At 38.6% G+C, this 144,179-nt stretch overlaps 1 long non-coding RNA gene and 1 pseudogene across 1 annotated transcript; both read right to left on the bottom strand.

The window, feature by feature from the left end:
• Positions 1-59,310: 59,310 nt before the first annotated feature.
• LOC123613272 (uncharacterized) lies at positions 59,311-140,275 on the bottom strand. Its single transcript, XR_006720634.2, has 3 exons — positions 140,066-140,275; positions 134,493-134,593; positions 59,311-59,446 (listed from the first exon to the last, which is right to left on the bottom strand). It is a non-coding gene; the product is annotated as an uncharacterized LOC123613272 (long non-coding RNA).
• Positions 76,184-77,182, bottom strand: LOC105082063 (nucleophosmin pseudogene; annotated as a pseudogene).
• Positions 140,276-144,179: the final 3,904 nt, after the last annotated feature.

The following is a 144,179-nucleotide window of genomic DNA, read 5'->3' as shown; positions in this document are numbered from 1 at the left end:
AGCCACTTGACCTTCTGGGAAGTGAAACATTACCAACAACTCCCTTCTCTTATCAAATTCATCCTCTTACACTTGGATGTCAGAATTGAAACATTCAGGAGTTAAATGGCCAAATAAAAGTGATTGTTCTTGAGATCAGACATCAAGAACTGACTTGAGTAAAGCAAGAGAGTTAATGAAGAAAAATATTTCACTGATATTAAAAAAACACTTGAATTTTCATTTGCAGAATTATGAGCAGTGTAATGTTCTCTGCTCAGCACTGCCACTGTTTTATGCATCTTTACAGTTAATAACTTATTCTAGGTATTAAATCTGTCACATTCCTTTTACTTGGGCCTGAAGTGAAGAATTTACAGCAGGAGACCCAGAACTGACCCAGCAATTTGAAAACATAACACAGATAGGAATCCAATTATTCTCCATCTAAATGCTGACATGTATGCCCTGCATCAGTATGTGACATCTGAACCAGTCATATTTAATATCTAACTCATCCAAGCCAACCCAGAAATAAAAACAAAAGGATTAATTCACACCCATTTTCAGAAGAGTTTGAATTTAAAAAAAAAGTTCCAGTCTGCTCTATGTAATTTAGATACTGACATAAAACATATTTTTAAAAGTTGGTTAAAGAACAGAATGTGCGCTCCCTCCTGGTGTGCTGGTCTTTCCCCCTTTACCTACTATTTTGCTGTGAAAGAGAAAGAGTTGCTTGTCCAAGTTCATAAAATAAAACAAATCACTTCTGCAGCAGGAATATATCAGAGGCTTGCTCCTCAGGTCTAAGGGCTCCTGCCAAATGCTCCAACCATTTCTGTTTTTATTCTTTGTAAAATCAGCAACTGGAGCGGCTGAAAACATTTTCCGTATAAAAATGTAACTAGATCAAACAGTGGCCTTGCAAAGGGAAGGGGGTGGCCAGGGGAGACTCCTTGGAAAAAGAAATTTGAAAGTTCAAGGGTTGTGGTATAAATAAAAATTATTTTTAAGAGGTGTAAAATGCAGGATTGTATTTTACTCCTCTTCAGTGGAGAGAAAGGGAGACATTCTAGGAGAGACTAAAGAGTGATAAATAAAAAGATTGTGAATTAATCCTTGAACCAAGGAGGAAAGGAGCCTTTTTCTTGTCCTCAGTGTTGAAAGAAGCAAATGGAAGCAGAAGATGAAGGGACAGCATCAGGAGAAAGAGAGCACGCCATGTGCATCTGCACAAGTCCAAAACATGCTCACTTCCTCTTGCAAAGATTCAAGTAGAAGTCAAAGCACAGGAAGCAAGCTGGTCACCAGACCTAGTTTCTTATGTTTGATCAAAACTAGGTTCTCGACATGGAGAAAAATAAAATCATTTGGGGAGGTGTTTGACTTTTAATGAATGACAATGACAGTGACAGGGCAGATTATCCAGCAACCCTTAAGAAAAAATTTCTTAGCCATCTTTTTACAATGTGTGAATTGGACCTTGGCTTTTTAGTCTGTTATATTTATGTTATGAGAGACTAACTTCAGTCTATCAGAATCACCAAGAGGAACAAAGCCAACACAATATATACAACCCAGAATCTCCAGAAATTCAAATAGAAACAAACCAAAACTCTTAACACCAAAACTCAAAACGACATCAAAAACAATCCTCAAATACACAAGCTCTACATTTGCACGAGTACATATTTTAACTCATAGGAAAATACGATCTGGAAAACCACCAAAATCTTAGCAGTGATTATTATATTTTAGAAAGGCAGTGGGATTGGAGGATGGGGAATGGGGCTTTTAAATATTACTTTATAAATCGTCTTTCAAACATAGTGCAGAACAAGAAGTCATGTGCTTACCACTGAGGTTTAACAACTGTTAGTACTTTGTGCTCTTTTTTTTTTTTTCTAGATTCCTCGCTCTGCTCCCCACCCCTTTACTTTACAGATACCATAGTGCGTTGATCCATATTTTCTGAAAATGTACTTGGAACTCACTCTAGGTTGCTTGGCAACAGCCCAGCTGAGACTAGAGGTATCTTCATCTCCTTGTTGGAGGGGCTACACCCAAGTTCAGCTTCCCATGGCAGCCCTAGCCTCTAACCCCACCAGGCGTTCAGCAAATTTCCATGGGCCCCAGGATTTTCAAGTCAAGGACAGCTTATTTTCCCAGACAACTCTGTAAACAGCTGACATCCAAAATTCTGACCTCCTGGCACCCAGTAGCCAGTGTATTCCCCTATTAATAAAGCAGATTTCTTGCCATGCCCTGCAAACAAGCAGAAAAACAGGAAAGCCACGTCCCTCCATTAGCTCACAGATTCACCTCTCTATAGGATGGCAGAGCGACGGAGACGCTGCGTCTTTTCCTGCCAATCGTGGTCTCTTAACACGCATTTTCTCTTTGCGCAAGAAAGCCCATTTCTTAACCTGTTCCAGATGACATTGTAGAATTCATTTTCAGCCCTAGTTTAGGACAAGTGATCATCCAAATGTGACTCACCTGACATGGCAGGTGATCACCATGAAAGACTCTAAATTGCAAAACAGGGAGTGTTTTTCTCTTTTGTACCCTTCTCAAATTCCATTTCCACTCTCCCCAGAGGCAAGCACCAACCTGAAGTAGATGTGTGCTCATGTGTTTGTACTTCTAATACATATGAATATATTTATACCTTATATATAGAATTGTTTTCTGAGTTTTAAAAATTTACATTAATTCTTTCTGTAACTGCCTCTTTTTAATCAACATTATATGTCTAAGACCTATCCATGTGGATTGTGTATTTCATTCAATCTGAGAGTCTCTGTGTTTTAATAAGCAAATTTAATCTACTGACATTTATTGAGATTATTGATATTTATTATGATGAGGATGACAATGCTTTCAAATTTCCTTTTTTTCCCCACTGCTTTACTTTTCTTTTTCTCTCTTGGTTTAAGCAAAGTATTTTTAAAAATCTGCTCTTTTCAAAGTAATCCAAAATCTATTGTTTTAAGTGGCTACTCCTAAATTTTTAAATGCATATTTAATGAGGCTAAGGTTGTTAATGAAAGAAGCTTAGACCATTTTAAACTCTGATTACTTCCCTTCTATTTTTCATATATTGATATCTAGTATTTTATTATCCCTCCTTTTTAAACAGTCATTATTTATATTCGTCAGCATGTTACGTTTTTCTCCCCCTCTTTATTGTCCTTATAACAGTGTAATCCATCCCTTATTACTGGGTTCAGTTATTTTTTTTTTTTCCTTACTGAATACATGACTTTTTAATGTGGGTCTATGCATTTAGTCAAGGTTCTCCACAGAAGCAGAAGAGAAAGAGTGAAATGGCTCATGAGATCATGAGATTGTGGAGGAAACCCAGAGAAGAGTTGCAGTTTGAGCTGGAAGGCCATCTGCTGGCAGAATTTTCTTGCTTTCAGGGAGGTCAGTTTTTTCTATTAAGACCTTGAACTGATTGGATGAAGCTCACCCGCATCATGGAGAGTAATATTCTCTACTCACAGTCTACTGACTTAAATGTTAAACTCACTTACAAAGTATCTTCACAAAAACATCTAGAATAACATGTGACCAAGTATCTGGGTACCGTAGCCTACCAAAACTGACACATAAAGTTAACCACTGCAGTCCCTAGGTAGTGTCATCTCTTAATCTTTGACTGAAAATGATTTTTATTGTTTTATTCTTGAATAATAGTTTAGCTCTTTATAGAATTCTGATTTTAGAATATTTTCCTTCACCTCTGACATCATTGCATTGCCTTTTATTGCTGCTAACTAGAATTCTCTAAATCTGACTGTCATTCTGTTATAAGCAATATCCTCTCTTCTCAGATTTTCAATGATTTATTTATGAGTGTCTAGGCATGGATTTGTTTTTATATTTTTCTTGGGATTTTTCCATGTTTCTTCAATCTCAGACTATGTCTTTCTTCAGTTCTAGAAAGTTCTCAGCCCTTTTTATTCGAAAATTTTCTTCCCCCATTCTTTATATTTTCTCTTTTTGGAAGTCTTCTCCAAGTTTCTCACCTACCCTCTATGTCTCTTAGCGTCTCGTTCATGTTTTCCATTTATTTCTCTCTCTCTTTGTGATGCATTCTGGCAATTTTCCTCAAACTCCATCTGCTAATTTACCAAATCTCTCTTTAGTTCTCTCTCTTGGATTTACAGAATTGTAACTTCAGAGGCCTTTTCTTTTAATTTCTAGAATATTGATTTCAAATCTGCTTTTTTTCTGAACTGTCCTGTTCTTGTCTTTTGATTTCTATTACTTTATATTTTTGAGGATATTTGACATATTTACTTTCAGAACAGAATAGGAAATGTTTTGCTATATTTTATCTCGCTCATTTTGTCAAACTGACTAGGAGTCCACAATGTATTTAAGTAGATGATTTAAAAACCATTGGAGTATATTCCTATATGACTGAAGTATTGTGCTGTACACCAGAAATTTACACAACATTGTAAACTGACTATACTTCAATAAACAAACAAACAAACAAGACCAATGGAAGCCAGTTAGACCTTGCTATTAATTATTACCTGAACTTCTCTATGTAGTGTGAATATTAGAAATGGAGATTCTTGGAGTAGGTGGGCTCAGAGGAGGGCCAGGAAGACCCCTAGCCTACAGCTGGTCATTTTTTTTGACTTCATCTACTTCATGTATTTATACATCTTGGAAACCAGACTGTATATTTTTTTCTCTTCCTTTGAAAAAAATTGTACTATTCTCTACTGAAGGAAATTCCCTCCACCAAAATGTTTTCTGTTAAGTATTGTCTGTTAATTTTAATGAGCAATTATCATCAATAAGCTAATATGTAACATTAGCCAGGATGTGCCTAACATTCAATTTGATAAAGAGTGAAAGAACCCAGTGCTAGCGCCCTAAGATCTTGAGAAAATATACAGTTTTAAGACAAGAGGGCAGAAACTTTTGCTTGTTTCCACAAGACTGCAGACAATCCTTGTCTGAAATTCAAATGGCCTCCATTTAGTTTAAGGTTAATTTAAGGTTTTTTTGTTTGTTTGTTTGTTTTGGTGAGCAGGATTGTATTTTACTAGTGTTTGTATTCCTCGACAGTGTGATTCCTCGACAGCATACATTATGCTCAGCTTATCTGTGGACTAGAATGTCATATAAACAAATTTGCCAAAGTTGGGAAACTTTTTTCCTCTATTGTTCAAATTTTTCTATTTAGGCAGCTGTTTTTTGGTAGTAAGTTCATTAGTATAAATTTGTTCTTCATCAGTAGAATTCCAGCTCTACATTATTCCATCTAGAACAAGAAAACTTTTTGGTCAGTAAGAGGAGGAACCAGTTAATCTAATCCTATCTATCTATCTGTCTGTCTGTCTGTCTGTCTGTCTGTCTGTCTGTCTGTCTATCTATCTATCTATCTATCTATCTATCTATCTATCTACCTACCTACCTACCTACCTATCTATCTCTGTCCTCTCTGTATTTGTCAATTTTGGCTGCCTACTTTTCACTTTCTTCTTCTAATAATACTATAAGTTTTGAGGGGTGAACTTCTCTCTCCATTCTTACCACTGTGATTTGAAAAAGATGTAACTGACTTAGTTAAGTCAGCCAATTCCATCATCTGGGCCACAAAGACTAGTTAACTATGGGCATGTAACCCATAGGCAGTGAGATGGGAGAAAATGTTTGCAGAGCTTATATTGGAACCTTTTCACATTGGGAGGACCAGCAATTCAAACTGACTGGCACAGACATATCTAGGTATGAGTTTGCCTTTCCTCTAGTTCCATTATCTGGGGACTCAATTGTGTTTGATCAACTGGCATTAAATCCCACATCATATTGCATCAGAACAGGGACCCACTTTACAGCAAAAAGGTACAAGAAGTGGGCCCATGACCATGGGATCCACTGGATCTATCACATTCCATACTACCTAGCAGTTGCTGGCCTGATAGAGAGTTAGAAAGACCTGGAGTAGAAGAACTGAAGAATCAGGTAGGAGGCAATACTTTACAAGGACTAAGTGGCATCCCTCAGAACACAGTATATACTTTGAATCAAAGATCTTTTTTTAAAATTGAAGTACAGTAAGTTATAATGTGTCAATTTCTGGTGTACAGCACAATGTCCCAGTCGTGTGTGTGTGTGTGTGTGTGTGTGTGTGTGTGTATTTATTATATATATATATTTTTTTCATATTCTTTTTCATTAAAGGCTATTACAAGAAACTGAATATAGTTCCCTGTGCTATACAGGATAAAATTTCAATTAGTGACCTGTAAGCTTTAGTATAAAACATGAAAAATTTTGGTTGAACAACAGTTGAAGAAATAGGACCTTTTTCATGCTACAGTATAAGACGAAACAGATCACAGAAATGTAACAGGAGGTCTAATCTCATTGCTGCTATTAAGACATTCTACAACCTTGGCCAAGTTACATTAACCTCTTCAGGTTTCTTTTCTACTTTTAATATTCTAGGTTTAACCATTTTCAATTCTAAAATTATAATTATTTTGCTTTATACTCTTTAAAAATATTTAAAAATAAAAATATTTTTTTATAAATTGTTCCTATTTATAGCCTATTCTATACAGTTTTTTTGGTGTATATATATTTATATTTTATTGACATATAGTCAGTTTACATTGTGTCAATTTCTGGAAGCTCATACGGTACAGCACAGGGAACTATACTCAGTATCTTGCAGTAACTTATGGTGAAAAAGAATATGAAAACGAATATATGTATATTCATGAATGACTGAAGTTTTATGCTGATCTTTTAATTGGTACTGTTCCTCAATAGGAAGATCATGTGAGTCTGGGAACCAAGAGTGGAAACAGGAGTGGTTCCACTTAAATCACTCAGTGATATAAAATATACAATATAGCGGTTTCATCAGATTCACAAAATTATACAACCGTCACTAGTATCTAACTACAGAACATTTTCACTACTCCAGAAAGAAACTCCATACCTAGTAGCAGTCATTCTCCATTTCCCCCACTTCCATCTCTTGGCAATGACTAATGTGTGTTCTATCTCTACAGACTTCCCTATTCTAGACATTTCATATAAACAGTATCATATAATATGTGGCATTTGTTCCCAAAGCATAATGTTTTCACAGGTCAAAAGTTAGAGCAAGTGTAGTATTTCATTCCTTTTCATGGCTGAATAATATTCAATTGGGTAGATACAGCACATTTTGTCTATCTGTTCAACAGATGATTAACATTTGGGTTGTTTCCACTTTTTGGCTATTAGAAATACTGCTGCTATATAACCATTAGTGTGTATGTTTTTGTGAGGACATGTGTTTTAAATTCTTTTGGTATGCACCTAGGAATGGAAATTGTGTGGTTGTGCAGTACCTCTGTTGTTACTCTTTGAGGTACTGCCAAATTGTTTTTGAAACAGACAGATGTTCTAAAACATTTTATTTTTGTCTTAACTCTGACTTTAATTACATTGTGGTCAAACAATGTTATTTGTTCTTTGAGTCTTGTTTTATGACCTGATTTAGAGATAACTATCACAAATGTTCTGTCTAGTTAAGAAGACTGTGTATTTTTTATTGTTGCATGTAAATGTCTTTATAGCTTTGTTAATTCACATTTATATTCATTGGTGAATTTTTTCTGCTAGAATTATCAGTAATTGAGAAAGGTTATGTATGGATTTGTCAACTTCCTTCTAAAGTCACATCAATTTTACGACTGTTTCATTACGTACATATGTATTCTAAATGTAGTGTACTTCTGGTGAATCAAAATTTTTATCAAGATGGTTTGTTTTAAACCTATTTTATCTACCATTAAAATAGCTACTCCAGCTTCCTTTTTGTTAGTAGTTACCTGGAATATAGTTCTCCATCACATATCTCATTTGACATGCTGATAATATGAGCAGCACTAAGTTTGTGCATGCACAAGTAATGACCACTATGTCATCGGTGTCACCAGACCAACAAGGATTTTAAGACCTCACTGTTTCTTATTATTATTAATAAACTTACATTTAAGAAAAAATTTAGGTTCACAGCAAAATTGAGTGGAAAGTACAGACTTCCCATATACACAGTCCCTCCATATGCATAATCTCCCCTACTACTGACATCCTGCACCAGAGTGATACATCTGTTACAATGGATAAACCTACATCATGTCATCATCACCCAAAGTCTACAGTTTACATTAGGGTTTACCCTTGGTGTTGTACATTTTATGGTTTTGGATAAATGTATAATGACATATATCCACCACTGTAGTATCAGAGTAGTTTCACTGTCCTAAAAATCTGTGCTCTACCTTTTCATGCTTCCTTATCCCCAACCCCTGGCAACCACTAATCTTTCATATTGTCTCCAATGTTTTGCCATTTCCAGATAATATAGTTTTGAAGCACACAGTACGCAGCCTTTTCAGCCTGAATTGCTTTACTTAGTAATATGCATTTAAGATTCCTCCATGTCTTTTCATGGCTTTATAGCTAATTTTTTTAACTGCTGAATAATATTCCATTGTTTGGATGTATCCACAGTTTATCCACCACAGTTTAGCCACAGTAACTGATTAAACCAAGGTAACCAAGGATATCTTGGTTGCTCCAAAGTTTTGGCAATTATGAATAAAGCTGCTATAAACATTTATGTGCAGGTTTTCATGTGGATATAAGTATTCCATTCACTTGAACAGATACCAAGGAGCTTGATTATGTTTAGTTTTGTAAGAAACCACCAAACTGTCTTCCAAAGTAGCTGTTATCACTTTACATTCCACCAGCAATGAATGAGAGTTCCTGTTGCTCCACATCCTTGACAACATTTGACGTTGTCAGTGCTCATTTGAAGAATGTCAGTTTGGACATTCGAATAGGTCTGTAAGTGGTATCACTATTGTTTTAATGTTCAATTCCCTGATTACATATAATGCTGAACATATTTTCATATGCTTACTTGCCATCTGAATCTTCTTTGGTGAGATGTCTGTTAAGGTGTTGGCCCACTTTTTAGCTGGATTACTCATCTTATTGTTGAGTTTCGAGTTCTTTGTATATTTTAGATAACAGTCCTTTATAAGATGTGTCTTTTGCAAATATTTTCTCTTAAGCTATGACTTGTCTTAGTTTCTTGAAGATCTCACTGATTTTAAGATATAATTTCAAAGATGTAAAAGTGTGAGAAAATATGTATTTTTAGAATCAATGAAATACAGTAGTTCATGCAAAGATCTTAATGAATCTATAATGGTAACCAAGGAGAGGTCAGGCTTTGGTTTATCACGGAAACTGAATGACATAAGGCTGAGTATTATAGGGATCTGATCCCCAAAAGCAATAGTCTGTAATTATGAGTCAAATATAATAGGAAGAAATATACTAAGAATAAACATAAAATTCTATACTTAGGTTCAAACAAAATAAAACTGAACAACTCTGAAAGTATAATATAGAATATAATTGATTTAATAAGCATTTAGTGATGTTAAAAACTGCCTATAAGTTAAAAAATGTGAGGTGACTGCCAAGAAAAAAAAAGATATACAGAAGAGTTGCATCTTATGTGGTTATCAAAAAGTTCAAAAAGACAAGACTGAGTCATAGGTACCCTGAAAATCTAATATTTCCCCTAAAGAATGGCAATGTATTTAGAGTTGAGAAAAATACCTATCTTTAAACTCTTAAATCATATTTAGACTTCACTACAGGAAATATTAAATTGATGACCCATGAGTGTCCAGATTCACATTTCTCATCTCATGCTTACTCAGAGGCATATTTTTACTCAGTGGGCAGTATTTTATCTACTTTTGCTGAAATGGGTAGTAGTATTACTGTTACATGCATGTGAAATGTAGCTTCACTACAATCTCAGACTTGATTAATGTAAGAATAATTTGCACAAGGCAGGTAAGGGTCCTGTACTCTTTTATGCTACCTATTCTACATCTGGCATTTCATTCAATCCTCTGTGATCATTTATAAAGAGTTGTTGACAAATGTGTAGAGGGCAGTGTTATTAACAAGGAATTGTCCTGGTGACACAACACCTTGTTCAATTAAGAAGAGGGATACTTAGCTTGGAGGAGGCAGCTTGAAAGCTATCTTCAACTATTTGAAAGGCTGTCATGTTGAAGATGGATTAGATTTAAGATGTGCTCCCCTGAAGTCAATACAATACTCCACATGTGGTCAACTAGTATGGAGCTCAGTGGGAAGATATCCTCCCATTTTCTTGAGAACTGGAAATGTAACCAAAGACTGCAGTTGCTTTTTTTGGCAGATATATCACACAATTGGCTCATGTTACACTTTCAATCAACAAAAAGTCCACTTCTTTCCACAAGATCTGTGTTCTTAAACATATCTGCCTAATTCTGTGCATGCAAAGTTAAAATTTGCACTTAGTGAGGAGTGTACATTTCTCCTTTTTAAGTGAAGTTTTACAAGCTTTGCTCTTCAAATTCAGTTTATTGAGGATTTTTTTCTGGCAATAGTAAATTTGCTCTCCCATATAGCTTTTTGTTATTCACAAACGAGGTATAATTGTTCTACACTTTTCATCCAAGATACTAAAGGAAAATATTGGACAAAATGAAACTCAGTGCAAATCAGTGAAGGACTTGACTAGAAGCTCCCTCTAATTTGATGGCAATTCATAAGTTAATGCTATCCTTCATTTCTTCCCATTAGAATATCACAAATTAAGATAAACCATCTTTATGGCATTTTCTTAAAAAAAAATTAAACAGCATGATCCAAAATGAAATTAGCTTTCCTTGTTATGAATTATTCTAAGTACAATCATGCTGGCTAATTGTAATCATTTCCTAAATGTTTTTAAATTATTTAAATATCCTAAAGTTGTTTTTTGTTGCTAGAGATCAATGTCAAGTAAGTTTTATGGTTTTAATTTCTGGAATATATCTTTATCATCCTTTTGAAAATTGGTACATCTTTCTACTTTCCACTCCTCTGGCATCTCTTGCATTTTTTGTGATTCCTCAAACATCTCTGGCAGACTGTATGAATGCACCTGCAGAGTCTTTCATTTACTGCAGCTGTAATTTGTCTGAGCTTAGGCACCTAAACTTAATCAAAATAGCATAATTATTACAGTAATCATACACGGAGATTAATTTGTAGAGTCAGTGTGTAAAGCGAAAATTGAGTAGGGCCAATAAGTACTCTTGAAATTTTTTAAATTGCCTATAAATGATTTTGGTATATAATTCTTTGTATATGTGATATGAATAGGTATACAGTGAATACAGTACATTGTAATATACATATATGTAATATACACAGTACTATATAATATGAAATAAAGAGTCTCTATGAAAAAATACAATGCACACAGTATGAGGGAACATAGGGCCGAAATTCACTAAAGGGGCAAAAAACCCCAGCGTTTCATGGCAGGTAGACTGTGGAGCTTGAAGTGAATTCAATGAATGAATGGAAGAGAAACTTGCCATTTTTTCTGACTCTGAGTTTGTACAGTTGCATTCCCATGAATAAAATACCCCTTCATGCCATTCCACTGTCACTTTTCCTCAATTTTGTGCTTTATTTCTTCCTCCAGCAGGTTTTATTCTTCTCTGATGGAGTGGTGCATACTAAAATATCTCAAAGGGTAGAAAGTCAGAATATTTGGTAACCTTGAGTCAAAAAGAATCCTGCCTGTCACATGTGGCAGATTTTATTTCCCACAGCATTTCATCCCCTTAAAATCTGTTAAGAATTATCACATGAAGGCTTCATCATTCTGGTATCATGTTGGTCTCTTCCTTGACATCATGTAACCTGTTACCCATACTCCAAATCCTGTCTATTAAAAGGAATTCCTTCCAGCTGGAGGATAACATGAAAGAAGAACCTGTAGTCCCAACCTCAAGTTTCGCGGTAGTGGAAGTAAGTGATACAAAAAAAAAAAGTCTTGAAATTTTGTTTAAAGAAAAGAACCAAATGCTGGAAACTTTCAAAGAGATTCAGAAGTAGAGTCTATATAGGAAATTCTAGGGGCAAAAGAATGTGAAACCTTGAGATATTACAAAGATAATTCAGATAAACATTTTCTTATGCCCCTCCCCATGTCAAACTATTGAAAATTGTATTTAAAACCAAATCAAGCCCAAGCTATTTGCATTTCCTCTAGTCACCAGTCACTGTAGTTGCTCACTCACTTCTTATGCAAACATGAAGCAAAGAATGTGGACTGTCCACCTTAAACACTACCCCTGAGACTGAATGGTGTCATACAATGAAAAACCTGGACAGAACCAGTGAACACAGCCCCAACCTCAGTGTAGATCTGAGACATGTTTGATCTCCTTTGATAACTAAGAGTGAAATTAAGGCCGTATTTGGAGATGGTGGGGTAGGGTGGCTGTGGAGGAAGGGGCACGTGCAGGTGAACCATCACTTTAAAGGAGTCAGTACAGCAGGAAAGAGGCAATAGAAAAAAACCCGCTGTGAAGTATTTCATTTTTGTGATTCTTTAACAATTTACAAAAGCAATGGCACATAAGGGAAGTTTCCTTCTCTTTGGGGAATCATAAATAAAAGAGTGGTGTAATCAAAGGACAGAAGAAAAAAGAGACTTCAGGTATTTAATTCTTATCTACCTCCTGCTCCATTATGTATGACTCCTGGGCAGGAGGCAGGGTTACAGAAAACAATAACTCAGCCTGCCCCACTTGCCAGAGCCTTCCAAATTCTGAGCCTGCTGCTCTAGTTTACTGCTTTCTGTTCAGTGTCTAGAGAAAGGTTTGAAGAGGTCTTCAGAAAAAAAAAAAAATGGTGATGTTTCTGCTGGATTTCCTATCAGGGTTTGTTTCTCTCTCTGAGTGGAAGCACTTTCCACAGTTTAGGTCTCCAGACAGCCTGTGCTTCTGCTGGGGGAACTTCCAGAAACTTCTACCTGAAGTAGAGGCTGAGAGTCAGGAATGGAGACGGGGCTTCAACCGGCCCCTCTGCACCTGGGAAGTGTGAGGAGCATTAGGACAACCCATGAGCATGAAGAGACCCTTTTCCTCCCACCCCCTAGCCTGGAATCCTGGCTTTAACTCTATTTCTTTAAACTTATACAGAACCACTCATGCCACAGCCAATGTGGAATGATGTCGGGTGCTGATGCCTTAACAGTGATCACTAACCGTGGTGAGGAAGAATTTAATATGGTGAAGAGAAAGGTTAGCCAGATGGATTCTGCAGATAAGGACCGATGATTGTGACTCAGATATCTGTCTCAAACCAGAGATGACAAACCCTCACTTCAAGTTGTCACACCCACTCTTGGGAAATGCAACCCTAAATTCTTCCCCCTGAGAAAATAGCCATTGCTCCCCTATTTGATCTTTTTGAAATGCTTCAGAAACAAACTTCCAAACATTTCTCTCTGCAGGATCCTTTACTAATAAAGATGGAACACAAAGAAATCTTAATTTATGTTTGTGTCCCTGACTGAGCCTTATGCTTTGATTAGAAAGCAGTAACTTGCTATATGAGCAATTGCTAGAGGTCCCTTCTAGGACCTTGCAATGACATCACCAATAAATTTCAAACCATAATTTGATAAGTGTTATTAAAATCAAACACAATATTTTTGGATGAAGTCATGTCTTCTAAATGCTCTCATTATTACTTAACATCTTGTTACAGCAAAAGATCCTATCTTTTCATAGATTTATCACTATTTGAGAACACAAAGTGCAGAAGAATTGTCACTTGCCTGAGGTAATTCCATGCTAAAGATAAATCTAAAAAGGAAGTTTCAACATTAGAAGCAAGCTATGGATATGTATCAATGAAGGAATTTGTAAGAAGACATGGCATTTTAACTTGTTTCAATCACAACCCGTGATGGAAAAAAGTGACCATTAATCTTGTGGTCAAAGTTTCAGTTTTGACATAAACCATATTATTTCCCCAAGTCATTAGGAAAACAGGATCGAACAATAATTTGCACCCAAGATATTTTCCACACAAAATTAAAAACAAATTTGTCCTAGCAAAATGATGTAAATTTTCTTTCCATATAAAATAGAAATTACCTGTATAATTCTTAGTCTGCAATTAGAATTTGAAGCCAGTCATTACTATTTTTCACTTGGATGGTGAGTAAGGAAGCAAATATAACCAGACACTTGTGACTAAACAAAACAACAGCCCCACTACTGTGGGGCTGGGACCAATAGGGCTGGGGCAAAGGTGAGGCAAGTAAGGTACCCAGGGTGCAAAGTTGAAGTCCATTCACTTAACTCTGAGTGAGCCTGCCTCCTTAAGTTTGGCACCTCTCCCCTCAGTCCCAGCCCTGGAGAGAGAGATCAGTTCCAGGAGCTATATATGGGGTGTGTGTGTGTGTGTGTGTGTGTGTGTGTGTGTGTGTGTGTGTGTGTGTGTGTGTGTGTGTGTGTGTGTGTGTGTGTGTGTGTGTGTGTGTGTATGCCTGATTGTATGTCAACGATCTGAAAACTGAAACAAAGCCTTGCAAACTGTTATTAATTTTTCTATATTACCCTGTACTTATGTTAAATTTCCCTCTTTATCATGTAAAAAAGTCTCAGGTTAAGTAAGTTAATAAGAAAAATAAAAGAATGCTGTTTGGAGAGAGTTGATGCAGAACCAAGGGTAGAAAAATGACTGGCTAACACAGTTATTTAAACTTTCTTCCAAAGAACTATTTTGCTAGCATTTTCCCAACAGCCACATATCGTGGGTAGAGAGCAAGCTGATCAAGTCACACTTTTGTAGGTAGAAAACTTACTGATTTAATCTGCTTTATAAATTCTCACCATAATAGTATAAGCAAGTCAGTTGCTTAAAAAATAACTTTGGAAGTGATTGGAAAAAAAAATCTTCCTTGAGATTATGCAATGCTGGGATGTAAATTGACCAAGGAGCTCCTCAATGTCTCTCTCCAATGGTCTAAGAAGGAGTAAGTCCGATGTGGATTATTTCATCGTGAAAGTTGATGGAAAACCTTTGAGGATCTTCTGAAGGTGAAAAATGTTTTCTTGCAAAGGGCTGATTTTGCATTCACCAGTTGCACCCACAGCTATATGCCAGAGTCACATCGGCACAAATGACTTACATCCATAAATTCTCTTTCATCAGCACAATTGCCACAACTGTCCATGAAGTACAAAGATGCAGGGCCAAGTTTACAGATGCTCTCAGCATTTTCCTTTCCTTTCTGATTCTTTCTTTCTTCTTTCTTTGGGGATATGACAGCCTGAAACCAAGGACTGTCTACTTTTCTTTGAAGTAGCAAAAGATGTTTGCTATATATTTAAATTTTAGCCTCAGTTAAATTTGTATAGTTCTCTGATTATGCTTTCTTACAATTAATAATAAACTGGTAACTGCAAACACTTTAAGGCACCTTACTTGAGTACTGATGTGCTAATTTTCTTTTCATTACGTTTACAAAACAAAGATGTCTGGCTTCCTACAAAGCCACAAACAACTAACTATGAATCTCTACGTTTCAGCAAGCCCAAGGCAAATTACAAACACTGTAACTACATATAAGCAAACTGTTTCAATGTCAAAGGTTCGATACTAGAGGGATGCAATGTGCTGATGACAGCAATAATTCACATTTCCAAGGATGCTTGCCATCTTGTCTCTGCAGACAGATTTCTTCCTAGCTACCAGTGGAAGTTTCCCAGTGAGATGCGGCTTTATTCCCTCCTGGCAGACTGTAGGAGGACGCTGTGAGGAAGCCGATGCCACCTGGCAGCAGTGGTGGCACAGACTGCTGGAGAGGCACAGATTGGAACCCAAGCTTCAGCAGAGGGCAGCTGTGACAGCTGCATATTTCAGAAATGTATTGCAAATTTCACGCAAGGGGTCCTTAAAATAATTTGAAAGTCTCCTTGGATTCATAAGACTTTTAAGAGCAAATGCCTTGTCTTTGGAAATCAAAGCACTCCTCGCCTATTTTACATATCTGAAGGTAGATAAGAACTCCCAGCCACACTGCTTTTTAAAAATGAGCCATTGATTATGCTGTTTTCAAATTTAATAAGCTACTGTTAATCATTGGCTTTCTCTAAAAAAAAACAAAAAAAAAAAGCCCAAACAAAACTGAGCCTTTTGGTGCTTCACAATGAAAAGAAAAGAATTTAAGTTATATAACACCACCTTTGAAGCCATTCCCCCCAAGGTCAGCTTTCTTAAACCACTCAGAATCTTTGTAACCAGCTTGAGTATTCATCTTGTGCTTACCATGATGTCTTCAAAGGAAAGGGAGATGATAATGGAAGAAGTGTATCTTTTGGGATCCCACAAAAAATTCTGAGAAATATAATCTTTCCTATTAGTTTCTTTAGCTATCCTCTTCCAGAGATGGTTTCTGGATCAATGGGGATGGCTCATCAGGCTAATGAATCCCAGACATAGCAGAAACACAATCTGGGGGACTTCTTTAAGCAAAATACTGAGGAATTGCAAATAACAAATTAAATGCAGAGACTTGACGACCTAAAGCGTAATCTTCATTAGCTTCATGATCAATCCACCTCAGGGTCTTAGACAAATGTGTAAGGCCTCCTTCTGACAGGCAGTGCGATGGGCTGGATAGAGTTTTTACATTTACTGAGAGCATGAACAGGGTTTTGTCTGCATGCAGTTCCTAAGGATGTCAGGAAGGACCATAGGGCTTCTTCACAGGAGTGAGACCTAAAGCCAATGGAGTCAACTTTTAGGGATATGGAGAATAGTTGGTCAAATAAGAAGAGTTGACTAGACTTTTACTTCTTTCCATACTGTCTCTGCAAAATGCAGTTTTAAAAAGTCTGTGAAGCCAAAGAAATGCAGAGTTCTGACAGCTGTTTGACTCTTTTTAAACCAGCAACCTGGCCACTTGTTTTATCCTTTTAACTAGCCACTCCAATGTGAAAGGGCAATTCCCACTGTTAGCTACAGAGCTGAGAACTAAGTTTGAAGCAGATTGTTAAACTTGATCATTACAGGTTGACAGCCTATCTATAAATCACTCCAATGGCCACTGCAAAGTAATGCCATCTCCACACAAGGACAATCAAGAACCTAGCATTATGCAGGGGCATCCATCTCCCAGTGGGTGATGACAAGTCCGTTTAGGGCATGACAATCTCAGACACTGTCTTAATCAATTCAGAATCACTATGTCTAAAGTTTTCAGCCAAAGCTGACTCATAGTTCAAAACTGGTAGAAATAGCCCCCCAAATTGGCAAAAACAGAGTGTATTAAATTTCAGCCAGGACGGGGTCAGTACCAGGGCATTTTGTATAGGAAAAAAGCATTCTATTCACCAGCACTTAACTGATTCCCTTGATGGCTCAGTGGAATTTGACAGCTCTATGTTTTTAGTGCTTTCTCCCACACTTCCTGCCCCTTTGCATCTTCTTAGAGGGCTCTTTTACCCAAATCTCTCCCAATCCTCTCTCTTATGAAATAAACACACAATAAAATGTACATGAATATTCCTTTTCTCTAACATGTTTTACTAGAAGGATAAAAACCCCACAAGGATTGTATCATTGCTCTGAACATTATCACTAAGTACTGTATTTTAGCACATTACAGTAGAGATGATCAATATCAATTGGCTAGATTCAAAAGTAGGATCAGGGCCATATGGATGGGAAGGAAATATAAATTAACACTCATACTTTATGGAACACTGACAGGAATAAGTTCTGGCTGATGTCAGATACTGGCCAGTGTTGAGATTATCCAGCGATCTGTGAATACTAACCAGCCCTGGAACAGTACCGGGAACAAAGCTGTACTTTGCCAAAATGAATGATTGGAATTAAAGACCAGGAAGAGAAAAGCAGGACAGGGTCACTCTAAACCTGTAGGATCCCTCTTACCTCACAGAATTGTTATGAGGATTAATTGAGATTATCTACATGACTGGCTTTTATAAACTATAAATCCTTACTTAAAGTTTAGACATTTAAGTTGTCTGAGGCTGGGACATGTTGAAAGGATCATGAGAGAAGATGAGGGAAAGAACTATCCTTAAACTTGAATCCTACTGTGATACTGACTTCTTCAAGCAAACGTTGACTTGCTTATGGATGGGATCAATGAGAAAACTGCTGAGGGTGGCCGATGAATTCAGGTGATGAATAAGATGCAGTGTGGATTAAGCAGTGAATTCTACCATGTGTTTGGATGTAGATCTCACATATGGACCACACATGACTAATTCTTTGATCCATTTCAAGTAGATATTAAGGACTCAGGCAGATCTTTTACTATCGCCAGGCTAAGCATATGGTGGGGATAGAGTTGTATTTGGTAAACAAATGAATATACATATGTAGTCCAGCCTGTCCTATTCTGCAGGTAGGGAGTAGTCACAAAAAAGTCCAAAAAATTAAAATTAAAACAATTTCCCTAAAAGGCAGATTTCTCAATAAATAATTTCTCAATAATTATTGAGCACACACTACCTCCCAGGCTTTCAGCTGAATTCAGGAGAAAGAAAAATGAATGGGACATGATTCTTACCCTTTGTTACCCTCAGAGTACCTATTTTTGCTGCAGCCGTAGCACCACTGAGATGAAGGCAATGGAAACGGAAGATGCAAGTTATCATGGGAGCAGAGTAAGAAGGCTTTATGTAGTCCCAGACCCTTAAGTATTGGTAGCTGAAATCTAACACAATAGTCACACCCAACAGGGTAGTTAATTAATGGTGTCACATATGATGGAAGGTTTGACCTTAGATATTGCAAAAAGAAAATATGGTTAAGTCATATATGCACACGCGTGCACACACACACACACACACAGTATGAAAAGGGGTGGGGGCAAAACCAGAGACAGATAAGAGAGTAAGCATTTCAGACTCATTCTTTTCTTTTCAATCTATAGTAGACGGTACAGCTAGAGAGTGATGCCCTACTCCCTTCACACTACTGTTTAGGAATCTCCCATTAAAAGGATCTTGAATTCTACTGAGTATCCTGGTCTACCTCTAAACGGGCATGTAAAATCTCTCATGTGGTAGGCATTTCACTGTTTATAAACAGCTTTATTTGTTCCATGGACTTAGTATCTATCAGCAGTCTCAAAACTATTGAGTAAGCTAGGTTTCTGTGTTTTGGATGGTAAACCATTAGGTCTTAAAAATCAACTTAGTGGGTCAAAACCAGTAACTGAAAAATCAAATAGAATATAATTTTTAAAAAGTGGTGTACAGTGCATTTGTAGATAGATTTTTTTGTGTGTGGAATTTCTGTTTCAGTTTTATGACTGTATGAGTGAGTGAGTGAGAGAGAGTGTGTGTGTGTGTGTGTTTGTGTGTGTGTGTGTGTGTGTGTGTGTGTGTGTGTGTGTGTGTGTATGTACTGGATTGTGATGTAAAGTATTTCTTACTGAGTTAATGAGTCAAGGGGAAAACAAACTTAAAGACCCCCATGTTGACCCTCCTGGTGAAGCCCCCAGAGCGGGTCCGGGGCTTCACTCTGCCTGCAGTCTGGCCTCATGGTCTAGCCATACCAAAGTCATGCCACAACTGCGGCTGCAGGCTGTAGGCTGAACATCATATGGTAGGAAACATGAGCTGGAAGTCACGTGACTGGGGCACTATGCCAACATCCTAATCACAGTATTGTTAGCCCTTCAGAATGATGCTTAGAAATTGCAGAATTTTGCAAGGGCAGTAGGTGGCCATGGTTTCTTGGAAATCTATTTTAATCAGGGACTAAACTGTATGAATAATAATGCATGGGTACTTTTGCTTGTTTCTCCTTTGCCATCTTGAGGTGGGGCAGGGCGGTTCAAAGAGCCTGGCTTCCAGCTGCCCAGGAGGGCCTCACGAGTCATTGAGAGGCAAAGCTCACAAGAGACAGCTTTCGCATGTAGCCCACGCTCTCCATCTCGGTCACTCCCAGCTATGTGTCTTTGAGTTAATGCACCAGACTGGAGTCATGCTCTTAGCGGATGAGTTGGAGTGAAGCCAAACACAGTGATGATGTACCCACTCCTTGCTTGAGTTTTCAAGTTCAAAGAATTGGGCTGACTGGGAGGACCAAACCAAAAAACCCCTTTGTTTTCTAGCTTAGCTGTTTCCAGTGGGTGCTTATAAGACTGTTTTGCTGTTGTTAGAAACCATGTCAAATGATTATATCCTAGTAGACAAGACATGATGGAATGGAGAGTACAATGGTAAAAGAAAGAAGATAACTTAAGTCTCCTATCTCCTTCTCCCCAATAGTTTTTGCTCTGAAGGCGGTAGAAATCTTTTACTGCAGAACTCTTAACACTTCTTGGGGGGAGGGTATAGCTCAGTGGTAGAGCACTTGCTTAGCATACAGGAGGTCCTGGGTTTAATCCCCAGTATTTCCATTAAAAATTTTTTAAAAATCCCAAAACACATACTTCTTAGTAACAGATATTTCTGTGGACTTTGAGAGGCTCTCAGACTCTCTCCCATGATTATGCTTTCCTGTTCTATGCTGTGTAAGTACTCAAACCTGTTTTAATGAAGTAAGACTTGATAGATCTAAGAAAGACTTCTTCCTTCTCTTCATTTCACCATCTTTCAGGAAACCCCCACAGCACACTGAACTATTATATTACTCAAAAGTGCTGAGATTAGCTGGAGTAGTTCAAATGTGAGGTCTTTGTAGAAATTATGGGAATATGAGATGCTATTAAGCAGAAATAGAATACTTGGTGAGTACTTTGTGTAGTACTTTCTTTTTATAGCTATGAACTCAGTTCATGCACTTCAGTGAGCTTCTTGATCCTACATGTTCTTCCTTTAGGCTCTTCCTTCCTGAAGGCAGCACCTTCCTTCCTGAAGGCAGCACCTCTGTCTTTTACACTCCCAGCACAGTGCCTGACACTTATTAATTGTTTGATGAATGAATGTTTCATCAACTTCAATAGAAAAATATTGTGATTACTCAACATCTGTCAAAATAAAAATTATTACAAAATCAGTAAGCTCTTCACTTGAGTCTTTTTCTTTGGACTCATCACACAAGTGATAAATACTTGAGAGTGCATTGTTGGGATGTGATTGGTTCTTTTTTTTCCCATTTATAAAGAATGTAGCTTTTCAAGATGTAACAAATGATATGTGAAAAAGAAAAAGAAAACAAAACATCTAGCCAAAGAAGTGAAGTTTTAACTTCTTAATAATTGTGTGTGTGTGGGGGGGGGGTTGTCTGTGTGTGTGTGAAAGTGTGAAAAAAATTCTACAAATGGCTGAAAGGAGAGATAAATCCAAAGACAGACAATGTCTCATTTACATCAAGCTGTGAGACCAGATATTTGTTATTGAATCCTGGGAATGAGAGTGCAGCTCTTGTTTATTTACATTTGTTCTCAGTTTGAAAGACAGCCCAAGAGGTAAAATAAAATGAGAGTGCCTCAAATGCCTTCTAAATTTCCCCTTAAATTGAATTTCTCGTTTTATCAGGGAACAATACTTGCACTGATGTTAGCCAGACAGCTAAAAGGTCAACAAGTTCCCTGGGTTGCCTTTTGTCAAGGGTTTTTGACTTGTCTGTGAATAAAGATCTCCCAGGAGGAAAGCAGACCTGAATTTCCTGTCATCTAGAAGACAGCAATGAATTTGAAAATGTTACAAAAAGCATAAGGGACTTCAGGCACACCTTCAGACCCACCGCGGATGCCAATCGCTGCACATGTAAACATGTACACAGAAATGTTTTGGATTTGTTCTGTCAACTTTTGGTTGTGAAACAAATGTTCTACAGCAGCCCACCCTGAATACAGAATGAACCCGAAGGCTTTTTTTTTTTTCTGTTGTTGTTACCACGTCACGTCTAATCTGAGGATAGCATTCTCTCTGTTCACTCACAATGCGAGAAGCATGCTTTGTTATGAGGAACGGAGGGCATTTGGACCAGCAAAGCTTCATTCTTCTGACCATGTTTCTGGTCCTTGAACCTCCTTGGATCTTCTTCTTGTATTTTTTAAATGTCTGAGATTTCTATATATGTGGTAACAGGTAAGTCTTAACTATTAGCATCTAGACAAAAATAAATGAAATTTTCCTGTTAGTCATTCTTTGAAACGAGTGAATTATTTTTCTTCAAAATAATCTCAATAAGGAATATTTTCCTTCTAGCTTTCTCTATGGAAGTTTGTTCTTAGAAAAGGTAAGGGGACTTTTTTCACCCCCTTTTAAGCTGGTAGCGAATTGTTATCTGCCCTGAGCCCCATTTAGGTACCTGGAAACACCAACTGGGAAAGGAGGTATTTCCTTTAGGCTATTGAGAAAGCACAGAGTTTCCTTCCTGCATTAATTCCAGTATGATCACAAGTGGATTACAGAGAATTTAAATTCCTTATTTCAAATGTCACTGATCAATACATGATTATACATTCATTAGACAAATATTTACTGAGTGCCTTCATGTAAAAGAAATTAAGCCAGGTGCTACAGAGAATAAGACTAACAGCAGCAGCAACAGGGACAACTACTATAATGTGAATGTGAACCAAGTGCCAGGCAGTGTGCTAAACGCTTTATATACAGTCTCTTTCATCTCAGAGAAACCCTATTAAATGATTGTTCTATGAGGAAGTTCAAGCTCAGAGAGATTAATTTTGTGTTCCGTGGTTATACCACTAGAAGGAGATGGAGCTGGCTGGCATTTGAACCTAGGACATTCTAAAACAGAATCCTGCATGCGTTAGTAGACATTCATTTACAAAGAGAGATTTAGCAATTTCAAGTTCATGTTCTATCATGGCTCACACAAGCCTGCCATGAATAGTGACTTATGCTGTGTATTACTGGGTGGGAAGATTCACTATCATAAACAAGCCTCAATTCCTCCCCTTTTCTAGTTAACCAACAGGTTTTGGTGTTGTTCTTGTTGCTGTTGTTTCTGTTTTATTTTTTAATTTTTTTTTGCAATTTCAGTAAAAAATTTCTGTTGGTATTTTGAGGGAGAGCAAACAAAGAAATTATAAAGCTCATCACAAAGAGAAAGCACACATGGGATAACTGGACAGCCACATGCAAATCAATGAAGTCAGCACACTCCCTCACACCATACATAAAAATAAACTCAAAATGGCTTAAAGACTTAAACATAAGACGAGACACTATAAACCTCCTAGAAGAAAACATAAGCAAAACATTCTCTGACATAAATCTTAGCAATCTAGGGCAGTCTACCCAGGCAATAGAATTAAAAGCAAAAATAAACAAATGGGACCTAATTAAACTTATACGCTTTTGCACATCAAGGGAAATCATAAATAAAATGAAAAGACAACCTATGGAATGGGAGAACATATTTGCAAATGATGTGACAAACAAGGGATTAATTTCCAAAATATACAAACAGCTCATATAATTCAGTAACAAAAAAAATGAACAACCCAATCCTAAAATGGGCAGGAGACCTAAACAAACATTTCTTCAATAAAGATACACAAATGGCCAATAGGCACATGAAAAATGTTCAATATTGCTAATTACTAGAGAAATGCAAATCAAAACTACCATAAGGTATCACTTCACACCAGTCAGAATGGCAATCATTAAAAAGTCCACAAATAATAAAAGCTGAAGAGGATGTGGAGAAAAGGAAACCCTCCTACACTGTTGGTAGGAAAGTAGTTTGATGCAGCCATTATGGAAAACAGTATGGAGATTCCTTAAAAAACTAAAAATAGACTTACCCTATGATCTAGCAATCCCACTCCTGGGCATATATCCAGAGGGAACTTTAATTCAAAAAGATACATGTACCCCAATGTTCATAGCAGCACTAGATACAATAGTAAAGACATGGAAACAACCTAAATGTCCATCGAAAGATGACTGGATAAAGAAGTTGTGGTATATTTTATACAATGGAATACTACTCAGCCATAAAAAAGAATAAAATAGTGCCATTTACAGCAACATGGATGGACCTGAAGATTGTCATTCTAAGTGAAGTAAGCCAGAAAGAGAAAGAAAAATACCATATGATATCACTTATATGTGGATTCTTAAAAATCAAAAAGGACAAATATGAATTTGTTTATATAACAGAGTTAGACACAAACAAACACGATTAATCAGGGGAGGAAAGGGGTGAGGAGGGATAATTGGAAGTTTGGGATCTGTAGATACTAACTACTACATGTAAAATAGATAAACAGCAAGGTCGTATTGTTTAGCACAGGGAACTATATTCAGTAGCTTGTAATGGCTCTATTATAGTGAAAAAGAAAATGAAGAGAAATATATATATACATATATGTGTATGTATAACTTAATCACTATGTTGTATACCAGAAATTAACACAATAGTTTAAATTGCCATAATTCAATAAAACAATAAATAACCGTCAAAAGCAACATAGAGATCATGGGTTGGATCAGGGGCTTTTTTGAATGAGAAAGTTCACAATCTGGGGAAAAGGGTGGCAAATGTGTTATGGAAATTTTTATCACAAATTACTGATATGAAATAAACTCATCTGTAAAAGGCCTTGAAAACAAACAAATAGTAAGCACATAGAAATGGCCAAGGAATTTTTAAAAAATGCAGCAATGACAGAATTGTCTTACTGGATAATGAAATATATTATAAAGCTATCATATTTAAATTATTTACTATCAGTACAAGATTAGACTAACCAATGTAACAAACCCAGTCTTAAGAATAAGCAAAATTTTAGGGTGTGAGAAATGTGACATTTCAAATCAACAAAGAATAACGTGCTGAAACAGTTGCTTCACTAATTGGAAAAAAGTTAAGTTAAATCTTTACCTCACATCCTATGCCAAATTAATTGCAGAAGGATGTACGTAATTTTATTTTCCTTCAATAATTTTTATAGATTTCTGTGTGCAAGATTTTTATAGTTTTCAATATGTCTATTTCTAGGTACCTAGGAATTTTTGATGCTATTATATATAGTATCTTAAAATTGTTAAAATTCTCTAACTGCTTATTCTTGGTCTATAGAAATAAAATTGCGTTTCATATACTGATCTTATATCCAGTGACCTTGCAAGCTTACTTCCCAATACTAAAATTTATCTATAGATCTCTTAGTTTTTAATATTCACAAGCATGTTAGATTAAGGAAGCTCCCTTCTATTTCTAGTTTGCTAATAACTTTTGTCATAAACAGGGGCTTTTCTACATCTATTGAGATGCTTAAATTACTTGTCCCCTTTATTCTGTTAATGTGATGAATTACGAAGATTGTTAAATTTTAAATCAGTTTTGCATTCTTGAAATAACTCAATTTGGTAGTGTCCAATCATATGATCCTTTTTATATATCACTGAATTCAGTTTGATAATATTTTAAGATTTTTGTGTATGTTTTTAGAGAGATGGTCCCACAATTATCATTTCTTGTAATGTTCTTGTCAAGTTTTACAGAATTAAATGGGTTAGAAAGTATTCCCTTATTTCTTCTGTTTTAATTTTCTGAAATAAGTTTTGAGCTAGGATGGCATTCTTTCTTTCTTAAATATTTGGTACAATTCAGCAAATGAAGTTATCTGGCCCAAGATTTTGTTAAGAAGTTTTTAAACTACAAATCTAATTTTTAAATAATTATAGGACTATTCATATATTCCCTTTCTCCTTATGTCAGTTTGTGTAAATTGTGCTATTTTAGAAATCTGTACATTTCATCAAAATTTATAATTTATTGATACTATATTGTTCATAATGTCCTCTTATAATTTTTCTTAAATAAAACTTGAATTTTAGAAAAGCTTTAGATTTATGAAAAAGTTGCAAAGATAGTAGAAAAAATTCCCATAGCATCTTATACCCCGTTTTTCTCTGTTGCTAACATCTTACATCATTATGGTACATATGTCACAACTAATGAACCAATATTGATACATTATTAACTAAACTCCACACTTTATTTTGATTTCACTAGTTTTTCCCTAATGCCTTTTCATCTGTTCTAGGATCCCCTCCAGAGTATGTCATTACCTTTAATTGTCATATTCCACTTTCCTTGTGTTTGATGACCTTGACCATTTTGAGGAACACCAATCAGTACTTCATAGAGTATCCCTCAATTTGAGTTTTCTAATGTTTTCTTGTGGTTAAGCTGGGGTTTTGTGTTTTGGGGAGGAAGAGCCATTCTCATCACATCATATTAAGGGATATATGTGTAATTTTGAAAATACCTGTAGGATCTGTAACAATGTCTCTCTTTTCATCCTTGATATTGATTATTTGTTATTTCTTTAAATTTTTTCTTGATAGTTTTGGTAGGATTATTTTTCCTTTTTTTTTTTTTTTTTTTTTGTCTTTTCAAAGAACTGACTTTTGTCTTTGAGGATTCTCTCTACTGTATATTTGATTGATGAATGACTGATTGATTTTCTTTTCCTGTTGTTGTGTTTAGTTTCCTCCTTTCTTCCCTTAATTTCTTGAGATTAATTCTTAGTTATTTAATTTTTATCTTTTCTTCTTTTCTGATATTTTTAATATTCTAAATTAAAGGCTATAAATTTCTCTCTAAACAATATGTTAGCTGCATCTACACATTTTGATATGTAGTATTTTATTATTATTCACTTAAAAATATCATCTAATGTCCCTTGTGATTTTCTTTGACTCATTGGTAACTTAGAAGTTATTTGCCTTATTATTGAAAAGCACGGGGATTTCAGTTTCTTTGTTTTGGTTTATAGATCTCTACCTCAATTCTGCTGTATTCAGACATCATATTCTGTAAGATTTAAATACTTTGACATTTATTTAGAGCTGTTTAATGGGCTAGAATATTGTCAAAATTAGTATGTGTTCCATGTACATTTGCCAAGAATGGGGATCACATTACCAGATTTCTGCTTTGGATGGACTGTACACCATTCCTACTGCCCTTTTGTGTTTTTTAAGATTCTACCTTGACACTTGAGCCCACGAGCCACGGACTCCACTAGGGTCCTCCTCCAGACTGATATCCTCCCTCGGCCTCCACAGCATGAGTTAAAATCACTGTGTTCCCTTTTCATTTCTAGCACACTAAATTTCTCTTTTTAGTCAACCTCAGATATTTATGAAAAAAATCTTTTCTGTTCTACTCTGTGTGGAATTTCTATGCTCTTTTGGTGGAGAAACTTCTCTGCTACCTTGCCACAAACTCTACCTCCTCCTCTCCACTAAAACGTATCCTCTTGCATACAAATATTGATTTAGGCTGAATTCTGGATTTTGGAGGTCAGATTGAATGAAGTTTCCCTATGCATATAAACGAAATGATTGCCACCTCCCCTAAAAGGCTTGGGTGCTACACATGTTAACATCAGCATTTAAAAATGGACTACAGACACTCATCAGAAGAAAGGAACTTTCCTGTTAAAAAGAGAGTCTGGGACTTTTCAGAAGGTAGAGAAATATGAAATGAAGAACCACTACCTCCAATGGGAACTTGGATTAGAAATGGGAATTTGATTCATTTCACCTCAGTGAATGTGAGGGGAAAATGCCAAAGGATCCTTAACGTCAACACATTTCTAAATTGACAGCTGAAAGGCTGAAATGGAACTGCGTCCCTTTTAAGTTAGTGAAGGTTCTTCTTTCACGTATACCAGAAAAGAATACTTCCCTAAGGGAAATGAAAATACATAACAGGGGAGGCTGAAAGGACAGGTGCTTAAACAAATCTATATTTCAAAGTAATAGTCTGCACATCAGCAGTGATAATAGGAATTACTCCAAAAGGGCTTAATCAGTACTGTGACAAGTGTTTTACCTGGATTCTTTTATTCATTTTTCATAGTAGCCCTAAGGTTCTCAGGGTTTAGGATGTTAAATGGGAACATATAACTGAAATACCATTATATAATAGGTGCTGCCTTCCAGAGGAGGGTATAAAAAGGAAAGGGGGTTTGAGAATTGGGGAGAGCTGAGCTATAATTCCTATTTTCACTTTCAAGAGGAAGGGTGGAGATTGTCTCTCACCTTCAGTCTGGTGAGAGGGGCTTAACAAGCCCCTGGAGAGCCCAATGTGTGCCTAGGAGTTGGGAAGGCTGGAGTGAGGCAGAGACACAAGCTTGACAAATTTAAGGGCAAAATCTGTGCCTAGTGTCTGAGGTGGCAGGGAGACAGGTACGCTTCCACAATGGTGAGGGGCAAGAATGCTGGAGCTCTCTTGTGGACCAGATGCGGGCCAGCTGGAGAGAAGGCCAGTCTAAAGCTCCTTTACGTCTTGTTTAAGAAGGCTGCCTGGAAATGCAATGGGATCCCAAAAGTCTGTAGCAAGTGTAATGCTGAAACATTATGCTGTACATCAGTAATTGATACAATATTGCAAACTGACTATACTTCAATAAAAAAAGAACGCAAAAAAAAAAAAAAAATCCAAAAAAACAGGGACCGAGCAGCTGGAGGAAAACACATTTCCCTGTAAGACAGCAGTGCAGTAGCAGGTCCCCAACAGGGACCTCAGAAGAAGACATCAAAGTGCCTGCAAGAGTAATGGTCAGCTTTCAATATGTGCTAGGCAGACATTCAGAAAATATGAAGCCACAGCATAATAGTACAGTCAAAAAAGAACTTTCATCCTCCCTCCCCTATATCCCCTTCCCTCAAACTATGTAAGAGTCAACACCAATGCTTGCTAAGATAGGGAACAGAAGGAAAAGCATACATCAGACAGCAGGAAAAGGCCCACGTCCTTACAAGTACACTAAAGGAAGTCTTTAGAAGTCTAGGTTTTGTTCCTGCAGATCACTGGGAAGGTACCATTTCTTCATGGTGCAACCACCCACTCAAGGGTCCTGCCTCCTTTCTATCCTATGACCATCATACCATGCTAGGGGATCACAGGTAGGATGGAAGGCAAACATTTCCTTCCAGAATCAGAGATAGGAATTCTGATCTATGGCACTCACTTGAACCACTTGTTCATTCCTCTGTCACTTGACCCCTTGGCCTAGATTCCTTGTTTGCCTAGATCCACAGAATATTCAATTCACCAAATATTTGTGGTTGTCTACCATGCATCAAACGATGGGGACCAACAGATGAATAAGGCAGTTTCTGAACTCAAGTAGCTTACCACCTGATAGGGGAGCCAGAAGTACACACCATGCAGTGTGATAAGGGCAAACAGGAGCAGATAAAAGTGGAGGCACAAGGGAGAAAATGTGAGAAAATGAGAAAAGCTCAAGTCAACCCTCCTGCTGTACTGTGTCTTACAGGATGAGAGGGAATTTGTGAAACGTAGGGACTTTTGAGGAGAGCTGTGCTGTGTTGAAGATCACAGGCCACAGACCTATCAAGGTATCCAATATCTGGATGAAGCACTGGGTGCCAGAGCAGAAGTGGTGGGAGTTGAAGCTGAAGAGATGGCAGAACAGATCACGGAGCGCCCTGAGCCAGGTTTTGAACTTCTCATTACAGATTTTAGAGAGCCATGGTTACAAGGTTTCAAGAAGAGGATATTATTTTATCAGATATATTTTTAAAGAAGGTGATTCAGGTAACTCTATGAAGGATGAGGGGGTCTTCGGGGAGTCACTACTTCACACCAATGTTCTACCCATTGTCAGTAGATGGAAGGCAGATGTGAAATTTAGAGGGTTCATTTTTTCCCTGGCTCATTCCTAATTGCAGTGGAAGTGCCACAGAAATTAATCCAGCAATTACTGACATGCGGTTGTATTTCAGGTATAGATCTCTATGCTACATCTGGGGTTGATCCAGCTTTTTATCTTAACTTTTGGGAATTGTTTGAATGCCATTAACTCCTCATACATACTGTGCTAGATGGATGCTTGAAGGTCTTCCAGGAGTCTCAAATGAGATAACTCATGCTAGAGACTAGATAGAGATCTAGGGGCCTTAAATTTTTTTGAGCATAGATTTGTTTGAGAATCCCCTGAAAATTGCATGTGTGTCTGTGCGTGCAAACACACAACTTTTCTTATGCTCTCATGGTTCACAGACCCACTTAAAATCATCTGTTAATCTCCTACGGACTGTGGACCCCAGGCACAGGATGCCTGCTCTAAAACCTCTCAATAAACTGGAGGCTAAAATCTTGGGTTGGTGATTAAGCTCAAAGGGTTAAATTAAAGTCCTTTTCTTTTTTTTTTTTTTTTTTTTTGAGAGTTATGTTTCATTCGGAGGATTTCCTGAGGACTCGAGCTGGGGACACAGCATCTCAGATCACTCTAAGAGGTTGTTCCAAAAAAGTTAAATTTCTTAATTCATCTAGGAATATGTACAGTTCACTAGAAGTCTCCTCGTAGCCCAGAGTTGAAAATAGAAGCAGGGCTTTATGTCTGGGTGCTTTTTGTCAACTGTTATCAATTTTAAGAGTGTCAGTGTTGCCTGCTTAACTTCCTGCTACTTTGGGTATACAGCTGTAGGGGCAGACGTGAGCCAGGTTGAGTGCTTCCAAAGAAAGGCTGGGAATTCTGTGCATAAGTGCTCAAGAGAAGGCTTGTCCTTTGTGGTCCAGGGGGCAACAGCAGTTGTGATAGTTTACTGGTGTGCAGCTCTACAGGGATATTTTGTATCTTCTACCAATGCTGGCCTTGTGGACCATCTTTGTATAATTCAAGCCAATATAATTCCTGTACACTTTATTTTCTCATTTCATTATCAGAAACTTTTTATAGCCCCAAATATGTATTACTCGACTTGTAGAAGAGAAATGTTGAAAAGAAAAGTAGAAAAGAAAATTATGTCTGATCTCACGTTACTGCCTGCCTGTTACCTGAGACCCATGAGCCACTGAAACTCTACTTTAAGTGTATTGCTGAGTTACTCTGCAACTTAAATGTAATCTTCTGTATTTTTGGCACAGTAATTGTTTTAGTAAGTATTTTTTAGCACCTTGGTTTTGGCACTTCAAAATACAACTCATAGGCCTTAACAATTTTTCAAAGTTGCTTTCCCATGTACTAGTTCTATGTGGCTGCCCAAGAAATCCAGATGCAATGAGTTTCTTTAAAGCTTTGCAAAAGACTGATTCTGCGTACACGTGCTTTAGAAAATACCTAGCACCAATATAGTATACACTTGTTTTCTTGAGGACAGAGCAAAACTGCATTTCTTTAAAAATAAGGTCCACATCGCTTAAGTCTCCAAAGGTCTATACAAAAAGAAACCTTTAAAAATAATTTGCCATTTTAATAACTAATAATAATTATAAAGACAATAAGAAAGAAACTGGCCAGTGTATAATCTTATCTGCTAGGGTGGCTAGATTTACTATATTAACATGTGCTGAGACTTTAAAAAATAGTGATCTTCTGCAATCTGGTGAGTTGTGATTTTCATCATGGCGCCACTGTAGGGCCAAATAAACTCTGGCTCTTGAAAATGTGGGTCTTGGGAACCAACATGGACTAGACCTTATCTAGACTATGAGACTGATGGACATTATCTATCACTTACTTGCTTATTTTTTAGAGTGAACTGAAGTCAATTTGCCCCAAGAATGGGAAGACGCCAGTACCTAGCCATATTTATTTCTATACAATAAAGATTGCTTCCCAAGACCCTGGGATCACTGTGTTAAGCGGTGCGATCCTTGCTATTCTGATATACCACAGCCCCATTCCTTTCACTTTTAATTTTGCATTTTGTAAAAGAATGCTATTTTGCACTAATCCTGGACATTAAAGTTTAAATTTATAAGAGCTTTCTCTGGCTAAATCCTAAATCTTGCTTAAAACTCAGTTAAGGCATGCTTCCCCTAGAAAATCATCTTTGACTGTCTTTGGGACAAGCATTGTTGAATTGTCATAAATAAATAGCAATAAATTCATGGACAATAAATTCAACAAGCACTACAGCAGGAAAGGATGATGCAAAGTTGAGTAAGATATAGTTCACAGCCAACACTATTATATCCTTTTGCTCTTTCCTCTAGATTATCTACTTCTACAAAACATTCAACATTATTTCTTAATAACTGTGCCATATAATTTCGTGTAAATCTTCATAATTTTAAGGTTACTTTTATTTTTTTAATTTTATTTTTTAATGGAGATACTGGGAATTGAACCTAGGATCTCATGCATGCTAAGCATGCACTGTATCACTGAGCTGTTACCCTAATTTTAAAAGAAATTGGAGTGAGCAAGAATGCAGCCTTTGAGGTCAGACTGCCTAGGCATGACAATTGACTCTTCTTGTTAAAAGCTGTGTGAACTTGGTCAACTTACTTAACATCTCTTAGCCTTGGTTTATTTATAAAATAGGAGCAACAGTACTTCCTTCATAATTTTGTTGTGAATATTTGATGTGATAATATATGTAATTTCGCTTGCCACCAATTAAATGCTCAAATACCTTTGGTTATCACTATTATCATAATTTTTACTCTTGGCTGTGCAGGCCACTGGGTCCCTCTCTCTTCTCACTGCTCTTTGTGTTTTCTGAAGAAGTTCAATTTAAAGGGACCACCGCCTCATTCAGAAAAGAACTAATTTTTAGGCACAATGTGTTAGCATTCACATTTCTTTAAATGACACAAAGTAAGTGGGCTGCAGTGGGTGTCACTTATGCCTTAGTTTGAAGGATCTGAGGGCAGCATATTTTTCTTCCTTTGCATTATGAGCCTAATAGCTGAAAATGGCCTGGGTGCTAGAGAGTGATGGCTGTGTAGTAACCATGGTGTACCTTTCATAGCAGGGCGTGGGGTAAGGTGAGGGACAGTATGGTGAGAGCGGACTCATACCCACAGCACCTGGTAGTACTGGTGCAGAAGAAAGAAGGCAAAAGAAACATCTCAGTGGTGGTCTGGGTTAAGGGGAGTGGTCACCGGGACCCATCATTTGGTACCTAGAGCTGAAGAGAATGTTCCAAGGCATATTCCAGTGACCTCAGCCATTTCTAGGAATGGGCTAAGGAACCAGAGCTTGGAAACTGCCCTACCTTCTTCTCTAGGAAGCAGACATGTAACCAAGGGAGGAAAACTTCATCCATCCAGGAACCCCAAAGAATTCAGTTTCCTTTGTTCCCAGGTAGTAATTTCAGGAGCAAAACTTCTGCCAACAGTTGCTTTCTGAGGCCAGAAATTTCATTCAAAAGAGCTGGAGCTAAAACAAATGTAAATGCCTAGGAGTGGTAATGTTTATACTGACACTCATTCAGACCTTAAGAAAAGTATTATTTACTCATTCTTCACAAGCAGCAAAAATAATATTTAAAAAATATAACTCTTACTGCATCACTTCCCCATATAAAGCCCTCCAATGGCTTCTTACTGCATTTAGAGTAAAATTCAATAACCAAACTCTTGACCTGGGACTACATGAACCTGAGAGAAGTGTCCCGGCCTCTCTATCCAGTCTCATCTTACACCAATTCCCGCCACAGTGTGTTTCTGTTTCCTCAAAGCACCAGCTACTTCTTGCCCCAGAGCTTTGACACTTGATGCTTCCCAAGGTCCTTGAATGGCTGTGTCCTCCTTCAGATTTCAGTTTAAATATCACATAGAGAGCCTTCTGTTTCCCAACTAAAGTAGTTCACCTGTCCTCACTCTTCGTTCTGTCATTTCCATCCTAAAACTTGTCACGATCTATGACCACTTTTATTTATTTACATATTTTCCACCTCCCTGCACCCCATCATACACGTTAGAATTAACTTCTGGGAGAGCAAGGATTTTATTATCTTAGTCGGTCTTGTCTCCTGTATCTAGAACATGCATTGCGCATATTAAGTGTTCAATAAATATTTGTTGAATAGATGAGCAAACATGTTATTATGAGGTTTCAGAAAATAAAAGACTCTTAAAACAAGATAGAGGCATAGAAACAGTAGAGGAGTAGAAAGTCATAAAACTAAAATGCTAAAGGTGAACTTTATTATATGTTTTTCTTAATTACTGACCCTGTATACTTTTACCAGATCATGATAGAATAGAAGCTTTGTGTATAGGTATCTTTGTAGTTGTCACTTTGAAGAAAAACTCAGTTTCATGGCTCTCTTTTTCTAAATATAGCATGTTTGGATATAGCAATAATAGCAGCACTTACTACATGCCCAACACCCCAACGTGAACGTAAGAGCTATTTGTGCATTAAACTCTATGTCTTCACAATAGGCCTGTAAGGTAGGAAGTAATACTTACCCCATTTTACCAGTGAGAAAACTGAGGAATAAAAAATTTTCAACCATCATCCAAGGTCATATAGATTAGAAACAGCAGAGCTGAGATTTGAACCCAGGGAATCTGGCTCCAGAATCCAAGCTCTTTGCTTCTGTGATGTAGCAATATTTGGAACTTTAACTAGACTTGTATTTAAAGAACTCTTAGAAACATTTATTTCCTACCCTTCAGGTACATGGCATCTTCTTTCTAATTCATTTCTGTAGGTCTAATCAGCTATTTGAGTAACCAAACCATTTGTTTATGTAATGACTTTAAGCCTTATCCCAATCAAGAACACAGCATTGCAGAGCTAGCTTCAGGAATTTTGCCAGAGCCCTGATTTTGCAGAAAAGTGTAAAAATGCCCATTTCCCCATGGGTTACAAAATAATAAGGTTTTTCCCCCCTTTGTTATCCTTTCAGTTAGTTATTTCAGTATATCACAGCATTAAAACACTTCCATAGAAAAGGTCACTCTTTCTCTGATCAAAACATTTCTTTGCTGTTCTCTTCCCAGAGGTGCACGTGGGAACAACAATCAATAAGAGAAACTCTTGGAATGTTTTGACATACCTTTGAGAAATAGCCATTAGGTCAACATATTTTGTGGTGGTTTACAAACAGTAATTTCTCTCAAAATGGCATTTCCTAATCACTGGATGACAATAACTATAGTTGCAATAATGGGGCTCCATCAGAATCTTTAGGATGTTTTTCAGAAATTTGACCTTAACATTTTCTTTCCATTTTGACATTTTTTGATAATGTAATGAAAATAACTTGATGTTTCAGACTAAAGGGATGAAACATTTTCCATTATGATATCAGCTGCAAAATAATTAAGAATTGTTAACCCATATTCCTTTAATTTTTTGTTTTTACTTTTTAACGTTTATATATTTTAACTACCTATATGGGGAAGGGAGATGTATTTGTTATTATAATTCCTCATGACTTTGAAAAGTGCCTTTCTCCAGGTTTAAAATCTTGACCACCTATAACCTCTATAAGCTTTCTATCTCATTGAGAAATAAAGATAGGTTCTAGTGCCCTATTTTGAAATAGAAGAAAATAGCAAAGACAGAGAGCTATGGTGGGAATATAACAGCGCTTAAACTGTAGGATTGCCATTGTGAAAATCTCCTTAGTATGTGAGTCTGCATGCAAAATTCTGTGAAATCCCTTAGGAGGAAGAACAGATATGAAATTCCAAATGGGAATATGTACAATAGCATTTGATATTTTAAGTATGGCAATTTGAGAGAGTTCCTGGAGGCTTTATCAAGTAAATGTGACCCTTAGAAGTTCATTCATCAGCTACGATAGATGTGAAAAAGACCTATAAATAACATGGGAAAATTTAAAGTAAGACTTGCAGATAAACTCTGCAAATAGTGCTGTGTGTTGTATCCTAATCATGTCTACTCAGCTATCTCTCCATTGGCAGAATGAGGTCTATGTTTATGTAGTTTGGTTTGTTGTCCATGGAGATTTTGTTTCAGGTAAGATTTTCAAAACTGGATTTATTAAATCATGTGAATATTTCATATACACAAAAGAATATATGTAAATCATGATACATGGTAATAATTACTAGCACACCTACTACTCAAGTAAAGACCACAAAAATTACCAACACTGTTGTTACTACTCCTCCCTACACCTACACCATCCTGGAGGTAAATACTTAGATTTTGTTTTTGCATGATTTTGAGCTTTATAAAAAATAGTATCATTACATGTATACACACACACACACGTATATATATATACACACACACATTGTATAGTTTTCTGACTTGTTTTTTTCCATACCCCATTATGTTAATATTGCTATTGTGTGAAGATCAGATTTATTCAGTTTTATTGCTTTGTAATAAATAATCCTTTATGTGAAAATACTACAATTTATTTATTTATTCTCCTGTCAGACACTTGGAGAGTTTCCAGGTTTTGTAGTTACAGTGCTGCAAAGGTGATTCTTGTACAGTTCTTTGGGTGCATCAGCAACAAGGTCCCCACAGTATATACCTGGGAGTATAACTGGGTATCTACCTGAGTCATGCAGAATATGAATGATATGACAGTAACGCCAAGTTACTTTACAAGAGGTTGTACCAACATTCCCTCTCCAGCTGGCAACCCACTTTACCATGTGGGATATGGGGGTGCTGAGATACCTGGCTCTGTACTTAACTTTGGAGCAACTTCACTTTTATACTTAGCTCAACTCCTATGGCTAAAAGAAAAAAATGAAACTTCTCCATGATGATGCTTCCTGTAAGAAGTGAGCTGAAGGAGGAACCTTTTAGAGAAAGGGTACACCACTGGCCTGTGAACAATCCAGCATATTACAAAGAAGGCAAGGCCCGTAGAGATTTAGATGCTTGAGCACACCCTTACTCAGCAGCTTAAGGTGGAGAAACGAGCTTAAGTCTTTGAGAAACAAATGGATGCCCAGAAGAGTGTTGATGGGCACTGATCCCCTCACTCTTCTCTCAGGTAAGACTAGGTTCTTAAAGTGGAACAAAAGTCACCCATCAGAATCATAATTGCCCTACCTCATATGTACTCTGCTTCAATGAATAGATCCAGAGCCAAATATTAAACGTGTCCAGGTATATAATTTGTTTTTATAAAATCTTCTTTCCCTAAGCATATTTGTAGAACTGCATCTTCTCAAGTCAAGAAGCTTATGTTCAGTCCAATCAAAACTTATTAGGGCAGAGTTGATACCTTGAGTGAAACTGAATCCATTTATGCCCATGTGAAACACGGCAAACAGCGACTCATAATAAATTTTCCTGTCCTTAACTGAATGAAAATAGGTTTTTATAATTGAATTTCTTTGATGTTTTTCACATTTGCATTCTAGAGAAAATGGAAAGATTTACTATAGGCATGATATGAATTGCCCATCTGTAAAAAATATTTTAATAACAGAGGTTGCTTCAATGACTGGAAAGGACAGAGAGATAATAATGGATCTGTCAGTCTTCTTTTATGATGAAGTCAATTAAGATAACACACAATAGTGGGAGGATATAGCTTAATGGTGGAGTGCATGTTTAGCATGCATGAGGTCCTGGGTTCAATTCCCAATACCACCTTTAATCAATCAATCAATCAATCAATCAATCAATCCAATTAGCTCCCCCTCCAAAAAAAAAAAAGAAAAGAAAAAAAAAAGATTCAACATTGTTTTTTTATTAAGATGGTACTGGTGGAAGCAGAAGAAATAAAAGCAAAAATAAACAAATGGGACCTAATTAAACTTTCAAGTTTTTGCACAGCAAAGGGAAACCATAAACAAAACAAAACAAAAAAATATGAACTGGGAGAAAATATTTGCAAACAATGTGATCGACAAGGGCTTAATTTCCAAAATATACAAACAGTTCATACAGCTCAATATAAAAAAAAAAAAAAAACAATCAAAAAATGGGCAGAAGACCTAAATATACGTTTCTCCAAAGAAGACATACAAATGACCAACAGGCATGTAAAAAGATGCTCAACATCGCTAATTATTAGAGAAATGCAAATCAAAACTATAATGACGTATCACTTCACACCAATCAGAATGGCCATCATTAAAAAGTCTACAAATAATAAATGCTGGAGAGGGTGTAGAGAAAAGGGACCTCTCCTATACTATTGATAGGAATGTAAATTGGTGACGCTACTATGGCAAACAGTATGGAGGTTCCTTGAAAAACTAAAAATAGAATTACTATATGATCCAGCAATCCCACTCCTGAGTATATATCCAGAAAAGAAAAATCTAATTCAAAAAGACACCTGCACCCCAATGTTCACAGCAGCACTATTTACGATAGCCAAGACATAGAAGCAACCTAAGTGTTCATGGACAGATGAAAAGAATAAAGATGTGGTGTATACATATACAATGGAATATTACTCGGTCACAAAAAAGAATGAAATAATGCCATTTGCAGCAACATGGATGTACCTAGATATTATCATACTAACTGAAGTCAGTCAGACAGAGACAGACAGACATCATATGGTATCATTTATATGTTCAATCTAAAAAAAGATGATACAAATGAACTTATTTACAAACCAGAAGACTCACAGACATAGAAAACAAACTTATGATTACCAAAGGGGAAAGGCAGGGAGGGATTAATTCGAGTTTGGGATTAATAGATGCATACTACTATATATAAAATAGATAAGCAACAATGACCTACTGTATAGCATGGTGAACTATATTCAATATCTTGTAATAACCTTTAATAGAAAAGAATCTGAAAAAGAATATATATTTAATGTATAACTGAATCACTTTGCTGTACGTCTGAAACTAACATAGCATTGTAAATCAACTGTATTTCAATTAAAAAAAGATGGTGTTGGTGGAAATTTAAAGAAATCTGAGTAATTCTACAAGTGGAGTAAGTGTTTGGACCAAAGAGTCTGAATCATCAGATTTAAGGGATTTCCCAAGATGGTTAAAAATCCAGAAATTCCCCATCCCTTTGAAAACTTATCAGGAGATTTCATAAGAACTTGAGGACTGAAGTTTTCAGTTGTAATGCTAATCTTCATGACTGTTTAGTTGGTGTATTTGCCATCTCTCTTGTCATTTCTCATAATGCTTGTACATCAGAGACACTTAATAGAGATTTATTTAAATAATAAATCAATGTAGTCAACTGACCCACCCTTATTCTGCCACTACTATGATCTATGATAGAAAGTTAAAGAGAAAGACAGTGAGAAAATGTCTGCCAATATTTCACATACAGTCCATTCTGGGGTTTCACAAATCATGCTTACATGAATCCAATAGTAGTGACAACAATGAAAGCAACAGTTGGCATTTATTTGTGCCTGTGAATGTTCTAGGTACTGGGTTAGACACTTCATATATAATCTTTGTAACAGGCTTACAATATATACCTCATTATTTCCACTTTATAGATGAGTAAACTAAGACTCAAGAGGAAAATGATAGAGACAGCTGTGAAATCCATATCCAGTTCACTATACTGCACTGCCTCCCATGAAAAACATTAAAAAATCCTTTCCAATGTTGTTTGTAATTGAATTTTAAAGGTAATTTTTGGAAAGTTAAAGATATGCCTACTAACAATAGCCAAGACATGGAAACGACCCAAATGTCCAGCAGCAGATGACTGGATAAAGATGTGGTACATATATACAATGGAACACTACTCAGCCATAAAAAAGAATAAAATAATGCCATCTGCAGCAATATAGATGGACCTGAAGATCATCATTCTTGGTGAAGTGGACCAAAAAGAGAAAGAAAAATGCCATATGACATCATTTATATGAGGAATCTAAAATAATAATAATAATAATGACACAAATGAATTACTTATTATTTATAACTTAGATGATTGATTTCTTGAATATGTGTAAGCACATCTGACTGTCTTTTATGATTGGATTACTGCATTCTGTTGATTCTTATTTTGTAGTTGGCTTTATTCCTTTGATAACTACACAAGTTTAAAAAGCTAAAGCTCTAATTTGTTCTTAGAAACAACGATCAGTACATATATGTAAACTAAAAAAAGTGCATATACTGTAAGTATGTATTCATATGCAATATAATGTATTTGTGCAGTAGAACTGTAATAATTCTACCTAATAAAACTGAAAAAAAAAGTTAGATACGCCTTTGATTCAAAGCAAAGACTATTCCATACACTTTAAAGATTACATGGAGCTTCTGAAAGTTAAAGGGATCATTCTGACATAAATAGACATCAGAAATAAACTTTAAGTTGCATTTATTGCCGGAAATACATAGAAAAGCTCAGACTACTTAAGGGACTTAGGGGCCTTAGACAACTCACACTATGGCCATGTGCTGGTAAAAATCACATTGTCTGTGTGAGCCATCCTGAGGTATGTTTATTCTGTCCATGTCTGTGCTGGAGTAGAGTTATGCTGTCTGACTGACCACTCACAGCCCTCTGGAGCAGTAGATTTTGTCCACTGCTGGGACTTGGTAACCCAGGGAGAAGGCTTTCTTCAGTTTAAGGACTCAATGCCCATCTATCTACTTCAGGAAGTTTTCCTTCATTGAAAATGACACAATAAAAGGTCACTGCCCACAGTTCTCCTTTTACTACCCACCTTTAACATTCATGTATCCTTTTCTCTTCTTAAAACATAGTTAATCCCTTATTGGTTTAACTAACTTGTTTTTTAATTGAAGTGTAGTTAATTTACAACATTAGTTTCAGGTGTATAGCAAAGCAATTCAATTATACATATATTTTCAGATTCTTTTCCATTATAGCTTACTACAAGATACGGAATATAGTTCCCTGTGCTATACAGTAGGTCCTTGTTTATTTTATATACAGTAATGTGTATCTGTTAATCTCAAATTCCTGATTTGTCCCTCCCCGCTGCTTTCCCCTGTGGTGACCATGGTTTGTTTTCTATGTCCGTAACTAACTTTTTAAAAAATATTGGTTCTTCTTGAGACAAGGTTGATTTTTGTCAGAATGTAAGCAGCTGGAGGTTCTGCCACTGTTCAGTTCTGACCGGGGCAGAGTCTCTAGAGAGAATTGCTTAACACTATAATCATGTTCTGAGATTTAAGAGACATCGGCTCTTACCTTTATACTATGGGACCACAAGTCCCAAGACCCTGGACATTAATACCCCACCCCCAACCCATTTGGTTTCCTGCCTTATATCTGGGACCAATAAATGGCAAAGTAAAGGACAGATACAGGGTAATTCTACACTGCAGCAAAATTTAGCTTGCTATCTTGAAAACAGTCATACTATTTTGGGATTTTACAGTAAACAAAATTCAGACAGCAGACCAGAGGGGCCATTTACGAGTGATAAAATTGCCTGGGTGAGATAAGGCAACTCATAAATGATTCAGGGACATGCATGGGATAAATCTCATTTCTCATACACATGATTCCGAGGAAGATTCTGTGACGTTCTTGGCTGCTGATAATGTAAGAGAGGAACACATGTCATATTAAGAACCTGACATGGCATTAGAGTGCTATAAAATGTTCAATTAAACATAGCAACTGCAGGACAAATGGTACCCAGGATGCAGTTCTTTGTTTGCCTTTAAGATCTGTAATGTGTCTTATTTATTGAGGGCAAAGAACGTAAGGATAGTAAAGTGACAGACTCTAACCCATCTGAAAATATTTGTGTTAGTGTCAAGACAAATAATAAATGGGGCTGCCTCAGGATCTTAGCCTTTTCAAAAGATGGACAGAGTTGTGTTTGGTGGATTGCACCTTATGGAATTAGAGCCGACTTACAGAAAACTGCTCCAGCATCTGTCTTCTTTCAAGCCGACTGTCAACAGGGAAAAATACTGGGGAGGAGGGGGCAATGAAGAAGGGGATAGAAGACGAGTGAGCGTGGTGGATGAGGGGAGGAGAGAAGCATGCAGGAACAGCTTGCATGTTTTAAACCCTCAAGATCAGCCGTCGCGTGGAACCTTGACTGCTCCAGAACTTGACACTCGCATTGGCTCTCGGGGGACCTTTTTCACTGCTCTGCCAGCAGATTACAGCCACTGAGCTGTGACGCCTCGGCACTTGCCTGACCTGATATAACGGGCAGCTATTTACTGCAAACAAGGTAGATGGAAGAACATAGGCTTAAATGATGCTCTGGTGTAAGCAGGAATCCACTGGGATCCCTTGCAAACTAGTCAATCTTCTGGGTTTTTTTTTTTTTTTCTCTCCCTCCACCCCCCTTCTTCTAGGTTGGGACTATTTATTTCCTTCCCTCAGGACCAAACTACAGATGCCTGACTCTGAGAAATGCTCCTCTTCCATCCAACCCCCTCTGCCTCCCACTCAAGATCAATAGAGTGGGTTAGAGAAGCAATTGCATGACAATAAATAAAAAAGAAAACTAAGTTTGGATACTACCACTTCCAACTGTTTTCCAGGCTTGTTTTTATCTATTACTAGGGGAAAAAAAAAGAACCGCCCCAGGAGGCCTCTTGGTTAGGCTGTCAGATCGCTTCAATGAGAAACCCAATCAAACTTGATTTGTGAAGAGTGTCAAAAGCTGTAGTGAATCATGCAAGCTGAAGCCTCCTCATGCGTGTTTCTGAAGCCCGTGGATGTTTATTTCTGCTGCATCTAAGAACTAACGTTTGCACTCTACATTTCCTGATCAAGGGAACAGTCAAAATGGGAAGCTGGGGGAAGTGCATGTGAGTGAAATCACAGCCAGGGGGACTGGCAGTTTTTGCTTCTATCTCCCAGATCTAATCCCACTGTAGTAGAAGAAATTATCTAAAAGTCTTTCTTTCACAGCACCTTGGGTTTCAAGGAGCCAAAGGGATTTTATTTCTCTCATTGAATTTATTTCCTGTTAAGTGAGGTTACACAGGCAGGTATACTAAAAGAAATCTGAGGCTCAGCAATGTTGGGATTCCTTGTCAAGGTCACGGTATCCATATTTTCCAGCTTCCAAAATTAGTCTGTTTCTCCCATGGACTTAAAAAAAGAGAAAACAAATTCTTTTCTTGAGTCTTACAAAGATTTAAGTGCACAAGTAGGCTGAAAAATCCTTAGTTTGGTCCGAGCACCCCCCCCCCCCCCGCCCCGGATGCAATGTGTATCCTTGTGTCTGTGAATTTCTTTACATAATATAAGGAGCTCAAACCAAGAGGCTCTGTTCATTGGATCTCTACCAGGAATGAAAGCCAGGTTCCTATCGGAAACTGATTCTGGTTTTTTTCTAGTAAGTAAAGCCCACATTATTTATAGAGGAGAGAGCCATTCTCTAATTTTATTATCACATTGTAATAGCTATGTTGAACATTTACATTATGGTAAATAGAAGGCCGTATCTGGTTTTCAATTTCACACACCAAAAAGAGTCATCTTTTAACACTGCCAATTCTCCTTATTCATTCTTTCAGATACTTTTATAAAACTTTCCTGTCACTTGATAATTATTTATGATAAAGTGGAAGTAGAGTGAAACAGACACTTGAAATTCACAGATAAGCTCTACCTTCAATGCAGTTGATCCTTTCCAACCCATCTTTCCCCAGAACTATTTCCTGGCAGGGAAATTACTTTGCCTCAGTAAAATCCACTGTTCCTTCTCAAATTGGCATCAGTGCAGGCCAGAGGCAGGGGATCTAACAGGTTTTTCTTTCCTTTTCCTTCTTTTTTCTATTTTGAAAATTTCTCTGTATCTGATTTCTTCTTGTGACCTTGAGCTGAGCTCTTGGAAGGCAGATCATGGTTCTGCACGTTATGAGCACAAGAGTCAATTCTCTTTCCTTTTTTCAGGCTGCCAAGAGTGATCTCATGTTCTGGGCTACTTTCATATTTTCAAATAAATTATTTCCAAGACTCGTATTCTCATATCTGTTCTGAGAAATTCCACTCTTGGCTGTGTGTTCTGTCAGTGGACTGGTCAGAGTACATTTTCACAGCTACAGTTTTGCCCTGGAGAAATGGAATAAAGGACCAGTGTTTGGGCTCCTACATAGGAAAAGAAACGCGGGCTTTGTGATCCCCACCCAGAACTCAAACCTGTTAAACAATTATGTTTTAAATTAGAATGTTAACTCTGTGAGAAATACTCTGTGTGTTGCATAGAAAGGTACAATTTGGGGCCATTTTCTTCTCTTCTGACAAAAAAATGATTGTCATTCTTCAACCTTGCAGTCAAGGAGCACAATATATGGGACCAGGGTACCAACAGCTGGTAGATGAAGCCAGCCTCCTGGGTGTGTGTGGCATTCTGTCTTCACTATTTATGTGTATGTGTGATTTATTTCATAGACTATACACACTGAAATAGGAAGTGAGCAAGGCTTGAAGGTAGAAATTTGGGTTAACAATGCCATCCAGATGTGCAGTGATATGTCCCATGTGTTATCAGCTGCCCCAATTTGTTGTAAAGCAGGTTTCCTCAACATGAACACTATTGACATTTTAAGCCAGATAATTCTTTGTTGTGGAGGCTGTCCTGTGCATTGGAAGAGATTCAGCAGCATATTTGGCTTCTACTCACTAGATGTCCCCACCTCCCCAAGATGTGACTATCAAAATCACACTGCCAAATATCCCCCAGGGTAATATATGGCATGAGCTCCCAGTAGACTGGCATTCTGAATCACATTTACAAGGAAGTTCTGAAGCCACTATGTAAGCCAAGGAGGTGTGAAGCTCAGATCTCCCTTCCGGAGGGAACCTGCTGGGAGGAGCCTCCAGCTGCCACGGTGGTCAGGCTGAGGCCATGCTTTGCCCATGCTGCTCTCAGTGAGTGACTCAATACAACAGGGCATTGGAGCTGGGCCATGTCTGCCCAACATGGAACCCCTCACATGAGCAAAGTGTATTCGCGCTGCCCATGGCCTGGCTGAAACCTCCTCAGAGCTGCACTGTAATCTGAGGCTCTTTCTACCTAATCCTCCTTCCTTCTGCCTCTCCTTTCCCAGGTGTCATGATTTACAGATCTCACAGCTTTTCCATGTTTCTTCTCCCCTCTTTATTTCACAGGCACGTCTTGCATTTCTCATTTGGTCTTGGATCTATTTCCTGGATTACCTGACCTGATGCAGCCGCCATTACATGTGTACAATCCTAGCTTTCATGCTGTCCTCCAAACACTCTGAAATTCTATCTCCAGCAGCGCCTTTGCAAACACAGTTTCTTTGTGAAATGTATTTCTCACTGCTCTTTGCATAGCTTGTTCCACCATTCAGGTCTCTGATTACATGTTCAATCCTTAGCAAAGCCTTTTCTGACACAATCTAGAACCACCTCCAGGCAGGGTCCATCCTATCACCCACTTTGATGTTCTTCTTAGAATTTTTGGTTGATTTTTTTAATGATGGATTTTATTTTATTTTGATTTTTAAAAATTGAAGTATAGTCAATTTACAACGTTGTGTTAATTGCTATTGTATAGCATAGTGATTCATTTATAAATATACAAATATATATATTTCTTTTCATATTCTTTTTCATTATAGGCCATTACAAGCTATTGTATATAGTTCCCTGTGCTATATAGTAGGACACTGTCGTCTATCTATTTTATATATAGTAGTTAGTATCTACAGTTTATCCCTCCCTACCCCCTTTCTTCACTGGTAGCCATAAATTTGTTTTCTATGTCTGTGAGTCTCTCTGTTTTGTAATTTAGTTCTTTGTATCTTCTTCTTTTTTTTTTTTTTTAAGATTCCACATCTAAGTGATATCACATGATGTTTCTTTCTCTTTCTGGCTTACTTCACTTAGTATGACAATCTCCAGGTTCATCCATGTTGCTGCAGATGGCATTATTTCATTGTTTTTTATGACTGAGTAATACTCAATTATATATATACACCACAACTTCTTTATCCAGTCATCTGTCAATGGACATTTAGGTTGCTTCCATATCTTGGCTATTGTAAATAGTGCTGCTATGAACATTGGGGTACATGTGTCTTTTCAAATTAAGAGTTTCCTCCAGATATATGCCCAGGAGTTGGTTTATTTTTTTGTGTGTCTGTTTCCTTCCTTTAGAAAGTTCCTTATGTACAGGGACCATGTGTCTTGCTCAACACTGAACTTTTGGTGTCTATGACCTGAAAAATGGGCAGAAACTAGACTCCAAAGCTCTTGCTCTCAGTCTCCTTCATCTACAAAATTTGTTATCAAATAATGATTTCAAACTGGTTGGCTCTCCCTGGTTTAGAGGATATCCCTAGCTTGTTTCTTTGCCAAAGATTTAGATTTGGTTATAAATGAATCACATACTTATGGAGAATTCAAAGTGTTTCTCAGCACTGGACAAAAAAGAAATATAAAACACAATTCCTTTCAGAACACACACAGGAATTGAAGAAGTTATGCAGCAAACCCCCAATGAAACAGCAAGCAGGCAATTTTAGCTATGGCTCTGTATGGAGGGGAAGTAGAGCGGGGTGTTTGAAGGACAAGTAAAGACCTGATCCCTAATGGACAGAGCACCTTTGCACAGAATCCAGATCAGAAACATTATTTTGTTAACAGTGATGAGGAAACCAGATAAGGAGATGGTTGTGGCATGTGCAGGGACCTAGGGCAGCATATCTGAAGAACCTGAGAGGAGCCACGGTTGATTCCCCATCCACTTTTCTGGATTAGCATGATTTTTATAGCAGTGGTGACAAATCATAGCTAGTGAGATGAAGACCTTGTAATTACAGACAGGTATCCAATTCATGATTATTATAAGGAAGTGGCCATTATGATGTGGCCTAATGTGAATTGGCCTTTACAGGGGCTGGCCTCAAACAGAGAATAGGATAGCAGATGATCTGGGTAAAAGCTAGAGACAGCAGGAGACCCACAGCATTTCCCCCAGCTATGCATGAGGGAGGTTTGGAATTCATACAACTGCCTTGATGTTACATCTATTTATTATTTGTGTCCATTTTGTATGTGTATGTGTTCACAACTATGGCCAACAGAATGAAGGATAAGTGACAGGGTCCATGCCAACCCCAGGCCCTGTTCTCTTAAAAGCCCGGCCTTCACCAGGTGAATAAGCCCTCCAGTCCTGCTAGAGTTTGAGAGCCTTCATGAATCCGATCAGCCAGTTGTCCCAACCAATGCCACAGAGATGTGAGAGAGCCCAGCCAAGATCACCTGATCTATCTGCCTCTCCTGTAGCTGACTGTCATGAGTTCAGCTGGGTTCAAACCTGGCCGAGATAAGCAGAACCAGACCCCTCACCCACAGACTTGTGAACAATGGTAAATGGCTGTTATTTAAGTCACTAAATTTGGGAGTGATTTGTTACACAGCGGTAGATAACTCATCACTATTCATGTGTGTACTTACAGTCTTGTTGGGTAGGTCAAATGAATCTGCTCAACAGGAAATCTGACCAGAATGGAGAAAGTGCTTTGAGTGGGTTGCAGCAGAAAAAGGAGATAACAAGGAGAAAGAGATTTGGGGTGGACCTTAGTGTCTATGCACGATCTAACTAAGCGGGATTAATGGGTGAAGCCATTCTAGGCAGAGGAAAGACGCAGGTAAATGTGTGAACTTGAGGTTGAGAGCGTAACGTGGGTAGAGGACAGTGACAAGACAGGCCTTGCCTGCAGTGAGTGGCTTCAGGAGACTACTCTAGTGGTGGTGGTGGTAGTGATGGTATGTGTGTGTGTAAGGGGAACAATGGAACATTGTTTTTTTGCCGAAGGTGTACTGTAGATTTAATCTCTGTTGATAGTATTTTCTGATCATTCAGTTTTCTTCTGCAATGTCTTATCAAGGGGACTTGTGAACTGTCAGTTCTGTCCTCAGTTGGCTGGAGGCTGGGTAGGTGCTCAGGCCTAGCTCAGCATGGCCTCTCTCCAGAGTAGACATGGTTCTTTGTGACAGAAGCATTCTACTGTGAGGATGAAATTCACGTTGTTTCCTTCCTATACCTAATTGTAAGTCACAGACAACTTTCATGTCTTAACATTTTGCTTTTCTGTAGGAATTCAGAGATGAAAGCTGGCAAGGGGCAGCTGTGCTAATGAGCAGCTTCTCTACAAGGTCCTGGGACCATCACCTGCATCTGCTTTTCTGTCACTGTGGTGGCCACGGTGCCAGCAATCAGTGATGGCCAAGCCTTCTTCCTCTGCCTATACAGCCTCTCTAGGAGCATCCTGGTAGCAAAAATTTCAGGAAAAAAAATCTAACTCCTTACATTATTAAAAGTGTTTTGTTCTCTAACGGTTTAAGAACACAATCCAAGATGGCTCCACGTTACTGCAGTATAATCCCACTTCTCTGGCAAGTTTCTCCACTGTCAAACAGTCTGAGTCTTTGTCCAAGTTGAAGGTAATGCAGAGTCAATGCTGTTCAAAGATAAGGATTCATTTCACTCCAGACATAAAACAGGGAGAGCTGATACATCACTATTTAGGTTTCTGGTAGCCACAGAGAGCCTGCCCAGCTCCCCCTACCCTGTTTTCTTACTCTGCCTCTTACTACAGCTGGAGTTTTTAGGAATCCATGCAAGAGGAAGCCACCTGACTTTTGCCATTATTTTGATAACCTATTACCACTAATCTGAGATCTCAAAAAAATTGCAAAAGGTTAATAAAGGAGGTGAGTTTGGTGGAGGAGGACAACATACGTACATGGTATCTGGATTTTAAAGCTGTTTGCCCCAGGTTGGTGTAGCCCCTGTCTAGCCTGCCTGTAGCTCATCTCCTGTTACACACTTGGCTACTCCCTGTGTGTCAACCCTGCTGGCTTATCTGAGTTCCTGGACCTGCATTCGTCCCTCTTGCCATGCGGATGACTGACTCGTTCCCTCTTTCCTCTCTGCCCTCTCTGCCCTTTGTGTGTCAGTAACTCGGGTTTTCAGATCTCAGCTTCGATCTTACTTCCTGAGTGAAATCTTCCCCCGAACTTTCAGTTATAAACTCTTATAGTCCTCTCATTCAGAGCACTTGCTATATTTCCAGTTTATTTGGGTTTATCATCTGATTTATGTCTGTCTCTTATATTAGACTAAATAATCCAGGAGGACAGATATGGCACTTTTTTTCTCCTTGTTCCATCTCCAGTGCCTGGTACATAGCAGGTGCTCAGTAAATATGTAACGAATGAATGAATGAATCAAAGATCTTCTCTGACAAAGAGCATGAGATACCCAGTGACTATACCTGCTAGAGATTTCTCCTGTATACTTGCCGTGACCCTCTACTGATGTCTGAAAAACAGTACAGGTATGTGAATTTGTTCTGGAAAACTGAGTTTTGCTATTTTCTCAGGATGTACCATGGAAATTCTTCCATGACGAGGTTTTATAAAATGCTTTCTTGAAATCTTTGTGAAACAAAATCAAGTCTGGGCTTTCACCTTCCTTGAATTGTGCATTTAGCTACTGATTTTGCCCTGGAGGATTTGGATAATAGACATTTTCCTTTAATCCTTACCCCAGCCCTCCCTCTACATTTCGTAATAGTGAATGATGCAATTCAAAATTTAAATGCCAAACAACAGAAATTATGGACAGCACTTGATGAATGAACTTCACAAACTAATGAAATGAAATGTTTTAATTAAAGTTTTCCTAGTGTGATTGAAAACACATTTGCGCTGTAAATTTAGGATAAGTTCAAACAACTCAAGGTGATTTACACGTTAGAGAGGATCCAAAGAAGATGCAAGATGCTATTGCACAAATGTGAGTACCTCAAATGAACCATGGATTATATTCTTTTAACCTTCAAAAGACTTCTACAGACAAAAAAATGGACTTCTTCCTCTGTACCCTCCCCGTTTAAGCATTCCAGATCTTCTTTGAACAGATCTATCCATGAGTAGTCAAAGTCATTTCAGCCCTGGCACTGTCTTGCTAAGCCATGTGGCTTTCTCTAATACATCATTGCCACTGTCAATGACTCTGAGAAATGAGCATCCCCAAGCCTCCAGCTCCCCTAGCTTGCATAATTTGGCAGCACTAATCCCAGGGTGCCCCAGTCTTTTGGTAGGGCTCCCTCAGTCTTTTGTCCTGGTACTTAAGCACTTAGGACTTTAAGAAAACTCTTACAGTCATTTCCAGCCCTGTGCAAATGATTAAAACACTGGGGCAGAACCTCCTCAAAGACCATACGTCTAGGGGAGTAGATGTGAAGTTCAATATTGACAGTGTGTCTGAGTAAACACCCATCTCTGATGTGGCTTTGGCATCCTTACATAGCCAAACAATGCCCTTCCTGATCAGGTGCATATGGTGGGTGATCTGCTGCCTTGTTTCTTCTTTTGTTCTATTTGGCTGCTTGTCACTTCTTGTACAAACAAGTGCTTATGCTAATGGCAAGATATAGCCCAACTTTAAAAAAGGGTGTAGTGATCAGTATCCATCATCTTTCCAAGTGCCGTGTCACTACATCAATTAATACAATTGAGCAAAAAATGTCACGGGCCCAGTGGAAAAACCTTTCACAGCCTTTCAGGGGGAAGTTTACTTGCAGCTTTTTTCCCTTGCATTAGCTCCTGTCATCTACAAAACAACCGAACCCAGTGGTGTCAATTATATTTGATTGACTGAGTAAAGCACACACACAAATAAGCGAAAACAATGGACACAAAAATCTATATATGACTCCCCTTGTCAAAGAGAGTGCTTGTCTTCTCCATTTTCATGCGCACGGTGTCCTGCTGCTCCTGGCTTAAATGTTTCCTTCAGCCCCTAAACTATCACCAATTAAGTTAGCAGGGTCTTCAAAGGTGTCAAATGACTCCCTAGGCAATCGGCTCTAACTGCTGTTCAATAAATGAGGTCTAATTTATCAGTTTAACTTCACTTCTAAAAATCTAATGCTTCACAGTGCTGGGCACTGTTTACCTAGACTGAGTCTCAGTCTTAGCCGGCAGCATGGGCAAAAGTTATGGCAGGTCTCGTAACGATCGCACATTTTGTTGGGTGCATACTGTTTGCCCCTTTTGCTAATTTCAGTGTACACTTTCCAACTCTTGCACTTATCACCTGGCACGCATGCATGTGTGAACTCCCCACAGGCCAGCACCAAACCCGAGTCTGGACTCTCTTTGGTGCCGACAGTTAATAATGGTGGAGGAGAAGCAGAACCTGTCTCTCTTATTTACATTCTGCCTTTGTGTTGTCACTGTGTAGAGACTCACATTTTTAAAAACTCCAGGAGGTTAACTCTGGCAGCTGAACAGGAAATGAACGTATGGGCTCCTGTTCCTAAGTAAATTAAATAGGTACAGATTTGGCAAAAGGACTGTTTAAGTAGAAAGTCTTACAGATACATGGGCCAGAAATTTTAATTAACGACTCGTAAGTGCAAATCATTCAAATCCATTGATGAGACAAAGAAAGTGGTAATTTAAAGCTCAACCATTCTAACTGCATTAGAGTTGCTCATATTTAATGTATCTTATTATCAAATAAACAGAATAAGCAAGATTGATTAAAAATATTTCTTGATGGTTTGGACAGGGAATTAGATGGAGACTTACTGGGTATATATGTATATATATCCTTGTAAAATATAGGTTTATTTGCAGAGGAAGAATATATATAAAAGTTGGGCTGATGTGAATAAGCATGCATTATATTTTAAAAGTGTGCCTGAGTACATGGTGACCGTGGAGACGCTTTCATATTAGTGGGAGGATGTGACATTTGCAAATCTCGTAAATATGCAGCTTTATCTCAGGTAAGGGGTAACTGGAATTTGGATAAAAATCACATTTGTAAGCAAATTTACATCATAACATTTTTCCACGATCCTAAAATATTTCTGACAGACACCACACATGATATGTAACCAGGGGCAACATTTTATTATTAATATGCTTTCTCTGGTGCCTCGGTGAGCCCATTAACTTTGCCCTAATCCACCTGAGGAATCCATTTGCCTAGAGGAAAATTAAGATTTGGCTACAGAAAGCAAGCTAGTAGGAAAAACATATTCTTTAGCTCCTGACATGCACAATAAAATTTTTTTTCTTTTTTTTTTTTAACATTTTTTATTGATTTATAATCATTTTACAATGTTGCGTCAAATTCCAGTGTTCAGCACAATTTTTCAGTTATTCATGGACATATATATACTCATTGTCACATTTTTTTCTCTGTGAGTTATCATAACATTTTGTGTATATTTCCCTGTGCTATACAGTGTAGTCTATTCTACAATTTTGAAATCCCAGTCTATCCCTTCCCACCCTCCACCCCCCTGGTAACCACAAGTCTGTATTCTCTGTCTGTGAGTCTATTTCTGTCCTTTATTTACACTTTGTTTTTGTTTGTTTGTTTTTGTTTTTGTTTTTTAGATTCCACATATGAGCGATCTCATATGGTATTTTTCTTTCTCTTTCTGGCTTACTTCACTTAGAATGACATTCTCCAGGAGCATCCATGTTGCTGCAAATGGCATTATGTTGTCGGTTTTTATGGCTGAGTAGTATTCCATTGTATAAATATACCACCTCTTCTTTATCCAGTCACCTGTTGATGGACATTTAGGCTGTTTCCATGTCTTGGCTATTGTAAATAGTGCTGCTATGAACATTGGGGTGCAGGTGTCATCCTGAAGTAGATTTCCTTCTGGATATAAGCCCAGGAGTGGGATTCCTGGTCATATGGTAAGTCTATTCCTAGTCTTTTGAGGAATCTCCACATTGTTTTCCATAGTGGCTGCACCAAACTGCATTCCCACCAGCAGTGTAGGAGGGTTCCCTTTTCTCCACAGCCTCTCCAGCATTTGTCATTTGTGGATTTTTGAATGACGGCCATTCTGACTGGTGTGAGGTGATACCTCATTGTAGTTTTGATTTGCATTTCTCTGATAATTAGTGATATTGAGCATTTTTTCATGTGCTTTTTGATCATTTGTATGTCTTCCTTGGAGAATTGCTTGTTTAGGTCTTCTGCCCATTTTTGGATTGGGTTGTTTATTTTTTTCTTATTGAGTCGTATGAGCTGCTTATATATTCTGGAGATCAAGCCTTTGTCGGTTTCACTTGCAAAAATTTTCTCCCATTCCGTAGGTTTTCTTCTTGTTTTATTTCTGGTTTCCTTTGCTGTGCAGAAGCTTGTAAGTTTCATTAGGTCCCATTTGTTTATTCTTGCTTTTATTTCTTCTAGGAGAAAATTTTTGAGATGTATGTCAGATAATGTTTTGCCTATGTTTTCCTCTAGGAGGTTTATTGTATCTTGTCTTATGTTTAAGTCTTTAAACCATTTTGAGTTGATTTTTGTATATGGTGTAAGGGAGTGTTCTAGCTTCATTGTTTTACATGCTGCTGTCCAGTTTTCCCAACACCATTTGCTGAAGAGACTGTCTTTATTCCAATGTATATTCTTGCCTCCTTTGTCAAAGATGAGTTGACCAAGTTTGTGGGTTCATTTCTGGGCTCTCTATTCTGTTCCATTGGTCTATATGTCTGTTTTGGTACCAATACCATGCTGTCTTGATGACTGTAGCTCTATAGTATTGTCTGAAGTCTGGGAGAGTTATTCCTCCAGCCTCTTTCTTTCTCTTCAGTAATGCTTTGGCAATTCTAGGTCTTTGATGGTTCCATATGAATTTTATTATGATTTTTTCTAGTTCTGTGAAATATGTCCTGGGTAATTGGATAGGGATTGCATTAAATCTGTAGATTGCCTTGGGCAGTGTGACCATTTTTACAATATTGATTCTTCCAATCTAAGAGCATGGAATATCTTTCCATTTTTTAAAGTCTTCTTTAATTTCCTTCATCAATGGTTTATAGTTTTCTGTGTATAATTCTTTCACCTCCTTGGTTAGATTTATTCCCAGATATTTTATTACTTTGGGTGCTATTTTAAAGGGGATTGTTTCTTTACTTTCTTCTTCTGTTGATTTGTCGTTAGTGTAAAGAAATGCAACTGATTTTTGAACGTTAATTTTGTAACCTGCTACCTTGCTGAATTCTTCAATCAGCTCTAGTAGCTTTTGTGTGGACCTTTTAGGGTTTTCTATATATAGTAACATGTCATCAGCATATAATGACACTTTTACCTCTTCTTTTCCAATTTGGATCCCTTTTCTTTCTTTCTCTTGCCTGACTGCTGTGGCTAGGACTTCCAGGACTATGTTGACTAGGAGTGGTGATAGTGGGCATCCTTGTCTTGTCCCAGATTTTAGTGGGAAGCTTTTGAGTTTTTCACTGTTGAGTACTATGCTGGCTGTAGGTTTGTCATATATAGCTTTTATGATGTTGAGATATGTTCCCTCTATACCCACTTTGGCGAGAGTTTTTATCATAAATGGGTGTTGAATTTTATCAAATGCTTTTTCTGCATCGATTGAGATGATCATGTGGCTTTTGTCCTTTCTCTTGTTGATGTGATGTATTACACTGATTGATTTGCGTATGTTGAACCAGCCTTGTGTCCCTGGGATGAACCCCACTTGGTCATGATGTATAATCTTTTTTATGTGTTGTTGGATTCTATTTGCTAAAATTTTGGTGAGGATTTTGGCGTCTATGTTCATCAGTGATATTGGCCTATAATTCTCTTTTTTTGTAGTGTCTTTGCCTGGTTTTGGTATCAGGCTAATGGTGGCTTCATAGAATGAGTTTGGGAGTAATCCCTCCTTTTCAATCGTCTGGAAGAGTTTGAGAAGGACTGGTATGAGTTCTTCTTTGTATGTTTGGTAGAATTCCCCGGTGAAGCCGTCCGGTCCTGGACTTTTATTTGTAGGGAGGTTTTTAATTGCTATTTCTATTTCCTTTCTAGTGATCGGATTGTTCAAGTGTTCAGATTCTTCTTGATTCAGTTTTGGTGGACAGTATGTTTCCAGAAACTTGTCCATCTCCTCTAGGTTATCCAGTTTGGTTCCATATAGTTTTTCATAATATTCTCGTATGATATTCTGTATTTCTATTTTGTTTGTTGTCATTTCTCCATTTTCCTTTCTTATTTTGCTAATTTGTGCTCTCTCTTTTTTCTTCTTTGTGAGTTTGGCCAGAGGTTTGTCGATTTTATTTACTTTTTCAAAAAACCAGCTTTTGGTTTGGTTGATTTTTTCTATGGTCTTGTTAATCTCTATTGTATTTAATTCCTCTCTGATCTTTATTATTTCCTTCCTTCTGCTGCTTTTTGGGGCTTTTTGTTCTTCTTTTTCTAATTCATTCAGGTGGTGGGTTAAATTGTTTATTTGAGATTGTTCTTCTTTTTTGAGGAAGGCCTGTATCGCTATAAACTTCCCTCTTAGCACTGCCTTTGCTGTGTCCCATAGGTTTTGAGTGGTTGTGCTTTCATTATCATTTGTCTCAAGGTATTTTTTAATTTCAGCTTTGATTTCCTCATTGATCCATTGTTTTTTCAATAACATATTGTTTAATCTCCATGCTTTCCTTTTTTTCTCCTTTGTTTCTCTGTAGTTGATTTCCAGTTACATGGCATTGTGGTCAGTAAAGATGCTTGAGATAATTTCTATCTTCTTAAAATTGTTGAGGTTTCTTTTGTGCCCAAGTACATGATCGATCCTGGAAAATGTTCCATGTGCACTTGAAAAGAATGTATATCCTATTTTTGGGGGGTATAATGCTCTGAAAGTATCCACCAAATCTAGTTTTTCTATTGTAGTATTTAATTTCTCTGTTGCCTTGTTTATTTTCTGTCTGGAAGATCTGTCTAGTGATGTTAATGCAGTGTTAAAATCTCCAACTATGATTGTATTCCCATCAATATCCCCCTTTATCTCTGTTAGTAATTCTTGTATGTACTTAGGTGCTTCTATATTGGGTGCATATATATTAACGAGTGTAATATCCTCATCTTGTATCACTCCTTTAATCATTATAAAATGTCCTTCTTTATCTTTCTTTATGGACTTTGTTTTAAAGTCTATTTTGTCTGAAATCAGTACTGCAACACCTGCTTTTTTGGCTTTTCCATTTGCATGGAATATCCTTTTCCATCCTTTCACTCTCAATCTATATGTGTCCTTCTCCCTAAAGTGGGTCTCTTGTATGCAGCATATTGAAGGTTCTTGCTTTATTATCCAGTCTGCCACTCTGTGTCTTTTGACTGGAGCATTTAGTCCATTAACATTTACAGTAATTAATGATAGATGTGTGTTTATTGCCATTTTGAACTTATCTTTGCAGTTGAATTGGTATATCTTCTTTGTTCCTTTCTTCTTCCTTTTGTGGTTTGGTAATTTTCCTTTGTATTATCATGGATTTTATTTAATTTTTGTGACTCCTTTGTAAATTTTTGGCTTGTGGTTACCCTTTTTTGTAAATCTATCAACCCATTACTATAACTGTTTTTATTAAACTGATAGTAACATGATCTCAAACCCATCCTACTGTTAAAAAAATTTTAAAAAGAAACAATAAAATTTTATAGTGGGAAAAATAACCCCAGAAACCAGGCTGCAGATGGGATTTTACCAATTCTTTTGCTTCCCTGTAGCATAGCAAAAACCAGGAGGACCTGGATCAGAGAGTTTTCTCGTGGCATAGAGATCCCATGATGATATGGTAGTATACAGACAAGACAAGGAAAACTTTTTTCTCTCTCCCACCCCTCTCTCTTTCTGTCTTTCTATCTCAAGTTAGAGAAACTGTGGAAGAAAAAGAACATGTGATAAGAGAGGAAGCTGATTCTTCCTCCTGATGCTTTGGCCAGAAAATGGGGAGCTGTGTGAGATAAGAGAGGGAAGAGGGAAGAGGGGGTGCGTACACAGTGAAACTGGGTGGGCACGGTCAGCTGGAGGGATTCAGCTGTCTTAAGATTTTGTTTTTTCCACCTATCCTCACTTTCCAACTTCAGTCCCCCACTACACAGACCTCTCTGACTGTCCTCTCTGACCAGTGAAGACTCCCATCACTACCTGCCACTTCCAACTCTTGCTCTCATTGTCAGTATCATACATATAGTGTGGGGCTTGGTTATTTTCCATTTGCTTTATCTACAGTAGTTTTTTAGCTTGTTAATTTATCCATATTGGGGATCATATTTTATTATCTTATATGAAAGCATAGACTATAAGAGTCAAACAGATGTGTGTTTGAACCCCTATTCTGCCACTGTTAGCTGTGAAACATTGAACCTGTTTGCTCACCAATAAATTGGTATAATTCTTATCCCGTAGAATTGTTTTGAGAATAGAATTAATTTACATAGTGGATTTAGCCCAGGAACTGATACTCTTAATTGCTCAAAAATATTTGATGGCTTCTCATTTACCCAAAAGAAAGACGTCCAAAAACATAACATGCGTGGTCTAGCCCCTGCCTACCATTCCCATGCCATCTGCCTGTCTCTCTTTACAAAACTAAACTCCAAGCAAGACCATAAAATTTTGTAATCAGTATCTTTCATAAAATGTGAATAAAAGCAAAGAAGAATGATTTTTCAAGAGGTTCATTTGACTGAAATCTAGCTTTCTACCTATGAAAGTAATCACTACTGTTATCCTGCCCAGTAAAGCCTTATGTTGTGTCTGCACACATTATCTATACCAAGGTCTAGGTTTCGAACATCTCACAGTTAATTAAGAATGAGTCAAAAGTTTCTTTTCCTTCTTGAAAAGGAAGAGTGATCCAACAGAGTTAACAAAATATGAAATCTATGATATTTGTATGTTTGACCAAGGGTACAATAACCTTATTTTTATACAATAACAATAGTATATAACATTATTTTCTATTTTATGATGAACTGAACTATTTTATGTTATCATTTTGAAAAAAACTTAAATTGCTAGCATAGTAAACTTCCCATAGGTCTCTTGATGTGACATGCCGTATCATGCTCCCATCCTTTGCTGTTCTACCCTCTTTGCATTGAAGACCCTTTAAGTATATTGTCTTCATAAAACTGCAACCTCCCCAAGGCAAAACTGAGCCTCTTCATTGAGAGCATCCCTGGAGCCCATAATGCTCCATAGAACTTCTTCACATTCCTTTTATTCACATGCCTTGCTCTTGAAAGTCATAAACCTTTGAGGGCAGGGACAGTGTCTTACTCATCTTTATATCTTGAGTACACAGTATCTGGCCACATGGGAAGTATTCAGTTAATATGGAGTGAAAAATGATCTTCCCCCAAAAGCAAAAAGAACATAGTAAGTTCTCAGTTAATATTTGATGGATAGGAAGATAAGCTTTTTATTAAACTCGAAATTGAGTTGGCTATGTAATCACAAAGATGTGATTGGACAACTCTTACCACCTCAAATTTTAATTTCATAATATTCATCCACTGTCAGTATTTCAAATCCTTCAAGGATATGTACTTCTCTCCTCCATAGATCAATTAGTACTGTTTGAGTAAATTCTTACAGGAAACAGTTAATCAAATATGTTATTCATTTGGAACTTTGCCTTACTGTCAACATTAATAATATTAGGTGCTATAGTTCTCTGTATCCTATATGTGTGTATAATTTAGACTCCTGGTTAATAATGGACTATGAGCTGCAAAGCACAATGACACAGCTATTATCAGTTTTCATGCCTTTCTTGAGTGATTTGAGGTTATATCTTCTATTTCATAAAAGGGAGGGCAGCTAACAGATGTCCTCAGAATGTCCTGCACAATTAACACCATATTCCTGCTGCAAGGCCAGTGAAGCCCAGCTATAAATGATCCTGTTGGAGACAGTTTGGAGGGGCTCCATGTTGGCATTAGGAATTTTTGCAGGCAGGTAGCAGGGCTCAAAGCAACAGCTCAGCTCTGAAGTGAAGCTTCCATTCTTTCCTGGTAGAAGAACTGAGCAGGACCTGATCCTGGAGGGATTCAGAACTAGACAGATTTTCAGGCAAAGACCTTAGCCCAGAAGAACACGGCTTGGACTGACTTCTAAAAATCAACTGGACGTTCTCAAAGATGGAGAGAGAGAGCAGAGCTTCCCAGACTTCAGTGGGCATACAAATACTGTGGGGCTGTTTTTAAAATGCAGATTTTGATTCAGTAGTAGGTGTAGCCTGAGATGCTGTATGTCTAACAAGCTCCCAATAATGCAGGGGACACTCATACTCCTTTGATGAGCAAGAACATAGATGCTGCATGTTGGGGAAACCTGATTTACGCACTTGCCTTAATTTACAAGGCAAATCAGAAAGTCGAGAGGGACTGCTGAGAATCCTCAGTAGAACAGACTCCTGCCAATTCTGGACTTGCTCAGGGGTCTAAACGGCAACAAAGGCAACAGCAGGTGTCTATGGAAGGGAGAAGTTGCTGTGGGTTCTTTCTGTTTTTTACTCATAGGTTGCAAGATATGTGCAGATTTTTAAAAACACAGATTCTCTTAGACCAGGAATCAGAATATATAAGAGAAAATGTTCCTATTTATATAGCTTCGCACATAACTCCAATCATCAGCCAAATGACTCCAGTGAAGCCCTGTCTGCATGGGGACAGCTGGAGCTGAAGCTTGGCCGCTGTGCTGGGAAAGTAGGATAGGGGCGATAGAGTGAAGAGGAGCCTGATGTAGTTTTTATCTTGTGATTTTACTTTATGCACACTGCCATTTTGTGCTTGCAAAAGAATTACTAACACTTGGACTTAATTGGTTTTTAAGAATTACTATTTCCTGTTTTAGTTTCCTTTAGCCCTGGCTGGCATGTGTGCGCGAGCACGTGTGTGTGCATGTGTGCGTGTGTGCACGTGCATGCTATAACCTCACTTGTGCTCAATTTCGAGTCCTAGCAAAATGACATCAGAAGCTTCTCATTTATAGCTTAAGTAAGCATTCTGAAAACTCAGAACTTACCTTGCCAGAACTCTTAAAGAAGAAATCACTGATCCAAAGAAGTCCAAGGCAAAAGCATGATGTGTCTTGTTTGTTTCTTACCTGCTATTTACTCCCACTTAGTCCAGAGACTGATTTCCTGGGTCATAATTGAGACCTAATTGAATAAAGAAGAAAAGCCCATTACTCTGAGAGAGCAGGTTATGTGACCTGAGGATAAGTCAGGATCCAGAAGGCATTTCCTCCAGACTACTTCTTATGAAGCTGTTACTCAATTTTTCACATTAAAAGACATCCCCTAGACAGAATCAGCAAAGACAGGATAAGACGAAGAAAAATGACACTGCAGTTCTCCAAGAAAACAAAACCCATTTCCAAATGCTGCCCATCAGCTCAAGCCATTCATCTTCTCAATGCTTTCATGTCATCTTATTTTACTTCAATCAAAAATCCACCAGGCGGTGATACACCTTTTGAATGTCTGGACAGCACCGTAGATGCCACTGCTACTCAATGATTCTAAGCTTGGAGACTCTAAGTAAAACTGAAGGAAAAGGAAGTTCCAAAAGGGACTGGCAAATTAGGAGATATGTCACCAGATGCTTATTGAAGCAAACAGAAATAGTAGAAAAAGTAGACAGAAGTTGAATTACTAGAAGATCAAGATTTGTTTTTTCTTTTTCTTTTCTTTTGCATTTATTTGATTATTTATTTTAACATTTTTATTGAGTAATAGTCATTTTACAATGTTGTGTCAAATTCCAGTGTAGAGCACAATTTTTCAGTTATACATGAACATACATATATTCATTGTCACATTTTTTTTTCGCTGTGAGCTACCACAAGATCTTGTATATATTTCCCTGTGTTATACAGTATAATCTTGTTTATCTATAAGAGATTTGTATTTTTATCCAAAAATGTGATGTGTTTCAGCTATTATACTTCAGTGCTTTGGTTGGAATTCAGGTGAACACTATTTAAAATAAGCAGGATATATAATATCTGTATTTATCCATCAAATAAACTGAAGAGAACCTCTATTATTCTGCTTTCTCATCTTTAAAATGAGAACTCTAAGGGTAGTTTCAGGAATTAAGCTAGGTATATATACCACTTAGCATATGCCTGGTTCAGAATAGGTGCTCAGTAATTGTTAGCTATTATCAAATATTTAAAAGGATTGCTTCAGTGCACAAAAATAATTAACAAAAAATTAAACTGTGAACTTTCTCAGTATTATAAAGCATGCAAAAATTAGATATATTCTTAAACTTTTAGGATCTAGGGAGCTAAGTTGTAAATTTGTAGATGGCTATTCATTCTTAACTCATATTTTGAGTACATGTTATTTTATGAAGTTTCTACTCAAAATTCATTATATCCACCTAATATAATGCCTTGTGAGTGAAAGAGATTAGTAAACTAAGACTAAAGATATAGTGGGATAAAAGCAAGAAATTAGTATGTGTAAGAGGATCACTGAGAAGGGGCAACTTACTCAAATTTTTCTTGGAGGAGAGAAAATTTAGATCAGAAAAGTCTTGACAGTGAGAAAACTTTCAAGTTGAAGAATCAGCATGTGGAAAATGCAGAAGCAATAAATGCACCATGCAATTCCAGGAGCCAAAGCTATTGAACATGGTGAAGGAAAGGCTGCGTGTCTGGTAACAATACAGAAGTAGGGAGCAGTGGGATTCCTGAGCCAAGTCAAGGCACTTAATGCCTTTAAATCACAAAAATAACATTTCAACTTTGTATTTTAGTAAGATCACCATGGTGGCAGTATGGAGGATGGGTTAGTGGTGTCAGTCTCTGGTATAATGACCTAAAAATTATCTATCTGTGAAATGCTGTTCATCTGCATTGCAGCTCCATATAATATAATCAGAATGAAGGTTTCCAAGTTGATTCTTCAGCAGTATACCCAAGGACATCCAGATAACCTATCTCAATCCAGCTGTAGACAAAAATATGATCCCTGGGTGGGATTTTGAAAATATTCTCACCTGACAGCCTCTATTCTCTGAGAAGTGCACAGCAAGGACCTTTATTAAGAGTGAGGCGGAGGGGAGGGTATAGCTCAAGTGGTAGAGCGCATGCTTGACATGCATGAGGCCCCAGGTTCAATGCTCAGCACCTCCTCCAAATAGAAATAAATGAATAAACCGAATTTTTTTTTTTTTAAAAGAGTGAAGCAGATAGAGTTGGATTCTTGTTTCAGGGCTTAAAAATCTGATGAGTTCACTGAATTAATCACATCAAGAAAGTGTGCTACTGTCCATGGTAAAAGGATTACTGAAGATTTCAGTGACCATTGCATCAGGGTTATTCTTGTCTTTTCAGAGCACCCTGAGGGGTTCCCAACTCTGAAGCCTCTAGACTGCACGACAATGAAAATACAAAGTGCCCAAGAAACCTATTCTTCACTTCAGTATTAAGTTGAATCATACGAAATTACCGATTTTGTCAGATTTTTAACTTCAGAACTAGCAGTTTTATATGGTTCAACCTAGTAATGTTTTATATGTACTGAGAACCTCAAATATTTTGAAAAATGAATTGAAGCAAATTCACACCAAGATAGCTGCAGACACTCCACTCGGCTAGAAAACGGGATTTCTGCATTTCCAGTGCCCCCTCTCATCCCGAGACTGCTGAAGACGTGTCTACTGACAAAGATCGTCTCCCCGACCAAACTCTAATCAGGCTCCTCTGAGCTGGTTTTCAACTTGGCCTTAACTCTGGACTTCCATGTCTGTCTCAGCATTGTCCACTTTTAGCAAGACTCCTGCTAAATCATTTTAGGAAGAATCTCAGCCCTTCAATATTTGATCACCCGAGATCTGTGATTGGGTTCCTCTCCCCTCCACCATCTCCTCCCTGCCACGGAGGCGATGACTGATCACCCTGGATTACCTTCAAGCAAGAATCCCGCTAGGTGAATTTAGGCAGAATCCGTCCTTACCCCTGATGTTTCCCCTGAGTAATTTTCCATCCTGCTCCTTAACTGTAAATCCCCACTTTTCCTTGTTGTGCGCGGAGTGAAACCCAAACTCTGTGTCCCACAGCGAGACCCCATTGCAGTGGTCCCTGCACATATGGCCATAAATCCTCTGAATAAAGTTTGCTTCCCCATTTTTTAACATGTGTCACAAGTAATTTTTCTTTAACATGGCTAACCATGAGGAAGGGCAAACCAGCCCAGCCAGAAGCTGCTGCCCTCGGTGAAAATCATGTTCCTGGTTAATTGCTCCCTGCTGTTGACTTTTACTACTAACACTCCTCAACTAACCGTAGACTCAAAATTAACCTACCTGCCTTTAGCTGGACTCTCCCAGGCCTGTGTGTAAGGCTCTAATTTCTGTCAAAATCAGGGCCAAATCCATTCTGCCTCTGATCTCGTTTCCACAGTCGACTGCACGCCTCTCAGGTCATCTGTCACTGACCACGCTCAACCTTCCACATGTCTGCCTGTCCTCTCCATAGACCCACATCTCTTCCCTCCTTCCCTTTCTACACTTTTCCAGGGTACTCCTGGGGGCTCCCTCTCAGATCAGCCACCTTTCATGTGGATGCTCAAGGCAGTCTGAATCAGGATGTACATAGTTTAAGCAACCTCACTGTGGCTGGAGTTCCAAGCTGCGTTTCCCAGCCCAGCTTTATCAGAAATTATTTTCATATTTGAGATCTATTTCAGCTCTGATGCCCCCTGTAGGGGAACGGTTAAGTCTGACATGTCAGTGACTCCAACAAAAACGGACAGCCATTAACATCCCCTCATTTCCTGCCATGTTCTATCTTAAAACCCCTCAGACTTCATTTCCCTTCTTGTTCTTCCTAAATAAAGTTCATGGTACATCATTACATTAAATTCTCTGGAAAATATTCTTGCCCCTTGCATTAAAAATATAATTTGATCGAAATAATCAATTCATTATTATCAGCCTAAAGAAAGATTAAATCTAGGAATCTAATTTCTCCCCCATTTGAGAAGGAGAAAAATAGGCAGACAATCAGAGACACAAATGGTAGCCGAAAAGTAACTTTTTCTGCCAGAGTCTTGTATTTTTAGATAATATTCTCCATCTTCACACCATCTACTTAATGACGGGTGGTTTCACAATTTCCTGAGATATTGCCTTTCAGTTAAACACCAAGCCCCGCAGCCAAGCCTTACTTTCTTCTTTCCCAATGGTTTCTCCACTTTCAAAGTAGGTTGTGGCTAACTCAGGGATCACCTTCCAGAACGATGAGACAAGTAAGAGTACCACTTAAATTGGTTTGGGGCCCAAAGGTCTCAGTGTCTGGAGTGCCTCAAGGTTTCTGTGGTTGAAAATTATGCTCATTGCAAATCATTGCCAAGGTGTCAAATGAAAAATTCTAGGAAGCCCAAGGATTTCAGGGTACTGTATGGTTAGAGGGAATGGATCTGCCCATATTCTGGCCAAAGACTTTTCTCTGATGCTAGCACAAGGCCAGTATGCCTTAAATGGATCCCTTTTAATGATTAGCAAAATATTGGAGAAAAAGAATTTGCCACAGGGGAGTAACTCTCTGCACCTCGCTCATACTTTGTCAGCTTCGTAAAGAACTGGGCATTCTTTTGGGAACAATGTAGGGTAGGGAGAGCTGCAAACGGAAGGTGGATCATGTCACAGTTTATTTCCCTTCTTGGTCTTATTTCCACTCCACTGTTGGTCCTGGTACAGAATTTATGTAAGTAGAAATCTTATCTATAGCAGAGAACACTAGCTGTTAATCAAAATTTATGTTCTTTTCTTTCCAACAAGAACCCACTTCCCAGACTCTTCTGGAGTTGGGTGTGGCCATGGGCTTAAGGTCTAGACAGTCAAATCAGAGCACATACTGTGCTGTGTCTGGACCATGGTTTTCTAAGAAGAAACTTTCTTAGAAAGAAAGCACTTTCTCCAGACGTTTTCCCTTTTCATTGGCTAGGTGGGCCTAAGGGGAAGGCAGAGCCACAGAAGGGAGTCCATGAACCCCTGTGTGCAGAAGAACCCCCATCAACCAGGAACACTTGGTTGGATTCTTCCATGCACAAGAGAGAAACTTCTATCATATTTATCCTTACACATTTCTGTCTCTGTGGCCTAGCTTATTCAGTATGTTTACCAGATTCACTTAACTCCTTATAAAGGTTTAATGGAGATCTTGTATTTATTCAGGAATATTTTGTCCACAATTATCAAAAACAGTATGGAGATTACTTTTAAAACTAAAAATAGACTTGCCCTGTGATCCAGCATTCCCACTCCTGGGCATATATATGAAGGAAGCTCTAATTCAAAAAGACACATGCACTCCAGTGTTCACAGAAACATTATTTACAACTGCCAAGACATGGAAACAACATAAATGTCCACCAACAGAAGACTGGATGAAGAAATTGTGATCAATTTATGTATCTATACAATGGAATACTACTCAGCCATAAAAAAGAATAAAATAATGCCATTTGCAGCAACATGGATGGATCTGGAGATTGTCATTCTAAGTAAAGTAAGCCAGAAATAGAAAGAAAAATACCATATGATATCACTTGTATGTGTAATCTAAAAAAATTACACAAATGAACTTATTTACAAAACTTACTTACAAAACTTATTCACAGATATAGAAAATAAACTTATGGTTACCAGAGGGGAAAGGGGTTGGGAAGGGATAAATTTGGGAGTTCGAGATTTGCAAATACTAACTACTGTATATAAAATAGCTAAACAACAAGTTTCTTCTGTATAGTGCAGGGAACTATATTCAATTATCTTGTAATAACCTATAATGAAAAAGAACATGAAAAGGAATATATGTTGTATGTGTATGTATGACTGAAACATTACACTTTACACCAGAAACTGAGACACTGTAAACTGACTATACTTCAATAATAAAAAAAAGAATACTTTGTCCAGCTTGAAAACAAAACCACTGGCCCATGTGTGCAGGGGAACTTTTCAAGACTCTGGTTCTTACCATTTTAGTGCTACCATGCACAGTCTCACGGTGAATGATTTATTCCGTATAACTATGCTCATTTGAAAAGCTCAGATTTCACACTCAGCTTTATATTCCCTGTTTCAAGTGTGTTTAGTTGTTTCAGAACAACTGTTGCTGAACCTGTTTAGGTTCGTAGTAATCCAAACCTAGAAGGGAAGACATTTCAGTAACCACAGTACATATTATCTTTCATAGATATGGCTCCTCAGCCCAAACCAGAGTGTGTGTAAAGCTCTGTTTTTTTGGTCAATTGCTTAATTACCATGTTTCATTTGTCTTTGATTTGGTGAATTTTGAGGGATGAGAGAAGGGAGGATATGAGGAGCTATAAAACCCAAAACAGGATCTTTTTTCAACTTGAAAGGGCATGGAAACTTCTTGCTGTAACTTCATGGTAACATTAGACCTTTTTGCTTAGAACATGGGCTAGGGTAATGAATGTACTACCAACAACTACATCTGCCAAGCCCTTTATAGCTTTTCTGATTTTATTTAATCTTCACAATCTGGGGAGATAGCAGGAAGGGAGCTTTGACTCTGGGATTCCACTTGAAGAAACTGAGATGCAGAGAAAGTAAGTGATAAACCCGAGGCAGTGTGACGATAACACAGATGGCCTATGTCCACTGTGTTCTTTTTTGTGTTATATGATACAGTGCTTCTCAGCCTCCAAGTGTACCATTCACATGTATGTCCTACGTTATCATTTTCTCTAAGATGGGGGATCTGTATGAGCTGATTTCAAAGGTTCCTTCAGTTGATGTGTTTTATGACTGCATTCTGCTATCTGCTTTCCTATAAAAAAAAAGACTCTAGGTTTCCATACTGCTGAAGGCCTAGGGTTTTCTTTTCTGCTAATTCTGTCTTCACAATGTTGAAAAGGGTTCAAGTTTTATTTACTGAAGAGTCCCTTCTTCATTTCTCTTCACTCAACATTGATTTCATGCCCTTAAATACATTATGCTTGAAGCTGTGATTTTCCTCTGGAATCAAGCCAGGAACGAAGTTAATCTCAGCCCATTACGCTTCTAATGCTTAGCTTCACCTCAGGATGTTTTCCAAAGTACTTAGAATTCATTATTCCTTATAGGACCTAGCAGTTTACCAAGTTTCCACTTTGTTTAAAATTAGTGTGACCATATAATTTATTATCTTAACCAGGATACTTTTAGTGGGAAAAGAGGCTCTATTAATAATTATGCTGGGACAACTGGCATTAACTGGGACTGTCCCAATCAAATAGGCACATATGTTCACCCAGTTAAAAGGCATCTCTTGGCGGGGGGGGGGGGGGGGGGGGAAGGAGGGTGTGCTATGGCTCTAATGCCTATCACCAGTCCTCTCCCTTGTTATCTTCTACTTTAGCATCTAGTTATTTTTTCTCATGTCTTTTATCAAAATATATGAGAACAACGTTTATTTACGTATATCTATATTCCTCACTAGACTTTTTGTTGCATAAGGCAGGAACTAACACCAACCACAGCACTTAACACATAGCAGGTGCTCAATAAATGCTTGTTAGATGAAGGAATAAATAAATAGACAAACCTCCTACTCAAAGGCATCTGACTGATTATTCAAGAAGGTTTCAAAATAAATAAGATTTTTGCAAAGAAAAGACAATGCCAGAGATTGGGCTTCTTTGATAGATTTCATACCTAAATATAGCTGCTTTGTATTTTTAGTGTCTGGAGTAAAACCCACCATTTTCCTCAACAATGGTCAGCAGTAGGTTTTGTGCTGAGAAACATTTAAGTTCAGTGGCATTTCAAAATGTATTAATAGCAAATGTAAAGTGTAATGAAATTTTTTTTTCTCTTCAAGTGGAATGGGGCCAGAGTGGTTTCCTGGCTGCTCTGGGAGCTCCCCACCCCCAAGGGGAGGGTCAGGCTTTGGGTGCAGAACAAAGGCTTCAGGGGCCATTCATCACCTGCGATGAGCAACAAAATTCTACCAGATCAATAAACTGGGAAGGTTTTAGAGGACTGACTCACATGACTCAAACTCAGAAGAGCCCAATTAATGGACTGGGATGCCAACTGTAAACTTTACAAATAAAATTACACCAGGAGTACCAGAATACCCATGGGTACTGGTCAGCACAATCTCTCCCGTGGAGATAAGTGAATTGGTGCCCAAAGGCTGCTTAGGATTATAGACTCCAGGTATGTAGTTGCAAGATCTTAATGCCACTGGAATCAAGCTTTGAGAGTGTGGAGTGCTCAGGTACTCCAGGGATGTAAATAATGTCAGGGACTTGGAGAGCCAACTTGCAGAAATACTCATATCTGCTCTTTGCAGAACCCTCCATACTATACAAAGGCAGATAGCATAAATTTTTCTAGTTTTAATATGTGATTTTAAATTGTATGTAATAACACACACAGTAAACTATGATGAAATTTTTTTTTAACATTTTAAACAAGAGAGTAGGATCCAATAAGGGGAAAAAAGAGTGGGGAGGACTTGATGTTTGCATGGAAAATACAAATCTGTTTGAAAACCCATATGCTTGGCAGAGATGGGTTGTAAATTTGAGCCTGAGCTTTCCAGTAGCCAGGATAGAGAAAAGAAAACCAAAATTGATCAATTCTTTCTCTCCAGTTCCCATTTATCATCTCCTCATGCCTGACATGTCACCAAATAACTAATTAAGTTATATCCTGGTTTCAGAGAGTGGATGGGATTGGAAGACTAGTTTTTCCAGGTACAGGTTTACAAATCATCTCCTAGGGAAGGTACTTCTACATGTGCATGACTTAATCCTTACTTCAGTTCAGTGGGTGTTTGTTTCTTACTATTTCCAAATTCTGTAAGATTATTTCTAAACTTGGAAACAGAGCCCTCTGTACTGACTCCAATAAATTACTTAATAATAATTATAAAGACATGGTATATTCTTAGGTGAAGTATAAGCATCTAAGCTTTCTGATATGTAAGCCACAGATCTTTTTTTTAAGGAAGAAACACTTTTATCCCCCTACCACATTATAGCCAATTATAATTGAGGTAATACCCTGACTCATTCCTCTTTTGCATGATGAGAAAGTGGAATTCTTTCCATGATGAGCCAGTTCCTTAGGTTCCTTCTTAAAACATGATATGGAACATGAGATAAATATCACTTTACTACAGAGTAGTGATTCTCAACTGCGGTCTTCCTCCTCTCTTCTCCCCATTTTGGAGCCAGATGAGATGTGCTGCTGTGATTTGGGCATGTGTCGTGTTCCTCAGGTGTGTTGAGGTTGTAACTTGGTTGAAAATCACTGCCATAGACAACATGATTTGGGTAAAGACTGACATTTTTAATAATGAAGTTACCTTAACTTGGCCATTCACTGAGACTCAGGAATGTTTTTTGTTTTATAAGTTTATTCTTAGAACTGTATTTGTGTTATAGTGATCTAAACTATGTTTTCGAAAAGAGAATTACTAAAAGTTCATATTTGTCCATACTTTAACATACTAAATTTCAAAGCTGTATATGTACAGATACAGACAAAGAACGAAGGAAAGTCCAGCAGCAAAATAAAGAAAACTCTATGGCAAACATGTGTCAAATTTCCATAAGCTTCTACACCACTAGGAATTTTCAATGGACATTCTTATTTAAATGGTATGGTTTCATTTGTAAGTTCAGTGTAAAGAAGGTGAAATCTGTGTAGGAAGGAAAACAGGAAGGCACATAAACATATCTGAAAAACATAATTAATACGTCACGCAGAAGGTGACATATTGCTAACTTCCCCAGCCAAGGATGGATAACAATCTTCATAATGTTCAGGGACTGCATTCAATTAGACATCAGATAATTCCATCCCTCATTAGAGATAATCAGTGTCTAGAGATTAGATTGATAGGTGTTTCTAAAATTTTGGCTAGAATTATATAGAAGAAAGTACACTAGAATTGTAGAAAAATAATGAAGAAATTATTCAGTAAAAACATTCACAACCAGCTTACATGTAAAAACACTACTCCCTCCTACCTCACTACAGGATCAGGTCTTATTTATAAGAATTTTTTTACTCTAAAACATACTGTGTCTGAGGGCAAAATGTAATGCAAAAGATCTTATTTATAAAAAACTTAACCAATGCATGGCCCCATAGAGATTTTTATAAGTTTAATTTTCTGATTTAGTAAATGATGACATTACAGCTTGTGAGGGATGGAGCATGAACTTCAAATCTCCAAAGCCTAAGCTCTAAACTCTTCTGTTATATGGCTACAATAAGTGCAGAAGTGTGTGTGTGTGTGTGTGTGTGTGTGTGTGTGTGTGTGTGTGTGTGTGTATTTTCCTAGGACTAGGGTCTTTGTTTTTTATCAGATTCTCACAGGGTTTGTAACTTTCAAAAGGGTAAGATTTATTGTTCTAATGGCCAATTTGATAATTTGTATATAGCCACATGGTTAACAGGGTAAGACTAGGACAAATATAATTAAAATTCAGAAGCTTAGCTTACTAGTAATAGAGGAAGATGCTGATTGTGTAAAAAAAGAAAACACAGCACAGACTTAGAAAACATAAGTTAACAAGAAGCCCTTAGTAACAATCTTACTAAACCAAAACAAGAAATTAGTAAGTAAGAATTAGTTGCAGAATTTCCCAGATTCAGAGTAAAGAACTGTACGGATAAGTGACTACATATTGGTCAGGTACCACAGTATCTCACAGTTTGGAGAGTTTCAGTTCATGACAATATTTAGCATTAGTCTTGTTTAGATTGGGATTTGCACGCACCCTTATTGGCATCTGGGTAGATATTAGGAAAATAAGGACCTCAGAATGCTGTCAAATTATTATCTATTCTATTCTCAGTTGAAATTATTTGAAACTCAAAAATCTAAAAATATTTATTGGTCTCTAATTTCTATACCCCATACAAGGACTAACATTTTCAGAACCATTTCCATAAGTGAAGAGTACTGTGCTTTTCCTGTTCTGCATGTGTAGCATCTGACCTTGCTGATGAAATAAGCAACAGGAATTTGGTGTCATAGGAATGAGGCCTAGAATACGGATTACCTATGTCTTTGATCCGTAGACTCACATCCGCCACTTGTGTTAATTTTAGACATAAGTAGGATTAATTAGATAGGAACTAAATGTGACTGGGCAATAAGTACTGGTGATCTGCTCATATGAAGAGATAGGAACAGAGTTGAAATTAGAATTCTGAATCTTGGCCCTTGTACTGGTTGTTCTTCCTCCTGGCGGCCGTGTTCCTGCTCATAGATACAAGGGGTTCCAGAGAGACCGTGCTACAGTTCACAGCAAAGAAAGGCAGCATGAAGTGGTCCTCTGATGGCTGATGGTCTGGGGCAAAACCCACAGCAATTTGTGAGGAATTCTGATACTGTATTAATTTGTCAGCAAATCACTTTTCTTAACTGAGACTTCTCTTTCTAGCTCCTAGGAATCTGACTTGCTACATTCTTAGGGAGGGAAATGTGGACCTTCCAGGAGAATTTTTTTTTAAAGGCTGAGAAGTGCCACAGAAAATGTGATTTAAAGCAAAGAAGAAGGGGGAGAAATAGCACTTGTATGATTTGTATGTGTATGTTAAGCCTGTGTGTGAACTGTTTGGCTATAAAAAAAAGAATGAGTACAATATGTGAATGTATAACCTTCTAAGTGATTATTTTTTTGTTAAAGTTGAAGTCAATTTTTCATTCCAATTTTTTGAAGCCTTTTTCATTTTATAGTTTGGATTCCAGCATTTCTGAAGCATTTATTTGTTCATTAGTTATCATAAAGGGAAGGTCAAAAATGGTATTTAGCCAAACATCTGCTTTATTCAAACGTATTAAAAATATCTAGCATATTTTTAATAAGTATATGCAAGAGCTACAGATATACAGAGCAATAAACAAACTGAATGTTTTATCTCTAAAATTTTTAGCATACACCCGTTTTCTTTGCTTTGGGCTGGGGTCACTCCTGACTTCAGTGAGAGTTATCCCGTTTTTCCTCTCTCAGGGCCATACAATAAGTAGGCTGTCAATACAATTTATGCATAAATAAATAAACAGGTGCTCCCCACCCCCTTTCCCCCCTGGTAACCATAAGTTTGTTTTCTATGTCTGTGAGTCTGTCTCTGTTTTGTAAATAGGTTTATTTGTGTCTTTAAACATTTTTTTAAATAAATGGGGTGGTGAGGGGTAAATTGGGAGTTTGGAGTTTATAGATACAGCTGCTATATATAAAATAGATGAACAACAAGGTCCTAGAGTATAGCACAGGAAACTATACTCAATAACTTGTAATGGCCTATAATGAATATTCTTTTTCATTATATATATATTTCATTATATATATATATATATATGAATTACTATGCTTTACACCAAAAATTAATACAACAGTGTAAACAGTCTATACTTCAATAAAAAAATTTTTTTAAAAGGTGTTGACTATTGTTAGAGAAAAAGACTATTTTTTTCAAAAAAAAATTTGCTTGAATCAATGTGTCACAAAATTTCGTGTGTGTTTTTTTTAAGGATCTGTAAAAAAAATGACACAATGAGTTTGTGTTGCTTATATACTGGTAGATTCACAGAATAAAACTAGTGAAGATGTAGTGAAATAATCATCATGGTGCTGGAGAGTCTATTAAAGCTTAGATCACCTAACTCAGTTTCCTACTAGAAACATATAAAAACAAACACAATTTCCTATAAAAACAAAGTGCATTAATATAATTTCATGCCTCAAAGGATAACATAAGGTCTGAGTTTAAGGTTACTTTTCACAGTAGACAAAATTAACCTTCTGTTAAAAAAAAAGCAGAAAATACAGGAAAGCTTGTTATCCTTCTCAGCAAATAGACTAAAGACTGAATTTGTGGTCCCTTTGGTGACAAAATATAGACTATGTTTAGATCTAACTTGAACAGGACCTTCTTTCCAAGTGGCTAATGAACTTTAACCTTTACACTCTTACGGTAGTTCATTTAAAGAGTTACCAACCTTTGGTTTCACATTTACAAAATAGGTTAACGACTAGACCAGTGTTTTGCACTGATAAATTATGTAAGTTTCCCCAAATTGTTCACTAAATACTGCTGTGGCTTGGAGCATATGGTTTTACACACAATTTTAACCCAAATGGAATAAAAATGGTTGGGGCTTACAATTTTTGTTTTTTTACACTATCTATTCTATAGCAACACCTGGGAATAAATTCTCAGGTGATACTGGCATTTATAGTACAAAATCTGCCATAAAACTACCGATCTATTGCAAATTCAGAAGCAACTCAGCAGCTATAGAGTTATACTAGTTTCCTATCACTGCTGTGACAAATTACCACAAATTTTGTGGCTTAAAATGACACAAATTTATTATTTGACAATTCTAGAAGGCAGAAGTCACTTGGCTAAAATCAAGCCTGTAGGCTGGGCTGCTGTTCCTTCTGAAGGCTCTAGGGGAGAACCTGTTCCCTTGACTGTCCAATTTTCTGGGGCTTCCTGATTTCTCAAGTCATGGCCCCCTCCTCCATCTTCAAAATACACAGTGTAGCATCCGTCTCTTTCACCTTTAAGGATCCATGTGATTACAATGAGCCCACTTGGAAAATCCAGAATAATATCTCCATCTAAAAACCCTCAATTTAATCACACCTACAAAACCCCTTTTGATGGGTTAGGTGACATTCACAAGTTTCCAGGATTAGGACATGCACATTTTTGGCTGGGGGGAGTTGGGTAGGGAGTCACTCTTCTCTTCTTCCTAGCACAAGAATGTTGGCAACATTTTATTATTTTTAAAATTAAAATAATTACAACTTTAATTGTACAAATACTATAGAAATACTCTTATATAAAAGACTAGATAAATTTAAATTTCTTCACTTTCTCTCCCATCCAGTAATCTCAGAAGTAACCACTATTGCTCATTTAGTTTACAACCTTTACTATTTTTGTTTTTAACATGCCCACATACATTTATATGTAGCTAAAGATCTATAGTTTAGTTTGTGGTTTTCTTTATTTTTTTCTTTCTTTTTTTTTTTTCAACTTTTTAAATAAATCCTTTGGGATTTTAATATAAATACTTTGAGGTTAGAGATGAGTCTCTTTAGTAACATTAATACGTTTACAATATTTAATCTTCCCATCCTGGAACACGGTTTATTGTTCCTTTTTCCCCCTAGTTCTTATTTTAAGGACTTCAGTTAAGTTTTACATGTTTTTTTCTCTTGAGGTCTTTTTGGTTTGCTACATTTAATGTTTGTTGTTGTTGTTGTTGACATGGTGAATGTAATTATTTTTCTATTGCATTTTCTAATAAACTATTACTGAATTACAAGAAAGTTATTGACTTTTTTGTGTGTGCATTGTTCCAATATCTACCCATCTTGATGCATTCTGTAAGTTCTAAATGTTGTAAATTTATTTTCTTGGTTGTTTTACAGAGCAAATGAGATTATCTGAAAATAATGAGAATTTTACCATTAACCATTCTTAACGAGAACTATATTCTTTCATCAATGCACTTAAGACTATAAATTTACTTCTAGGTTCCATATTAGCTGCATCTACCAAGTATTAATATGTACTATTTGATTGTTGTTCAATTCTAAATATTGCAGTCCACTTTTTTTTATTATGATAGGAACAGATACCCAGAGATCTACCCTCAACATTTTTTTAAGTGTACAGGCAGTATTGTTAACTGTTAGCACAATGTTGTACAGCACATCTATAGAACTTATTCACCTTGCATAACTGAAACTTTATACCCCTTGAACAGCAATTCTCCAATTCCCCCTTCCCTTAGCCCCTGGAAATCACATTCCACTTCCCGCTTCTGTCAGTTTGACTATTTTAGATAACTTATATAAATGGAATTATGCAGTATTTGTCTTTCTGTAACTGGCCTATTTCACTTAGCATACTATTCTCAAGATTCAGCCATTTTGTCAACGTAAGGCAAGATTTCTTTCATTTTTTATGGCTGAATGATATTTCATTGTCTGTGTAGATCACATTTTCTTTATCTATTAGTCAGTCAATGGACATTTAGGTGGTTTCCACATCTTGGCTTTTGTGAATAATACTATAATGAATATGAGCGCAGATATCTTTTTGAGATTCAGATTTCAACTTTTTTGGATAAAAACCCCAAAGTGAGATTGCTGGAATATACAGTCATTCTATTCTTAATTTTTTGAGGAAACTTCATGCTGTTTTCCATAGCAGCTGCACAATTGTACATTATCATTAACAATGTACAAGTATTCTAATTTCTTCATATTCTTGTCAAAATTTTCCTTTTTTTTTGATAATGGACATTGTAACAAGTATGAGATAATACCTCATTGTGCATTTCACTGATGATTAGTAATGCTGAGCATTTTTAATATATCTGTTACCGATCTGCATGCTTTCTTTCAAGAAATGTCTAAGTTCTTTGCCCATTTTTAAATTGAGTTATTTGGTTTGTCTCTTTCTTTTTTTTTTTTTTTTTTTTTTTTTTGCTCAAATGCGTGGTTTAGAAATATTCTCTCCTACTCCATTGGTTGTCTTTCACTCTGTTGTTCCCTTTGCAGAGCAGAAGCTTTTTAGTTTGCTATGGTCTCACTTGTCTGTTTTTGCTTTTGTTGCATTCTATTTTGAATGAGCTGTCTCTCTCCCTGTTAAATATTCCTCCCTATATCCATTAGATTTATAATCACTCCTTCAGATCCTGTGGGGTTCCTATTATAGAAACAGGCGGTGTTTTAGGATTCCTCTTCTGTGGTGACATTGAAACTATCAAAGATGCTGTCACCCAACCAGTAATTCCTGAGTCTTGGCCTAGGTCCTCCCATCTCCTTAGTTGCAACTCCAGACAGGGCACTTCCTTTGCCTTTTCAGGTGAGCCCCATCAAAGCCCCTGATTTTAAGGAATAAGCCTTATTTTGTTACATGGAAAACTTTAAGTTCCCAGTAATTCATAGGTGCTGAACACTACCATCAATGTCTGATTTTGGATTTGAACACCATCAGACCTGCACTGTCAGCCCTGCTCAATGCTGTGCTTCTAGTTTGTGGACTTGTTAATATTTTTTTTTGAATCTAGGTGATTTACTTATTTTATCTGTTTCTGTTTTATCTATCACTGGGACAGAAAGGTTACATTAAGTTATGGCCTTGCCCTCTGTTTCCCTTGGTCAGAGACGACAACTCTTGTGTACCTTGATGGCTTCCCTGCTCATGAGGTCACCCTTACTCTGTACCTTCAGTGCTCCTTGTTCCTTGTTTTCAGAGGAAGACTTGCTCCTGCTCTGAGAGACTGACTCACTACTGTCATATCTAAACCTAGTTCTTGATGGTGTTCTCGGATCTTGCTCTTTCAGTTACCCTCTGATTTTTGAGCTCTCTTTCTCTGCTGCTTTTCCTTTCTGAATGAAAACATGCTAAGGCCTCCTTTTGATAAAACAAACACCAAGAACAAACAACCAATATTCCTTTCGTTCACCCTGTTACTCCCTTGAAAGATACGGCTCTTTTTTCTCTTTAGTGTTGTTAAACATTTTGGAGGAATATTACACAGAGCGAAATCTACTTTTTCCCCTCCCATTTTATCATGCTGTTTGCAGTCTGGGTTATATTATAAGCAAACTTCCCTCCCAAAAGTCATTGATAAATCTTTATAGAGCAAATATAATGCCCATTTCTTAGTTTTCATCTTTTTTTTTTTTGATTCAAAGATTTATTGAGCCAACTAGGGAGATACAAAGGTGATTAAAACATTGTCAAAGAGGTGAGGCAGATGCACAAGTAATAAAAAGCAAAGTGTAAGGTTCACTGAATCCCAGCAGTCAAAAGAAAGTGCTTTAGGAGAGAGATCAAGAGATTGCTTCCAGCCTGGAAGGGGGTGTGGGTAGGTGGCAAATCAGGAAAGGGGATTGATATTAAAATAGAAGACTTCAGTCTGGATTGTTGATGATACTCAGTATGGACTATATTTCTCTCCCTTTCCTCTCTCCCCATCTTTGGGCTTAATTTACCAGTAGTGCCCAGGATTGTTCAATGTGCTTTTTCTACACTTGCTTGCATTTTTGCTTTAATGTCTTCTATAGAACTAGGTCCTTTTGGTGTTTTAGGAGTTTTTTCCTGTTTTTTGAAGGATTCTTGACCTTTTGATCTTGGTGTTGATGGTTTTGAGTCTTTTCCATTCTGGTTTGATTTTTGTGCATTTTTGGCTGGAGTATCTCATATAGATTTCTTTACTTGAGCTTTTTCTTCAGCTTCCTCATCATCAAAATCATCATCATCATCATCATCATCATCATCTTCATCTTCATCTTCATCAGCAGCAAGTTTTACTTTTTTCTGTGGAACCTTGCTACCACTTCCAGGGGCAGAACGCTTTCCAGATATACTTAGGAGTTTCACATCCTCCTCTTCTTCATCTTCTGACTCTGCATCTTCCTCCACAGCTACTAAGTGCTGTCCACTAATATGCACAGGCCCTGAACCACACTTCAACCGTAAGACCACAGGTGGTGTTATTTCAAAGCCCCCAAGAGAAACTGTTGGCTGTACAGACATTTTTAAAGTCGCCAGTGTCACTTTAATTGGACTGCCTTCGTAATTCATTGCCTCTGCTTCAACAATGTGCAATTCATCCTTTGCACCAGCCCCTAAACTGACCGTTCTTAAAGATAATTGGTGCTCATTTTCATCATTATCCACCTTAAAGTGATAATCTTTGTCGGCCTTTAGTTCACAACCAAAAAGATAGTTCTGAGGCCTCAGGGGGCTCATGTCCATGTCCATCGAATATTCCATGAGTTGGTGGCACGCACTTAGGTGGGAGAGAAGACGGATGGAGATAAACCACCACTGTTCCGGAGAACAGCCGCGCAGGACGGAATCACACCAGGACAGTTTTCATCTTTTTTAACCTCTCTATAGTACATCAAGGTGCTGCCACCCCTTCCTGCTTATAACACATCCCTACTTCTGTAGGTCTTCTCCCAAGATTCTTGGCTTAACCCTTAGTCTTTTTCTATCTACAGTTTTCCTCTTGGCATCTTCAGTTGCTGTCATTTTACCTTTTTAACAGATGATCTAAAACATTTCTTAGTAACCAACTGTTTCACATCCTTTCAGAGGTAGTGAGTTGTCTTAGAAAGAGTTTTGGAACCAGACAGATCCTACTTCTGCCACTGAGTAATGTTTTCACTGAAAATGTGGTTAATAATATATATTGCTGGGTTATTGTCACAATTCAGTGAGACAACATATTAAGTGTAAAGGCACTGAAATGGAGCTGACAAGACTAGTTCCTTTTTTTCTTCTTCCGTATAGAAAGAGGCAGATCTTAAATAAAGCCAATGAGTACAAAAATGTCCAGTCCCGTATTTCATGCCCTGTCTCGATCTAGAACCTCTTACTCTTTACTGAGACATCTCTAACTAGGTGCCTAACAGTGCCTCAAGTTCAATGTCCCAAAGTGAATTTATTATCCTCCCAACTCTTTATGTTTACTTGAAATTGTGTTTTTAGTAACCATGGCAAACTTCTGGTGTGTGATCTGCCTTGGCCCCACTGTGTAATTTGGTCCTGACTCTATACTCACAGATTCTGTATCTTGCATTCATCCACTATTTCACTATTTTACTTCCTGAAACCACCATCCTAGTTTAGAACTTCATAGCCCTTTTCAAGACTAATACAAATAGATTCTTCTCTACTTTAATTTCAAGCCCTGTTGCTAGATTAATCTTACTAAAGCATAGTTTGAAACTCTCATTCCCATATGTCAACATCTTCTATTGCTCCCTATCTCCTAAATAAAATTCAGAACTCCATTTCAGGTTGACACTCAACGCTCTAGACAAATATGGCCCAACACTGTTTCAAGCATTAAGATTCTACAATGTCTGTTTTATTCAGTGGCTGTCAAACTTATTTGTGTGGGTGGGGGGGGGGGGGTATGGGTATGTGTGTTTTGCTTTGTTTTTAAACAGTGGTCCCAATTTTTTCCAGGCTAAACTTATGTCCCTCCCCATCCTTATGGACTGGTTGAACTAGGGTAGGAAATTTCTTCCAACCTCAAAAAATCTAACTCTCATACTCTTGGTAGCTTCCAGGAGTGACAAATCCTTTGTGTCCTGGCATACTCAGTGTTCCCCTTCATTCCCCTGTGCCAATTCACCTGATACTACTTTTGCCTTGAAAGAGCAGCTGAAATCATACCCATCCTGCAAGACCCACTTCAGCTGATACTCCATTGGTAGAATTTTCCCCAGTTACTGCAGTCAAGTAACATCTCCAGCCCTGCCTCCAGCAGCCTGTTAATATCCAGCCCAGTGGCACTAGAGATTCTGCTTTGTACTATAGTCATCTCTGTTTATCTCTTATTTTTTGTCCTAGATTATAATTTCCCTGAGGACAAGAAGTTTTGAATTTTAAAACTCATTTGACTATTCCCCTCATACAAAGGGTTTAATAGAGAGGATGCTCAAGAAAATATTTGTATAATAAGTTTGTATGTATTGCTTACAGCTTTGAAATTCCTTAAAATCCTAAAGGAAATTGTAATAACCATAGTTCTAACAACAATCTGAATTTCATACTTATGATAGCTGGAAACATACATGTATGTAAATATGCACATATAAGTATACAAATATACATACATATGTACAGTTGACCCTTGAGCAACACAAGTATGAACTGCACTGGTCTGCTTATATGGGTTTTTTTTTCCCTAAAAGTAGGTACTATAGTATTATGCAGTCCATGGTTGGTCATGGATACAGAGGGCTGACTGTAAAGTTATACACAGATTTTTGACTGTGCAGAACATTGATGCCCCTAACCCTATGTTGCTCAAGGGTCAACTGTGTAAGTATATATACAGATGTATGAAAGTATCTAAAAAATATCAGAAAATAATGAAAATTTCAGAAGTAATTATTCGTCTATAATAGGTTCACAATGAGAATTATCTTTAAAAGAAAATTTTTAACCTAAAAAATAACAGAAACCCAAAACAATACCCTACCTTCACAGGTTCCTCAATGGCCCTGTTAGGTAGTTAGATAAATGGGGGCACCAGGGCAGATAGGTGGAGGAGAGGGAGGATGGTCTGGAAGATGGCATTATGCCCGCCTCCAAAATAAAGGGGCTTTACTTTCTCTAAAACTGGTTAGAACCCAACAGCCACAACTGTGTGGTAACAACAGGGACCTAAACGGACAAGACCCAGTGCTCATTGTAATATAATTAGCATTGCAGTTTAGCCCCCACCCCCACGGGTTTTTCTGTGTGCACCATGGGCAAGGACATGTGCAAAGAAAACAAACGTGACTAGGCATTCCAGGGGCAAGAGCTACCAATCAATCAAAAGACTGCTTCTATGCAAGGGTATAAGAGAAGGGGCAAATAAAGATCACCTCTTTTCCTCCCTTGGAGCAGCCCGCCTCCCGTTCTTGGAGGTGTACTTTCCCTTTGCTAAATAAATCCTTGAAAATCTTTTGCTACACAACACACCATCTCCTGTCTGAATTCTTATCTTTTGGGTAAGACAAGAACTGGGATCTTTTTCCTTCTCCTTTTAGGGTAAGAGCCCCATTTTTGTTCAAGTTGCCAGTTGGATCATATGTCCAAGGACCTGTTAATGATGCTTTTGTTCTGGTGAATCAGCAATGCTAGATCCTATATTCAGAGGGCATAGTTGCCGTCCTAATTATCAAGAGTGTTGATGTTTTCTAAGCACTCCCAGCTTATGGAATTCTCACTCTGTGTCCACAGAGCCTTCTTTAGAGAAAAAGCTTAACGGCTTATTAACTACTACGTATTTGAAAAATCACTTTCAGCAGTATATTTGGTTCCACATCTACCTTAAATATTAAGTTCTGCTTTTAAAAAAAATACAATCAATGTTGAGCTGCTTTTAACGCACAGCTCATAGTTATTTTAGCATAATGTAATAAAAAATAACTTAGCTTGCCACTAAAAAATACTGTTTTAAGGAACCTGAGGTGTTCATTTTTGATTCTCTTCTTCTCCCCATCCCAATAGATACATGAAAATGAGTTCAAAGTGGCTGCCTGAATCCCCAAAGTCTCTCAGAAAAAAATGGAAGTCTTCTTTTCCCAGACCACAATGTAGTGAAATAAATTAGTGTAATGATTTATGTTTACTGTTTTAGTCAATTCTGATAGAGATTATAGAGACAAAATGACAAACTGCCTTAGTGGTAAACTTAAATCATGTCAGCCAATCTTTAGTTTTTCCTTACCCTAATTGCTCCTCCTGTTCATTTATCTTCCCAGGCAATCTTGGGAAGAAATACTAGTTCAATCAGTGCATGTGCAAACCACTCGAGATAAAAAAGTTTAGTCTAATTTGTCTCACTAAATTGTAATGCCTCCAGTAAACAAATCTTGGTTTGAAAGGAGACTAAAGAAATCTGAATAATTATGGTGCAAAACGCTCTCTTTTTGCATTTCTAAAGGCACCATTTATATACAGGTTGCTGTCTCCCCACTTTCACCTCTATACTTCTTTCCTTATTGTCTTTGAAAGCCTGTCCTATTTCCAAATTAGAGCCAAGAATTGCATGCAGTACCTTTACTCACACAGTTCAGGACTCAATATGAAAATAAAAGCTATAGACCTAAAAAAATCCAGCAGCGTTCTACACTGAAAAATGCTAGGTTGAGAAGTGACTTTTATAGGGATAATAAAGAGATTTCTGTTTAAAGTGGAGACAAAACCTCAAGCCACAGGAAGATTTTGAAGTATGGAAGCTTTTAGGTGATGAGAACAGGGTTAAGAGTTTGTGTTCTTTGTTTCAACAGCAAAACTTTATAATGGGCTTATTAGCTGCCAAAAAAATCAGCTACATTACTTTTCATTTAGGGGGACTAGGGAATCAGGGGAAATTGGCTTGTGTTAAGCCTCTTTCTGTTTTTACTGCAAAGTCACAGAATATCATCTCCATGTTAGAAAACATATCAAACCAGGGTGATTATTATTAAAGTCTTTTAATTTTTTTTTTCTCCACACACAAGCCTGACTTCTCTGAGTTCTCTCTCAGACAATAAGGATTTAACAGAGAGAATACTGAATCTGAGCTGTTAAGTGTTGCCAAAGACAAGCTGGGTGGCCTTGACATCAACAGTGGGGTAGAAATTAGTAGACCACAGCAGCCTCCCCTCACATAAGGAGAAAGTCTGTAAAGCCCTGGGTGGTGTGTGGAAGTCACAGCGTTCACCTGCTGCCCACGTTTCAGGTGACCCCCTAGGAGCTTCAGGTGAGGGTCGTTTGTCAGGCCAAGCTCAGCAGCCTACCTTTCCAAGCAGCAAGATGGCTTTTCATGCTTGCCATCCAGTGTTAGAACTAAGGGATCATAGGTGCCATCTTTAAAATGAAAGCATTGGCTGTAATGGAGACACTGCAGTCTAGAAAACATAAGGGACTTTCTTAATGTTATATGAGAAATAGGTAGAGAGCTGGGACAGGGGTCCTTCCCAAATCAGGAGGATGGACTCTGGATTCTCTAGGCCCACACTTAGGATGGAACAAGAGTGAAACAAACCAGAGAAGCACCATTAAAAAAAAAAAGACCTGAAATATTAAAGCAAACCTTACTCTTTTCCTGGTTAGAAGTGTCACTGAAAGCAGCTCTTTCGCCCCTTTCCTGCTCACCCATTTCTGTCCCCTTCTAACCTTAAAAGAACCTAATTATAGGAATAAGATCACCAAGCAATTGAAACTAACTCCTGACTTACGCTCTCCTGAATGCACACCATGCTTTATCTAACCTGTTGATTCTTTTCCTAAATAAAAAGAAGCAAGAATGAAGAATTAAGCAGTTAAAGAATGATTAGCTCTCTACACCCAAAAGCCCCCTTAGCAGTCTTGCTGGCAGATCACAGGGCAAGATAACATCTGAAGAGTGTCAGCCAGTCTGCACACAATGGAGAAGGATGCAGAACACAGCGTCCTGCCTCGATGATTCACTCAGATTCTTTCTCCATTTTTCCCTTTAAAAACTGTCATGGCTAAGCAGAATCTTTGAAGATGGTCTCTGGTTATGAGTTCACCATTTCCTCAGACTGCCAGCTTTTCTGATTAAAGCACCTTTCCTTTCTAATGACACTTGCCTCTCAAATGATTGGCTTTTGAGCAGTGAGCAGCCACATCTGAGTTCACTAATCATCACTAGTATGCCAACATACTTGGACTTGGACAACTAACATGCTTGCTTTGAGTCTTCTCTTTCAGAGGACTGACAGAGCAATTAATTAACCACTGGGTACAAATTACTCTGCTAGGAGCTTTGAGGAAAACAAGAGACAACCATGCCATGACCTCAGGAAACTCGCAGGCTAGTGGATGAGATGAACTGGACACGTAACTAACCAGCCACAGTGCTAAGTCAAAGAAATCAAGGGGATAACTACAAGTTAACTGTGGCACTATCATAAGAGAATGGATTACTTGGACATAAAATTTCTTTTTATTAGTGGATCTTCACAGTGCAGGAAGTAAAATTAATAGCTTATATATTGGTGAGTAACACATCCAGAGTGAGGCAATGCAATTCAAATGATAGTCCATGAAGTTATGCTAGAGCTGGCTTATCTCTATTTCTCTTGCTCAAAAGATAAAAGAAGGTACAATTTATACAGACAAGAAACAAACAGACCCATTGCTTCCTTATATTTTGCAATTTAAGTGGTCAATTTAATATACATGTAATAGTGTTATCATATTTCTCCTTGGTGGGTCTTTGTTGCAGAGAGATGCATAGTCCTAACAATGCAGTGTTACTGGGGAGTGATCATCGATCAAATACTGCTGTGTGCCAGGCATTGTCATGGGTACTTTGACGTGCATTATCTCATGTCCTCATCACAGCAGTCCTGTAAATAATCGCTACTATCTCCATTTTGCAGATGAGAAAATTGGATTTTAGGGAGGGTAAGTCATGTGCCCAAGATCACACAGTTAATAAAGAGCAGAGCAGGAATTTTAACCAGACCTGAAGACCGCGGGATCCATGCTCTCCTCCCTCATCCCATTGCTAAAGCATGATGCTTTGGAGAATAGAGAAGGAAATCAATCATATCAACCAACAGAGGAAAGACCTTTCACAGAAGAGTGAACTGGGGGGAGTGTGATTTTTGACAATCTGCCGACAAGAGAAAGCCAGGATGAGGAAAGAGTGTGGCACTCAGAGGGACAGACACTAAGGAAGACCATGTACCTGTTTTCTATCTTTTTCTGCCAAGACCCCTGGGCCAGAGCAGCATTTACTACCTTAGAATAATGATTAGTACATGTGGATTTGAACCCTCTCCTTCTGCAAGCTCAAGCAAGGAAGGGGGAAGCCTGAGGGGGTAGGTTCAAGTTAGGACCCACATTTGTGTACAAGCTGAGGACTTTGGCAGTGAGGCCAGAGGCAATGAACATATTATGCAACTGAGCTGGATTAGAGGCTGGGGCCAGCCAGGAGTCTTTACATATGCAACATATGTCCTGATGCCCGGGCTAGATGACAAGTTTTGCTTGTTTGCTATTTCAGTAACAAAGTATTTCTATTAAAGGAAAACAACTTCAATATTTAATAGGGAATGTCATCTTTTATTAAAGACCCTATCAACGACAACGGAACTTGAACAAGGAAAGGATCTTAGAGCAAAGTATTTTGTTATCAGGCAACAGTCATAAAATGTTTTGTGAACTCTCTGTGTTTAGGTAGGACTTTTTTTTTTTTTTGTAATTAAGAAATTAAAGAGGAAAGATAAGAGAATCTTCACATCTATATGAGTGAGGACATCACTCACGCCAAACCTCTGGATTCTTATCACTTCCCTAGGATACCCATTAATCATGGTCATCTATCTGCTTATCAGGCCAGCAAGAGGAAAACATCAAAAAGCATGAGCAATCTTGAGCCCTTGAAGAAACCCTGATATTGGGCATGACCCTTCCTAAGGCATCCTCATCAAACAGAAGCTATGTCAACTCCCTCACATGGCAAGAGGTTATAAAGCTAAAGATTAAAGACTTGATGTTACAGGTAAAACAGGAGCAGCTACATTGAAAAAAAAAAAGATAAATTTCCTCTTTCTTCTGAACTCTTTTCATGATTGTTCTCTGCTACTTACTTTATACAGAATTGCTTGGCAGTTTTCTGAAAGAAACAGCTGAAGGAAAAAAATATGTTGCAAGAATTAAAGAATTTTAAAGTTGTGTTATCTTATCCAGGATCTCAGAGCCTATCTTCCTACCTGCGAGGTTAAGATTCAGACACTAGAATAAGAAAGAACTGAGGATGGGTTGGTAGAAAAGATGTAGACAGAGGATTCAACACAGCATCAATTGATCCATCGTCATAAAATTTCAAAGCCTCAAACCAGTCCTAGAGTCAATGCATTTTACAGAAACTGATGGGGTAAGTAGCTGGGACTCAGCTTTTATTGCAGGGAGCACCTACCTAAGGTGTAAGCACCATTTGTGTAAAATCTCGATGGACACTGAGGAGAGAGTAATTAAGCAACCACTTTTGAGCTCTTGCTAACAAAGGAATGCTCTGCAGCATTATCTGGGAAGTCCAATGGTGTTGACAGATCTGTCCCTAGCAGAGATTATAAAATCTCTCTCTTTGCTGGCTTGTGGAGGAACTCTCATTCTAAAGTGAGAGATGGTAGGTGCAGCCTCACAGGTGTGAGGGCTGGAGCTTGGCAGCAGCAGGGCACAAATGCATTTGCCTTGCACACTGGAAAGAAGCGTAGCCTTCTGTGGATTACCCCTGGAGGAGCTGAGACCACGTTGTGACTAAGTGCACAAACAAGAGTAATAGTATGAAACAGAAAGCAGGGAACCTAGACCTTGGAGGACACAAAGGAGGATCCGGGTTGAATCAGATCAATCCAGAGCTATCTACTTAGTCACACTAGGTAAAGGTTAATTTGCAGATTCTTCAGTGGGGAGAAAAGGGACACCAGCATCAGCAACTCTATCGTTTTTAGAGCATGGGGTCTACATCTGAGATCTGTGATCCCCGAGCTTTCTCAGATGGCCTCAGGGGAACCATGAAATATTAAAGTTGTTTGAAAAATACCCGATGTCGTTGTATAAATGCGCCTTTTTTCTCAGGAAACAATTTTAAAATATGGTTGGAACCCAAAAAAGTTGACCACTGCTTTAATACTTATTGTATATATAGGTACATACAGTGCACTTATGCAGGGTGGCTTAACCATAATTCAGTAATCATTCTCAACACATCTTTTTTTACTGTCTTAATTTTCATAGTCTTGAATTCGAAAACTCGTCTAAGTTTCTTCCACATTGTTACATGAAATAGGGCAGATACTGCCTTGTTATGGGCAACAGCAATTTGAGTCCCAGTGTGGCCAAAACCAGAGAAGCAGCCCCCTTATTGAAGTGACCTAATGAAGTCTGGATCCACTAGGATATGCAATAATCACAGCCAAAGTTTGCAAACTCAAATACTTACAGGCAGTGTACAGAAGGTCAAGCCATAAGATGATAAAATGCAAAGAAAACTCACCCTTCCTGTTGGGAGACTATGAGGATCTATAGAGCACATGCCAGGAGCAGCCATGACTCAGCTCCAAAGAGTATCATAATGGGATGCACGGCTAGTGTGGCCAGGTCTTCCAGATTTGCAAGAAGATCTAGAGACATGGATTTTTTAACAAAAATTTCTCATATATTAAGGATAGCCAGAAAAATCATTATTAAGACGTACAGATCTTTACTTGATGTGTGACTTAGTTTTGGGTAATGTGAATTAAATGCTTTAAAAAAGCATTTTAAATTTATCTTAAAGATTTATAAAACTCAAAGTATTTTAACCTTGAATGGTAATATGTAAGAATCGGTAGACAGCTGGAAGCTCATTTCTCTTTGAAGACATGGCAGATGATATCCTTCACATGATACAGGAGGTCACTAGGAAGAAGCTCAAGAGCATTCCCCTGGTGCCTGGTGCAGGGGTGTGAACTTGGCCCATGCTGTCTGCAGTGGATAGATATACTCTGTGATATTACTAATTCTGAACAGTAGTTGACTTTATTTTAGGAGGAAATCTTACTATCTATGTCTAGGGAAATGACAGACAATCAAGGGTGCCAAAAAGGGACAAAAAGGGAAATGAGACTGTAAAAAGCCCATGCTGCCAGCCTTTTCCGTCCCTCTTGAGGCAGGAAGAGCTAGGTATTACAAGTCAGAGCAGCAGCAGCCAGGCATAGAGACCACATGAGCTGGTGAATGGGGTGCTCATTTTGGTAAAAGAAATGCCTCTACTAAACATGAGGGTTGAGTTTCTGGTTTACCCTGGGAGATACCTGAAGCCTAGAGACAGATATACCAAACCTGACTCAACCACACCCAGGAGACATTTATTCTACCAAGCCCAGTATCTAATGGGCAATGTTGGAAGAGATCCTTAGGGATCATATGAGTTTTGCATTCAGTTCTTGCAGAAATTCAGTGCTTAAAAAAAAGGGCTGATTTCACAGTTACCTAACTTGCAATCCCTTTGCTTTAGTTCCAGCCAGACAAGGCAAAGTGTTTAGTGTGTTCTAAAAAGCTTCTCTTTATGGAGAGAAATATGGCATTATTTTATATGCACTAGGACTCTAGTCTTAAGGACAGTCACAGGTGTCCATTGTGAGGACCATGCCTAGGAGAAGGGCATTCTGTATAACTTCTTTGGTGAACAGACTGTTCAAATATTTTGCCTATTTTTTTATTCCGATCGATTTATTAAATCTCCTCTCCTGACCCTGGCCTGCAGAAAGAGTGGTCACCTTGCACTGGCACGGCAGTCTTCAGAGAGATGGCAAACAAAATGTTCACAAAGTGGCTCAGAGTTGCCCAGGAGCCAGCCACCAACAGAAATGATGTACAAGAATAGAGAGATACTGGTAAATCAAATCCCTGTTGTCTGAGAATTTGCAATTACTTGTCACCTAAATAAAAAATAAATGTAAACCGAAAACACTAAATTAAATGGCATTAATAAGCACAAATAGATCTATCACTGGTCACAAAAATTTTAGATTTAAGTAGAATCTGATTACGGTGCTGGTATCTGAGCATAAGGATAATGCTGAATTCAGGGGCTAAAGTGAGAGAACTGGCCTCCAGCATTCTAGACAAGGAGACACCAGCTTTGACCTCTAGTAGTGTCAGACCTCAGTCACTTTGATAGTCTTTTTGATGTATCAAGTTGGCTAAGCTACAGACCCCAGTTATTTAATCAAACACTAATCTAGGTATTGCTCAGAAAGTATTCTGAAGATGTGATTAAAGTCCACAATCAGCTGACTCTAAGAGAAATTATTTCAGTTAATCTGAGCAAGAGATATTCATCTATTGAAACACTTCAAAAGCAGAGCTGAGGATTTCCTGAAGTAGAATTTCCCCCTGTGAACAGCCTAAGCCCAGGAGTTGCACTTCCTGATGGCCTACCCTACAGATTTTGGACTTGTCTAGCCAGCTCTGACAACTGCATAAACCATCTCCTTGCAATAAATCACTTAATATAGACCTCCTACTGGTTCTGTTTTTCTGGTTGAATTTTGATTGAGTCACCTATTGCCTAACTTCTTGGACTGTGTAGCCTTGGCCTCATTTTTCATAAACATGTCTTAGCTCACAAAACTTTTAAAAAACAAACTAGTCTCAAGTTGTTTCCTCTAATCAACACATAGCTGCAGTTTAAAAACTTTAATGAATTGAGACAATAACCTATCTGAATTTTTGTGACCAGTGATCGATCTATTTGTATTTATTGATACCATCTAGTTTTGTGCCTTCTGCTTACATTTCTTTTTCTTTGCTCCCTCTTCCTCTCTTTCTGTTTGCATTTTATTGCATTGCTAAAAAATTTCAAAATTTCTTCTCCTTATTCTTTTGCTGGTTTGAAGCCTATACAATGTATCAGCCTTCTTTTAGTGGTCACTATTATTTTATATCTATATTTGTTTATATTTTTCATAACAAAACATAAAGTCATTCCCAAACATGCCATGGAACTTACTGGATTTTAAATACCATCAAACAACCCCAAACAAAATCTTGTTGTTTTTTCTGAGCTTTAGTTTTATTATTTTTATATATGCTAACATTTGTTTTGATTAATTTTCATAGTAAACTGTTAATTCTTTACCATTTCTAAATTCAGGACCAAGAGAGTGTGTGAACAAAGGAGCTATTTTGCCCTTAACTTAACTTTTTATTATAGATTTATCAATATTTGACACGATCTCAAGTATTAAAATTCTCAAGATACATCTTAAACAGTGTAACCCCAAAATGCTCTAAAATTTCACAAAACACCACCAAAAGATGAGGAAACTACAACTGTTAACTCATTACATTTCCAAGAGACATTCTGTCCCTTTTCATGAAATTCTAGAATGTTTTACCATAGAATCAGAAAATAATAATAAGGCATCCACAAATGCCTTCAAAATATCTAGAAGCAAAAGGTTAATCTTTAGTGGTATCAGATAAAAAGTTAATATACCTTAGATATGGAGTTACAGATTATACAGTATAAGACAGCATTTAATAAGCAAAAAAGAATTTCCTTTTCCTTAACCTTTTTCTTTAGAGACATAAAATTGTTCCTTAATTAAGAATCAAAATTTTAAACCACTACTAATTAAACCAATGTGGTTACTGAAAAAGATTGTGGCTCTCAATCCATTGATTTGCACAAGGTAATAGCCATTATTATACTGAATTCAAACCTTCTGGGAAAGCAGAACACAAACCCTGAACTTAAATAAGATTCAGAGTTGTTCTAAAAATGGTGTAAGTCAATATTTAATCAATCAGAACAAATTTGTTTTTGTATAAAAATTTAAACACGCAAAATGAACACCTTGAGACATTTCTGGAATATATGAAAGCAAAGAATTTCCAAATAAACACAGTCTTAGCTTATGAGTAAAGGCCTCCGTTGTTGTGGGCTGCAAAATAGCAGCACAGTGTAGACAAAGCGTGATAGGGCCATAGATCACAGTAATAACATTTGCAATAAACAATAACAGAACAAAGCAGACATCTATAAGAATCCCACGAGGAATTTTACGTTATCCATAATTTTTCTTTACATTTGAGAAACTATGGCAGGAAAGGCCGTTACATTCAATGGCACCAATTAATTTCTGCAACTTTTAATGACATCTTTCTGAGTAAAAACCTCACATAATGCCCTGAGCACATGATTGATCGCAGCTTATGTTTGATTTGTACTGGATTTCTGATTTTTTTTTTTAGTATTTTTAAAGAGTCCCTCTGCAGCCAATCAAACAATCAACAAGAAATACTCAGATTCTCTCTTGAAAAGTACAAGAAAAAAGAAAAGACAATGTGGCTTCTTTCCTGAGCCAACAGACGACTGGTGATGTTATTTAAGCAGTTTTCTGGATGATGGATTACGGAGATTTTTATTCCAAGGGAAAATGGTAGTCAAAGAAAACCATTTAATTCTTGTTCTATTCAGGATATCAGAGTATAACACTACTCTTAGATATGGGTTTGTAACACACAATTTCCCTTTATTGACTTTCTTGGACTTCAGCATAAAGTATTTCTTCACATCCTAGAAAATATTCCAAGTTTGTAATATCGTTGAAAGAATTTAAAGTGAATAAATAGGACCACACAAGAACTCACATATGTTTTTGGTGGGCATGATCATGGGAAATGAATCCTTGACTAGCATGGGGTTTGGATGAAGCTTTTCTTTCCTTTAACCATAAAAGCTCCAGTCAGAATATGGTTGAGTAGTTTAAAAAATAAGTCTGCAATCTGAGATAATGAGTTTATCTAGTGGTGTGCTGGTAAGTGCAAGGGTCTTACCCTCAAGGAATGTATTCTTTAGAAGGGTCTTCAGAACAGGAAACAGAGAAGCTGCAGATCATGTATGAAAGTGACATCCTACAAAGCAAAAATGGCCCGATGAAGACCAGCTACTGCCCAGACCATTTATGAGTAATGACCATGAGGAGAATATGGAGTGTCTAGGAGAGACAGAACATGCAATCATTCCGTAAATGTTCGTTGTCTATTTTAGTCAAGATACTGAGACAAGTTTAGAAAGGCTAAATGGCTTGCCCAGGGGCACAAAGGAGGTAGTACAGAGTTGGTATCATCCAACTCACTCCAAAATCGTAGTCTGTAAACAGTATGTTTTAGTTAGTCACGAAAATAGCAAACAAAAGGACATTATATTTCATGATTAAGTGAATTCAAATGAAAATTAGTGTAAAATTCTTCTATTAATTGGTGTTTTAAATATTTCCAAACTATTTCGACCATAGATTTTAATCATACAAGAAGATCATCATTCTTGTTCAAGGGGCTCTACTTAACCGCTAGCAGTCTTGTGTTCATAGTTAAGGAAGAATCAACGCTTAGATACTTGAGGAATAAATACACCCATGCCTTTAAATTTCCACAACTTTTCTATAATTATCCAAGGTTCCGGGTATGTTCATTAACGAAGAATTCCAGGTAGCCCAGCAGTCACTCAAATTCTACAACCTCTGCTTACAAATAGGGTTTTAAATGACAGAGAACTAGGCTAGAGATGATAAGATTCAGATTTTTCCATGACCACTAATATTACATGAAAAAGTTCTGTGGTTTTATACCAGAGCAAGCTGTGGGCTATGTTCTGATGTGTGCTTTATGTGATCTTTCCTTCAATCCACAGAAAGCTACATAAAATGGAGTAACTTTTTTTCTAATGAACTTATCCAATTTTACTTTCTACATTGCTTTTACTTATAAGATTGCTGCCTGACTCTTTACTTCTAAAATGTTACCGCTGTGGATAACTACTAAGGATTATTGCATACTAGAGAACTGGAAGTGACCTCAGAGGTAGTAAACTCTAATATCCTCATTTTACAAATCTAGAAGTAGAAACTTTGAAAGTACTTGCCCAAGACCCCTGAGAAGTTTGTGGCAAAGCCAGGGCAGAACATAATATATACAGTGATGCTCTCTGATGATTCTTTCTGTAACATCAAAATCAGTGTAACAAGAAACAGGGCATTGCACTGTATTCCCAAAAACATTTTGTGAGTCCTGTCAGAGCCTGGCATATTCTTTTGCCTTCCCCTCTTAAGAAGACAAAACCAAACCTTGAACAGAAAGATCAAGATCAAACTTAAAATTATTCCTTGAAGTATATGTGTTAGTATTCTAAACAGTCAATACTGGCCATTGTTATTCCTCTTGGCAGAGGCTTAGCCTTATGAATTGCCATGTACTATTTCTCCTGTAAAAAAAATGTACCCCTTGTATTTGAAAAGCTTATTTCCTCATTCAGCTGAAGAAAGCAGGGGAAATGGGAACGAAGTATTGAGAAAACTAAGTGAGAGATGAAGAGGAGAAATGGGGAAAGAGGACAGAAGATAGTGAGATATTTAACTTAAATGTATGAGGGGACCACCTCACACCCACTGGGATAGCTATTTAAAAAAAACAAACAAACAGGAAATAAGTGTTGGCCAGAATGTGGAGACACTGGAACACTTGTACGCTGCTGGTGGGAATATAAAATGGTGTAGCAACTGTAAGGCAATTTTTTAAAAAAGTAAACATAGAATTACAATACGATCTGGCAATTCCACTTCTGGGTATTTACCCAAAGCAATGAAAGCAGGGACTTGAACAGATATTTGTACACCTGTATTCACAGCAGCCTTGTTCACAAGAGCCAAAACATGAACACAACATAAATGTCCATTGATGGATGAATGGATAAAACAACTGTAGCATATCCATACAATAGAATATTATTCAGCCTGAAAAAGGAAGGAAATTCTGACATATGCTACAACATGGAAAAACCTTAGAGACATTATGCTAAATGAAATAAGCCAGTCACAAAAAGATAAATACTGTGTGATTTCACTTATATGAGGCACTTAGAACAGTCAAATTCATACAGACAGAATGTAGAATAGTGTTTGCCAGGACCTGGAGAGAGGGGAGGAGGAGGAGCTGTACAGAGTTAAGCTGGGAAAGGTGAAAACATTCTGGTGATGGCTGCACAACAATGTGAACATACTTAGTGCCCTGGAACTGTACATTTATAAATGGCTAAAATGGTAAATTTTATGTTACGTATATTTTACCACAACTGAGGAAAGAGAGCTCTGGGAGAAATTCATGAAATGCAGAAATGTAAATGAGCCTTATACTTCAGGATGCACTAAAAAAACTCTCTCTGAAGTAATATTCATTATTTTTAGCAAAAGTAGTTCTTTTTATTTCCAAAACAAGCAGCTGTCTTTCAAAGACAAGTGATCTGGGGGCAATTCCACTTTCCTTTGCTGCAGTGTATAATGGTAGATAGACTAGTGGACTCTTTCTACCTTAGAAAAGGTATCACAGATTTCAGACGTGTACACTCAATGGAGCCCAAATATTTTTTCCTTTGTGCAGTACAAGATTTGCTTTGATTATTTCTACTTAAAAATAAATGGCCCAGTCTTTTATTTTTGTAATACTCATTCTGATCGATCCAAGGACAGCAGAAATGAAATATTTGTTCTTTCTACTCCTTTATAGTTAGTTTTTCTTTAATTATAGGAAATTCTCTTCATAAATATGCTCTGTGTTATCAGGCAGCATCGGCTATTGGAAACTCAGCCTGGCTGGCAAGTTTATTTTAGTCTTTACAGCTCCTACCATGCAAGGACATTTCAACTTCTCCCATATCTTGTTAGAGATTAGTCCAAACTGCAAAGGACCACTATTTATTAAATGACAGAACAGCTTCCCATAAGCATAGATGATAGGAAACAACTTATTTAAGACATTTAAAGCAGTATTCATGTTTATTGGCAAAATATATCGTATCTTGAGATGAATGCTTGCTTAATTGCCACTACAAGAATATCATATTATTATTACTCAGAGATTTTTAGGATGATGCTACTGTGTGCTAGATCATTTACTATTCTGTTGCAAAGGGTGGACAGATATGGTTCTTGCCCCAGAGGTGCTAATCATTTACCAGAGGCATTATAAGACAGGTCTTGGTTAACCTACTTTATACAGTTTCATGATTAAAATGGTTGAGGAGCAGTTCTGTCCCCAATGCATCTTCTTCATGTGTCTCCATCTCTTGTGGTATGGAGACCACATCACATAGCTTACTGTCTACATTAAGATGAGTTTACTATTCTATTGTCGTCAACCGCATTACTTTACTATTTCAAGGGTCTCTTGAAATAAGCTGTGTTGTGTATTACAGGAATTTCCCCAAAGATCCATTAACTCTTCAATTGAAAGCATTAACAGGCAGTGCACATCCAAAGTCTCTAAGTCTTTGCCTAAACGTGATTGCCATTGCTATCAAGCCTAAACTATTATGCAAAAATCCTTAACCAGTCCTACTCAAGTTCCAGCTTTAAAAGACCATCCTTGAACCCAGACTTCAAAATTCTAATAAATTGGAACTTGTCCTCCCCTCAAGTCTGTGGTATTCACAATAGCCAAAAGATGAAAAAAATAACAACAAAAACCTAAATGTCCATCAATGGAAGAATGGATAAAAAATTGTGGTATAGCTATACACCGACATACTATCAGTCATAAAAAGATCAATGTACTGATACATGCTACAATGCAGATAAACTTCAAAAACATTTAACTAAATGAAAGAAGTCAGACACAAAAGGTCAAATATTGTATGGTTCAATTTATGTGAAATATCCACAATAAATGAATCCATAGATCCAGAAAGCAGGTTAGTGGTTGCCAGGGATTTGGAGTGGTGGAAGGGGAATAGGGAGTGACTCCTTAACACTTTCCTTTGGGGGTGATGAAAATGCTTTGGAGTTAGGTAGAGGTCATGGTTGTACAACACTTTAAATCTACTAAACACTACTGAATTGTACACTTTAAATGGGTAGATTTCATGTTATGTGACTTTCATCTCAATTTAAAAATTTATTTTTAATCCTGTGGAATTGGTATTTTCTCTTACTTTGATGAGGAATAAACTTGTATTATTAACAGCTTGTTTAAATGATATTTGGGGAGTCAGCATTCAATCACCATAATTTACAGACATAGAAAACAAACTTAGTTACTTGGTCAGGGAAAGGGGGTAGGAAGGGATAAACTGGGAATTTGGGATTGCAGATACTAACTACTATATATAAAACAGAAACAACAAGGTCCTACTGTATAGCACAGAGAACTATATTCAATACCTTGTAATAACATGTAATGAAAAAGAATACAAAAAAGAATTATATATATATATTTATATATAAAACTGAATCACTATGTTGTACACCAGAAATTAACACAACATTGCAAATCAACTATACCTCAATAAAAAAAATAGCTATAATTTAAAAGAGACCATAACCCTGTTCGGGTTTTGAAAACAAATCACACTCTCCTTGGCTGTGACCCTCCAAGACTTCCAAAGCTGAAGTTTAATTTCCCTCAGTTTTCTCTCCCTGTAAATAAATGGTCCCCTTTTGGCTACCATGTTTTATCCTCTTATGTCTTATCTTCCTACACTTCAGTAATCTTTAAGATGCCATTCATTTTGAGTCACTCCTGTTTGCAAATTCTAACCCGTTTGGTTAGCTCTAAATTAGCATATACAGTCTGCTTTTCATTATGATGCCTCAATTCTTTAAAAAATTGTAATTTTTATATATATCTACTTTATGGTTTGTCTTTTCTTGTTTGTAACTTTTTAACATATTATTATTTTTTAAAGTTAAGTTCTTATGTTGAAACCACAAAGACTAAAAAATCTTGATCAAAAAGATCTATTGTGAGGATTCTATATTCAGTTGTGCTAGAACAGGGTTGGAATGGCAGCAGCTGGGCCTGGGCCAGTCTCCATCTGTGCAAATATGAGAGATATAAGGCTGTAGGAGACGGTCCGCATTCCTGTCTCCTTTAGATCCAGGTTTTTTGTTTCTATTCAGATATGTTTATCCTGATTCACTCTCATTCCCATTTTTTCCTGATGGCTTCTCAACTATGTATAAAATAGATAAACAATGTTTCTTCTGTATAGCACAGGGAACTATATTCAATATCTTGTAGTAACCTATAATGAAAGAATATGAAAACAAATGTGTGTGTGTGTGTATATATATATATATGTGCACGTGTGTATGTGTGTGCATGTTTATGTGTATATATATACATATATATATATGACTGAAGTATTGTGCTGTACACCAGAAATTGACACAACATTGTAAACTGACTATACTTCAATTAAAAAAAAAAAAAACAAAACAAACATCACATAGCCAGAAACGAGATCTCAGAACAAGTGCAGTGTGAGGATGCCTATGCCTCGGGCTTTGCCATTCTAATGTCCCTTCCCTCCCACAGTGCAAAATGTACTTGCATCTAAACACGTTCCGAGTCATGGATTATTTGTATAAGTGTGTCTGCTTGGTTCAAAGACAACTGTTTCACCCTAAAGCCCAATTCAGTAGATTTATCTTCAACAATTACTGGGCTTTGATCACCCTAGAATAGGTGGTATCGTGTGGTATGTAGCTGTCCTTTTCCAGGACACTTCCCTTATCAGGATACATGTCTGTTGATTTGTGGGAAGCTGGCTGTTTTTCGTTCCTGACAAACTCCAGTGATTAAAATGTAGTGGCTCGCTTGTGTTCCCCTGATAAAGGTGACAGCTGCAGACTTTCCAGTGGTGGTGGATATCGTCCATGCAGATTGCTTTTTAATGAAAGCAATATATTATCTTACCTAGAGACCCCAAAGCCTTACCTTGTTAATGTATTCTAGCTTGGCACCACATTTATCTATAAATTAGTTGTATTAAACACACTCCTTACTATTTATCTAGCCTTTAAAGAGTTTTTCCAGTGAGAGGATTCTGCCCCTTTTTTTTTACCTTAAGTACTATTATACCCAACAACAATCCCACCAATATTTTTAAGGGCAGTTTTGTAAAAAACATTCCCAGGCTGGAAAAATATTACAACTATACTCAAAAACTTGATAATCCTTCACCACATTTAGCCATTAAAATAAGAGAGAAAAGATGGAATTGATTAGAGCTCCAGCCTTTCAGTTGAGTCTCCTGAAAATATGCAATAATTCTGAAAGCAAAGCGTAATAAATAGCATGAGGAAATAAATCAAAGAGAAGAAATCAACTTAAAACTTTGCCTGTAAAGTTTTAAAATTGGAGGTTAGAGGAAACCTCTTCTTCATATGTAGAAGAAGAAAAAGAAAATGCTGTCATAGTTTAAAACTCAAATAATCACCCAACATGCAACTCTTTGTTATCCCTGTATCTCCCACAGGGTGTAACTAACAGCATCGGGTCTCCTGCAAGTGATCACAATTCTGCTGGGAGTGAACAGCATCTATTGTCCTCCAGGAGGAGGACTTCATAGTGAGAGACAAACTTCACGCTGTGGCTCTGGAAAAAGTTACAACACCAAGGCCTTGTAATGACCCATGAACCAAAATTGGAAACAAACAACTATTTTGCTGAATGTGTCCTCTCTGACCTAAACCCAATATTAAACTTTTTACAGAACTATAAATCAAATCCATTAAAAACAAAAAGCCCAGTGAACCCAGTCTGAACTAAATCCAAACCTACATATTTTCTAAAGCAACTGAACTGTAACAAAACTAAAACATCAAAATATTCTCCAACCTGAATTGATATTTCATTTGGTTCAAGTCTCTGAACCATATTTTCTATTTCAAGACAGGATTATTGTTGTTAACCATCACTTTAAAGAGGAGACAAAGGAGGAAAGTTAATGCCATAGTTAGCACTGAGTATAAATAAGAAAAGTATGTTGTACAACGTGTGAAAAAGATCCATTTTCTAAATAATTTAAGTAAACACATGATCATTCAAAGAGAAATCAGAAAAAAATGGTCAAAGGGCAGCAAATGCAATAAGCAAATCTGTGAACAACTGAGAAGGTATAGAGGAACCAATGCAAAGCCCCTTCCAGAAGAGGTAACTTCCATGTGGAGTGAACCAATTCCATGGTATGACAGAGGAAACAAGCGAGCAATTATGTATCAAGCATCTACTTATACTTTAGATTCCAGGGAATTATATTCACTGTCATTAGTATTTTTCTTACTGATTGGTTATTTTTATTGATTATGAATGGGCGAGAAGTAAGAAGTAAGAAAAAAATGGGGGTTAACTTTTGGTCTGTATGAATAAGAAACTACAAAATTCAAAAGTATATTATATTAATTTTTAAGTTATCTTAGATAGAATAAAAATTCAGCTGTTTTTTCAGAAGAAATCCAAATGTTGTAAATTGCTTTTTTTTGTGATGTAAAAACATGAAAATGTCTCTAAAAATAACTGAAAAGTATTGTATCTAACTATGCTCTGGTATATACATACACACATTAATTTAAAGAAGTCTCGATTTTTATGAATGGCATTATCATTAGGGAAATGATCACAGGGCAGAGAGTCTACAGATTCATGATTTTTTTCCAACAAGTTCAAGTAGACCAAAGTTCCTGATAGGAATACTAACATATTCAATCTGTATATCTCTTAGGGCTACGATGAAAGTTATAAAGTCTGACACATGTTCAAAATACTTATAAAAAATAAAGTTTTTCTTTATTTCTGGAAACTTCTCTTAAAGAAATAATCATGAATGTGAGAAGATTTACCCACAGGGATTATCTACCATCACTACATAGCAGGAACTATTAACTAATTACCAACCCCCTTTCCTCATCTTCCAGAATACACAGCTAACAAGTATTTCCCAACCTTCTTTGTACTGAGGTGGCCATTTGATTAAGTTCTAGCCAATGGAAGGTGAGAAGAAGTGATGTGTGTAATGCAGGTCACCTCCAGTCTCACTGGTAGTTGTTTATGCTCTTTCCCTTTCCATGGTGACATTGGAAGCCACATTTTAAAGATGGTAGAGCCATAACATGGAAGGACATTTCATTCTTGAATCACCATTTGAAGGAGAGCTACCTAGTGATCAGAAACATTGGTTTTCACTGTACATTAGCAATACATAAGCACTACTGTATGAAATCTGTTGAGATTTAAGAGGTCTGTTTATTTGTTACAGTGTTACCCTAATATACATTATTTTTAACAATAGCAAATAACTGGACACAAGTATCTAAGAAAGTTTCAGTGACTATTCTAATCCATTGATAATTTTAGCTTCCTTCTTTGAATTGTTCTGGATAGTTTTCATTTTCTACAATTCAAACATAAAACTTCTGTGATTAATACATACAATTTAGAACTTTGATATTATAAAATTAAATGCATATGATTTGATGGTGAAAAGTGTTGATGGCATTCAGATGTGATGGATAATTTTAATAGAAGGAGAAAATATTTCTAAGCTCACAAAATGTTGCAAGTAGCTGGAGAGAAGAAAAAAATCCCTTTTTATTTTCTTCATAGTTTAATTTGATTTTATTCAATGAAAAACTAGTACTGTAAAGTGGAAGGAATGTTACTGGTGGTTGATTTCTGCATATACATTGTTAAAAGTCTTTGTGTGTGTGTGTGTGTATGTGGTATCTAGTAGGAATCAAATCGAGATTTGACCAAGCATATGAATGAGGCATGGCTGGATTCTTAACACTCCTGAAAATTATACTGTATGGCTGCCTAGTTACCCTAGAAAATATAAAGAATCATCTATTATTAGGTGAGTAATCTAAGGATAAAAGAACATAATCAATTTTCTTTTATATTCACTAACACACTTTATGCATCAATTATGTGGTTATTATCTCTTTTTATGATGGTCATTATTTATAATATGTAACCAGCTTTAATTAATTTACTTTTATTAAAACTAGATGAATATTGTCCTTTATTCACACGGTAGGTGCTGTCTTAACTGACCTGTACATACTCACTGTAACCAGAATAACCGTACCTTCTTTCTGCCGAAAAACCAATATTCTGATTGAAATTCATTACACTTTGGCTGCATGTAGTTAACACTTTGTGTTCCAATACCTTTGTGTAATTCCAGGACTACCAGTTGAGCTGTAATCTCACTGAGGAATTTTGCATTTGAGATTTGGTTTTTACCCTACTTGGAAGCTATAAATTAACCTGTTATTTCATGGATGCTGGCAGAAAACACAAGACTCTTGAATCAGAGACAAAGCACTCTATTACTCATGGCATAGCAAGCAACAGGAGCATCACATATTTGCATCAGTTCCCCATGTTTCCAAGTCTCATGAAGGCAATGTGATAGGCCCAAATGGGTGCTACACATGCATTTGGTTTGCACTGCAGCTGGGGGAACACTGAGTTGGGGAACCTATCTCTTTTACAGTAAGCAGTAAGCAAGCCTACTTGTTGTCCAGAGAGAGATGTTACCTCATCTCCCACTGTTGTTGCATAAACAACCCTGAGGAATGATCTGAATGAAAGAGCAGTCAGTCTCACAGTCCTGCCACACAAAGTTTTGCAAAACTGCCTGCAAATATAGTAGACAAGATCATTATGAAATATTGGCACATGTTTCCTAAAAATCTGGAAGGATCTTGCACTAAGATTACAAGTTCCAAAAGCTCTCACTGCATTTTAAAGAAACTGGAACTAGAAATCACAGATCATGCATTCATGTTCGTGAAATAAAGTTAACAATTACAATTAGTACTTGTGCACTCAAAGTAATGGTGTTAAGTGAAAAGACTGCCAAACAAATGCATATTTATATGTCTTAAGTAAAAAATATTTAAGGAAGATAGTATGTATAAGTGTTTGGGACTTAGTCAATGCTTTAACCTACTTTTGTTTGTTTTTGTTTGGTTTGTCTGGGGGGTAATTAGGTTTATTTATTTACCTACTTATTTTAATGGAGGTACTGGGGATTGAACCCAGGATATTAAGCAGGCACTCTACCACGGAGCTATACCCTCCCCCTCAACCCACTTTTTCAATTAGTCGTAGTTTCAACTATTCTACTTTTTTCCCTTTTGGGAGTTGTTTCCTATCATATGATCCTAGAGATAGCCTCACAGAGATCTTGAGCTAGACTCTCCCTCTATTTTCCAGAGTGTGTCTCATGAAACAGGATGAGAGCTACTTGATGTCTGGAGCCCCGTGACCCAATTTTCTAAGGGATTTCCCTTCAGAAACCATTTTCCCTCTCTCAGAAAAAGAAACACCTTTTCAGATTGTTGCAGGTATGACAAACCTGCCATAAGAGCTAGTTTCCAGTTTGTGAATCACTCATGAGAAGACGTCTGTGGAAAATGTAACAATTTCTGATAGAGTCCACCACAAATTAAGAAGGAAGAAGCAGTCTTAGTAGCTATAGTATGTATAATCATCCAATTATTTGAGATTTTTTTCCCAGCGTTTTTCATGAAGTACCAGCTGCCTTTAACTGAGCTCCTGCTTTTTCCTTGGACAGTAGATACCGAGATTCACACCTATCCTGCATGTGGCCCGAAGCCTGGCATTGAGAAATGGGCATGTGGATGGCCCCATGTCAAGAGTCCCAAGCCACAGCCATCAGTATTATTGCATTTTATAAGTACCTCAAATACAGCAAAGTCATTTTTATTTCATAAGCCCAGAGGGCTCCTAACAGAGCAGTAGGCCCCTAAACACAGTAGCACATTCACATGTATCATATCCAAAGATCCTTAAACTTATCTAGTGTACTAGATAAAGTGACTTGGAAATAACTTACTCTCAATTCTTACTGAAAACAAGTTGCACTGAAAAGGCCACAACCCAATCTAAGTTTAGAAAATTAGTGCTTTCACCTGAATTTATATTAAGACAGACTCACAGACATAGAAAACAAACTTACGGTTACCAGAGAGTAAAGGGGGTGGGACAGGATAAATTGAGAGTTTGAGATTTGCAGATACTACTATATATAAAATAAACAACAAGTTTCTACTATATAACACAGGAAACTATATTCAATATCTTGTAGTAACCTATAATGGAAAAGAATATGAAAAGGAGTATGTATATGTAGATGTATCACTGAAACATTATGTTGTACACCAGAAATTGGCACAGCATTATAAACTGACTACACTTCAATAAAAAAAAGAAAAAAAAAAAAGAAAAGCTAATAGAAATATTAAAACATAAAAGAGCTTTGTGAGTAAAAAAATTGGCCATAACTTTTCCCTACAATTACAGAGTTCCACCAAACATATGCAAACAAATCCCTGAAAGCTCTGACTAGCCCATTTATTCTGTGTCCAAAACACCAGCCCCTGCTTTGTAAACTCTTAACTTGCTGGGGCTCCCCTTTCTTCACCTCCTTTTTTTAGGCTCAGTTCCTGTTGCATCCTGATAATCTGACAAAAATGACCTCCTGATGCAAAAAAAAAAAAAAAAAAAAAAAGACAAACCATTTTCAGATTTAGATTACTTGGGAAAAGAAAGAGATTATCAAAGATCTAAATAATGCAACCAACCAATAGCCAAACATCCTAGTAAATCATACTAACCCAGCTAAATTAGATAGCACTGTCCATATACAATTACACTGTTTGGCTCCCATGACAGCCTTTAAATGTGACATGTTATTTGACATGCTTGCAATTAGGGCTTAGAAAAAAAAATCAATTTTTTTCTATTCCACTTAAAATAAAAAATGTACTGTTTTCCATGAGCTGCACCTGTTTTAAAAAATTCAAGACAGACAAAAAAGTAGTAACAGAACAAACATATCACAGCTGCATTATGAAGATAGACATTTAAAGTCCAATTTTATTAGATTTTATGAAAGGGCAGAACCTAGAAGTAATTACTGGCGTGTTGTATTTACTTTCACATCATTATTTTACTCACTCTAGCCCCGCACTGTGAACAGGCAGTGAGGTCGACAGCAACGGGCGAGCAGTCTTGGGTGCACTTCGGAGCTCTGTGGGAAGTGCACATGTTCCCCACCACACAGCAGGCATGCGCATTCCTTCACTAAGGACCAGGCCAGGTGCTTCTCTGTCCCTCCACCTTCTATTTTCCTTCTGTGTTGCTTCAAAACTGCTCTGAATAGTCTATACACATTGGATCCAGATAAATATTCAAAGGTGATATTCTTAACTGAGTAAGATGCTTCCAACTTACTGTCATTCTTCCCTTCTCATAGTCCCTTATTACCTCTTATAGCCTCTGAAAATCCATAATAAACATTTGACATTCCTTCTCTTTCAGAAAGACATTTTGACCTTTTCTATACTTTGCCCCATCATTATGTAGTAGCTATAAACATAATAGTGATAAAACAATACTAGCAATAATAGTAACAATGAAATAACATTATTTGTGTAGTTTCTCTGCATCAGGCGCTAAGTGATTTATATGAATTGTTTTCAGCTGATCTTCATAATGACTCTACAGTTATCACCAATAAATATATCTGCCATTATCAAGAGAGTAAGGGGTCCCAGCTATAATTCTGAAGTAAGTTATAATTCTTGCTTTAGTAACAAAATTTACTACAAATAGGAGGCATATGATACTTAAACAAACTCCGAGATGAATTTTGGGTAAAACAAATCAAGTGTTGTTGTAGGCAAAATAATGCCTCTTGCCAAAGATACTCATGTTCTAATTCTCAAAACTTGTGACTATGTTACTTTACATGGCAAAAGGGACACTGCAGATGTGACTAAGTTAAGGATCATGAGATAGGAAGGTTATTCTGGATCATCTGTGCAGGTCCCCCAAATCACAAGAGTCCTTATAAGAGGTGGGCGGGACTGTCAGAATAGAAGAGAAACAGGAAGAGGCTATGCTGCTGGCTTTGAAGATGAAGGAAGGAGCCACAAGTTAAGGAATGTAGGCAGCCTCTAGAAGCTGCAAAAGGCTAAGGAAGAGATTCTCCCCAGTAACCTCTGGAAGAAACACAGCAGTTCTGACACCCTGATTTTGGCCTGGCAAAACCTAGTTTGGGATTCTGACCTCTGGAACTGTAAGATAATAAATGTGTTGCTTTAGGTTACTCAATTTGTAGTAATTTGTTATAGCAGGCACAGGAAACGAATACAAGCATGAATGCTGATGGAATATATTAAGTGTTATTATATGGTATGAAAAATAATTATATGGAGCTTGTGAGTAGGGGCTTGGGAGAGTCAGGAGAGGCTCTTTGGAGGAATCCACTCTGGGCAGCTAGTCAACTGTGGAGTTAGAGGGAGCACCATCCACACCAGACCTCATGGGGTCCCCACCCTCATGACCTGATCTAAACCTAATTACCCACCAAAGGCCACACCTCCTAATACCATCACAATGAGGGGTTAGGCTTCAACAAATAAATTGGAGGGGGACACAATCAGTCCATAACACCATTTTTCTCCAATCACTTCAGAGGTGCCTGTGGGAACTTCCCATCCAAAGGAACATTACTGTCTGTCATTTCCTTTTCACAACAGACTTGTTCTACGCTAAAGCTAACTCAAAAGCATCTTTCAATTGAGAATAATGTTCTGTGCTTCCTATATAAAGGACTGCAGGATTTCAGTGCCTAAGGACGGACATGGCTAAAATACTTAGTCCTCCTTTTGCATGATCTTATGTATATTTTCTGTCTACTTTTAACCTGTAAAATGAGAAGAGTAATGATTTTTTTTTTTTTTTTTTTGCAGGGGGAGACTTCACAGAGTTTTGTGGGAACCAAGGAAATGAATATTCAGATAGTTATAAACAACTAAACATGTGAATTTTCATCTACGTGACACAGAACATGGCTTTCATTTTCTGGGAGGTTTGTGGGCCTGCTGGAACTGTTCAAGGACCCCTCAGTTAGAAAGCACTGCTCCCTGAAGAAACAAAGAATTCTAAGACCTGGAGTCCATATTCTCAAGAATCGTAAGATCTACTTGATGAGGCAAGTTACAGAGGCATAAAGATGACTCAAGAAGTAATTTCCTAGATTTAGCATATACAAATACAAGATTTTCAGTTAAATATGAATTTCAGACAAAGAATGATTTCTTTTAGTATAAAGTATGTTCCAAATGTTGCATGGGACATACTTATACTTAAAAAATTATTTGTTTATCTGAAATTCAGATTTAACTGTCTGTCCTGTATTTTATCTGGCAATCCTCCTCATAAGCCAAATGAGAAAAGGAACTCTCTTGGAAGTCAAAAGGGGGAACGTCTCAGAGGGTGCTCAAGGAAACAGATGCTCAGGCAGACTTAGGAGGGCAAGAGGTTTACTGCAGAGTAAGACCTGTGAAAGGAAAAGGGAGAAAGCAGGGACAGGGGTGCCCTCCGATGGTGATGCCGACGTGACAAAGTCTCCGCCAGCACTAGCAGAAGCTCTAAAAAAAAAGTGCCCGCTAGAGAGGTCCACAATGCGTAAAAATGACTAGACTTTTGGACCACTGAGCTGCTCAGTCTCCTCCCAACTCTGCTCAGAGTAGCTTCCTTCTGGCCCAGTCATGGATGCTGAGAAGTCTTATCATTAAAATGCTACTGTGGCTCAACAAGAAAGAATTAGTTAGATTCTCTACATTTTCACTGAAATACTCTGCTTTCATTAAATATAATTATAGAAAAGTGTTTACCAAAAAATGGGTTAAAACTCAGGTTATGAAACAATATATAGGGTATCATCTTATTTTTTAAACACATGTATTTGCTCCATGTTTATACACACATCTGTGTGCACATAAACACACATTAGGGGGAGAGAGGGAGAGAGGGAGAAACTGACAGGATATGCACTAAACTGTTAACAATAATTATCTCTGAGTGATGGGATTATGGGAGATTTTTATTGTTTGTTGTTATTAATAGTTTCTGAAGTTTCTACAATGAGTTTGTGTTTTGTATTACAAAGGCTAAATTATTATAATTTTTAAAAAAACACTATTACATTTCTTGGTCCTTCCCACCCTGTTCACAGGAATTAAATATTTTTCTACACATTGTATTTAAAGCATAGTTGGAACTCACCATTGGAAAAGTTGTTGCCCCTCACTTCAATCTACTAGAGAAAGTGCTCTAAGCAGTTTCCTGGGAGTCTCCTTTTTAGAACCCTATACATCATCGTAGCGACAGCACGCAATAAATGCTGATAAATGCTGGTGGTCACAACATAGACAATCTTTGCTTTCTCTTTTTTCCCTATAGAAGAGGAGAGGAAACGACTCCCTTGCTACCTCCTCCTCCCTTCTATTTTTCACATTTAGTCTCTTCTTCATTCTGGGCAAAAACACAACTATTAAAACACCATGATTTTGTCAAGAACGCTGTTAGATTAAAGAGTTAGATGTGGAATTTAAAACCTTATGAAAGTTTTATTTCATAAATAAGATGTGGATGGCTAGTTCATAAAACATGAAAACATCTACATTTACCTTGAAGAAATGCTATGGTTTCCTTGTACCATATAAAATACTGCTTTCAGCAACATTATAAGAAGAAATTAAATACTCTTGAGAAGACGAGAGAGAAAATAAGATCTTATTTAGTTTGGATGTTGGAAGTTTATGCCGTGAAGTCTGTGATTTTTTCTTTCTCATTTTAAGCAGAAGACATAAAATAAGACAAAACTGGAAAGGAAGAAAGAAAATGCCGGAGTCATTCACGAATTATGTTTTCATTGGAAGAATCAGGAAAGGAAAACTGAAGATCTCTTAAAAGCCAAAAAATTGGCTTCTCTCCTCTTCCCCTGGGGAGGGGGTACATCTTTCTCAGGGTCCAAAGAGAAGTTCTTCACCTGCCTACTTCTCTATTCCAGCCAGGTTGACAACTGTTAAGGTTTCCAAAACCATTAAGTTTGGCCATTTATTCAATTAAACAGCCTTCTGAGTAGCTACCATATACCCGGCATCAAGGTGCAAAGGATACAGACTATAAGATGCCAGCTTTAGTGGAAGAGTAGGTAGGTGAGAGCATCAGATTAGATGGTTGTTGAGGTTACTTCCAGCTTTAAAGTTCCATATAACATAATTTCCTTAGAGAAATCAGTATGGGAAGGTAGCTCAAATCAAAGTAAACAAATGGTTTGGTCAAATATAAAGAAAAAGTGAGCAAAAACCAAAAAGAAGGCCCCCAACTCAGCCTGGGGGAAGAGGCTTCCTGGGGAGGCAATTACTTAGTGGAGTCTTGTAGGACAAGGAGGAAGTAGACAGACAATGACGAGCAGAAGGAGCTCCATGCAGAAAGGGCCCTGCAGCCATAGAAGAGGCCTCAGTACCTCACCCCTAAGATACGGAAGTCCAAGTAAAAAAGAGTCTGGGGAACTGGAAATGGGTTGACATAACCGGAGAGTAAAGATGAGTCCACCAGACAGATCAACACAAGAGCAGACGGGAGAAGAAGCCAGTGTAGAGGGCTTGGCACAGCACAGTACAGAATGTGGGGAGCTGATGAAGGGTTTTCAGCAACAGGGTATCTTGATCAGAGTTGAATTTAGAAAATGACCCTGATAGCAGCTCAGGGCATGGGTTTGAAACTGCAGGTTGGTAAAGGGAAGTCAAAGAGACAGAAAAAGAGACAGGGGCCCAGACTGATGTCCTGAACTTAGGCTATGGAGATAAAAGGAGATGGGTTCCTTCCTTAGAAGGCAAAGTTGGAAGAATTAGGTAACGAATTAAGTGGGTTTAGATGCAGGTTTTGTGTGATGGATATGATAGGATTCTAGATTGACTCCCAAGTTTCTGGCTCAAGCAACTGAAGGATAGTGGTGTTATCCACTAAGGTAAAGAATAAAGAGAAGGCAGATCTGGAGGGCAGGAAGGATGGTGATTTGGGGTTTGAACATGCTGAGTTTCTGATGTGTGGTAAATCTTATTTTCAGGGATGGTCCCAACCTTATCCCATATACCACAAGCTCTTATTACAAAGTGACTTTGATGTGTTCACCCCTGAGATATGAAAGAAAGTCTAAGTTCCTTCCCCCTGAACCTGGGTGGGCCTTTGTGACTGCTGTGACCAATATGAGTATGACCAATAGAATATGATGAAATTGATGCCAGGTGACTTCTAAGGCTGTATCATAAAAATTTCACCCACTTTAAACACACTCCCTTGGGATGCTTACTCTCAGAATCCAGTTACCATATTGCAAGGAAGCCCACACTGGCCCCAGGTAGAGAGACCACACAGAGGATCCCTGTGCAGGTCATCTAGACGACATTCCAGCTGAGGTCCCAGACAGCAGTAACATCAACCACCAGACATGTGAAAGTATATCCAGATTCCAGGTCCAAACTGTCAAGTTGTCCCAATCTTGCATCATCCCAATTGAGGTCCCTGACATAGTGCATTACAGATCAACTATCCCTGTGGTGTCCTCTTTGAAATCCTGACCCACAGAATCTGTGGGCATAATAAAATGGTTGTGTTATCCCATTTCACTTTAGGCTAGTTTGCTATACAGCAGTAGTACCTGGAACAAGACATAGGGAAGGTGTTCACTCGAGCACGTCCAGTGCAGATCTGGCTGTGAGGACTGGCATTCACGGTAGAGGTCTGGCCATAAGTGTTGAACTGGGGCATCATCGGCATATAGATTATGACCAAAGCCATTGATACAGGTGCTCCCTTAGGAAGTATCTTAAGTAAGAAGGCAAGAAGGATGGATCTGGAATCTAAGAGTATACTTATATTCAAGGAGCATTTAGACGAAAAGAAGTATGCAGGAGAAGCTAAGAGAATACTGGTCAGGGTTCAGACTGGAAATGAGACATAACTTGAAGTATTTCAAGCAGAGCTTTAGGCTCTTGTAAAATTATTGGAAAGGCTAGACATCTGCTCCTAGCTTTCAAGTTCATTACCACAGCTGTGGTACAGAGTCAGAAAGCTGCCGCCACCACCCAGGGGACAAGGATCTGCAGAGAACTCTTTGCAACCTCACAGATCACTTCAGCAGAGACTGGGAAGGGCTGCTGCAAAAATGTTTTTGCTGTGCAATCTGTGACTCTTTTGCCACTGCAGGGGAAGAAGAACATCCACTTTCTGAATCCACTGCAATGCTTCTCACTGTACAAATGTTGCCCAAAACACAAGGGAATCTAAAGACATATATCACAGGCTTCTCCTAGCAGAAAGCATGAGAAGGGGGTAAGAATGTATGCTGATTACAAAAACCAAACCAAACCGGGCCAGAATACAGCCCAATGACTATCCAAAAAATGGGGTGCAGAATAGTGCACCTCTAAAGTTAAGCCAGGAAGTGAACTAAGCAGTGGAAGGGCAGTGGATTATGGAGTCCAGCAGTGTTAATTTCAAATCCCCAATTCAGTCACTCAGCACTCTTCCTAGCTTCTGTTTTCCCATCTGTCAAACAGGAATGAAAATATGACCACTGCAGGATTAGTCATTGAGAGAATTGAAAACAATGTGCATTGGGTGCTGAGCATGGAAACTGGAACACAGAAGCAAACACAAATAGTGGCTATTACTGTTCCCAAGGTGAGCAGGGAGGCATAACTCCATCCAGCCATGGGCATGTGGCCCATGTGGGAGAGTCCATCGACCTCAGTGGGTGAAGAGGAAGTGGCAAGCGCACTGGTGGAGCAGAAACTCCCTGAACGCCATTTTGTCAAACTGTACCCAACAGCCCTCAACTTAACAGAGCTCCTTTAGAGATCTTTAGATAACAGATACCTTATATCCTCTCTGAGAGTCAGTTTCAACACAGACTTTGAAGGGTGAAAGAAGGTAGACCAAAACAAGAAAAAGCTGCTAAAACCTTAAGTTTACAGAAGCTGGTACCCAACTGAAGGTTTCAGACACTGACTCCACTCCTTCCACTGTGAGCTTGTTCTGACCCAGGAGGCTTGCTTAGCTTCGGGCATCTTGTGAGTGCCAGTCTGTCTTTGCTTCCACCTGGGTTATTTCCATTGCAAATTATCGTCCCAAAGATGGGACAGTAGAAATACAGCCTGTCCTGTCTAGGAATGCTTAGCATAGTGTAGTAGAAAAAGCACAGCAGGATTTAGATCCAGATGATGCTATTTTTGAGCTGGGTTCACCTAGCTACATTCTGAATCTCTCTGAGCCTGTTTCCTCATTTATATATAGAAAAAATTGGGGTAGGGGTATAGCTCAGTGGTAGAGCAGGTGCTTGGCATGCACATGCTCCCGGGTTCACTCCCCAGTGCCTCTGTTAAAGGGGAAAAACATGTACTACCTACCTAACAGGACTGCTGTGAAGATGAAATGAAATTAGTAAATTGTGATAGCAGTCAATTATTGACCCGTATGTGCCAGCTGCTGTGCTAAGTGCTCTACACACATTTACTTAATTTACTCCTCAAAATGATCCTAGGAGGATTTGTTATCCCTAATTTGTAGATAAGGAAACTGAGGTTTTAAAGAGATTAAGTAATTCACTCCAAATCATCCAGATACTAAATCCTCAGGCAGGATTTGAACCCCTGAGGATGGAAAGGCCTCACAGGGGTCTGCTATGCAGGGACCCCTCAAAAGTCCAGCCCAACCCTCATTTGGTAGACCCCAAACGGATTCACAGAGTGACTTGCCAAGGGGCAGGGCGGGGGTTGAAATTTGAATCTCCTGATTCTGAGTCTCGAGTTTTTTACCTTAACCTAAACCGTCCTCACTGGATGAAATCTTTTTCTAGGAAGACTCAACTTGACACGTAGGTAGGCTGGACATGAACCATCACATGTGCGTGACAACAGCTCCCTCTGCTGGCCTTTAAGAGAAATGAAAGCGGCCATCTGGCAGCCATTAAAGCTTTCTTTACAATTAGACTTTCTCAGAGGCGCTTGATTTATACCCCCACCTCCTTTATTTAAAAAATGGGCATCCTTGTGTCCTTATGTCTTCTAATTATATTTTTCTATAAAGTCACCCTTGGTCTTTGAAGACCTGTGATCCTACCCAGACAGGGGTGGACCCAGTCTTGGGGGTTCTAGCATGCTCTTCCCCAGGCCCCCTTACTGAGAATCACTACCTCAGTGTGAGTACTGTAGCCCAGGCCATACGCTCTGGGTGTGCTAATGGACGAGAGGGTGAAAGGAGCACCAGCACATGAAGAGAGACCTCTCTGGGGTGAGTCTCTCTCATCTGAACTCTGCTAAAGTCCCTCTGAGCATGTGACACCACATTTGACTCCACCTAAGCTTTGGGAACATATACCATGGTAACCAGACACATTTTCTAGGGGAGAAACCCAGGAGCTCTTGGCATCTAACTCCAGAGGTCAAATAGATGGTGTTCAGCGAAGACTACATTTTCAGTGTCTAATATTATGAGCAGATGTTGGTGTTTCTAAATGATGAACACATGGATAGTTAAATCCCTGTTCTCACAGAGGGTTTAAGGAGACATCGCACATAATGTGCACTACATGGTGCCTACCACGCAGAGAGCAAGAAATAGAGTTGCCAGAACAAAAAAATAAAACAAAGCCATTATGTTCTCAGGACCAGCACAAGCTCTCTAATCTCCTAACTTGCTTCCATAGATTGTGCATGGGCAGGATTTTGGCATGAGAATGACTCCCAGGCATCTCGTCCCCAACACCAATCACCTGCCTTTGGTAATGCTGTTATTATCAGCCTTCTCCTGGCATCGGAAACAAACTTGTCATTTAAAATATTTTTCCCTTTAGTCCTCCTGCAATTACCACGACGGTTTGATTTTCTGCCCTTTATTTTCAAATTTAAGAAATTCACCAAATTTCCCTGATAGCTCTCTTCCTGAAAAGGAGAAAAGATGGGGCTCCCAGGAGGAGAGGAACTCAATTACAGCACTGTCAGAATCTGCCTGTACTGGTCTGGATGCGGTCTTCTACCTTATTTAACAGATGGCATTTTTCACCAGTGGGAACCAGGCAAAGTCCTACTGATGTATACATTTTGACAGGAGTTCCTGTTACTACCTCAAGGCTGACGGTATTTATATAATCATTTCATTCAAAGATGTCAATTCGGTGAGGGCACAGACTGAGAGTCCCGGGCTCAGAGCCCCATCAGTCACCTACTTGCTGGGCAGTCTTGGGGGAATTTGTTAACTTCTTTGAGTTCTTCAACCCTATAATAGGAGTAATGACAACAGGATCTCTCCTGCTGACTCCTGTGGGGGTTATAGAAGATATTTGGAAACTGCTGGTCACCCTGGCTGGCACAGAATGAGCAATGAAAGCACTCATTTATTTAACAAAAATTGATTGTGCACCTACTATGTGTGAGGTGCTGATTCACCTTCAGTGGTGAATGAAACAGCTCCCTGCTTTCAGAGAGCCCACTATCTAGCAGGGAGAGAAGGATGCTAAACTTGTAAGAAACAATGTATCTGGAGTGGGTGCCATGAAGACAAAGCTGAGTAAGGATTTGGAGAAAGAGACAGGTGCTATTTTTAGCAGAAGGCAAACCTTTCTCTCTCTCTCTCTCTCTTTTTTTTTTTTTTTTTTTTTTGACAGCAAAGTCTTCTCTGGGAAAATGGCATTTGCAGGAAGACCCGAGTGAAGTACAGAAGACAAGCCCTGGGGATACCACAGGAAGAGTGTTCTAAACAGGAAGATGAGTGGCCGCACTTAGACTCTGCAGCAGCAGGAGGTGTGGGTAGGTGGGAGGGAGTGGGAGGCAGGGAGACAGCGTGAGTGGGCAGGACCCACGAGGCCATCCTCAAAAGGACCAGACAATGAGTGGCAAAGATGGGCATGCCAAAGAGCCAGATTTCTTCCTCCTGGGCTCCTTCTCATTAGCCCTTCCTTGCACCAGTATCCAGAAGCAACCTTGAAAATCATGCCTCTTAGTAACCATCACTTGCCCTCTCCCTGATTCTAGAGAACTTAAACAGGAGAATCGGAACTTGGGATACCCAGTGGGGAGATGGCACCTGACTAAATTCCAACCCAGTACTCACTCTGCCTTCTCTATTCCTTCTGCATTCTACCATTATGAATATTAAGTACTTCCTAAGAGCAGCTGATTTTCTTTACTGCCCAGGAAGGTTTTATAATTATTCAACTGCAAAATTCACTGATTGAACTTTGAGAAAATGAACCCAGATCGTTTTCTTATTTAACAAAACAGGAAGATCGCATTTACCTTTCCCAGGAACAAAAACCCAGGCTATCGATTGCCTGTTTCCTTCAGTGCATAGAAGGAAATATTTTATTTTCAAACTTGAGAAAAATCTCAAAGCAGAAAGTCTTCCTAAAAACACAAACTTGTCTATCAGGAATGTGTTTGATGACGTATAACAGACTGATGAACCTGCAGGGATCATCTTGTATCAGAAGTGGAATCTTGTTTTGGAGGATATTTAAATTTAACCCCCCACCGTGTTGTATGAATGTGTGTATACATATGTATGCGTGTGTACGTGTGTGTGTATATATGTATGTAAATGTATAGATGTGTATATGTATAGATATGTGTATAGATATATGTATGTGCATGTGTGTATATGTATGTATGCATATATATTTGTGTATGTGTGTACACACACACACACACACATATGTATAATATACTCACACACATAGCCAACCTGTGGTGGGCAGCCTCTATGATGGGCTTCCGATGACCCCCACCCCTTGCCCAGAATTCATGCCCTTGTGTAAATTTCCCTCCTCTTCAGGGTAGGCTAGACCTAGTGACTTGATCCTAACAAACAGAAAAGTGAGATGTTTCTTCTGAGATTAGTTCACCAAAAGACTGTGGCTTCTGTCCTGTGTACTTTCCTGTTCTCTTTCTTATTCCCTTTGAGGGAGGCCAGCTGCCACGTTGTGAGCTGCCCCCTGGAGGAGGCCCAAGTGGTAAGAAACTATGTCTTCAACCGATAGTCAGCCAGGATCTGAGGCTCCCTGCGTGAGCTTGGAAGCTGACCTTCCTCAGTCAAGCTTTGAGACGGCTAAACCCTCAGCCCACAGCTTGATTCCAGTCTAGTGAGGGACCATGAGCCCAAGGTTGAGCTGTGCCTGGATTCCTGACCCACAGATCCTATGAAATAATACTTGTTGTTTTAAGTCACTAAGTTATTCAGTCACAGAGAACTAATAGCTCATAGATGGAATGTTTTCTTTTACCTTTTTCTCCACATGCTGGTTCAAAGAAACACTTTAGGAAAATTATTGTTACTAAAAGCCCTATGTCTGCATTATAATTAGATGACTTCAGAAATGTAAGCTCAAAGACAAAAGGTGTAGATCCTCTTACTCCAGAAACTGTAAAGCAAGGAAAGAGTCAAAGCATTTTGAACTAAAGAAGAAAACAAATGCTTTAAATTTTTCTCCACTAGTATTCACCACTCTGAAATATATTAAAAACATTAAAGAATATAATCATAAGCACACACTGGCATTTATACCATATGCCAGTCTCAGGGCCCAGGTGCAGAAAGTGCAAGATGATAGCCTATGTCCCTGCCTCCAGTAGCTCACAGTCAAGTTCACAGTTGTCACTCCCAGATATTTCCATAGTGCTAACACCCACCAGCTCACAGGCCTGGAGGAAGTTCCTGATTCCCTCTTAGAAAGTATTTTTTTTTTCAGTTTGGATTAAAACTTTATCAGTTCCAGAATTGGCATTTGCTCTTAGCAAAAGTCAGATAACCAGGATGACAAACCATAAGTTAGGTTTAGAATCTGGAGCTGAAGCAAAATAAGGACTGAGAAATCATCCCTTTCATTTGCCTGAAAAATTCCACCAGATGCAAAGGAGTTATAAATGTTGTTTAGGATTCCAGAGCTAAGCAGCTGTACACGATGACAGAGAAAGTTGTGTTCCAACTTGGGCCTTTGCTTACTGATAAACAATTCAAGGGAAAACAAAAAAAAAATCTCCAGAAACACTGAAATGGCAGCAAAGCAAACAGTTCCATTTATGGAAGGAAAGAGGCCTCAGATGAACATATAAATAACCCCAAATAAGAAGCATTGACATAATCAGGAGCACTTATCCTGTAAACAGAACTGGATTTCTGCAAATGATATTGAGTTAGCTAAATGCAAATGCAATACTGCTAAGGCTTATCTGAGGTGTCAGGGAGCAAATGAGACTAGAATTAAACCATATATGCTGGCTAGAATGCCTTTAAAAACTTGTTTTCAGAGTCATAAAAATTGGAAAAAGCCAAAGATCTAGTAACTGTGGAAAAACCACAGCTCGTAAGTATTTGTTTATCTCTAGTTTCAGCCCTACATCTGTGATGTACGCACACTTACATACTGAGTAGTCTCAGCAATGAGGATTTGTTCCTTAAGAGAGAGGCCTCCATAACTTCCCTGGGGCCTTGACTGCTCTACATGTATCCTTCCCCCTCTCTGAACTGGGCACTGTCTAATAGCAGTCAAAATCATGTTTTAAATCCCCAAGGAGCCCAATTCCTGGCGTATAGGAGACGATCAAAGTCTGCGAGTTGACCGAATATATGACAGAGTGAAGGGGCTGCAGGAGAACCTGTGTGAAGGCTCAGTGCCATAATCCCTCATCAGAGGATGGGCCACTGGACCTTCACTCCCTCCCAAAGAACCACCAACTACAATGTGAACTGAAGCAGGTCCCCGCTTGAATGAGAAGTCTACTCTAAAGCTGCTACCATCACCTTGAATCTAGGATTTGTTTCTACCATATCTCCTTTATCCACTTTTTCTATCGACACCATCTCTGTTGGGGTGGGGTTTGCAACGTAGCATTTTCATGACAGGGTGAACAGAGGAGAGGGACAGAGGCTTCCCATCCATCCATACAACTGTTACCAAGAGTCATTTTTATCTTCTATCATGACCTAAGAAAAATTAATCAGAGCCCAATAAACTCAACAAGAAATAAACATTTATCAAACTTACCTTGTTTGACCTAGTGTGTTCAGGAAGTCTTCACTGTTGAAGAGTATCTGTAATATTGTCACAAGTAGGATGTCCTGACTGAGCAGGGAAAGATTTACTATGGGGTCATTTAAAAAGGATGGCCTGTAAATATCTATGGAGTTACTGACACGTGAGCACTTTCCCAACTTTGGCTCAAAGTACAATGCCAGAGCTATGTCTAGAGCTATGCTGGTATCATTCCATTAAAAGATTTTTTTTTAATTGAAGTATAGTTGATTACAATGCTGTATTGGTTTTAGGTGTACAGCAAAGTGATTCAGTTTTATATATATATATGTATCATATGATATTTGTCTTTCCCTGTCTGACTTACTTCACTTACCATGAAGATCTCCAGGTCAATCCATGTTGCTGCAAATGGCATTATTTTATTCTTTTTTATGGCTGAGTATTATTCCATTGTGTGTGTGTGTGTGTGTGTGCGTGTGTGTGTGTAAATACATAACATCTTCTTAATTCAGTCATCTGTTGATGGACACTTAGGTTGTTTCCATGTCTTGGCTACTGTAAATAGTGTTGCTATGAATACCAAGGTACTTTCATCTTTTCGTAATTCTCTGGCCTGGAGCGATAAGAGGGACTACAGAAATTTGGCCTATATTTTATTGTTTGCCTGGGTCATGATAAATATTTAGAGAGCACCTTTCTTGGGCTAACACACTCAGAGATGTACTGCAAATGTCTACATGATAAAATCAAGTCTCTCCTCTGTAGGAGCTTTGTGTTAGTAGGCTAAATACCTTCTTTCATTATATCTGTGAATCAAGAGTAAATTTTATTTCAATTCTATCAATTAAAAAAATACATTTCCCTCCCATTGTTGCAAAGCCTTAAAAAAAGTTGAAAATCTAGAAACTGGATAACCAGATCTTTAAAAAGAAGGCTTCTGATGGTATAAGTATAGCATCATAGATGTGTTATTTATCCAGGATGTTTTGGTATTTAAAAATCCAACTTAAAGTTTTGTGGCAAAAAAAAAAAAACACTACAGATTAATTCCACATCAAACTGTTTGCCTTGGCAGTGCTCAATTTTTTCCTCAAAAAAATTTTTTATCTAGTGTTGCTTTTGTATTTCTGTCAAGAGCCCTAGGATCTGACACAGGAGCTATGGAAACTCTCTATCAGTGCCTTTAAACTCAGAAAATGGTGTTTTCTCAGAGGCTCTGGGCAGAGGGAGGAGACTGACCTCCTTGTATTATACACCCTGGTAAAGCTGCTCCTTACCACTTAGAACAGGCAAGGAAAAGGAGGGAGGGGATAAAGGAAAGAGGAGAGGAAGCAGCAGCAGTAAAATAAATTAAACCAAAACAAAGGGTTTCATCAGCAGCTGTTTTCCTCTCGGTTCTGCACTTTGCTGAGTTTGACACTGAAGTAGAGGAGCCTGTGATGTATCAAGCTCTGTCTCCCTCTGGTGACCACATGCGCTATCTCTGGACTCCTGCAAAGGCTGTGGCCATCCGTTTTTCTGAGAAGCTGAACTTCCATTGATAAAAATGCTCACTCTTTCCCTCCGAAGACTCTGCTGGGAGCTTCAGCTGGGATGGCCATGTAACACCACTAATGAATGGCACACTCCTCAGGCTCAATGTCAGCTCCGTGGTCCACCGTGAAGCATCCTGTGTGTCAGTGAAACATTTTGTGCCTGTTTCCTTGCCTGTAACGTGAGGGTGAGGGCTGCGTGAACCAGACGTCCCTGTGAGGAGTGGATGAGATTCTCCTCATTACCATTTACCGCTGAGGTTCTGGTTCTGGTCAGAGGGTGCTGGACTGGGATGGATGAGGGCGGTGGCATTCCCAACAAGCCAAATGCATCTGCAAAGGAGGCATCAGCCATGAAAGGATGAGGGTATGTATATTACGAGTCAGTTTCCTTGTAGGAATTCACAGCTCACATTTTGACTTTTCAGATCTGAGGAGGTACAAAGCATAAGAAAAACAAAAAACTCCCCAGATCCTGGTCACTAGAAGAATTTAGAAATTTCTATCTCAGGGAGATTCTGGGGTCTGACTCTTTGGGTCAAATCCTGATTCCACCACTTTTCAGCTGTTTGATTCTGGGCAAATTGTTTTGACTTTTCTGAGCCTTCATCTCCTCTGTAAAATAGGAGCAAGATTACTTCCCACCCCCACAGTGTTCTTGGGACTATTAAATGAGACAGTCCACAGGAAGCACCTAGTGAATGCTTATGCAGAGGAAGCCCTCAATCTATGTTACCTATTACCAACTCCAGTTCAAGCTGAGCTTTTCACTCTCAGAGGAAGACTGAGCCTAGCTCCAAGAGAGAAAGCTTGGTAACTGTAGAGTTAATTTCAGAATGAATGGGGTTAACAGTAGGGAAGCCAGGTTTCCTTAAAAATAAAAAAAAAAGTTTTTCAGAATTAGCTGCATATTGAAATTGCTCGGGGAGATTTAAAAACTGTCAGAACATTGGCTCCACCCTCTGAGGTTCTGATGTAATCAAAACATAGGCGTGGCCTGGCCCTGAGGTTTATAAAATCCACCCAGGTGATGGGAGGTTGCAGCCAAGGCTGGAGCCACTGCCTTAAGAGTGTTTCCACACACTTGTATGGTGTTGGGGTTTTTTTGTTTTGGGTACCCTCATGCAAAATCTGCTGAGATGTACTAGTTAAAAAGCAATTTAAGAACAGAGGATTTTTGAAATCAGAGCAGCCTGACTGCCTTTCAAAGCTCAGGAAAACCAAAGGAAAGGGTTTCTAAGTTCCACCAAGTGTTTCTGTAAATGGAGATGCTCTTCAAGACTGTAAGCTTGCCCCTATTCTCTTTGAAATCCTCTTCACTTAAAGAGGGCAGAAGTCCCCTGCCACGCCCCAGAGATCCCAAACCTGGGGTCAAGGGTACAGAAGACACACATGAACCCAGGTCAACAGCCAACATAAAGGAAAGCTCTCAAAGGGAAGAGTCTTTCTGAAATATACAAAGGGACTCTTAGGAAAGGGGTGGGGTGGGAGTTACCCGGAAGAAGCTGTTTCTGTATTTGTGGCAAGGGGCTTTAGAGGGAAGCCAGTGGTGTTCTGAGGCCCAGAGCCCATCTGGGAATAACTTAGGGTCAGGCGGTGGCCACTGGCCAGACCTCAGAGATGAGCAGTGAGTGTCTCTGGCGAGTAGGGGTTTGGGGGTGAGGAAGGGAGTACAGCAAGCAAAGTCTCCCTTTCCAACTGGGGAGGTGCAGGCACATAGAGATGTCAGAGAGAGGGAAGACTTATCTAGTGAGTCTGGGGACAGCAATTAGCAATAGATGGAGGGACACTTTTAAGTGTAACCTGAAGTGCCACCTGTCTCATTTTCCAGTCCAGAGCAAGGACTCTGGAGCCAGATGACCTGAGTCTGAATCCCAGCTTTGCCACTTACTGTGTGATCTTGGCACACCATTCAACCTGTCAATGCCTCAGTTTTCCCATCTATAAAATGGCCTTGATAACGGACAGCACTCACTTCAGAGTTGTTGAGAGGCTTAAATAAAGTAATCAATGTCAAATGCTTTGAATAGTGTTTGAAGCACAATGAGGAACACATTCAGTGTTAATCTTTTTGTTATTTCTCATCCAGCTCTGAAGAAATATATTTAGGTCTCAAAAAAATTTAATTAAAACAAAAGTGACTACAACTAAAGGGGTTGTACAAAATAATGAAGAGAGTGATCTTTGTTTTGGGAGAATTCTTATACTCCTGCAATGAGGACCCCTTCTTTAACTTTAGCAGTGGAAGTGTTGGAAGGATGCAGTGGCTGAGCTCAAGCTGGGGAAAGAATGCCAAGCCAGGCCAAAGTCAGTTGGTGTCCTCCAAAGTGACAGCAGGGGGTGCTGAAGGAAAAATGTAGGCATGGCTGCAAACTTTTTGCCTCAAAGAGCTTTATGTACCATACAGAGAATACCTCAGTCACTCTGAGTTCCAAGAATAGGAATTAATTTCTAGCAATTTTTAAAATATATATACTTCTTCCTTATAGGTTATTAAAAGTTATTGACTATAGTTCCCTGTGCTATACTGTTGGTCTTTGTTGCCTATCTATTTTATACATAGTAGTGAGTATCTGCAAATTCCAAACACCTAATTTATCCCTCCCCCACCGTTCCCCTTTGATAACTGTGTTTGTTTTCTATGTCTGTGAGTATCTTTGTTTTGTAAATAAGTTCACTTCTGTTATTTATTTAGATTCCACATATAAGTGATATCATGTGATATTTGTCTTTCTCTGTCTAACTTACTTTACTTAATATGTTAATCTCTAGGTCCATCCATGTTGCTGCAAATGGCATTATTTCATTATGGTTGAGTAGTATTCCACTGTATAAAGATACCACATGTTTATCCACACATCTGTCGATGGACATTAATTTCTAGTAATTTGGTTGTAGGGGTGACAAAAAATGACTATCTCCATTGTTAGGTCTTATAGCTCCTTTTTCCACTTAGGTGGACCTGACTGACCAACCAGCTGGTCACCAACTGGTCCCTGAAGCACGAAGCCCATTAAATCTGGAGGCAGAGTGATTGCTCCCATTATATCATCTTTGGGGGCAATTCTGCTGCACAAATTCTCAAGCACAACTCCAGGGGTCTTGAGAGCTTTTGGGACATAAGATGAAGCTCCTAAGGAGAGACCCAGGCCCCCATCATTTGCTGGGACAAACCCAGACTCTATGGCTGTTCCCACTCTGCTCTAGGGTGGGGTGTGGGAGGGTGGGGGTGGGCAGATCCTTATGGGTCACCAGGGTCAGAGAGGACAGTTAAATATTCGGTCAAAAGCATTAGGGTAATCAATTCCAGGTCCACTTAAACAATGATTTAAGAGTTAGTAAATTCCCCAAAGTGCTTCAGTCCAGAGAAGAAACCAGAAATGGTAAGAATCAGATTCAAAGTGTAGCACGATAAAATAAAAAGCTATTTCAGGGTCTGTGTTAATAAGGACCTCATACAAAGTTTTCTCAGAAAAGGTTTTTCAAGAGGCTTCACAGTTTTTAAAAATTAACATTTTACATTCAGCATCCCACAGATTTCACATCTGCCATGGATTTTTTTTTACTAATTAGAAAAGCTGTTGGTGGAGGAGTTGTTAGATGTTTGCACAGGCCAAATTATGGCATGATTAGAAGGCAGGGTGTATGCTAATGAGCAGTGAGGCAGATAAACCAATGTTTACAGCAACAGAAGACTATTCCTTCTCTTAGTTGCTTGAGCTCATTTTGATTAGAATCTTATATGAGTGTGAATACAAACCCCTTTTGACAGTTGGCTGGGGGTTGCTTAAAACTATACAGTATTCAGAGAGAAGACTTGTCCTCTTAAGCCTCAAAATTCCATGGAGAATATTGTCTCCGTGCAGTACCTGTTCTCAGGTGTAATCAGGTGAGACCTAGTATCACTTCCATTTCTATCTGACAGTACTTTGGAATGCTCCTAGTTATGAGTCTTAAAGGGTTTCTTCTCTTTGTGGAACTTCCAGTCTGGCAGGGGTGAACAGGTTCAGGCTCTCATGGAGAGCAAGGCAGGAGCCCAGCTGACTTTCATGGCCGCAGTGCGGTTCCTGACATTACTGTTCAGCCATTTTTTAAATCAAATTCTTTATTATTTTTTATTTTTTCGGGGGGTAATTAGGTTAATTTATTTATTTACTTTTTTTTTAAACGAAGTTATTGGGGATTGATTGAACCTGGGACATCCTAAATGCTAGGCACACGCTCTACCACTGAGCTATATACTCTCCCCCCTACTGTTTAGCCATTTTGTCTTTGGGATCTTACTCAGGCACTGAAGACAGCCTGCTGATTGAATTTAGAACAAATAAGGAGTATGAGCTGTTTGGCTAACATGAGGTAGTTTGTCATAGAAGGTAACAAGGGAAATGTAATGCATTTCCCCGTCCACAGAAAGTAACTATTTTATTGAAGAAATAAAATAGAAACTGAAAGCCAGTACAAGATAGGATATTAGTTGGTCAAAATGAGGCTGCTGTGAAGTTTTCTGGAACCAGAGCCCTTGCCCCTACCTTGGAAGATAGCAGTGACATTGATGAGAATGTGTAGCCCTTCAAGAAAGGTAGAATTCTGTGGGATCCCTGCTTGCATGTGATCTGGTCCCTTCGTAGAATGAATTGCCATGGCATAGACTGTCACAGTCACAACTTGTGGGTCAACAACCACCATGTTGTTAAGTACAACAATTGCCATTGCCCCCTCTCTGGAAACCCTTGTCTACTGTCAACCAAACCATCCTATGGCCATCTCCAACCTCCATAGCAATACGCTGATCCTTTAATTCTGGGGGCCATCCCTCCGGGCTTATGACTCTGACCACATCCGCAACCAGGTTCTCTGATCCAACTCTGGTCAGGAGGTTCTCTGCAATGACCTCTGCCTGCTGACCCACATTGAGGGGGTTTGTTAGTGTTGCATGCACCTGGCCATTCCTTAGGCCTGGGGTGGCATATTCAGAGTCCACCAAGATCAGAGAGGTAACACAAAGGATTGTAGAGACACAGGCAAACCAGAGGGCACAGGCTCCTTCTATAGAATGCAGCCACCACTCAGCTCCGGCCACATGGGAATGTGGACTGAGCACTGCCAGATCCTTCTGATTTCTCAAGAGAAATTGGAACACTGGATTTATACAGGAAATTTGCCAAGTTTGGAAATGTTAACAGCAAATTCAAAACTTTAAAAAACCACAAGTCAAACAGAAGAACACACACATAAAACTTGTACTGTTGTCATTCTACAAGTGGGCTGGATGGAATCTGCCTTAGGCTGATGATCCCAGTCTCAACAGATATAAACAGAAAGTGCCAAGAGACTTTAGAGATGAGTGATTTTGATGTGAGCTAGAAGAATCCTAGGAGATCAGAAGAACCAGGATAATTTTGTTGCTTTATACCAAAGACATGATCTCTGGTGCTCTGTTTATTAGTCATTTTTCCCATTCTTAAATTGAGGATTTTTTGAAAATTATGGAATATGTGTAATTTTGAAAATATTCTGTTAATATAGTGCTCTATTAAGTCTCTATGTCCCTAGAAAGCTGTTCCTGGCAGTTCATGTATGTTACTTTATGATGTAATAGCCTGGGATAGAGGTAAATAAATCCCTGAGGAAAAACAAAATTTTTAAAACTCAGGGATTTTAGCATGTATGGATTTAAAAAATTAAATAGAGTGACTTCTGCTAAAAGAACACTTACTCTCTTGAGACTTATCTGTAGCTGAATGTTACCTTAAGGAACTGGAAATGCCTCATTTTTACCAAGAGCTTGTAGATGAAATAAGATTACACTGACATTCCAGAGATAGTTATGAAATGTTCACTTTTATACAACAGTGAATTGATGCTTCTGTAATAACATGTCTTTTTTTTTTTTTTGCATAAGATTGGGAAGAAAACTGCTTTTAAAATTTTTTTCTTCTGCTTTTAAATTTTTTAAAAGGGTCATAATTACATATTAAAGGGACTTATTTTCCTTGGTCCATTTAAAATTTTGTCTCATTAAAAAAATTAAGTTAATTTATATACAGTAAAACTCACTCAGTTTTGTGTACAAAGCTCTGAGTTACCTCTGGTGCCACTTTGATGTAGGAAGTCAAATATAAACAGTCTCAAACTCGATGTATTGTTTAAAGTAATTCTTTTACTCACTCAACCATTTAGCTCTAAAATGCACCAGGCAGTGAGAACACAAAGAAGCACAAACATGGCCCTGACCTTCAAGGAGCTTTCTGCTTTTAGATGATCCAGACATCTCAAAGTGACAATGCAGTAAATGAAATAAACTGCTGTGAAGGATATCTGTACAGATAGCATCCCATTTAGTCATTTAATAGAATCTGATCTACCCATTAGTACCAGGCCCATAGCTATCCATATGGAATGCAACTGTGGGCAAGAGAGCCCCAAGGAAGCTTTGAGGCCACCAGGGAAAGACTGGATACAGCTGTCCTGGGGAAGGGAGGAGCTTGGAGCCCCAACAGAGCTACAGCTCACACTAGGAGCAGAGGGGAAGGTGTGCTGGGGCAGGCATAAAGGCTCTGAGTGAATTCCCTGTGCAATTCTTCTAGCACAGCCCAGGTCTGGAGGAGTGTCAAGGAAATCTTGACTGAGAGGTATAGATGCTGCCTAGTAGATTGATTTATGACTAGTTAGTGATGGAGAAAATACATGAGAGATCATTTCCACTAAACTACAATCCAAGAAAGCTTCTGTTTATCATGTGCCAATCAGACATAGAAAAATGGCTGTCTTGCTGACATGCAGCCCACGCTCCATGCACTGGCAGAGCCAGGAAAGCCATTTATTAGGGGGAGGACAGAGAACAGGCTGCATGTCTGGTACCAGCCACCCTGCCCAGCCCCCTACTGGCCCAGCTCCAGGAGCTGACAGCTGGAGGCTGGGCCCTTGATGGAGTAGACACTGGTTGGGCTCACTCCCAGCCAGACAAGGGGCACTGAGATAAGGGCCTAATGGGCTGCCTCGGTTACTCCAACAATTTCAAGGCAGGCAGACAACAATCAGAAAGCAGCTGGAGTTAAAGGTTCCCTGGACTGGAATGCCTGGTTTTGTCCAGAGACATTGGCAGGATTTTGGGTATCTCTCACCATGCTGGGCAGTGTTCATCAGCTGACAAAGGGGACAGTTACTTTATTTTATTTTTTATTGAAGTATAGTCAGTTTACAATGTTGTGCCAATTTATTTTTTTAATTTTATTTTCTAAAGTTTACTTTTTATTTTTAATTCATTAATTAAAAAATTTTTAAGGGGACAGTTACTTTAAATGATGGAAAGTTTACTGGCCTGAATTCTGTTGCCTGCTCACTCCCCATCTCTCCATTCCAAATGAATGGAAATCTCCACCTCAAGCCAATGACTTGCCTTCATCCTCTTTGATCCCCAGCCATACCTTCGCCATCACATCTGTTTCCCTCTATATCTAGATGCTGGATGCTTTGCAAAGCACAAAGTCAGCCTGAGACTCAGACGGGGAGGTGGGAGATTGGAGGGTGGGGATTCTCAGCCTCAGCACTACGGACACTTGGGCTGGGTAATTCTGAGTGGAGGGGGCTGTCCTGTGCATTGTAGAGGTTTAGCAGCATCCGTAATCTCTACTCACTAGGTGACAGCAGTACTCCCTATTTATAGCAACCAAAAATGACTCCAGACATTGTCAAACGTTTCCAAGGGGGCAAACTGTCCCTCATTGAGAAACACTAATATACACCTGGGTTCTAATCCTGGTTCTGCCACATACTAAGCACTTGGCCTCTCTGAGTCTCAATATCCTTGTCCATAAACTATTTTCTACAGTTGTTATAATAATTGGAAAACTATAATTTGATTAATGCCTGGCATATGGAATATCTTCAAAAGGCAGCTCTTAATACCATTTCAGTACTCTGTGAATTTTTACAGGTAATTTTTTTTTGGTAATTCCACATTTCTGGTGACCAAACAGTTCAAGAAGAACTGTGGAACTGACAGGAATTTCCTTGGCTCTGTCCCTGGCCATGTAAAGAAGCTTGGCTTTGATTGCATCACCTAAAAGTATGGTTTGGGGTCTCTTTCTGGGAAAGCTGCTGTTTTCAACATTCCTGTAGAATGGGGTCAGCAGCCCTGTGAGCATAAAGAGACCTCGATCTTGTTACTGCCGGCTCTGGGATTTGAACCACCTCCTTCACTTCCCATTATGAGCATGTAAGTCACTGATGGTTTCTGAAGCCAAGATTTGAATCCCCAGCCTTTGGGATTCAGGGCTTAGGATAGACACAAACCGATTAAGCAGTAGTTTTTAAATGGTTTGTGAAGAGGGTAACATTTCATGGAATAAGTTACAATTTTGAGAAAATGGCCTTTTAGGGTTGCTGATCAGGGTTAAAGAATGTCCCCCCTCTCCGTCTAGCACCCCAGCCCATGTTACCTTCTCTCTCATTCTGAGAATATGAACATTTTTATACCATTACATTGAAAAGCATCCTCCAGGATATTAATGTTCTTCTCCTGGATGATTTATAAGAAAAGGGAAGTAGAAGAGGCACAGAAAGAGGAGACATCTTTTGGGGGTTATCAAAAGTATGAGGTAACATGTGATTCAGTCTCCTCCCTCCTCTCTCTCTCCCTACCCCTGTCCCTCTTTCCTTTCTATTAAAACCCTTCTGTTTGCTCTACAGCCTGCCATATATAATTATCCTTACAGACCTAGGACATAATAATTGAACTGAATAAGCACAGCAAAACTGTTCAGTTACACTTGAGTGAACTACACATCAAACAGAAGTGTACACATTCATCATACACAGATTTTGGTCAAAGTTTTATTCCTTTGGAAAAATATGATACCCAGGACCCAAAGAGGAATAAGGCAATCTGGGTACCAAAGAAGTAGAAAAACGAATTGGGAGAAAATAGATAATAGAGTGGCTGTGAAGATTAAATTAGAAAATTGACTGAAAAGAGATCAGAACACTGCTCATAGAGTGAGTGATTAATACATGTTAGGAGAGGGAGAAGAGGAAGCAGAAGGGAGGAAGGAAGGAGGGAAAGGGAAGGAAGGAAGGAAGGAAGGACAAATCCTATAAAACAGTACACACTAAATGACAAATGAGGAGCACAGATAATTCTTTGGGAATTTAGAGAAGATTTCAGGGCCTGGGTTATTCAGAGAAAGTTCCTTGAAGTGAACATGGAGAGACATCATATGTCAGGTAGTGAATAGAAACAGAGGTCTCAGTTTGGCCAATAACTTAAATATTTCAAAGAGATAAACATTCATCAGGAAACACTCTACTAAACATGAATTCTTTTGAATTGCTAGAATTCTCTTCTGAGCACCCTGCAATATCAAGCTAATGTAGGACGATAAAAACCACTGCCTCTTAGTGTCCTAAACCGTGTATGTTTAGAACACAGGCATAAGATTTGCCTATGCAATGGGTATTCCATGTCTGACAGGAAGACTAAGGTATGTCCAGGAAAAGGGAACAGCTGTCCTCCCTAAAGGCAACCGGCAAGAGCAGAGACACGCCCTGACTGACCCGCCCTAGGCTGGTGGCCATGAATTTCTCTCCATGTAGGGTTCTAAGTTATTTAAGTCACTACCTGCTGTGTAATTCCTTATACGTTCCCAAACTGACCTCATTTGTACTCTCAGATTCATAATCTGAATCCCTAAATATTCCAGGTGAAGAAAAACATCTCCAAGTCTCTTATTTACCTACTGGCAGGCACTGTTGCTTTTTGCCCAAATGGGTTTTTTAGGATCAGCTGGGATCAAGTCTTCATTTCCACAGGAAGGATGACGTTCCTAGATCTCAGCATGTTTGAGAAAATATGACAGCAAGCCTGGACCCAGCAATACGAGGCTCTGTGTGAGGTCAATAATTTGAAATTCCTTCAACTGATACATTCTTTGTGTATTTGTTTGACCTTTAGAGGGCTGAGGAGATACTTATTTTTTAATTCATCCAAGTTGTATACTTCATTTTTAGTGCTCAAAATTAAGACTCAATTATATGTGAAGTATGTAAAACTACTTTTTTTCTTTTCACTTATTTGTGATTGCCTTGGAACTTCCCCTTTGTGGATTAATTCCTTGGGAAGCACGTTATCTAAACTGCAGATAATACAATAATCACTTATGCTCAGCAAACAGCTCTCCAGTGCCATTGTGCTGGGTAGACAGCCCTTTGGGAGCTGTGGTATTTATAGTTCCACTTGAGAAGTTGTGTACTTGGTGGAAAGCAGGACCGATTTATTTGCTACCAGTGTTATCTGTGATCTGGAGAGCAACCCGTGTTCATAGGTGCCATGTTTTCAGTGTATTCTGCCCAGTTGGCCTGTCACTGGTCTCAGCTCTAGGTGACAGACCAGGCACTGCCTCTGCATGTCCCAGTGCGAGTTACTCAGGCTCTTCTCTGGCCATTCCTTGAAGGCCCACTATTTGGGAGCTGCTCACAAGTAACTGGCCTTCCAGAGGCTTCTTTTTACAGATCTGTAAAAATAAAATTGACTATATCTTACTAGAAAAACACATTTTGGAAAATAATAGATAACTCTATTGTGACCCTATCACTTCTTCCCTGGTCTTAAAAATTACAGTTACATCTCTCAGTTGTGTACTTTTCCCTTCAAATTGTATTAGTCATCCTACTCATTTCGGACATGACTCATCCTGCTCTCCATCTGCTTCAACTCTGGTGGTCTACTTTATAATGTTTGATCCTGGGACAACAGGACGTAATAAAGATAGTCTTTGAGTACAGAAACTTAGAGGGACCCTAGGTCACCTTTAAAACCTTCTGTGGAGTATGGAGAGGGCAGGTCAAGTTATACTGCTGCCCTTGGAAAGTCACTTGAATTGTTCCTACATCCACTTCAAGGCCCTACAACTTGTCTCCTGTTTATCTCTGATCTCTCTTTCTATCTCTCTGCCTCATTCATTCTGTATTAGCCACAGGAGGTTTCTTTCTGTTCCTCAAATATGCCAACCTTGTTTCCAACTCAGTAGCTTTTTGGTCTGGAATGCTGTTCCCAGATTTCTATCTGGTTCATTTTCTTTTTTCATTTACACATCTATTCAACTATCAGCACCTCAGAGAAGCCTTTCCTAACCACTCTGTCTAACCAAGTCACCAGCCTCACCATCATTCTCTATCATCTTAACTTTTTCCTCTTTGATTATCACTATCTGATATTACAGAACGTATTTATTTACTTTGTTGATTGTTTTCTCCTCTAGAATATAAGCTTGACTGGCGCAGGATTTTTATCTGTTTTCCCTATTACTGTGTCTCTAGTATTTTATCTCTAGAGTCCAAAAGAGGGAAACTTAGGAATAATTTCAGGAATTAATATAAGGAATATAGTAGCTGGTTACCTAAAGCACTTATAACCCCACAATGAGAAAAATTTACGGCCATCAGCTTAGAGTGGGTAAACAAAGGAGAGTGTGGGATTTCAGAGCAAGTTTCTGGCTCTATCTGATCCCTGGCTTATAACAGGGGCTTAACAATATCTATTCTTTTAGGAGTTGTCATTACATATATAAACTTGGGCAAAATACTAAATTTCTGACCTGGAAATCCCTAAAGTGTAAAACTGGTATCTGACCTCTCAGGTCTTCATTACACTAAATGTTCTAATTTTTAATTTATAAAAGTCTCAGACTATATACAAAGCAAACTCAATGAAACATACATATATTTTTTTCTCACTCAAATAATATTATTAAAGTAATTCTTATTTTTAAAGTGCAGTACTTGTCTATTGGTGACTGACATTTCACTTAGCATAATATACTGAAGGTTCATCCATGTTGTATCATGTACAGGATTTTCTTTTCACTGAATAATATTCCATGGTATGTATACACACATTTTGTTTATTCATTCATCCATCAGTGGACACCTGGGTTGCTTCTACCTCTTGGCTATTGTAAATAATGCTGCTGTGCTCACTGGTATACAAATATCTCTTCAAGGTTCTGTCACACTTAAAAACGGCTATGATAAATTTTGTGTTATGTGTTTTTTTACCATGATTTAAAATGAAAAATACATATAGTCCCCATTAAAATTTATTTTTGTGTATGTTTTGTTCAAACAATATCTATTTTTGCATAAATGATTAAATGCTTCATATTAAGAGTTGGGACCAGACAATTTCCAATGTCTTCTCTAGTTCTAAAATTCTATGAGCCTTTAAAATCTTAGAAGTGTCATCTACTTAGTAAAATAGGATGTCGTTGGGATTCCTGTGAGACTCTAGAAGAGGGAAATTCCATCAATATCATATTGACAAAGGGGATGTTTAGGAAAGGGATAAGCTTGTGTCTGTTTTTTCTTTTCTGCTGGAGAGAGTCAGGAAGACACAAAAAAGAATGAGCATTTTAATAGTGGAAACCGGGCTAAATCATAGAAGGTATGCTCTATACTTTTCAAAGCGCCCTTGTTGGCAAACACGTAGACAGGTCTGAGAGTTAACAGCTGTCACCGCAGCCCCAGGCAGAGCTGCAGAGAAGGTCAGGCTTATGTTCTGCATTCCAGCCCACCTCATTCTTTCTGAGCCACTCTTCATCCATTTATTGCACTCTACCTATTGAATTTCCTAGTCCTGCCATTTGCCTTCGAAATCTTTCCCCTCCCTGACTGCTCTACTGCTCTGCACAGATTTATCTTGCTTCTTTCTGACCCAGCTAGAGTTCCAATCCCCCGATTTCCATGGGTGCCCACTGATTAAAAACATTTCTATTAGAGGGTCGATGGGACCTAAAGAAAATTTGCAGTTTGAAAAAATGGTCTGTCCAATGTCTTACCTGGTCTTCTGAAATTCATGGAATTAGGAATGCAATCTCACACACACTCTATTCCCCTGCAAAGTTACCCTGCAAGCTGGGAGGTGGCAAACCAAGGCTGGCCTTGGTAGAAATCCTAAGTGAGCAATCATGGCTGTTGACATGCTAAGAGCCTCACATAGATCCTGATATTCACGGGTTTGGAGGCACAATCTTTGACACTTTTCTAATCAGACCAAAGTAGCACACAGTGGTTTTCAGACAAAGGTATTTCCTAACCATAACAATTTTTATGGTCTTATGGAACAAACTACAGAAAAATGTACCCTGTGATTTAACAAAATAATTACATAGGAAGAATCCCTTAGAAGTCACCTTCAAGCAGCCATGACCCTCATTCTCCGTTGCTACTAAAGGATTTTATCCCTAATCCTGAACCACAGGGGGAAGTCTGAGCTCTCAGTGCCCTGACAAGCGGTGATGACGAGTAGGGGGGATTTCTGCAACTATGTGACCTTTCCTAGAGAGTTTTGGGATGACTGAGGGGAGAGGGCCTAGAAAACGCCTGGGCTGTTAATTTGTCTCAGGCCCTCATCATTTGGTGCGTAAATGATAAAAGTGGCATCATTTTGTCCCCCAAGATGCTTACATTTGAAAAAGGCAGTTATTTCAAAAATGGGGCCAGTGTCCAGTGGCAGCCCTGGATGTGAGGGAGAACAGAGTTTCAGCAAAGAACCTTTCGGCAGTGACTCAAAATCTAGTGCAGTTGGGGTGTGAGCAGAGAACATAAGACAGAGCACTGCAGCATCTGCCTTGGATTTAAAGTGAGAATCAAGAATATCTGCAGTTTTTCTAAGGAAATATGTCCACTATATTTTTCAATTCCTCCTTCATCGAAGGTTAAGTTTATGCTGAGCTATATACATTCCACTCTGTCCATATGAAAAATAGAAGTTAAGGAAGACAACAAAAATGATTTCATTAAAAAAATAATAAAGTAGACCTAAGATCAGAATTCCTAAGGAAAAGGTCTAGAAGTCTGCATTTTTTATGAACACCCCACGTGACTGCAATGCACAGCCAGATCTAGGATTCCTTCCTGTAAGCACCTCTTCTAGTGGTGCAGACAAGGGCTGGGGGATGTGTGTGCTGATTCCTAGAATCATAGGAAATATGATCACTAGAAAGTAGGGAAAGGCTCTGCATAGACTGCAACTGGGTGTTACAGTACACAAGAGGTCTTGCATAGCTGTGGGGTGGGAGTGGGACCACCTGTAGAAAATGTTTTTCTAAAACCAACTTTATTGAGTTGATTTTATTTATTGAGGTGTAATTTCCCTGGAATGAAATGCATAAGTTTTACTATACAGTTTGATGAGTTTTGAAAAAATATATTCATCTGTGTAACAACCACCCTAATCACACTACAGAACATTTCCTACACATGTAAAATTTCCTTCATGATACTATGCAGTCTGTCCTCTTACCACCCGGATCCACACTCCAGGCAACCACTATTGTTGTTTGCATCAGTTTAGATTAGCTTTGTCTGGTCCTGTTGATAGACATGTGGGACTTTTCCAGTTTTGTGCTGTTATGAATAAGTTTCTATAAATATTTATATGCTTTGTTAAGCTTTTTGTGGATACATGTTTTCACTTCTCTTGAGTACATACCTAACAGTGGAACTGCTGGATCATGCAGTTGGTACATGTTTAACATTATAAGAAACTGCCAATTTTCTATGCGTTTTTGCATTTCTATCAGCAGTGTAAGAGAGTTTCAAATGCTCAGCATCCTTGACAACACTTGGTATTGTCAAGTCTTTTTAATTTCAGCCTTTCTATCATATAAAACTTATTAAACCAAACTTCTGTTATTGGAGAACTTTGTTGTGAAAAATATCCTCACATATTAATCTTTGTGCAACTAGAATTTTTTTCTTTGTACAATTTTCCATAGAGGAATTGTTGGGTAAGGGTGTCCTCTTTCAAGGCAGTTTCTTGTTTTCATAATGACTTCTTCTTGGGCTTAAACCTAGCTTTTACATGATTGAATTAATTTATTTGGCAAAACTGCCATTTGTTTGATTTCCTCTAAGCTTTTTTGTCTGTTGGTGGATAGTTTTTGCAGAAAATCCTAATGAGTATTCAGTGTGAATCAGGTAAAGACACCAAATACTCAATTTCTTGGCATATTTGTTGCCTCTTGGTTATTTTTTTTCCAGAGCTGATGTGGTCTGTAGGCTGCATCAGCCCATATGCATGGCTATTTGGCGTTCATAATGATGAAAAATATTAAACTGCCAACATCTAAAATTTGGGGCGGGGTATCACATACAGCCTGTGGATTTTCAGGCTCTCTTGAAAAACAGGGACTCTGGGGACATTGGCCCAGCATACCTGCATGATATGAATTAGTGGGAAGGGAATAATTACTTTAGTCAGAGCATGCTTCTTCCATTTTGTCACAGTTCTCACTCAGCCACAGTCACTATACGAGTCAAGCTATGTCCTAATCAAGTGACACTGGCTTTGATTAAAACATAGCTTGACTTTGGTTCACAACTCCTGATTTCGTAGGATAGAACCTATTAGAAAACTAAGGCTAGCCACGTAAGGTAGACTTCAATTTACTATTCCAAACCATCATCACGTGGCCTCCACATGCAGGTATGAAAATTTCCCAGTGTCCATGACTGATATTCTGTCTCTTGCTTCCCTCTCCTAGACCTCCATCTGGTAACCTATCAGTTTATACTTCCAAAAGGAGACTTCACTCTTCTGAGATACAGAACAGAGATCCTCTCTAGACTTTAATAAACATAAGCTTTTCTAGGTTTTTCTAGTTTCCGTAGGACTATGTGAACAGAATGCATCTACATGTCTCGCAGCTATTTCAGGTGTCAGTTTTAAGGGTATATGGAAGATATGACTTTCACTTGTCACCAGTATTTAATTCACGATACAATTATGTTGGGATCAAATAATTGATGGGGGATGTTCCCTGTCTATCTCCCTACCCAGCCAAGGAGAATCCTCTAATTACCAGATCAATTTCCAGATTCTTTTCTTCCTACAAATAGGGATTCTTTTTTCCTGCTAGGAGGGAGGGAGGGTCAATCTACATAATAAAGTGATGTAGAAAAGACAAGGTGAGAAGTCAAGAGAAAGGAACATGATGGGAAGTTACGTGAACTGAAGATGATAAGAACTGTGACCTGAAATGCTCTAGATTGGCAGCAAGTGTGAGGCAGGGGGGTAGAGGGCGAAAGGGGTTTTAATAAATAGTGTATGGTCGTTGAATTTGGATACCCTTTATGGTTTTTAAGAAACATAAGGGTTTGAGTTATTTTGAAATTACTTTTGGCTATGGGAATCTGTGTCTTGACTGCAACCTTGGTCTATGACCAAACTGTGTCTGTCCCAGGTTTGTAAAGGTTACACAGGCTTATGAATAGGTTTTCCTTGTTCAGATCCTTCTCAAATTGTGCTATGATTGTATTAATTTGCTGTCCATGAGATGGTGAGTACTGGACACCTGTTTAAACAAATTTAAAATTGTTCCTTCTGGCCAATAGTTTTGTTGTATACTCTCTTTAAAAAAAAAAATCCAAGACCCAGACAATTGAGACATATATTTCTGTTCTCCTTTTCTGTTTATATTTCTCATTCTATGGTTTTTCTGAGGTAGGGAGTCCACATGAAAGGTCATAATGCTTCTGGCTCTAGGGTTTAATTTCTTAAACACATCCCAGGTCAACTGGAGTGCTAGAGTTTATTACTTTAAAAAAATCAAACCCCTGCCAAGTGAAAGGAGAGAAGGGCATGTTTAGATGAAAGTGCTTGATGTTCAAATTCTGCAGTTTGTTGACATTTTATTGCTCAATGCAATTTTTCCTACCCTTCAGGGCATTTTGCTTAATGGTTTCACAAGATCAGTACAATGAGGCTTCAAAGCAAGCACTAGGTTTTAGCAACAATGCTCTTACTCTAGTTTATATGAGTCACATGTCCAAAACTTTGTATAAATCTGAAGTTTTTCCCATAAACACTCATGCCCAGAAAATATGGTAAGCCATGTTAACAAGCCATATTAGATATCACACACTAAATGGAAACAAACCAGATAATTCAAATGTAATAACAGATTCTTGCAGAAGCTAGGGGAAAGAGAGGTGTACCTAAATTACACTTTAGATGTACTATACTGAATTCATTACAGGATATCTGTAACCGGTGGTCTGATAGTGCTAGCTATTGGATATGAACTTGTCATTAAGAATTGGCTGTGTTGTGAAGAATATGAAAATGAATATATGTATGTATATGTATGACTGAAGTATTATGCTGTACACCAGAAACTGATATACTGTAAACTGACTATACTTCATTAAAAAAAAAATTGGCTATGTTGGTATGATGTCTCAAACACAGAATTATTACAAATACACCGACAAGATGATGTATAACCGTGGGAAGTCTGTCCTTCATGAATATTTATTCTGTAGGTCAAGGGAGATATGAGCAATTTATTACTTTTAAAGTGGTTCTCATCTTAGTGAACCATATATATACCAATAAAACATGGCTTTATGAGGGGATATATACATTTATGGTTAAAAATGAAGTGCCAATTCTTACACTTAGTACTCGAAGGGCTATCTAATCCCTCTCTTACTATTATCTGCTTCAGGAGCTGACTCCCCTCTCCCTCCCTGTACTTGCACTGGATTGGATACTTCTCATGGTCAACCATGTCAGTCCCAATAGGAGCGTTTCTGGGAAGGCAGCCCATGGAAATGAGTAGGCCTAGAAGAAGGTCTTGCTTTAACGGTTGCACCAACCTAAAAACAGTTACTGAGAGGGATTGTGGAATCTCATTCTCTGGAGGTTTATTAAAGAACATATCTACTTTCCTCTGTCTGGAATGGTGTGCATGCACCTCTTCTAGCCAGCGCTGGGAGGCAGTGCATCTTGCAGGTCTCTGCCCAGTATACCATGCTTTTCTTTTCGATGTGTTTATTACCAGAAAGCAGAAGAAAGGGCTCTCTTACCTTACAATCAGAAGATCTAAGAGCAGGCAGAGATGGTAAAGTCACTTCCTGGCTGATGGTTTTCAACTGGGTAATCCTCCAAGAACTAACATCAGCCAAACCTGCAACATTTAGGAGATTGTGGGGTCTGAACTTGTGTTTGGGAAGATGTTAGTATGTATTTGAAACTTCATCTCGCAGCCATTCTGAAATACTCATTGCACAATAGAGGAAATTTTCAGCCCTGGTTTTAAATTTTCTTCCCTCTTGCGGGCTTAGGGACTGACCTCAATGTTATTTTAACTTTGTTTCCACCAGGCAAGGAGATTGACTTAATTAGGTAGTCAATCAAGAAACCCTGTGACTGAGCACTTAGTACAGTGCAGCGCGTGTGCTCCTTATGGCTTGTGGTGTGTCTGGAAAATAAAAGGGGCACATGAGATGAAGCACCCGTTTAAACGTGTCTTGGAGGAAGCTGAAGGATATTCGAATAAAGTCACAATTTTAAGTGTTCCTCGTGCCAAGATAAATTCTGGTAAAATGGTCCTAAAATCAGAGGTGTGATCAGACATAGAAAACAAACTTACGGTTACCAAAGGGGAAAGGTAGTGGCAGGGAGGGATAAATAAGGGGTCTGGGATTAGCAGATACAAACTACTATACATAAAATAGATAAACGACATGGTACTACTGCATAGCACAGGGAAAAACATATCTTGTAATAACCTATAATGAAAAAGAATATGAAAAGAAATATATATATATTTATAACTGAATCAGGATGCTATACACCAGAAACTAACACAACATTGTAAATCAACTATACTTCCAAAAAAAAAAAAAAAAAACCAACTGGAGGTGTGACTTTTCTTAGTTGTCATGAGTTTAAATCTGGGAAGAAACAATAGCTAAGAATTCCTTTGGAATGCAGATTTTGTACATACAGGCAGAAAGAAGCCCTTTCTGTGTCTTCTGATCACTCTGAAGCTTAAGGATGAATTGCTTCCTCTTAGAGACTTATCATTACAATCCAGCAACTGCTCAAAATGTGACATCATGAGATTTTGTCACAAATGTGTGTGCAGATCCAGGTAAACAGGGAAGTTTGCAGCCATGATGTCAGGAATCCATTTAAGCAAGCTACAAAAAGAATGGTTCCTTTCTCCTTGAAGTCTTTAGATTTTGGAAACTGGCTATGACAATAAATCCTGCACAGAAAGGTGGGCCCTAAAAGGCAACCACCATCGATAACATAATGACAAGTAACTTTTTTTTTTTTATTGTTGATTTACAATGTTATGCTAGTCTCTGGTGTACAACATCATGATTCAGTTAAACACACACATATACATATATTCTTTTTTATATTCCTTTTTATTATAGGTTACTACAAGATATTGAATATAGTTCCTGTGTGATATAGTAGGACCTTGTGCCTATCTAGTAGTACAACATGTGCCTATCTATTTTATACATAGTAGTTAGTATCTGAAAATCCCCAATTCCCAATTTATCCCTTCCCACCTTTCCCTCTGGTTAACCATAAGTTTGTTTTCTATGTCCAGGAGTCTGTTTCTGTTTTGTAAATAAGTTCGTTTGTGTCATTTTTTTAGATTCCACATGTACGTGATATCACATGGTATCTGTCTTTCTCTGTCTGACTTCACTCAGTATGCCAATCTCTAGGCCAGTCCATGTTGCTGCAAATGGCATTATTTTATTCTTTTTTATGGCTGAGTAGTATTCCATGATAGATAGATAGATAGATAGATAGGTATCTATGTAGGGAGAGAGAGGGGGAGAGAACCACTACTTATGGACATTTAGGTTGCTTTCATGTTTTGGCTGTTGTAAATAGTGCTGCTGTGATGAGTAACTTTCAATCTAACTTGTTATTTATTCCCTGTACCTACTATTCACTGGCTGTAACAAACTGAGAAAATTTAAAATGTATTTATATTGAAAAGTACAGTTCTTTCAACAGAGGTGAATTGAAGGTGAATCAGTGCTACAAATAACAACAGATATGTTTAGTAATTTGTTAACATGTAATTAACTCAAATACAGAAAATGAGGAAGGGAACCTTAAGAGAAGGGAAGTATGAATTATTCATCTGTGAGCAGCAAAATTTTTGCATAAGGGACAAGTGGTACAAAAAAAGGGGGGGAGCTGAATGTAGAATGAAAGCTCTCTTCCATCTCTTTTGATCATTCTTTTCTTTGAACTCAGGTAACATGTTTTACCTGTTACTGGGTGAGTTTTCTTCCATCTCATACCACCTTGCCCTGCCTCACCAGCATAAAGGAACAGAAGGTGGCTTTTGTGCTGTAACTCAAGGTGGTGGTGACAGACCTAGACTCTTTCACCGTAAGCTCCAGGAGACACACATACCTGCACCAAGTTCATCTTTGCCAAGAGAAGACCCCCTACTCCTACCCATCTCCACCCATACTATCGTAAACACCATCCTCTCCCCACTCAACCACCCTCCCTGGCAGGGGAAGGAGAGAAAGTAGAAAGAAAAGGATAATAGATAAACAAGATTATACTGTATAGCACAGGGAAATATATACAGGATCTTGTGATAGCTCACAGCAAAAAAAATGTGACAATGAATATATGTATGTTCATGTATAACTAAAAAATTGTTCTCTACACTGGAATTTGACACAACATGTAAAATGACTATAACTCAATAAAAAAAATGAAAGAAGGGAAGAAAAGAAAAGAAAAAAGCCAAGCCAAGTCAGGTGGGATGCTTGCCCCAAGAGGAGGCTGAAATAGTAAGAGATGGCAGTCCCAAGGATGAAGGTCAAGAAGTGTGTCAGCTAAGGTCATCTGAGAAGCCACCATCAAAATGGGATGAGATGTGTAAGAGAGTTATTGAGGGCAGGCCTGGGACTGATCAAGGGACAGGGAGCAGGAGCAGGTAGCAAGAGCTGTCAGACTGGCATGCAGGGCTGACATCTGTGCCAGAAGAGAGGGGAGAAAGAGCCTCAGACTGCAACAAGTTTTGGAGAGTGATTTGGCCAGGTTAGGGGAGTCCTAAGCCACTGCCAACTCTTAGAGGTGTTCCCTTGCAGGGAGATATGCCCTGACTCTTGATGCCTCTGCTGTGCTCAGTCACTGGCTAAGAAAATGGGGAAGTGTGGCCACAGCAGAGCAGAAGGTGCTCCCCACAGCAGGTGGTGTTGAAGGGGGCCCGCCAGGGTTAACTGTGCAGCTACCATCAAGAAGCGTCCATGGTGCTGACACAGGACACTTGCTATGAAGGCTCTAAGGGGGCTAGGACTTAAGGCTCTGGATCTGGGGTAGCTGAGGAAGGCAGGGTGAATATCAAATAGAGAACCCATGTCTGAATCTCTTCCCACCCGTCTCTATGTTAGAAAATACACATTGCTTGATCAGGTTCAGGGCTGACTGAACATTTGCCAAGATTCTCAGAGTTGGACAAGCTACCAGTAATGCCATTTGGCTGTGGATCTGCAGTGCTGTGTTTAGATCTGTGATCCTCATTTTGACACTTGATCACATGCATGGGGACATGGGTAGCCAATCACTGTATCTAAGGATATTTGCCTCTATGAAATGGGAATCTCACAGGGCATGGGTCTGGCCTCAGCCAATCCTAGAGTGAGTTCTCCCTGCTCTCAACGAAACTGGCCCTTGGAGCCCCTACCATACCCTGTGTCAGAGTCAGAGAGAAAGAAAGGAGAGACAACTCAACGGCAGAGTCAAGCTTATTTTTGGAAAACCTGCAGAGGGGGGCTCCAGTTAGACTGGAGCCTGCGCTCTGCATACAGGCTTTGGGAGAGACCCACAGAGGGGGTCTTCAGACAGACTGGAGCCCGTTTTTCTGCGAAACAAGCAGCGGATCAGTGAAATGGAAGTTTGGTCGTATCTATCACCCCATGCCTCATCTTGCACTTTACATACATTTGTATATGACCTCTCCTGCCCTGACAGACAACAAGCAACTCAGGTAACAGCTCTCTTACACCCTTAATCAGCATTCCCTTGCACACAAAGTTGGTGTGGGTTTCAACATCAGTTAAATAAAATGAATGAGCAGAACTGGGCAGGCAGGGGGTAAACTGGGGAAATGGGCCTCAGCTACTGCCCAGACTACGCTCCTGGCCCTCTTTGGGAGAAACGTGAGGAAAGGATAATGTAAATGTCATGCCAGGTCAGGTCGTAGGACTGGGTAACCTATAGGAATTCCTTTTGGAAGGTGACAGGATCTGCTGAGTATGACTCGCATCGTTTTTCGATGGTTGAGGTCAGAGAAGGAAAAAGGCACGTGGACTAGGATGATGCTGTTGGTGCCTGCTACCTCACGGAGGGGGAGAATGGCTGAGGTTGTGGAGTCAGGGGCTGAGGGATGGGTTTGAGATCTCGTGCGCAGGGGAGAGAGGAGAGTGGGCCTCAGCGGGGGAAGGAGGGTCGGGGTTCTAGAGAGGAGGGGGTTCGTCTGCGGGATAAACTCGAATAGGGAAGGCTTGGTGAGAGGATTTTCGGGGTCAGCTTTTGTTTTGGGAGGCTGGGGTTGTCGAAGAGGAGGTTCAGTTAGGAGGAGAATCTGGTAGGGAGAGCAAGATTGGCAGAGGGAGCGATGAGATCTGAGGTACCAAAAGGCTTGGAGATAGGGGACCTCTGACCATTTTCCATTGCGCTGGAGGAAATTGTCAATGTCTTTAAGAATTTGGAAATCAAAAGCACTGTTTACTGGCCATTGGCTGTCATTGTCAAGTATATATTGTGGCCATACAGTATTGCCAAGGAAATTGAGAAGTTCAGGTTTGACAACCTCTTGAAGGTCAAGGTTTCAAATGTTCCGAATTAGACAGCCTAAAGGAGTGTACCAGGGGGGATTAGAGTAAGCCTCACCCACTGTAGGTGAGCAACGAGGGAACCTCAGGCCACAGGGAGAGCGGGGGCGTCCCCGCCGCTGTCACAAGTTGCCGGCAGAGGCAAGAGCGAAAACCGGGACGTCCCGACCAAATTCGGTCTGCTTACGAGCAGAATAGTCAGAACCTTGTGGTGTCCCACAAAAATCATGACTATCAAGCACCCAGTAGTGACCTGAAACAGATTCCCACCTGGCCGGGGCTTCAGAGAGAGAGAGAGGGGTCCTGGACCCGGAGAGGGGGTCTCAAGCGCTAGTCACCAATTAGAAGAGACGGGATGAGTGACAAGTCATGGACCAGTATTGGATGCCACAATGGAAAAAGGGTTCTGCCGGAGCCGTTAAAGAGAGGGGGGAGAGAGAGGAGAGGAGACACACTGGACGGGCAGTCAGGCGGTCCTGGTCTACCAAAACTCCCTTTAGAAGTCAACCGGAGAGTCGCCCCGGCCGTGACCTCGTCACCTGAAGAGAAGAAAACCAGATCCTTCGCACGACTACTCTGTAAGGAGAGCAAGAAAGGAAAGAGAGGCGACACCCTGGACGGGCAGTCGGGCGGTCCCCGTCTCCAAAACTCCCTTCGGAAGTCAGCCGAAAAGTAGCCCCGGCCCTGACTTCCTTTGAAGAGAAGGAAACCAGATTTTCGGCGCGACTCCTGTGAAAGGAGATAAAGTCGGAAAAGAAACCTACCTCAGAGTCTGGGAGTTAGCCCGGGCCAGCTGCCGCAGCCCACTGCTTCCGAGGTTGTACGGAGGGAGACTAAAGCGAGGAAGAGACTGGTCCCGGACTTCGGTCCCGGGTTTTGGCATCAAAATGTCAGAGTTGGAGAGAAAGAAAGGAGAAAGCAGCTCAACGCCAGAGTCAAGTCTATTGTTGGTACACCAGAAACTACACTTAGCAAATGGACTAGAACCCATGTTTCTGAGTACAGGCTTGTTTATTTATCCCCACGGGTGAGAGCTGATTGGTGGGTTCTTATGCAAATGAGGAGTACTGAGTGGTAAGTTTTGATTGGTGGGTATACTGAAAGTGGAAGGCGTGTGTCTGAAAGAGAGAGGGGCGGGGATGAACGGTCCCGCCGATAGTCCTCACTCAGGTCCGGGAAGGCAGCAGTTGTTATGCAGATGAGGTATGCTGAAAGATAAGTGCTGATTGGTGGGTTTTGCAGAAGGCATAACTTGCTTGCGGTCCGCTCGGTTTGTCCCAAAGTAGCGACGGTTCAGCGCAACAGAGGTTGTTCGTGTCTGTCACCCTGTGCCTTGTCTTGCACTTTACATACGTGTGTATGTGACCTCTCTTGCCCTGGATAGACAATAAACAACTCGGGTAACAACTCTCTTACACCCTGAATCAGCATTGCCTTGCACACACAGTTGGTGTGGTAGGTTTCAACATCAGTTTAAATAAAATGAACGAGCAGGACTGGGGAGGCAGGGGGTACAGTGGGGAAAAAAATGATCGAAACATTTGTATTTATTTCAGCCTACATATTTTCAGAAGGTCTAGAGAAGGCTTATAATAGAGATACGTCACAACTATTTAAAAAGGAATAAGAACAAAGAAAAGGGGTGGTGTTGAGAAAGACTGGTATTTAGCCAGAGGGGTCGCCATACCCACGTATGCCACCAGCTGCAGACTGTGTACGGTTACCATCCGCGAGTGAATGAATCCGCGAATGTAGAAACCCAAGGACATAGTGGGCCAACTACGGGACTTCAGTATCTTCGGACTTCGGTATCCATCGCAGCTCTAGTAACCAGTCCAACGCGGAGATAGGGCGGAAGAATGACTAGAAAAACTAAGCTAAAGATTGCTACTGAGATGGAATGCAAACTTCACTTTTGGCATTTTCCTGGCAGGCAAGACAAAAAGGAAAACACAGGTTATATAAGATTCTTATTAGCTAATAAAAAGAAGCATGCCAGTTTTTCTATAGAAGCAAGTTTTTTTCCTAGCACTAACTCTAAGAAGACTTTATTTTATGGCCCCTAATAGAGCCATTGGCTTTTTTAACATATGATGGTTTCAATAACAGTTTTATTTTAAAAAATACACAAAAACTTTTCCTCTCTGTGGCTACTTCCTGTATTGATTTTTGGTAAGTGCCATAGTTCACAGATGACATTTCTTCGGGGATGTAGTTCAGTCATCAGCAGTGAAATGACGTTGATGGATTACATCTGGGTCCATAGAAAGGTACATGGTAATAATAATGACCACAGACTACCACACTAAGTATCAATTTGACATTATTAGCAAACAACGTTGTATTCAAATAGAGTGTAACTTTGGCTGCATTTCTTTGAAATTTGTCTAAATCTGCTTTGGCACATGCATTTTGCTTTGATTCTGGGCTTTCATCATAATAAAATAGTCTAAATTCCTTACAGATACAATTGTTGCCAGAGAATAGGCTCTTGATTTGCACAGGAAAGAATTCAAGTGTGGCATAGTAAAGTGAAAGTAAGTTTACTCAGGGAGATACACACTCCATAGGCAGAGTGCAGGCTGTCTCAGAAGGCAAGAGAGAGCAACCACAAGGTGCAGGGTTGTTATTTTTTAATAGACTTGGTAACTTCATATGCTAGTGGAGGATTGTTCCAACTATTTTGGGGAAGGGATGAAGAGTTACAGTAATTAGGCCTCGCCCACTTTTGGACCTTTTATGGTCAGCCTAGGAACTGTCATGGCTCCTGTGGGTGCCCCATGAGGCTCAAGATCTACTGGAAGTTGAGTCTTCTGCCATCTTGGTTCTAACCAGTTTGTTCTCAATTGTGTCATTCCTTCAGTGGTTGTGCCCTGCCCTCTTCCCTCCTATTTCACAACAATCAAACTGATTTCAGTAGCTCCTAAACTCCTATGAAGAGAAACCACTCTGGGGGATTTGAAAGGGGTTCTAAAAGAAAAGTTCTCTGGTTTACAAATCAGTTAAAGTACCGAACACCATTAAAATTTCTTTTGTACTCTGAGATTCTTCAAGAGTTGGACATGCTAATATGCTCACAGTTTGAGTTCCCTGGTAAGTGGACTCTGACCTCGAGTGGATGTGTGGGAAATTTATTATAAATGGCTGCTGGGATCAACTCTCAGGGGAGGGGAAGGGAGCAGGAGGAGGCAGAGGAAGAAATTGAGCCAAATGCATGGGGAGCTCTGGAGATAGGATGGCTTTTTGAAGTTGTCCCCAGTTAGGTGAGAGGCTGAACCTGTCTCCTCCCTCACTGACTGGTCACAGGCTGCCCTGGGAAGGGGCATGCTTTGGGGCAAGGTGGCTCTTCAGCCAAAAGCAATGCCCAGAGAAGGCTAGCACCTGAGGGCTCTGGGCCAGGAGCACTGCCCACTGCTGGGAGAATAAGTCCTTTGTTTCTGAACATGGTCTATCACAATATGTTATGGGATTTTGTACACACTGTTTACCAAACTAACAAAACCTACTTTAATTCTGGAGCACAGCCAAATATCTCCTAGAACTAGTGGTGGAGAGAATACAATTTGGGAAATGTGGCTTTATTCCAGTGAACTGGATGTAAATAACTTCTTCTGCATGATGAATGCATCAGTTAGGTTTTATACTTGTCTACTTCTACCAGAAGTCAGGTGTCAGTGACTTAGTCAATGAGAAAAGCTTATTTTACTCACTCACATAACGGGCCAGATGGTCCAGGGCTGACCCGGCTGCTCACAGAACCAGGCTCCTTTGCTTCCTTTTTTGGCACATGACTTTATTCTCATGGCTGCAAGGGGTGCTGCTCTACCCCGGGGGAAAGTACAGGGGCAAAGACTAGTGCCAAGTAAGCTTCTTCCTCCACAAAATCGTCTAAAGCACCATCTCGTGCTTTCTACTGACTTTCCATTAGCCAGAACTGAGTCACATGGCCATTCCTAATTTCAAGGGCATCTGGGAAAGTCATTTCACCTGAAAACATTTAACTGCCTTCTCTTAATTAGGGAGAAAGGGAGAAAGGCTACTGAGAAGGAAACTAGCACTGCCTACCACAAATAAGAGAATTTAACTTCTTCCTTCCTTGTTCCTAACTGGCAGAGCAACTGCAGGAACACATTCCACAGAAAAAAATGGATAAAATATATTTATAAAACATAAATATAAATCAGACCACAACGTCACAACTGATTGCTCCACTTTTCAAATTTATCCCATTTAACTCAGACTTTCCACATTTCATCAAAAGCACTATTCATTTATTAACATAGATTTATGGTTGCATTTATATCACTTGGGACAGAGTTGTGCACGTGGCAGGCATTCACTCTGTGTGTTTGTGTGCTGTGTAAACAAAGGAACATGTCTGGCACAGAACACGGCACTGTACTGTGTAATGAGGTCATATGTCATGCATCTTGCTGGCATATTCTGGGAAGCCCCTGCAATGATGGTTAGGGAGTAGGTTTTAGTCTTTGCTTTGGTGTGCTTTTGTCTTGATTTTGCCACTGCCAGATGGGTAACTTTCTGATGATTTGACTTTTAGAAACATAGACTTAGGAAGCTCAGGGAAATAACCATTGAAAAGCTAGCTTCATTATGATGAAACATGAAAGTGCAATGCCCCCATCTTTTACTGAAAAATTGTTGTCCTGTCTTCTACCTATCCCATCCAGGAAAGAAGATTCACTTTCTAGAATTATATGATTTGTAAATTCCCTACATTTGAAATTATAGTGTTGAATATAATTTTCAGTGTTTAGACACATTACACGTAAGAGAGCAATGACCCCAATGACACTTCCCTAGAACATCTAATAGCCTCTTGTCCACACCCTATCCCAGGTTTAGGGGTACATTGTTCTT

This window comes from Camelus bactrianus, chromosome 3, assembly GCF_048773025.1.
Source record: "Camelus bactrianus isolate YW-2024 breed Bactrian camel chromosome 3, ASM4877302v1, whole genome shotgun sequence".
In the NCBI taxonomy this organism is placed as follows: domain Eukaryota; kingdom Metazoa; phylum Chordata; class Mammalia; order Artiodactyla; family Camelidae; genus Camelus; species Camelus bactrianus.
The sequence above is the reverse complement of the archived record's forward strand: the minus strand, read 5'-3'. Positions and strand labels throughout refer to the sequence as shown.